General features: G+C 42.8%; 4 protein-coding genes and 1 long non-coding RNA gene across 9 annotated transcripts; 2 read left to right on the plus strand and 3 right to left on the minus strand.

Annotated features, from left to right (window-relative positions):
- Nucleotides 1-7,563: 7,563 nt before the first annotated feature.
- LOC102077324 (uncharacterized) lies at nt 7,564-24,037 on the minus strand. The gene is made up of 3 exons (XR_267448.4): nt 23,955-24,037; nt 7,870-7,973; nt 7,564-7,781 (listed from the first exon to the last, which is right to left on the minus strand). It is a non-coding gene; the product is annotated as an uncharacterized LOC102077324 (long non-coding RNA).
- A 1,230-nt stretch (nt 24,038-25,267) lies between these two features.
- rogdi (rogdi atypical leucine zipper) lies at nt 25,268-34,899 on the plus strand. Of its 4 annotated transcripts, none has more exons than XM_005461619.4 (12): nt 25,268-25,421; nt 25,630-25,809; nt 27,275-27,346; nt 27,686-27,768; nt 27,949-28,006; nt 28,090-28,170; nt 29,599-29,694; nt 29,772-29,870; nt 30,804-30,917; nt 31,003-31,052; nt 31,441-31,567; nt 33,462-34,899. In XM_005461619.4, the coding sequence occupies exons 2-12, from the start codon at nt 25,735-25,737 to the stop codon at nt 33,501-33,503; spliced, it is 897 nt and encodes a 298-aa protein (XP_005461676.1). In that variant the 5' UTR covers nt 25,268-25,421; nt 25,630-25,734; the 3' UTR covers nt 33,504-34,899. The 4 variants fall into 4 exon arrangements, with proteins under 4 accessions (XP_005461676.1, XP_013120586.1, XP_005461675.1 ...); XM_005461618.4 differs by having other exon boundaries at nt 25,270-25,429; XM_013265132.3 differs by having other exon boundaries at nt 25,269-25,809.
- A 6,153-nt stretch (nt 34,900-41,052) lies between these two features.
- On the plus strand, nt 41,053-60,735 carry cog1 (component of oligomeric golgi complex 1). 2 transcript variants are annotated; one of them, XM_019358370.2, is made up of 15 exons: nt 41,053-41,492; nt 42,363-42,667; nt 42,780-42,961; nt 43,074-43,250; nt 43,652-43,808; nt 45,213-45,423; nt 45,557-45,914; nt 46,399-46,853; nt 47,374-47,520; nt 47,614-47,775; nt 50,117-50,241; nt 52,040-52,148; nt 54,075-54,184; nt 57,008-57,092; nt 58,292-60,735. In XM_019358370.2, exons 1-15 carry the CDS (start codon nt 41,187-41,189, stop codon nt 58,427-58,429), a joined length of 3,027 nt encoding a protein of 1,008 aa, XP_019213915.1. In that variant the 5' UTR covers nt 41,053-41,186; the 3' UTR covers nt 58,430-60,735. The 2 variants fall into 2 exon arrangements, with proteins under 2 accessions (XP_019213915.1, XP_005461674.1); XM_005461617.4 differs by having other exon boundaries at nt 41,054-41,492; nt 42,420-42,667.
- Nucleotides 60,736-61,184: 449 nt separating this feature from the next.
- Nucleotides 61,185-102,967, minus strand: rgs9a (regulator of G protein signaling 9a). The gene is made up of 17 exons (XM_003456870.5): nt 102,722-102,967; nt 98,986-99,082; nt 91,527-91,577; nt 90,792-90,898; nt 76,662-76,713; nt 75,643-75,701; nt 75,070-75,146; nt 74,113-74,194; nt 73,932-73,994; nt 72,213-72,242; nt 72,013-72,074; nt 67,225-67,338; nt 65,873-65,988; nt 65,229-65,316; nt 64,549-64,687; nt 64,369-64,451; nt 61,185-62,443 (listed from the first exon to the last, which is right to left on the minus strand). The coding sequence occupies exons 1-17, from the start codon at nt 102,788-102,790 to the stop codon at nt 62,287-62,289; spliced, it is 1,446 nt and encodes a 481-aa protein (XP_003456918.1). The 5' UTR covers nt 102,791-102,967; the 3' UTR covers nt 61,185-62,286.
- A 6,824-nt stretch (nt 102,968-109,791) lies between these two features.
- LOC109201818 (synembryn-A-like) lies at nt 109,792-110,889 on the minus strand. The gene is made up of 2 exons (XM_019357471.2): nt 110,260-110,889; nt 109,792-110,174 (listed from the first exon to the last, which is right to left on the minus strand). The coding sequence occupies exons 1-2, from the start codon at nt 110,451-110,453 to the stop codon at nt 110,027-110,029; spliced, it is 342 nt and encodes a 113-aa protein (XP_019213016.1). The 5' UTR covers nt 110,454-110,889; the 3' UTR covers nt 109,792-110,026.
- Nucleotides 110,890-114,740: the final 3,851 nt, after the last annotated feature.

Raw genomic sequence — 114,740 nt, forward strand, 5'->3', positions numbered from 1 at the left:
ATTAGAATGTACCCTTACATTAAGAGCAGCAAAATGAAATAAAATGCTATACCAAAACAGGTTATAACACAGGAAATGTGAGTTCTAAAAGGAAGTTAGTGTCAACACGAAAAGTTGTTTCTAGGCAGTTTTTAGCTATGATGAAATTTGTTCAGGAGTGATTGATTATATGTTTAAAATTAGTTGATTAAAATGGTTGTTTTCCTTTGATCTTTTAACAGAATAAGTGTTTATGATGATTTTCTTGTTAGAGGGGACTTTAGGTCAGAGCTACGTGCAGCTGAGGCAGTACAGGACGTTGAATAGAGTGAACAACAGGAAACATGTGTGAAACCAGCGCTTTAAGACTGTTAAAATGCTGTAGATTGAGATGAGTGAAGTTTAAGACTGTATATGAACAAAAGTTAGGAGTTCAAAACATACTTAGGTTCATGCTTTTGAATAAAGAGAACAATTGAGGAACAGAGTAAGTTAGCGAGCCGTAGGAGGAAAAGGTGTTTTGTTTCCTTTGCAGGAGGCTTGATGGACCACGAGAGAGGGACCGAGGAAGAATCTAACATTACCCATGGAGTTTTCTTAGGGGGGAGCTGGCATTTTATTACTGGATCACCAAGATGTCATGAGGTGGTTGTCTGATTTGCTGAGCCAGAGGACGGCTAGAGAGGGTCAGAGGAATGACACAGATGAAGTGTGGTGACCCTCTTCAAGGGTCACCAAGAGAGGGTGTGTGAGGAATTGAGGTGTTATTTTTCTGCCATTTTTATTATTTCATTTTATTAATTCCATTTTTATTATTTTGTTATTGCTATTGCATCATAATCATATAACAAGCATTTGCATTGACGCATTTATTAATAGTGATATTGCATTTAGATGTTTAAACATATTGGCACCCAATTAAGCTTTATTACAGGTGAAGTTATAACCACTTTAAACTGTTGAGTTGGATTTATAATCTTAAATGTTTATATGCAGACTGCAGGGTGAAAGAGTAACTCTGTGCCAAAATAAGACAGGAAGTTACATGTTTTTGAAGTTACATGCTTTGCAGGAAGTGAAACCGAAACTAGAGTCTGAGTGAAAGTTAGTCTGAGGAGCAGTTTCGATGATGCTATTATCTTTTATACTTTTATATCTTTTGATTAAGCTTTTAGTAGAGGTTCTTGATGAAAACATTTATTCAGTAGAGTACACATACATAGTTTCGGTTCGGTTATTACATACACGAGAGCGGCTTCTGTCTCTCTGTCTGGGGAGAGGCCAGGAGCTAGTCGGCGAGGTGAAATGGGGTGCGATTGTAACCACACATGTAACCACACACACACACACACACTTAGTTAGAGAGGTTCACTTGTAGGTGAAAGTTTAAATTGTTTTGCTAGGGTTGCAGTTTTATGTTGGTGTATGTGACTGTTTGATGAAGAAGCAGGTGCACGAGGCGAGAGCTGAGCGGGCTTGCGGGAAACCACCGGGGAGAAGATGGAAGCCAGTGTTCTTTTAATTGTGTCACAAGTTGTCAAACAGAACATTTGTGGTTTTGAAGCTGATGTACTGACGCAATGAGGGGGCGTCATAAAATATACTCTGATGCATATAAAACTGTAGTTTGATGTTTGGAGGATGAGATTGTGGGACTCTCTGCTTACAGAGTCAGCTCATTCTCCCACGCGTGTCTTTTCATTAAAATCATCGTCTTTACCTTTTGGACCAGTGTGGTTACTTGCATTCCGCCTGTGTTTACTTCCCTATATTTTTTAACCTTAACACAACGTCACTCAAAACAGCGGGTTTTCCCCCTTTTTTCTACATCTGTATGTTCTACCAAAAGAGCTGAGGTTTCACTTCTCTACATCTAAATGTTCTTTAAACAGGAAGCGGTTAGTATCTGCATAAGTTCATCACACAAGTTACTAGGTGAAAAGTCATGTAGACATGTGCTTAATGATAAAATAAAAGAATACATTTCATGTTAGCTGATCACAAAATACACGATTTTCCTTTGACACCTATATTCTCTTAAACATTTCTCTGTTATCTCTTTAACTCAGTACTGTCCTTTCAAAGTTTCATTATCCTTACTTCAACTTTCAATTCTCATGAGACATTCACCAAAATCAAAACAGACACTCACCGGCAATTTTACTGAATAGACATTTAATTTTGTCGTCCAATTCAGCACAATTCGGATAAAATCAACAGGCCTGTGCCTACCTCTTTTTATAAAGGCGCCTGTCCGTCTGACCACCCTCGGACCCCGGATTTCTCCGTCTACACCTCCAAGCTCACTCCCTCCTCAATACACGGACGAGCCCCCAAAATGTTAAGGGTTCAAATATTGAGGGTGAGCACAAAAACAACAATGGTCCAGAAGAGTCGGTCAAACAATGATTTTTAATTGAACACACGTGCGTGGGAGATGTACACTGCAACATCAGCTGTAAATCTCAAAATGGTGGAGCATTGCTCAAACTCTTATAGCCTCTAGTGGCCCCCACCTAGTCATAAAAGCCTAAACATTCACATTCTTTCTCTCACACGGCGCCTAAGTTATGACCTTGGCTCCCTGTTTATCTGCTTCCAACAAGATGGTGGGGGTGAAGCTCCTGTGGAATGTGCTCTGTCTCCTCTGCTATCAGAACAGAAAGGCCCTGACTCTCTGCACACAATATTCTCTTCTTAACTCAGCAGTATAGTGCATCATAAAACGATATCATCCATTCACAATAAATCAGCAGTCTAATGTAATACAAATCAGTTTAAAAAGTGTAATAATTATCACCTTCTTCTAATTCAGGAGAATAATACAAACTAAAACTACATAATAGTTTCACAATCTTTAATTAGGGGTATAACATGGCATAAAATAATATTATAATCTTATGCCACGTATAATAATAATATTATAATCCCACTATTACCAACCTGTAATAGAAAATGCTACTAGAATACAATTAGAAAATAAGAAATATGTAAGATTATGATCCAGGGAGTATTTCAAAATATAGGGAGGACACGATGTGCAAAGTGCTTTTACTGATTTGGGCATGCAAAGTTTTTATAGCCTGTGTGTTATTGTAACACATTAACTAAGCCCAGTGGTCATTGTGAGGGGGTGTTGTTAAGTAGTATTGTGTTGGTTCTGATGGACAGCAGCAGCCTGCCACAGCAGAGTGTACAACCTTCTGCAGTCTGCCTTTTTCTTGGCAGAGCAGCGTACCAGATGGTGATGGAGGAGGTGAGAATCGATTCAATGATGGAGGAGTGCAGCAATCTTTGCTGCACGCAGCAAAGATTGCTTCCTTACCTGGACATCCCAGCAGGTAAGGGACCCGCAGGCACCCACCAGCCCGCAAGACAAACACAGGGGTGCAGACCGACCACTTGCAAGGAGGGACCAAGCCAGAGAACAGGTGACCAGGCCCTGCACCTGGAGCCACCGAGAAAAGGCCAGCCACCCGACCAGGGGTCAGGATCTTCCACCACAAGCCCATCAGGCCCCACACCCCAAGACACACACCCCAGCACCCACCCCAGTCCCCCATCATCACCAACTGAGGCAGAGACACAGGCTCGCCAAAATGGCAACCGCAGATCTCAGCCCACAAGGAGCCATCAGATCCCCAAGAGACTGCCTTGAAAGGCCGATAAAAGTGTTTATTATTAAGGGGGGAAAAGCCAAACCTACATGACCCTGTGTGAAAAAGTGATTACCCCCCATTATAACATAAATTAACTGTGGTATATCACTCTTTGAAAAGCTGAGTCTCTAGCCACACCCAGGCCTGATAACTGCTACACCTGTTCTCAATCAAGAAATCACTTAAATAGGACCTGCCTGACATGCTGCAATGCAAGTAAGTGGGATCTCACAGTGTGGAAAAAGTTATGAAGCCTTTCCTAAAGCTGTGGGACTGCAGCAAACCACAGTGAGAGCATTATCCACAAATGATGGTGAAAACATGGAACTGCGGTGAACATGGTTGTAACATGCACACAGTGCTGGAAGACAGGCCAGCTGACTTTTTTCTGAGAAAACGTGAGGAACTAAAGCAGTCCAAAGCAGCCTATGGGTGTAGCACAAATTCAGTTTTGTGCTACATCCATAGCCAATGCACAAGAAGCCTCAGTGCCAGTCTCCTCATAGCAACAGCAGGTAAGCCATACACACTTGGTGAACAGCTGTGCCCATTGTTAGCCAAAGAGTTAACAGGCATCATGTGTGAGGAGAAGGCTGCCAAACAGCTGAACTTGGTGCCGCTTACCAATGACACAGGTTAGCAATGTATAGGATCCATGACAGATGATGTTAAAAACACACACTCAGCTTGATGAGACTACAGATGTTGCAGATATGGCAATTTGCTTGTTTATATTGGATATGAACACCAAAGTGCAGCTCAAGAGGACTTTCTGTTCTGTAAGTCACTTCAGACAAGAACTACAGCTGAACACATTTCCCAGCTCCTGAATGCATTCGTTCAAGAGCATTGGCTGGATTGGAAAAGGTGCGTTGGAGTCTACATGGATGGTGCTAAAGCCATGACAGGTCGCCACAGCAGAGTAGCCTGAATTTGTGAGTTGGCACCAGAAATACAGTGGACTCACTGCAGTATCCATCGTGAGGCCCTCACAGTGAAAAAGACACCTGGAGAACTTAAGGCTGTACTAGACTCAGCTGTGAAAACTGTCAGCTTCATAAAGAGCAGGCCGATGCACTCTCGCTTTGAGATGAGATGGGCAATGAACATGTCCAGCTTCTGCTCCATGCAGAAGTAAGATGGCTTTCAAGAGGGAAGGCCTTTTCTAGGCTTTTTTGAATTGCACAGAGATGTTCTTACAGCACACAAACTTCCCCTTATCAGATGTTTTTGAAGACACTGTGTGGCTCAGTCAGCTAACATACTTGTTGGACATTTCTCTCGTTTAAAAAGTGGTCATAAGGGTGGTATTTGAAGAGCCATGTGTTTTCTGAGGTGGACTCATTGTGAAAAGTTTGAGAAGCACTTCCTTAAGGGACTGGTCTCATTTAATGAGTTTACAGATAATTCAGGCTTGTGGAATTTCAAACAGGCGCTCCTAATACAGGAAGGTCTGGAATGGGCTCTGTTTTAAACATCTTAATCTCAGATTCTGTGAGTATTACCCGTACTCAGTGCAGAGGTTAGATGAAGCTGGGGAGGAGATTCATCCAGCTCTAACCGTCCATCCTGCTCCCTCTGAAGGCGTGCTCGCCAAGATGGCCCTGTGGCCAAACGCTCACCTGTTATCAGTAACTAAATGTGTGCACTTGTAACTGATTGGGTTAGAATTGACTGGCCTGGACAGGTAGGCCTCAAAGACTAGAGTAAAAACCTGTTTGAGTGATGTTATAATAATACGCAGGTTTTTACTGTTTACAAAAGGTTTAAAAGGTAACGTCCACAATTTAGAGTTTTAATTGCAGGATTGAAGTGATGTAGCAGGAGCAAAAGCCAAATCAAATATTAATTATGATCAAATACAATTACTGTAATTATTAGGTTACTTTATTAAAATCACTTCATTACATGTTCCTCTTTTCTGTGTTGTCCTCTTACATTGATCAGTAACTCCATCACATAAGAACATTCAGTCACATATGAGTTTACTTTCCTCGATGCTTCGTTCACTTTATGCTGTTTAACAGGATTTATCATTACTCTTTGTGGTTCCACCATCATCTCTTTTTAATTCAAAGAAATACTTCATAACTCTGTTTATTCATCACAATATAACTCCATGTTAACGTCAGAGATTGTCTGAGATTAGTGCAGCCTCAGTGTCTCCTGTTCTTCCCACACAGCACAAACATGCCACACTGAGGTCTGTAAGTACAATCATTTCATACGTTTTCTGATTTGTTATATTTGTTACATTTATTATATTCAGCAGAATTAACTATTAGCAAAATCACATATAAATTCTGATTCTCAGTTATGAATTACAACATACTTAATCAATTTGTCCATTTGCTTATCTTTTTTCAGGGTGGTGGGGGGGTGGAGCCTATCCCAGCTGTCTTAGCTGTCTCTGGAGTACCCGGAGGGAACCCATACAAACACAGGGAGAACATGCCAACTCCACACAGAAAGACCCTCGCCTGATGGTGGAATTGAACTTGGGACCTTCTTGCTGTGAGGCAACAGTGCTAACCACCGTGCAGCAAAAATACTTAATTATTTCTCTTATTTAAATCATGCATAATAACGGACCAGAGATACATTTCTTATGGATGTTAAGTACTTTTATCCTTCTCAGGTGTAATGAGAGCCAATCCCACCACTTTCAACAGGCTGCCAATAGTTTGCCTTTTTACCTTTTTTATTACAGCATTTTACAGTGACTTTTACTAAAGGTATTGAAGTTTCTAAATTTGGGTTGTTTCTGTGTTTTCTCTTTTTTTACTCCTTGCCTGTAGTAGTGTTTGGATTTGTATGTGTATTTGCTGCAACTTATGACTGCACCACTGTACATCTCGGCCAGCACACTCTTGAAAAAGAGATTTATAATCTCAAGATTTATTCCTTAATAAAGGTTAAATTTAAAAAACAGTTATGACAGATTGAGCTGTTTCATCTTTAAACAAAGTATTTGATTATATGTCATTATAGCGCAGTTAAGTGTATTATCAGTGTGTCAGGGTAGTTGGATAGAGCATATTTTTATTAAAAAATAACAATAGAAATAGTAATCTTACATTATTATTTAGTTACATATATAATTTGGCGTCTGTATCAAAATTAAACCAATCTTCCTCTCAGGTGACTGAAATATTAAGACTAATAGATTATGTTGTGTATTTTGACATTTTTCATCATAGAGTTTAGTGTCCAATAAGACAACTGTATGCAAATATTTCTCATAAACTGTATCAAGAGCCTGTAGATTGCATTGCAGGCACAAACAGAATGCAAGTTTATGGTTCTTACAGTGTGTTTTTCTGTTCTACTGGAGCACCCGGAGTGCTTTATGAAACATGCCTAAAAGCTTTCTGCCTAACATCCACACTCAGAGCGTGGTGAACAGAGCATGAGCACATTTAAACACAGTCACTCAGTTAATTAGGTTAGCTCACTGACTAGCACTTCTCATAGTATGGAAATTACAGAGGATGATATATGTGCACACTTACTCTACATGTACACATGCAAAGTAAGCATGTGGACAGGGTCCTTGGATGAGGCATGCATGTGTGTATTACTTTGCTGTGAGGATGTGTAGATACAGCCACTTAAAACCGCCCCCTCAGCAGCTGACAGTTGCTGGGAGTCCCTCCTCTTTCCCCTGTAAACAGGCCTCTCTCATTCAATTACAGAGTGTCACCAGCAGATGGCGCTTTCTTCACAAAAATCTTCCTCAGTATTATTGTGTAAAGACAACTGTTGCTGTGATTTAGCACTATAGAATTGAAACTGAGTTTACTTGAATGTCACATTATTTTGACAGCTTTTGTTCTTAAACCTCTGTTAAAACATAAAAACTCAAAGAAAATGTCGAATAGATAAAACTTTACAGACAGTCCATTCAGACATTTTGTACCACAAACCACCAAAACTGTTTCCAGCAAACGGTTCTTCATTCATTTCAATCTAATGTAATAAGCACATTCAATGTTACTTGTTCTGTTTGAATTATGAGCACGTCCTTCATTTTTTCTGTTAGGTTACAACATTTTTATTTATCTGTGAAACTTCTTTAACCTCTGCTATTGTGCAAATCTCCCAGGAGTGTTTTCTGGACCAGCAGCTTTCCATGTGTCAACTCTGCAAAGAGTTTTTCTCACATCAGCGGAGGTCAGACACAGAACCCGGACGTTGTGAGGGGGGATGGTCTTTGACATGTATGCCTCACCGTTCAGTGCATCTGGGAGGGAGGCGTCACCATCGCAGGCAGGTGTTGTCGTAGCTGGTGATGGCCTGGATGCCCTGCTACATGCACCACGTGTCGCCGCTACTCTGATGGTTCGAGACAGTTTTTGTTTTAAAATCAATAAATTTCATCCCCTTCAGCACACACACACACACACACACACACGAAATTGGTTTGTTGCCTCAGGACAATAAAGTGTTTTAAGTCTAACAAAATGTCAGTAAATTTATGAGAAAACAACTAATTGGTTCAAAATTTTCATTTTAACAAACATCAAGCTGATTTTCATATAAGTGTTTAGTAACAATGAAATAGACTGCTTTTTATAGCACTTTCTACATTCACACTCCAGTGAAGCAAACTGGGTTCAGGAATACTTTGGCACACAGACCACCAACCACTAACTTTCCAATCAGCAGATGATTTGTTTGAAATTTATGAATTACTTGGGGGTGGCTGTGGCTCAGGTCTGTCCCTGGGCTAATACATGACCTCTGTGATATCACGCACGATGCATACATCTGTATGTGCAGTTGTAGAAGTTTCTGTAGCTGTGTCCCAATCCGGCGACCGCACGCTCCGGAGTACACATTTTGAGACCTATTACGTCACAGCGACGCGATGACGGCTGTCCCAATCCGAAGTGTACTCCAAATGCGCCGTCGATTTCCCCCCATTTTTTTTTTAAACTTTATTGAGAAACAGTATACAGAACATGTATACAACCAGAACAAAATTAACATATGTCAGGGGGTGTAATACAAAGGATTACATACATTCAAATAATTTGTAATTACTACAAATGGTAATAGTTTTCATAGCCTTTTTGTTAAGTCATCCACGAATCAATTTTATGTAACATAAAACATAATTATAGTAATGTTTAAAATTAGGCTTTTGGTTACTGTATTTGCATTTGTGAAAATAAAATTTAGCTAAGATAACTAACAAGTTTATTATAAAGTAAACATCATCTTTTTTTTGCCTTCGAAAGAAACAAAATACAACATTTTCCCATTTCACAGTAAAGTCTTTGTAGAGATGTCCAGCAATGAATCTACTGAAGTCTTTCCAAAATGTTGTAGCGTATGAACAGATCCAGAAGAGCTGCTGCACAGTCTCAGGATGGCTTCCACAAAATCCACAGTTCACATTTATGTCCCTTTTGAACTTTGTCATATAATGATTAGCAGGAGAAAATTTATGCAGTATTTTAAATGAGACTTCCTTCACTTTATTCGTTACCAGATACTTGTTAGGAATTGTCCATACTCCTTTCCACTTAATGTCACTGACAATGGAATTCCAATAAGAGACCACATGTGGAATAGTTAGAGATTCTGTCTGGAACAAAGCACGAATATTCTTATTACTTTTACTATGGTTTGTTAGACAGATTCTTCCTATGTGTGAATCCACAGGGTTCGGGAGAGAAACAGATGATATGCATGGTTGAATACCTTTAAAAAGCATTATAATACCCGTAGGTATTGCATCAAATAATATGGCATATTCTTTGGGTGTGGCTGGAAATTTATAAGTGTTTAAGAATTCTGAATAAGACATAAGCTGCATATTAGGATTAAACAGCTGATTCACTAAAACAATCTGTTTTTCAACCCACCTAGAAAAAAATAATCATTTATTTTTATCCACTATGTTCCTATTACTCCAAATTAAATACGTATGGGGTGTAAAGTTCTGTTTATATATAAGGAACCAAGCTAATAGAACTTGTTTGTGAAACATCGAAAGGTTTTCTGGAAGCTTATCTATATTATAATCACAACCTAAGATAAAACTTAGACCACCAAACTTAGAGAAAATGTAGTGAGGAATAAAATTCCAAATGGATACCGGATTTTTAAGAAAATGTTTAGCCCAATTAATCTTAAATGTATTGTTTAGAGTAGTAAAATCCAAAACATTGAGACCACCGTGTTCATAGTCATTCATCACTACACTTTTTCTGATGTAATGTGTCCCGTTTTTCCAGAGGAAGTTGAAGAGCATTTTTAAGAAAAATTGTGGTATCATCTGCCAATTGACTGATGACAATCTCTCTGTCTGCTATATTTATACCTTTCACAGTGCTATTCGAAATATGAGGGGCAAGAATTTGAGTGCAAAGTAAAAAAAAGATAAGGGCTACTCAGGCAACCCTGGCATACCCCTTGATTAAGACTAAAACGAGAAGTGGTGCCATTTTTCATTCTAATAGAACTATTAGCATTGGAATACAGAGTTTTGATAGCTTTGCAGAAGATATGGCCAAAACCAAATTTCTGAAGTGTAAGAAATATAAATTCATGCTCAATTGAGTCAAAGGCTTTATAGAAGTCCAGGAGAAGGATAAATGACTCATCAGATATTAATGCTGAGTAGTCCAGAATATCCAAGACGGGTCTAATATTATTGGAGATGTGCCTGTTTGTCATAAATCCAGACTGTGTCTCATCTACAATATCATCCAAAATATATTTAATTCTTCTAGCTAGCAATAGAGCTAATATTTTATAATCATTATTTAGGAGGCTTATTGGTCTCCAGTTGTCTATAAAAAGTAGGTCCTTCTTAGGTTTGGGAATTAAAGTAATAAGTCCTTGAGTGAGGCTGGGGGGAAGAGTGCCCCTTTCAATACTTTCATTATAAACCTGCAACAAAAAGGGTGCAAGCTGAGAAGAAAATGATTTATAGAATTCAGCCACCAGCCCATCTGTGCCTGGAGATTTGTTGTTTTTAAGAAATTCAATAGATGTCAATATTTCTTTTTCAGTAATTGGACTGTCACAAAAAAGCCTATCAGCACTTTTAATCATTTCAACATTATTTAAATTGGGTAGCGACCTTTGCGTTATAATTATATTCATACAACTTTGAGTAGAAATTACAACAAAATTGAGAGATAATTGTTGCATCATCACTGACCGTACCATTTATATTCAGTTTATGAATAGTATTGGCTTTAGATCTGTGTTTTTATAAGTGGAAAAAATAAGCAGAATTCTGCTCTCCCTCCTCTGTCCATCTTTTTCTTGAATGAACAAAAGCTCCTTCAGCTTTCTGGCGGTAAATCTCATCCAGTTTAGATTGAAAGGTCCTAAGAAGTAATCTATCCTCCTCCGAGACCTCGTCTGGTGGGAGTTGATATATTGCGGAAATTTGAACAATTAGATTTTCTTCTTCTGCTGCCCTTGACTTAGCTATTTTTGCCCCATACTGTCTCAACATTTTACTCGTCTCAAATTTAAAAATTTCCCAGTTTGTGCTATAGGAATTCTCAATATTAGCCTTGTGTATAAAGTGTTTCAACAGTCATGTGATTTCAGATTCTACAATTGTATGGCTCAAAAGCGAGCTATTTAATTTCCAATATGAGGATCTATTAATTGCAATAGTAGGAAAGAGTTGCAGGTTAATATATATTGCTCTATGGTCCGTAAGTGGAGTTGTAAGGATATTGACCATGACACTGTCCTTTGATAGACTACTTGATATTAACCAGAAATCAATACTCGATTTTCTTGAACCAGAACAGTCCTCCAGGTAAATGATATATCATCAGGAAATTTGTCTCTCCAGATATCAGTTACATTAAATTTATCCATAAATGTTTCCAATCTCAAATTATTCCTAAGATGTTGTGCTGGGGGCCATCAGTGTCATTTAGTGAAACATTAAAATCTCCTCCAATTATTAAATTTGAATTGGGATATTTAGAGAGCCAAAAACTAATCCTTGTATCTAAAGAGTCAATTAATTTATCATTTTCAGGTTTGGTATTATAGCCATATAAATTGACAATTATGAAAATGGAGTGATTGTATTCTACTACCAGACAAATATAATGACCCAAAGAGTCACAATCTGAATGTAGAACAATACCACCGAAGCTACCTTTGAGAGTTGTGACCCCAGCTGACCTCTCTGTGCCGTGCGAATACCAAACATCTTTACCCCACTGAGACTTCCAGAAGTTCACATCAGCAGACACAGAATGGCTTTCTTGGAAAAAACAAAAATCACTTTTATATTTCTTAGCAAACAAAAATAAGGCTTTACGTTTACAGATCTGTCTCAACCCCCTGGCATTAAGGGAAACAATAGAAAATGACAATTAAGAAAACAAAAAATAAACAGCTAGAAATTTAAGGAACCAATATTGTGTGCTTAACAAAAAATAAACCTCACTAAGGGACCGAGCATTGCAAGGATGAAAATAACTCGGCAGAAATACAAAAAATATTTTTTAGGATACAACTCAGGTGCTGTAACTTAAAGTGTCCTCACAATATAAATGAAGCATAGACTTAATGATCCAAAACACCAGAAGGATCAATGAAAAACAGTCAACCAAGTCCAAGCAACTGTGCAACATTGTAGGGACTTTTCTATTCCTTAGCTCCCCCCATATTCACCTCTCATTCTGAAGATGGGAAAACTTCTGTCCCATTAACAAAACTCCGGCACCCGACGTAATAGGCCTTTTTATTTTCTCTGCGAGCTTTCTCAATAATGGGCCACAACTCTCTCCGGCGCTCTCTCTCTTCTCTGGAAAGGTCCTCAGCAAACTTCATGTCCCGGTTCTCCTTTAAGAATGGAGATGTCTTGGCTGCTTTCCACAGGCTATCTCTGGTTCTGCGGGAGATGAACTGGATGATAATAGGTCTGGGACTGGTGTTGTTTGGGCGTTTGGAGCCGACCTGATGTACAGTGTCAATGGTGTCATAAAGTTGATTTTTACATTCAGGCAACACGGCCTGACAAATCTCAACAGCAACTCTCCATGTATCCTCCTGTTGGTCTTCTTTGACACCAAACAGCCTGAGGTTCCACCGTCTGGAGTATCGCCCGAGATCTGTGATTCTTTGCTGGTTTTTATCCATACGCTCTTCCTCTTTGGAGATTTTCTGCTCCAAAGTGCCCACTCTGCATTTGACATCTTTTATCTCCTCACATGCAAAGTCCACAGTTTTTCTGATCCCGGCAATCTGTAGTGCAAGGTCATCCATTCTTTCGTTTATTAGCTTTGATAGAGTTTCAACAATATCCACGCTATCTACCTTTGAATGCAACGCTTTCTTTGGCGCCGGAGACTGGCTGGGTGAGACGGGCAGAGGTGGAAACTCGTCCATCACGTCCTCAGTTATTGGGAGAGGTAGTGAAAGAGCCGTGTAGTCATGGCAGTTGTCAAGCAGTGGATTTACTGACACGGCTGTTTGGCTAGCATTAGCCTTTAGCAGTAGCTTCGTTCTGGAGCTAGCCGACGGTCTTTTATTGTCACGCTGTGACATTTTGTCGCTTTATTGATCAAAATCAGTCCTTTTCTGGATTAAATACTGAAGAAGCTTCTGAAGTCTGAGTTGACACAATGTTCCTACCGTATTATAGGGTTACATTTGCTAACCTCGGCAGTAAGCGTGTACTTACTCGGCCATCTTGGAACGCCCCCCGATTTCCCCAAATTTGAAGCGTGGTCCGGTGTACGCTTCATGGTCCCATTTATCTCACAATTCATAGCGCGGCGGTGGGTGTGGATAATTTTTTGGAAAAAAGCAGCGGATGGATGAAGCGGAGCGGCCGAAGAGTAAAGTAAGTAAAGTAAGTACTGAATATTATGTCCAGGGGCGATTTTAGCCCATTTTGGGGGGTGCTTCAGCAAACCCAAAGCATCCCCAAAGATTTCTTACTTTTTTTGACAATTATTTATTTATTTATTTATTTTTTACCTTTTATTGTTTATTTTCACTTGTTAAATACGGGACAGACTTGACTGGGGAAAAGAAAGGGGAGAAAGAAAGGGAAAGAAAACAGGGGGGAAGAGGGACGGGGATGAAGGCCAAAAATCAAAAACCAACAAAATAAGCAGACAAAAAATACATATATCAATCACCTGGATCACCTGTTGAGAAAGAAAAAAGAGAAAACAAGCAGAAGAAAGAAAAAGAGCAACATAATAACCAACATCACGATGATCTATGGGAATATAACAGTAAATACTAAATATTAAACATTATTGTGCAGCACGTAAGATCGACAGCGCACCGTGTGCTTTGAGGTAGGAGCCAAAAAGGGTGTAGTTTGTGTGTGATCACCCGTGTGTACACCTGTGAGCATGAACGCGCTTGTATTTAAAAGGTTCCTTCATGTAATGATCTGCTAGAGGGTGTGGGGGGCCACAGCCCCGTCCTCCAGGGCATGAAGCAGGTATGGAGGAGATCAAAACTCCAGACATCCAGAGGCCCTCAGAGCACAAGAGACCAAGGAAGACCAACAGAGGGGCAGCCGCGCCACTATCCCAGAAAGAGCTGAGGAGAGCCCCAGATGAGGGGTCACTCAGCAGCTGCGGAGCAGAAGCCGGGGGGTTGCAGGTTGCAGTGACGTGCCCGTGAGCTCCGCCGGCAGCCAGCTGTGCCAGAGTGACTGAGCCCCAGGCCGAGAGGCCGAGGGCACCCCACCCCCGAAGTGGCCCGAGCGAGCCCCAGGCTCCAGGCCCCGATAAGCAGCCACCAAGGAGTGAGCCGGTGTGTACCTGGGCGCCCACCCCTGGACACAAAGAACCACCAACGCACCGATGTCTGAGGGCGTCTGCCACTGGCAGTGGGAGTGGTTGGGGGAGATAGGCCTCCATACCTTGGAGGGCCTGAGATGTCCCCAGAGAGGTGGCGTCTGATACCCAACCTGACATATAGACACAGACATACAGGCACACACAGATACAAACATCCATTCCCACCCTCATGCTCTCATATGCAATTACTCAACACTCGCCCAACGTGGAGACAGACATAAATAGACACTGTACACACAATCACACTCCCCAAGCGTACTCTAAGCCCCAGGTCTAGGTACCCTTGCCCCTGGATGGGCTGCCCCGACTCGGCAGCAGCAGGGAGGCCCCACATTCCAGATCCCAATCGGACGGCCAACTCCTCCTCCCAGCCCCCCGCCCCAACAGGCAAAAGAGAACGGGGGAATGTGAAGACTCCAAACCTCCCTCCACCCGCTCATATGTAGTGTTGATGCATGTGTGTTCTAAGGTGCATTTAAAACCCAGGAGGGCATGGAGCTACCTGCCAGAGAGCAGCAGGTAAGCGCATAGCCCCTCCTGATAGCCCTCAATGTCTACATGTATTTAAAATTGAGAGGTGGGCAACGACGCCAGGGGTGAGGTTGTACACCCTAATGGTCTTCTGGATGCCGTGTAGCGTGCCCACCCCCAAGATCCTATATGTATGTGTTATGAGAGTGTGAGTAATGTGAATGTCTAAGTTGTGGGATAAAATTGAGGCACAGGCAGCCAGAAGGGGACAGAGGGGGGGGATGCCTCCCCTGCACCCTGGTGACACACCTTTACCCCAAGGCCCTGCATGTGTGGGTGATTGTGGTGGAGCGGGAAGAGGGAGGCAGCTGGAGATGGGGAGGGAAGAAAGGGAGGGGCAAGTGACCCCTCTCTGGGGACAGCTCCCCCGCTGACCCCAGTAGGCACCCCCATACTCTGCAACCCACCAGGGCAAGGGGGCCCAGGCCCATCCGGACCGGGGACCAGTTCAGCAGCGCCGCCCGGCCCCACAGAGCCCGGGACAGCCCACCCAACCCCACCACAGAGAAAACAGCACCCAGCCCGTCATCCACTCATCTTCCAGACTACACAAGAGAACAGACACCCAGGCTGAGTTCTTCCTCCACCTCTCCTACAGGGAGTGCAGAATTATTAGGCAAGTTGTATTTTTGAGGAATAATCTTATTATTGAACAACAACCATGTTCTCAATGAACCCAAAAAACTCATTAATATCAAAGCTGAATGTTTTTGGAAGTAGTTTTTAGTTTGTTTTTAGTTTTAGCTATTTTAGGGGGATATCTGTGTGTGCAGGTGACTATTACTGTGCATAATTATTAGGCAACTTAACAAAAAACAAATATATACCCATTTCAATGATTTATTTTTACCAGTGAAACCAATATAACATCTCCACATTCACAAATATACATTTCTGACATTCAAAAACAAAACAAAAACAAATCAGCGACCAATATAGCCACCTTTCTTTGCAAGGACACTCAAAAGCCTGCCATCCATGGATCCTGTCAGTGTTTTGATCTGTTCACCATCAACATTGCGTGCAGCAGCAACCACAGCCTCCCAGACACTGTTCAGAGAGGTGTACTGTTTTCCCTCCTTGTAAATCTCACATTTGATGATGGACCACAGGTTCTCAATGGGGTTCAGATCAGGTGAACAAGGAGGCCATGTCATTAGTTTTTCTTCTTTTATACCCTTTCTTGCCAGCCACGCTGTGGAGTACTTGGACGCGTGTGATGGAGCATTGTCCTGCATGAAAATCATGTTTTTCTTGAAGGATGCAGACTTCTTCCTGTACCACTGCTTGAAGAAGGTGTCTTCCAGAAACTGGCAGTAGGACTGGGAGTCAAGCTTGACTCCATCCTCAACCCGAAAAGGCCCCACAAGCTCATCTTTGATGATACCAGCCCAAACCAGTACTCCACCTCCACCTTGCTGGCGTGTGAGTGGGACTGGAGCTCTCTGCCCTTTACCAATCCAGCCACGGGCCCATCCATCTGGCCCATCAAGACTGACTCTCATTTCATCAGTCCATAAAACCTTAGAAAAATCAGTCTTGAGATATTTCTTGGCCCAGTCTTGACGTTTCAGCTTGTGTGTCTTGTTCAGTGGTGGTCGTCTTTCAGCCTTTCTTACCTTGGCCATGTCTCTGAGTATAGCACACCTTGTGCTTTTGGGCACTCCAGTGATGTTGCAGCTCTGAAATATGGCCAAACTGGTGGCAAGTGGCATCTTGGCAGCTGCACGCTTGACTTTTCTCAGTTCATGGGCAGTTATTTTGCGCCTTGGTTTTTCCACACGCTTCTTGCGACCCTGTTGACTGTTTTGAATGAAACGCTTGATTGTTCGATGATCACGCTTCAGAAGCTTTGCAATTTTAAGACTGCTGCATCCCTCTGCAAGATATCTCACTATTTTTGACTTTTCTGAGCCTGTCAAGTCCTTCTTTTGACCCATTTTGCCAAAGGAAAGGAAGTTGCCTAATAATTATGCACACCTGATATAGGGTGTTGATGTCATTAGACCACACCCCTTCTCATTACAGAGATGCACATCACCTAATATGCTTAATTGGTAGTAGGCTTTCGAGCCTATACAGCTTGGAGTAAGACAACATGCATGAAGAGGATGATGTGGACAAAATACTCATTTGCCTAATAATTCTGCACTCCCTGTATTGGTCGCTGATTTGTTTTTGTTTTTGTTTTGGAATGTCAGAAATGTATATTTGTGAATGTGGAGATGTTATATTGGTTTCACTGGTAAAAATAAATAATTGAAATGGGTATATATTTGTTTTTTGTTAAGTTGCCTAATAATTCTGCACTCCCTGTACGTGGGGGCTTATTTTTCCAAAGGAATTTGGACATATATGAATCTTGAGATCTGAACCAATCTTGTGGCGGTTTAGTTGGGATCATTGAGAATAAATAATTTATCTTTGGTAATACCATCATTTTTATAGCGGCAACCCTTCCCATGAGTGATATGGGTAGACATTTCCATCTAGCCAGATCGCCTTCTACTTTCTTTAAAAGTGGGATATGGTTTAATTTAGTTAGATCTGCAAGCTTGGGAGAAACATTAATACCTAAATATTTTATATTTCCTGATTGCAGTGGAGTAGAAGAAGAATTATGGAAGGAGCAATTAATCGGAAGGACTGTAGATTTTGACCAGTTAATTGAGTAATCTGATATTCTTGCAAAAGACTTTATCAATGCAATTACCCCAGAGAGATTGGTTTGTGAGTTTTGGAGAAAAAGTAACACATCATCCGCATAAGGCTGATTTTAATGTTCCACGTTCTTGCATTTTATGCCCTTAATTACTGAATTCTGTCTAATTGCTGCTGCTAGTGGTTTAATAAAAACTGCAAACAGTGAAGGGGAGAGTGGGCATCCCTGCCTGGTGCCCCTCAGGAGACAGAAGCTGGAGGATGTTTGGTCATTTGTTTTGACACAAGCTGTTGGGGAATTATATAATATTTGTAACCAGTTAATGAAAGAGTTTCCAAAACCAAATTTGTGTAAAGTTGATATGCTTAAAAACTGGAAATAGAAATTTCCAGTTAATTCTGTCAAATGCTTTTTCTGCATCTAAAGAAAATATTGTAGTTTCGATGTTTTTACTGTATGAGTAGTCTATCAAATTAAGTAATCTACGTGTATTTGTTGATGAGTGCCTACCTTTTATGAAACCAGTTTGGTCAGGATGAATTAAGAGGGGGGTTATTTTCTCTAGTCTCTCTGAGAGAGCTTTGCAGATTATTTTAAGGTCTACATTTATAAGGGATATTGGACGATAGCTTGAGGGATATACAGGGAACTGCTGTTCACAATTGCCGTCCATCTAATCTGACTGAGCTGGAGCTGTTTTGCAAAGAAGAATGGGCAAGAATTTCAGTCTGTAGATGTGCAAAGCTGGTAGAGACATACCCTAAAAGACTGGCAGCTGTAATTGCAGCAAAAGGTGGTTCTACAAAGTATTGACTCAGGGGGCTGAATAATTACACACACCCCACTTTGCAGTTATTTATTTGTAAAAAATGTTTGGAATCATGTATGATTTTCGTTCCACTTCTCACGTGTACACCACTTTGTATTGGTCTTTCACCTGGAATTCCAATAAAATTGATTCATGTTTGTGGCTGTAATGTGACAAAATGTGGAAAAGTTCAAGGGGGCCGAATACTTTTGCAAGCCACTGTAAATAACCTTTATCAGATTTGATGGTTTTGTTACAGACTTTTCAAATAAGTGTTTTGCTTTTCTTTCACAAATGTGGGGATTAAATTGTGTTAAAATGTACAAAACAGTGATGTCATGTTTTGTAACGAGGACCCAGGCACAGAGAGACTTGATGAATTTAAGAATCTTATGATTTCATAAAGAAATTTGCAGACTTGCACAGAGATGGTAAAATTACGATGACTGATAACGGAGACGAAGACAACAGACGACGAGGACAGGGAGGAACAGGGGTTTAAATGCACCAAGGAGACAGTTAGAGAGAACTCGGGACAACATTTAAGGATGCAGGGACTGACGGAGACAGGTTTATCTTGCTTGGCTGGGCAGCTCTCTGGGTGCTCAGCACCCCCAAAGCTCTGATCCTAGAATCGCCCCTGATTATGTCACTTATTTATGTGCAATTGTTTAATAATGAGGAACATTAAAACATTACTGTTGGCCACATGTCGGCAAAGTTATGTGACATTAGTGATGTTTGTACTTTCAGCGGTAACTTGGTTTTAAAGCCTCTACTTCTAAATATATATATAGTCGACCTTAATCTTACAGAGAATGTGATGATTTTATGCGTAATTAAAGTCAGTCATATATCCACAAACACAACAAGCTGAAAGTCAGTGATGCTGCTCGGTTTGCAGTCCTGAATATGACGGCACAAGCAGGATTCACTGCACTGTTAATGTTAGCTATGTTATATTGCTGCCTCTGTTCGGTGGTGTCGAGCCAAACGGACTTTAACGTGTGTTTGAACGAGCTGACGGTTCACTCGTTAAGCTGAAAGAAAGATGCTTTAATCACAGGAGTCACACATGTGTCCACTGGACCATCTGGGAACTCTTCTTGTTTAGCACTCGTAATAACACAAACACTAAATCCTCCTTCTCTTGTGCTGTTTTGTAGCAGTGTATACACCTGAGACTGTCACCTGTCTGTCTGTCCCGCACTCTCTCTCTGTTTCTTTCTCTCTGATTGTGGAATAAAAGTATGAACATGTATTTATAAGTTACACTTGTGTTTGAATCCTGCAGCTTATCACACATTTGATTTCCATGTGTGACAACTGCAAGTGTCCAGAGTGAGGACAGACTGAGGGACCCACTGCTGCACATCATCTGTGAGGCTTTGCACCCCTGATGATCCACCAGGACAAACAGCAGTGTGTGAGGAAGAGGAGGAGGAAGAGCCAGCAGCAGCTGACAGATGGAGAGAATAGACAGACTGTTCCCTGTTTGTGAAGGACTGCTAGGAAAGTTTAACATAACTAATTGTCTGTCCTGAATCAGTCTTATTAGGTAATGTTCAAATAATGTTATCATCCCAGTGTTTTCAGTGTGGGAGAAAGTACTCAGGGCCTTCAAGTTACACACTATGAAAGGCAGCAACAAGTTTAATATTCAGAAACCTAAAGTATGTATCAGCAGCAGAATGGAGCTAAAAATAAATGTTTGTTTCAGTTCTATGAAGCTTTGAGTATTTTGGATTAGTAGCACTGCTGTGTTTGTTGCATCATATTGCTGTAATTGTTTATATGCTTTATATATTCTGAGCTAAGCTGATCTATAGTGTTACATCATATTCTATAAGGATGTTATGTGTTTGTATACTTTCTGCCCAGTTTGACCCATTTAGCAGAAGTCAGCCTGTTTAAGGCTCTGATATCTATTCTGTATGACTTAAAGCAGTTATGACATGCTCTGATTTTCTCACCCAATAAAGGAATATTTCATATATCAGTCTGATCTTCATTCTATCAGAAACAGTTTTCACAGCTCGTACATTTTCTTTTTACACATATATGTAAGCATTGAGCCAAATTTAGTAATGCCAACATATTAAACGAACAATGTTTGTCTCTTATATATAATACATCTGTATATACACTGTCAGAGATACTTGTCTTTGAGTGAAGATTTAAGGTGATAGGAAATATAAATAACTGCAACTTAAATCTTTGACCCAGAGTTCAAGCTCACTGCTGTAATATATATATACCACAATAATCTGACAATAAATATAATATTGTCCATATTATATTAACATTACCACAGTGAGATGATTTTAGTCTCATGAACAACATGAGCTAATTGTTATTTACTAACTAATCTTAAAATGACTGTTCAGTACAGAAATGAAGCCCAACAATCATGTTTTACAGTCCTGTGGTCTCAGCCTCAGATACTCAACTAATCAAAGTGATGTCATAAAAAAATGAACTAACAAAAAAACATTTTTTCTCCTTCATTTCTGTCAAACAATGCTGTATGAAACGTTTCTCGCGGTTAGTGTCATGGTTGCTAGGCAACCTGAGCAGCGCGATGAAGGCTAGACCGTCCCATTTCACAAGCCTCTCACTTCCGCACTTCTCGTACTTCCTAGTACGCACCATACGTAGTACGCGAACTGCACGTACTCCAAAGTGTGCGGTCGCTGGATTGGGACGCAGCCTGTGTGTCTGGATGTGTCTAACAGCCCTGCGTGGAACTACATCCTGGCTCCTTACATCTCTAATAACAAAGTCTCTTCCAAAGCCACTGACACACACACGACCTCCTAACTGTTCTTTAGACATCATTCTGGGATCCTCTCTTACTCGCTGTCACTCTCATCCAATTGACATTCCTCACCAAGGGAGTGACCCAAACTATACAATCAAACTCTTTCCTTATATAAACTGTTCTTGTGCCCATTTTCTGTTTTCACACGAAGTCAACAAAGAGCATTCTTGCATAAGTATTCTTGTTGTCCAGGGGTGAGTACACAGTGAAGCACTGTGGGTACAGCATCCTCTATACTCCTATTGAGTCGATTGGCAAATTGGTGAGGATCCAGTGTGGGGCAAGCATGTCTTGAAGTTTCTCAGATGAGAAGTGAAACATCTTCAAGCAACTTAAAGAAGTCCAGACGCATTTTTCTTTCCAAGCTCCTTAGACTACGATGACCTGGTTGACTGAGAACCTTCACAGACAGTAGTTCACTAAGCCACTAAGTTAGGCTTAGCAAACAGGAAGTTCAGCACCACAGCACATAAACAACCCATAAGGTGCAACAGCTAGTCACTGCAGTTGCTGTCGCAGACTGAGCCTGGACTTGTACATGTTTTTAGATCATCAGGTCACAAAGGCAGAAAACAGGATTGGTCCCAGTAGAAACTAGAAACAACCACAGCCACAAACCACTTCAAAATTATTCTTTTGTATGGGAAGCCAATATAAAGTCAGCTTGGCCATTGTAGCTGTGAGATAAAGATGGCAGATATGTCTTAACACACACGTTTGAAAAAATATGACTAAGGATTTAAAACAAACAAACAAACAAACAAACAAACAAACAAAAAAAACCCACTAATCATCTAAATGCTGTGCGTTCCCGTTCAGTCGTGACGTTACCAGCCTGCTCACTGAGACGAACTGTCGGTGCTAATGCTCCACACATGACAAACTGCTTTACCTTTAAATCAAAGTATTATTATAATAATGTAAATGAGTAAACTAACTCAGATATGAAAGATTTGAATAAATGTGCAAGCTTCTGTTTCCACCAGCTTGCATTCACTAAGCTAGGTGACTAAGTTCTGACTCCAGCTCTATTTCTTCCCCGAAACAGAGCTCTGTATTTTTCTTCTTCCTGATCTCCCAGAAACAAAACATGAAAGCCTCCCTTTAACTACACAGGAGAAAGAAAGCAGGGAATGGAGGGAAGAAGTAGGAAGAGAAAGAGGAATATATAGAGAAGAGAGAATGGATGCTCCTGAATTACCTCTCCATCTGTCCCACACTTTCCCTCTGTGCAGCACAGCTTCTGTATCTGAGCTTTTACTGCAGTTTGCTACATGGGGAAATCTACCTGCAGGGACTAAAACACTGGAGTGTCCCTTCCCTCCACTTCTCCTTTAACACCTGTAAGTTGTCTCTGTGCCCACCAGTCTCCACTGTTAGAGGCTTCAAGTAATAAGAAAAATACAAACAGTGGTGAAACATTAGTGATGTGTCGGTCGCGAACGAAACGGCTCTTAGAGCCGACTCTTTGAAGTGAACGACGCGAGCCGGCTACTTATTGGGAGCCGTGGGGGTTTTTTTTCCCTCTCTCTTGCACTTTTTTTCTGCTTCACTCCGCACGCGAGCCTTGCGCTTTGCGCTGGGCAGAGGGGGAGGGGCGGTAGTTACACTCACAGTAGCACAGGAACAGAGCGGGAGGGAGAGAGAGAGAAAGAGAGCCAGGGACAACAACGTCACATTAGAAAGGTATAGTAATCATCCACAACTATTTTCAGTTGCGGATGATAAAGGAGTCAGAAAGTTTATTCATGCAGGCCCATATGACAGAGAATGTGCATCTTCTTTTTGTTTTCATATTTTAATTTATATTTAATTGTGTTGTGGTTTGCAGTGTTTTGTGTTGTTTCACTTTAAATTTGTTTAAAAGGAAAAATCTGGAAATTTAAATAGTTAAAAGTTGAAATGTGAATAGTTGGTTTTTGTATTATATGTTTTATTTATTACATTTTATGTGGAGTGAATAAATAAAAGTGTATTTACGGTGGCCCCATAGAGACAAAGCACGTATAAACTCCAAAACACGTACAAAAGACAACAGAGGTGCTTCAGGATGCTCGGCGCAGTGTTGAGCTTTTGTTACCTAGTGGCTACACAAGCCATGAAGTACAAATGACTGGATTTGGTGTGTGGTAGTAACAGGTAAATGAACATTTTTTTTAAATTATTTGAATATATATGAGTGCTTGTGTATAAATGATCTAGGTAGCTCTGTTTTGGAAGTTCAGTTAATGCTAGAAATGTGCTTTGGAGTTTGTACGTGCTTTGTCTTTATATATTTATATATAAACATATATAAATAAAACCACTTATTTTTTTGACATTAGTAATTCCTTTTGTGCATAATTCTATATTATTGTTAATAATAAATTAATTAAAGCAACAAAACAACCTGAAGAGCCGGTTGGGAGCCGAAAGAGCCGGTTCTCTAAAAAGAGCCGGAAATCCCATCACTATGAAACATCCAAAAATGTTGTTTCCTTGCTGTTTCCAAAGTTGGAACGTGGATATCTGTCATTTCTCCAGTTTACCAAAATAATCCAGGTCTCAACCCCCAATCATAAGTTTAGTGAACTCGAGAAGACACACCTCTCGTTTGTACATGAGTGTAGTCCGTTGTTATGGGCACACTTATAAAGACTTGAAATTCATTACAGTTGTAGCACATCTTACTCACTCTTTGTTTTGCCATGATGCTCTGGTCTTTCTGCTGACTCACGCAGTCTTTATGTCTCTGTGTGTGATTATGGATTAAACACACCTTGTATTTTAGAGGTGGTCCGTCTCCAGCTGCCAGCTCTTGCAGATGATTAACTCACCTGTGAATAACTGTGTGATGAGCAGCTTCTGAATTAAGCTGGAGGACGACACACCTAATAAATACCTAATTGGGTCTTCAGCATATGCACAGTGGCAGTAATGTCTGTTCTGTGCAGGAAACTGGACCCTGTGAGTAAGACAGAATGGCTCAACATTAAGTGCTCAGGACGAGTAGTAATGCTAAAAGTACCTGTCTATTTACAGGTTTCTGCACATGAACCACAGAAGAAACACTGTAGACAAACAGGTTTGCAGTTTATACAAGGATGTTGAAACTAGTTGAAGACTAACATCTAACCGACAACAGCATTAGACGAGTACAGCAGCCACTTTAAGCATTCAAATTACTGACTGTTAGAAAAGCACTTTCTGCTAAATGATCGCCGTTCTCACTTGGATTTATTCATTCATTCATCAATTCATTCATTCGTCTTGAAAAGGTGTTTTGCCTTTATTTTTTTCCTGCTTCTCGATCTCTAATTCAAGAATAAATGCTTTACTCGCCTTTACTTAAACACTGTGAATGACCTTCACAAAGCCTGACTAACTATTGCTCACTTAAATGGCACAGTCTGGCATCTTTGGATCCTAGTCGGAGCCGTTCACGACTGTATTTTCTATGGAAACGTGTTTGTCCTCAAGCTAGTTTATTAAATCCGCTGACATCCCTGACCATCAGTCCTCTTAGCCTGCTCTATCTGAAAATAACCTTGAAATAAATGTGCCACCAAGATCACAGCGAGGTGTACGAATGTGTATGCAAGACATGTGAAGAAGGCAGGTGAGCCTCGCAGGTGATGCTAATCCTCCAAGAAGTGTGAATACAAAACAAGCATCCCCTCGCTGTCATATAAAATCTCAGTGCAGTGCACTCACTGATGACTAAACAAGACAGGAATTCTGCCGACACATTCCAATCGCACGGGTCACATGACCCAGACATGTTGGAATTCATTGTGACCTCCTCCCGACTCAACTCTCAGGACTAGGAATGTCGCCGCATTGACACTACCTACGTCACGTCCAGTTTGACCAAATGTCAGGCGTGGGTTGCGTAACGGCTCTGTGCCGTAAGCTTGGAAAACGCCAAGCGGAAGTTCTTAAGCCAGATATGGATTGGTGGGTGGCGCCACTACACCAGAGCCGTTGAATGGAAGGGCTCTGCACTAAACATGTGACTAATTTGATGCTGCATTCAGGTGGTTGACAGAAAACAATAAAAATGTAGCTTCATTTTCTCGTGGCGTAACTAATCAAACTAAATGCAGCAGCAGCCGGTAACTAAAGAGGAGCAACATGATCTGTGTGTAACGACAGCACACAGGTACTTAGGTAGTTAAAGACTATATGAACTGTAATAGTGAACGTGGAAAATATAACGTCTGACTCACGTAATTACAGGCCGGATAATAAACTGTTGCAGTGACGGAACATCGTGCCGTGGTCGCTTTTGTTTTGTTTTTTGTTTGTATTTTCAACTTATCACCGTTTCTTTGGGTGCTCAACTTAACCTAACTTGTATCCGACGTCAGTGAAGGCAACAGAGCTTCCCAAGGCTACCGTGAGACTGCTTCATCCCGAGCGAAACAGAGGCCGGTGTTTGGGGATCGTGGATTTGTTTTTGGTGCCAGGACAAAATGCTGAATCCGCAGCGGTCTCTGTCGGAGCTACCGAAGACGTCGACGGCCAGTCAGGTGGAGCGCGTAGTGCTGGTAAGCTGTTCAGCCGTCACGTATATTGCACCACTGCTATTAGACTAGCAAACACAGCGCTGTGTGACTGAATGGCTGGTGGCGTTTCCCACTGACTCGTCTGTTATTGCACAGAGCTGCCCACGGTAGCTGTTCGCCCCGAGCCTGTCCGCGCCTGCCCGGCTGCAGCCCGAGCTCGCGCTGTCATGTTACTATGACATTGTGGTTGACGGTCAGTGGGCCCATGGCAACGGCTCACCGTGAGACCGTTACCGACAGGTGAGCCCGAGCCTTCTGTTTACTGCTGAAGACAAACTGGACCTAAACGTTTTCCCTGTTCCTCATCCTCACTGCAGGGCGGGGGTCATACTGTTAAACATGGCTGCGGGTTCAATGGCATCAACAGACGTGTAAATGTCACTGTCAGCAAAGAGCTGACGTTTCAGAGTGTATCTCTACGATAGCAGGAGGGAATGATCTAATATGGCTGTGAACAGAGCCAGCCATGTACTGGTAAAACCGTCTGCTTGCCAGTAACAACCAATCACAAGTAATCCCGCTGGAGCTCCCAGTGTCACAGCTGGCTGATGGTCCACAGCTGGCTTTGAGGCTCTGACCCTGTCCTGTCCTTCAGTAATGAGACGCACACAGGATGTCTGAGCTGGACACTTTTCATTTTTGTGAGAGAACATTAGCAGTGTGGTTTTTATGCTTTCATACAAACCAGTACGGTGTAAGGTCTAAGTGTAGCGAGCCTCTGCACTGAGCCCCCACTGTGGATACACGACACATTACCACTGCTGCTTAGTTCCACGTCACAGCCTGTTGGTATCATTGGTGTGGTGTCCAGGATCAGACCGTTTTAAGTGGCTGAATCTGCATGGACCATGAAACAATGGTCTGTGTGGTACTTTGGGATGGAACGTTAAAGAAACAACGGGTTGTCCCCTTGTAGACCGGTGCTTCCCCCAGTGTGGCACACCCCATAGTTTGTTCTAGGGTTCCCTGTGCTCATGTGGATGTTACACTGACATTAATGGCACTGCTAGTCAATTAGCCAGTTAGCTTTGTGCCTCTGAAAATGCAGGACTGTATAAAATGGGCGTAAATATTCCATTCAAGCCCTTGAAGTGCTCAATTTCAGTCTCACATTAATTGAATTATTTGAAAGAGGCGGGACTACACAAAGGTCAAATAATAGACCTGACCAGACGACTGCCTGTGTTGCAGCAGAAATCTTCCATAGGGTCAATCAGTCTAATCGTATGAAGTCAAAATACAAGTTTATGGATATTGGACACAATGTTGCAAATTATTGGGTAATCATGTAAATTACTGACATATGAGTAATTTGAAGTCTCGTCCGGTATAGTTATTGATATGTATTATTGATTAATAATAGTAATTCTGTACGCATGCAGGGCGAGCTGCTGGTCTGTTATCTTTGTCTTTCACTGACAGTAAACTGGTTTACTGTGTTTGGCAGGAGGAGGAGTTCAACTGGCTGCTTAAAGAAGAAGTGCACGCTGTCTTAAAGCAGCTCCAAGATGTTCTCAAGGTAAACGATAAGCTTTCATGTGTTACAAATAGTTTCATAATTACGTGGCTGAAATGATCCATACTATTCAGTTTTACCCATGGAGCTCTTTGCTGGTCACAGTAAGTCTTTGCCAGGCTGTTAGAGTGACAACATCTGGCAGGTCACTATGACAGAGCGCTGTGGTTTTAACTGAAAAGCTGATCAAACACAAGTGTCCTCAGCACAGTGATCATAAATACACACAGTCCTGTCAGTGAACATCTCTAACAGGACTCTACAGCAGAGCAATAAGAAGCTCTCAGGAACATTCAGCACATGTTCTGACTGAAGAAGTCTCTGCTGTGTTCTTGTCACCAGGAGGCATCCAGACGTTTCTCCATGCCGACACCAGGCTTTGAAAATCAGCTTAAACAGGAGAACTTCATCCTTGGCAGCTCAACGTAAATGCAGCTCTCACTGCCGTACTGTTACTGTGGTAATCATTTGTGACAGGAGCGGACTCTGCACGTTACATGTAACGCTGTCGGCATTATACGTGATAGGGTCATCTTTCAGATCCACTTCCTTCTGTGTTTGTTGTCCTGTGATGATTCCAAAGGTAAAAATGTGACTTTTTTCAGCAGCATGGATCAAGTGAAGGGCGTGCTGACTCTGCAGGGGGAAGTGCTGACTCAGGCTGTGAGTTTATGACGTTCTCACAAAGGCTTTTAAAGACACTGCTTTAGGCTGAGCATCTTTAATGTTTGACTCTGTCTCAACAGGATATCAACCTGAAGGTTGCAAAGAGCAGCCAAGTGTTGCACTTCCAGTTTAGAGAAGACAAGCAGTGGAAACTGCAACAGGTATAGAAAACAGAGCTGCACTTAATAAAACACATAGCTGCTACTCTGACTTTACAGCTGCAGAAGTTTGAGGATGAAACATTAGACAACAATGAGAAAGAAGGCAACTCCTCAGAGCGCTCAGCTCCCTGGTATAACGCTGACCATAAAGCAGCTAACGTGCCGGCTGCAGTGGCAGTGCACCGACGTGGTTCACACAGAGCAAAGCAGGAATCTCTGTTTGTCAGGGTCCTTTTCAGGAGTGGAGCCAGGCTGAGTCAGAGCTATGTTAAGTCAAATATTAACTACCAATGAAACCAGTCTCACAGTGTTAACACAGTCACTGTAACATTTGTGTGGGACCGAAAGTCAAATTGTAATTGTGCTCTGTTAGCACACGTGTAGTGTGACATCACATAAGTATTACCTGATGCACCCATATAATTATAAGACTGTCAACATGTGTCTGTGTTCAGACAGTCCTGCTCACATGTTCAAACGTGAGCAGGACTGTGGTCCAGCTCAGAGGGGCGGGGTCTCTAACCAGGTAGGCCTGACCACATCACAGCCAGCGAGCTTTTAATGTTCCTTTGAATTGAATCAACACCTTGCATTAATTATACCAAACACAATTTGACCTTCATAGTATTATGAAAAATATTACTGAGCCCAAAGCAGCCGAGTACTGTGAATGCTATCAGCCATCACTGCCAGGTGTGGGTGAAGGCAGACACATGCAGCAGCATCTGTTCACAGCTCTGTGTGCTGTGTGACACTGGTCGCAGATACTTGTTGTTCTCATGTTAGGGACATGTTATGCCGTGAGCTGAAAATAAAGCAGCAGATTGTTTTACATGTCTGAGATTTGGTAACATCCAGGAGTGGACAACAAAGTGTTAACAGGATGTTTCCAGACGGTGGAGCCAGTTCTCTTCTCTACAGTGGAAAATGTTTTTCCTACAGCCAAAGCATCAGTAATAGGCTGTAAACAATAAGTTTGTCTTAATATCTGAGCTCTGCAGTGATGGAAAAACCACAAGCAGCAGCACATGTTTTTGTATTTTGGAATAATAGCTTTATCATTGTGAGGATGTCAGAATTCAAACTGTATTTATTTATTGAAATTCTCTGTACAGAGTTCACCAGTTATTAAAGTCCTGTTTTAATTTACATGATTATGTTGTGAAACAGAAGATTGCTCCTCTATAGTAGCTGATGGAAAAACCAAACTGTTAAACATGTCCACAGTGTAAAACTTTACTTATAATCCGTATGAGTAGCTGTACGTGATGATTTACATATGAAGATCTGTAAGTCATCAGGTAGTCTAGTCCAGACCACCTAGCTTTTAAAAGTGAATGCAATGAACCCGAGAGGTGATACTGGAGAATAGTCATCAAACACTGAATTTTATTTATGAACTTCTGTTTCGTTTCTGTGGTCCATCAGATCCAAGATGCCAGGAACCACGTGAACCAGGCTCTGCAGCTGCTGAGCAGCCGTGACGAGAGCTACCACTTCAAGTCTGGGGCTGAGGTTAATAAGGTGTGTCCCTGTTAGCACAGAGCTGCCACTCTCCTGGTGCTGCTGATACTAACATCAGGTTTGTGTTCATGCTGCAGCTCATGGATGGAGTGATGCTGCAGCTTACACGAGCTCGAAACCGCCTCACTACCCCAGCCTCCATGACCCTGCCTGAGCTGGCTGCCAGCGGTTTGATGGTATGCACGCTGCACTCAGTGTTCTTACTAGAGAATAACTGTCTTTGTAAAGACACGGGTTTTAAAGAAAACATTTTGAGGATATATGACAGCAAGTTTAGTCAGATCAGGTTCCTCGTGAGAGCAGGGTTTCTGAGGATGCTGTGTCCTCCTGTAGGTCAGTGCAGTGTAAGCTGTTCCAGTGCAGTCCCTCTGACTCTGATGGGAGGCTCCAGCTGACAGACGAGGGTGATCTACGGCATCACAGCAGTGCTAAAGTGGAACAGTCAGTAATAGTTAGGAGGTCATTTAAAACTGTAAAAAGCCCAGTCTCAGTGCTGGGCTCTAAATCCACAACTGTTCTGTGAAACCAGTATCCACAGTCTGGATTGGCCCTGACTAACCTCATTCGAGACTCAGAGGATCAGAGATTAACTCGGTTAAATTTTAGTGGCCGAAGCCCCAGGTAACCTGTAGGAGCTATTTATACCTTTGCTGTTCACAAAGGGATTCTCCACACTTTAAACTTGTTTAATGCAGGATATGTTAATAAAGCCATTTGGCAGTAGCAAAGCCACATCAAATATTAGTCATTAGATTGTTACATAATTAACCTGCTCTGAGCCCATGCTGACCTTGTTCTGATGTTTGAGGAGAAAGGTTGGAGAAGCACTCGTCAATGTGGTGTGGGTGGAAATAAACTCTACCAGGGCAGAAATACACCAAACCTATCTGCAGGTTGGGTTTGGCCTATGGTGGCCCTTGATGATGAATTTTAGAGCAGGACCTGATGAACTCTGAGTGTGCTACCTCAGTAAAGTTACTGCAGAGAAGACCCAGCAGAGTAATACTGGTGTCAGAATGACAGGTTAAACCATCCTGTGATGTTTGGTGGTTAAGATAAAACGTCAGGCTAACTCGGTTTCACACCAGCTTCTCTTGTTTGATCACCAGAAAATGTTCTCTCCTCCCATACCCGGGGATGTCATGGTCAACTTTTACATCAACTTAAGCAAACTGTGTCTGACTGTGTACCAGCTCCACGTGCTGCCTCCTAACACCACCAAGGTTAGACGCTGTGACACCGTGCACCCGTCTGTGGAGCCACACTCTGTCATGTGACCAGTGTTTGTGATCCTTCTCATATCCGCAGAATTTCAAGCCTGCTGGAAGCTCAGTGTTGCACAGCCCTGGAGCAATGTTGTAAGTCCTTCAGTCCTTTGATGAAACTTAAATATGTTGTAGGAAGGTGAAACGTTGTGCTCAGTGGCTTTACATAAAGAGCCATCGGTGTCATTGTAACTATTTATATACATGCTTATTATTAGAAAACTACATATTTTCATTACCAGGTGATGCACCTGTTGTGTGATCTTACTAAAACCTGGCTCTATAAGTAACATTTAAATAGTCCTGTGGCCGACTGGCCTCTTACTCTGACAGCTGGGATAGGCTCCTGCCCCCACGATGCTGGCTTGGATGGTGGATGGAAATAGTGATATACTGTATAGTTACTGGTAAGACACAGTAGTGCTAAAGTGTACATGGTGGACAGTATTTAAGACAGTATCTTTACATTTTGCTAACACAGTGAGCTCAACAACAACCGGTTTGAGGTGAGCCATGTTCACAAAGTTGAGTGTGTGGTGCCTTGGCTGAGTGACACGCTGGTGTTCTTCACCATATCCCTGCAGCTCTGTCAGCAGCTGAAGGACAAGGTCAGTCCCTCCAAACACTCCCATACATTATTAGTCATGACCTGAGAGATGTGGAGGAAATTTTGGAGCATTCATTCTGGGAGTACATAATTTTAAAATGTATTCCACTACAGTACTACACGAATGTACTATTTCTCTGTTTTTTTACTATTACTGAAGGTTACTCGCCAAACCAATACCAACTAGATTATTAAATCTTAATATAAATGAGTAACAGTAGGTGGACATTAGGTAAGGCTGCACTTTTTGCAGCGATCTCGTATAGAAACTATTCTGTGCGTATATAAAACAGGTCTGCGGCTCCGAACCGTAGTAAAGGGACCTCTGGCTAATACGTCGGGTTCGTGTCGGGCTCGTAGCCGAAAACTAGCTTTACTTTGTTGTCTGGGTCAACTTTGCTTGCCAGAGACAGAGAGAGGCGTTGAAAGGCTGCTCCAACGGAACTTATTTTTTCCGGAGGAAAACACGAACACAGTGTACAGTTGAGTCTTAATAGCTTACTTACAGCTGGGCTCGTCAGGCACTCTTCTTGGCTGCTGTGGTTATTATTATATTTACATGATTCCAGCTCCCGTTTCTGCTCGGTGACAGCTCGGACTTTTCCTTTTTGTCCCTCCCTCGCTCACAGACACATAACGGGTGTGGCAGTCCATTCTCCCTGCAGCACGGACTACACTGCCCATGAGGCTACATTGTTTAGGGTAATGCCTGTAACACTCTGCCTATTGCCTTCATATTAAATCATTTTTTGAATAATAATTTTAAAAAATATTTCTTCGTCATTATGCAGCTGCAGTAGAGGTGGCATGGGCCGTGAGATTGAGACACAGACATTAGAGCCTCTTAATGCGCGTTTTGTTTGGGTTTCCCACAGCGTGGAATTACCAGAAATAGAGAGGGCATAGCCGAACATATGAAACAGGAAAAGACCGCCGTGTAATCCATTTATTTCAACAAAGTAACTGTATTCTGAATACCACCTTTTTTTTTTTCATTTTAAATACGTAACGCCGGAACATGTACTCCATTACTCCCCAACACTGCTGTTTGGTAAAAACCTTAATTACAAATTGTCTGATTCATCATCGATGAATGTGTTTGAGATAAACTGATTTAAGTTTCTACTGTAACACCTGTACTGAGTTTTCTGTGCCAACATGAGACAAATGTGAGTAAAAATGTTCAAACATGACAATGAAATATGAATATTTACTCTGAAAACTGAATTAAAGGCTAAAAGTGAAATAAAAACTGAAACTAATTAGAAAATATGAACTTTTAATAACACCACCATTCAGTGTAAAGAGGGTTACCCTAACCCCTGATGCTGATGGTTCTGGAGCTTTAATGGGGGCGGGGGGGGGGTCTTTTTGTCATGCTTCAGTGTTTCAGATCAAACATAGAAAAAGCCAATTATACAGAATCTAAAATTATGAAGGGGACAAACACGTCTCCACACCACTGTGTAACTAACCTGGGGTCAACTAAGACGTTAACCAGGGTCATGTGACAGCTTTATGATGGCAGCTAGGTTTGGCAACGCTGGATGTGGATTTGGGTTTGTTTCATTTACTTTCTAGAACCAGCCTTGAATGCCAGGTTTGTGTCTTTACTGTGGGAACAGATCAGGATCAAAGACCTCTGGGATAAATGCTCTGGGTTAAATGATCTTCCTCCTGAAGCCCGTAAACACAGCACAGTTTGCCTAAACGTGTTTCCACAGTGGCTTAAAGTATTTGGACCCTTTGGCAGTTTGTTTTATAAAGTGACTTTTCCTATTGGTCTAGACAGTTCTTTGTTTTTCAACATTAAATCTGTTACAGTGAGCAGAAAGTGAAAAGAAGTGAAAACTGTTTAAACTTTGACTAAATCCCAGCTGCTTCCTTCCCTGCAGATATCGGTTTTCTCCAGTTTCTGGAACTACAGACCTTTTTAATCCTGCAGCCCGTCATCCTCCAGGCTCCGCTCGGACTCAAACTAAGCACTCTGTTGTAAAGGAAGTGTTCGTTATTTTAGGTATTTGAAATGCAGTGTGATGTCAGAGCCCTACAGCTCTGCCCCCAGTGATGTTAGCCCAGCTGGCTGACAGTCCTGTCAGTGCATCTCAGTACTGGCGTGTGGATTCATGTCATTTTGTTCACTTTAATAGAATTATTTGTTACCCACACTCACATTCCTAATTGTATTTATTGAGTTGTTTTGTAGAACACTAAATTTGTACTTCAGTAATTCATCTTTTCTTGTACTTGTTCTGTCGCAGCATTCTTACATGGTGATCACTTTGAAGGTTTCCTCATAGTAAAGTCCTGCTTTACTACTGTAGTACTGGTATACAAGTGAACACCACAGGCCTGTGACTGTGCTGTGAAATGCTCAGAGTAAAACAGTCTAAATAATGCCACTAACAGCGTCATATATTCACTCTGCTGCATAATATTAACCTCACACATGCAGCAGTAATGCTATGTAACATTGCCTGTGCGTTACTGTTATCATGCACATGCAAAAGGCAGTTTTAGTGGCAGCCAAGCACGTCATGTTGGAGTGGGAACATGAGGAGGAATCTGTGATGAAGGTAACAATAGTTTTCGGTATTCTTGAAGGAACTAAGAAAGTAAACAAAGGAGGAAGGTCTTTGAAGAAGCTCCTGTTCTGTTTCTCCTGCAATAGCATCTTTTTAATCTTCCCACAAGAAACGAACCACTCCACAGTTCATACCAACAAACCTGCTCCACAGTACGTCGAGGACAGGGCTCTGCCTCTGGAGGCTGTCATCACTGTACCAGGACCAGCTCATTTGGGGTGTAATGAGTTGCAGTTTGGACATAGATGTCAGCTGTTCAGCTCATTTTACCTTCTGCACAGATCTGAGCGCTCTAATTTATCCTGTTTCCAGTTTTATAAAGTGCACAATCAATAGAGGAAGTGTTTCTCTAGCTGTGGTACAACCTCTTACTTTGAGGAATTATTTCCCTCATTCAGTATGTGGGTGTGTACGTGTATGACACAGTACAGTAAAAAGCTGTACTGGAGCAGGGCCCTTTATCCCCTCCAGCTCACGTTCCCTGTTTGTTACTACATGAATTTATTTAAATAAGCTACATGTGACATCATCTGTTGCTGTTTGTATTTGTTTTGTCTCCTGTTGATTTTCTTTGAACCAAATACTATTGTAGACATGAACAAATGACTTCATTCCACTAAGTATTAATGTATTTAAAGATGTCTGTCATGTAAAATGTGGAGTGTGTGCAATTAAACTTTTGTCCTGTTGAACTCTCTCTTTGGTGATCTGAAGATACATGTAATAAAAAAGTCATCACTAAACTTCACACTTGTATTATTGTAAATGCAGTGCTGTATTGTATATTTGTCACATTTCAGATCATCAGATCCATTTTAATATTAGACAAAGATTCATGCAAAATTCATTTTTGTAATGATTTCATATGTTAGGGGGGAAAGAGATCCACACCTACCCCGTCTTTCTTTGTTTTGTTTGTGGTAACACCAGCTGCACCTGATTTGCAGTTGAAATTCTGAAAGACATCTTCAATCATCAGTTTGTTCCATGAAGCTTAAGTTCGAGTACTTGGGTTATACAGCAGCACAGTGAGATGAAACACACCAGGAAGCTTCTGAAAGGTTGCGTAGTAAAAGTGCAGTTGTGAATAAATGCTTGGGGATAAGGAAGCAACAATGGTACGACCAAGAAAAAAACAAAACAAACCGAGCAACTTGTATAAATCAAGATAAAACTGTTTCCCCTCCTCATCAGCACTGACAAACCATCTTCTGCAGATTTGCAATCAAGGTTTGCAGAATGATTTGACCAATGGCTCAGACAGTTCAGAGCGGACTACACATCCAGTCTCTGAGGTCATAGCGCTGCCAGGACTGCCCTTGACCATCAGGCCTGTTGGTGTCAGCAACGTGTGCACTGGAACACGAGCATGAGGAAGACCTTGATACAGTTTGGGGCACCATCTTTCTCATTAGAAGAAGCAAGACTTGTCATCACTGCAGTCTCAATACTGAGAGATATTGAGATGAGATACTGCAACCACTGGCATTCCCATATTCTGAGACCGAACTCTACAATGCTCGTTCCCATAGAGCAGGATTTATCAGAGCTTACCTCCAAAATATGGGAATGGAGAGGATGGATTAGCCTGTCTGCATCCCTCACACTTGCTTTAAATGTTATCAGTCCGTTCATTGGACATTATATGTTGTAATCAGCCCCACAGATAGGAGCCAGGAGAGGCCCTCTACCCCTGCTAATCGCTCAGGTTTGTTATCCATTCACACGGAGGGCCACAAGCAAAAGTATGGGAACAGTCCAGAATCCATTCTCCCTGACTTCCTGCAAATAAGGCAGTGCTCCCAGGTAAAAGGACTGAAATAGACAGCAGTGATTCTAATAAATGAGTGAGTTAATGTGGTGTTGATATACCAGCTTTGGCATGTGTTTGTAGACATTGTTTTCTACTGTCTTTGTGATGCTAGCTTAAAGTTACTATGAAAATAAAGCCACTATACAACTGTATAGTGGCTTTATTGCCACTATACAGTTGCACATAGAGTTTGGTATTGCACAGTGGTGGTCCATAGAGGAAGTGGGAAGTGGGGGGCTGTGTTATCGGTGCATGTGTGAGTTCAGGGTGGTTATGGCTTTGGGGAAGAAACTGTTTTTGAGTCTGTGGGTTTTTGTGCTGATGCACCTGTAGCGCTTCCCTGAGGGAAGCAGGCTGAACATGTTGAAGCCAGGGTGGGAGCTGTCCTTGATGATGTTTGCTGCTCTGCTGAGGCAGCGGGAGGAATAAATGTCCATCAGGGAGGGGAGAGGGCAGCCGATGATCTTTTGTGCTGTCTTGACCACACTCTGAAGCCTCGCTCTAACCGCCTTGGTGCAGCTGCCGTACCATACCGTGATGCAGTAGGTTAGCAGGCTCTCAATGGACGAGCGGTAGAAGGTCAGCAGCAGGTTGGAGTTCAGCTTGTACTTCCTGAGGACTCTCAGGAAGTGCAGCCGCTGTTGGGCCTTCTTGACGACCGCTGAGATGTTTTCTGTCCAGGAGATGTCAGCAGAGATGAGGACACCAAGGAACCAGAAGGTGTGGACCCTCTCCACACACTCCCCGTTGATGTAGAGGGGGGCTAAGTCAGTGCTGTGTCTCCTGAAGTCAACAATGAGCTCTTTGGTTTTCTTAGTGTTCAGTGCCAGGTTGTTTTCTGAACACCAGGCTGCCAGCTTCAGGACTTCCTCTCTGTAGTCTGCCTCGTCTCCCTTTGAGATGAGTCCGACTACCGTGGTGTCATCAGCAAACTTGATGATGAGATTGTTGTTGTGGGTCGAACTGCAGTCGTGGGTGTAGAGAGAATACAGGAGGGGACTCAGCACACAGCCCTGTGGGGAGCCGGTGCTCAGTGTGCGAGTGGAGGAGAGATGAGGGCGGAGTCTTACAGTCTGGGGCCGGTTTGTGAGAAAGTCCTTTATCCATGCACATGTGAGAGGAGGGAGGCCAAGAGTGACCAGTTTGGTGATGAGGATGTCCGGGATGATTGTATTAAAGGCTGAGCTGTAGTCCACAAAGAGCATTCGGACGTAGCTCTGCCGCTGCTCTAGGTGACTCAGCACAGCGTGGAGGGCTGTGGCGAGGGCGTCTTCTGTAGATCTGTTTGCGCGGTATGCAAACTGGTGGGGGTCAAATTCTGGGGGGAGGTAATCCTTGATGTGCTGAAGGACTAGTCTCTCAAAGCATTTCATGATTACCGGTGTGAGGGCCACAGGGCGGTAATCATTCAGGCTGGAGATGGGAGACTTCTTCGGCACTGGGATGATTGTGGCTGATTTTAGACAGGATGGGATGGCTGCCTGATCCAGTGAGAGGGTGAAGATGAGGGTGAGCTGGTGGGCATACGCTCTTAGCACCCTGCCAGGTACTCCGTCTGGACCGGCCGCCTTCCTGGGGTTCACTGCTAGGAGCACACGTCTGACATCGTGCTCCGTTACAGTGAGTGGAGCAGTGCAGGAACCAGGTGAGGATGAGGATGGGAGCAGGGCTGAGGCAGATGAATGCTGCTGTTGTGGTGTTTCAAAGCGGGCGAAGAAGCTGTTTATTTCCTCTGCCAGCTGCACACTCAGGTTTTCTGTTTTCGCAGTGCTGCCTCTGTGGTTTATGATGTCTTGTATTCCCTGCCACACCTCCCGTGTGTTGTTGCTGGACAGGTGGGACTCGATGCTTCCTTTATGGTCTGTGTTGGCTTTTTTAATTCCCCTTTTCAGGTCAGCTTGAGCAGCCCTGTACAGAGCTCTGTCACCTGACCTGAAGGCGGCATCACGGGCTTTGAGGAGTGAGCGGACCTCGCTGGTCATCCAGGGTTTTTGGTTTGGGAAAACCTGAATGCTTTTGCCCACAGTCACATTTGCAGTACAGAACTTGATGTAGTCCAGAACTGATCCTGTGAAAGTTTCTAGGTCCTGGTGTCCAAATATGTCCCAGTCTGTCTGTGTGAAGCAGTCCTATACCACCACACATCATACAGAAGTCATTCATGCAGTTTGTAGAAAACAGGCCGTAGTGTTTATTATATAATTCACAGGTGGAGGTCATGTGTTTACCTGTACATAGAGTCGCCATTGTTGTTGTTGTTTATTTGTTTGCTTTTTCTACGAAGGTGTGCGCACTGCTGCGCTCTGCCTGCTGACTCTTGTATTTAAAAGCTTTCAAACGTTCCTGTTTGTGGACTTTTCTATTTAAATGACTTTGAGAGCATAGCTGCTGCACTGAGCTCAGTAGCGGTTTTTGATATGGGCGACATGGGCGGTTGCCCGGGGCGGCATAGTGGTGGGGGGCGGCATCACGGGCATCGGCAAAAAAAAAAAAAAAAAAAAAAATTGCTCGTACTCATGCTGCCCTGACATCAGCCAGCGCATTTTGGGAAAGTCGTAGGGACCGATCGGTTTTCTATCGCCCATTTGCTGGGAGTAAGGGCGCCCTCCGTTTACGAGGTGCGCCTGCTGCTTGCGGCACAGGGAGGAGAGGGCGGGGCGGCGGGGGATTCTCTGGCTGGCTGGAGCAGTATCTGATAACCAACTCGCAAAATAAAACAAAATAAAAACAAACCAACAAACACGAAAACACCAGACATCATGATACAGACTTATAATTTGCACCGATGTTTTTTCAAAATTCTATACGCGAAAAGTGAGCGCGAGAGCCCTCGGTGCGCCTGCTCGCTGCTGAAGTCAAAGTAAACTTTATTGTCATCTCCACTACATACAGTCCAGTATATAGAGAGACAAGACGAGGCTCCAGTTACAACAGTGCAAGTAAACAAACAATAAATATAAGAAGAGTAAGAAAATAAATCTACACTTTAGGACTCGGGGTAAAGGGATCAATAACAATTTAAAACTTATAATTTACAGTTTGATGATTTAAAGTCTCACACACAACCCGTCGAAAGGGGAGGGGGGGGGCTGCTTCCAAATAGAGCACATTTCATTCATAGTGTTGTAAATCCAAGCCCATTATGTATTCATGATTTGAATCCTGGGTTGTGCGAAATCCCAGAAATAAACCCAGACAAAGCGAATCTGTGAAAAAAGGTGTAGGTCTGTTAGGTTATGATTCTTGGGTTGGGGGATGGGTGTTCATACTGGAGTGCAAAATTAAAACCAAGATGGACAAGAAAAGTTCAAAGCCATCAGGTCCTCAGTTTAGAAAAAAGAGAAAAGAAGAGGAGGAGAAACGAGCAAAAGATACAGGTAAGCAGATGTGTGATTGGATAATGGCAGGTCATCCTGAAACAATCAGAATCAGAATACTTTATTAATCCCTAAGGAAATTATGTGGGTTACAGTTGCTCTAAGAAGAAATGGTAAAAATAGTAACAGTAACAGACTAAACTCCAAACAATACATTATGTTACAGATTTTAATATTAATTAGTCATTTTCAGTTGTTGATTTGTCCTGTTCTCATTGTATGACGAATTATGATGGCTGTTTGGTAGCCGTTTGCATACTATGCATACTCTCTCTTCATGTGTGTGTGTGTGTGTGTGTGTGTCGGCGGAGGGGGCGGGGGGGAGCAGAGGGAGTGTTCACCCAGGGCACCAAACAGGCTAGGACCGCCACTGACTGAGCTAATGTAAAGTCTGTACAGTCCAGGGTTTTAATAGTTTTGCAGTTTTCATTAGTTTTTATTTTTATTTAGTTTTGACTTCAGATTTTCAATTTTATATCAGTTTTAATTAGTTTTTACCAATTGTTTGCTAGTTTCAGTTTAGTTTTTATTTTTTGAAAATCCTTAGTTTCAGTTTAGTTTTGATTAGTTTCAGTTATAGTTTTAGTTGTGTTTGCAATAATTAAGTGTAACAAAATCCCAGTTTCATCATATCAGTCATTCTCTTCTGCTTATCCTTGGGTATGTTGCTATTCCAGCTACCATACCCTGCACCCTGGACAGGTCGCCTGTCTGTCGCAGGGCTAACAAGCAGAGACAGACAACTCACATTCCCACCTATGGGTTCTTTAAATAAATAAATAAAGGCAGATGAACAACCATTGATACCAGGCAACTATAAAATGTATATCTTGGCCCCAATGAGACTATTAACTCTTGCAGCACCGGGTGTTAAGGCAATTGACTCACACAGTTATGTAGATATCCCAGTCCTGTTGTCTCGGGATGCATCACGCTGCCTTGCCTGGGGTTAGCTTCTGTTTCTGGGGATGAGGGTTGAGTGTGCTCCCCTACCTTCTCCAGGTAAGCTAGGTTAGCCTTCTTGTGTGAGCTTTTCAAGTGCACTTTAAGGTTTGTGGGATTTTTTTCCTTTTAGAAATGTCCCTCATAATTTGTCTCGTTCCACTACAAGACACTTGCTTTATCCAAAACACAGTCATATTCAAAGTAATCCCAAATTGGAAGCTGGCGCTTTCTCCAGACTTTTCCTGACATGATTCTGCGCGTGGACGGAGCAGCAACACAGACGACTCGACTAACGTACTGCCACCTGCTGGCATAATGAGACACAGCAAGAAAAAAACCTGGAAACTAAACTTCATTTTCACCCTTGACTATTGTATGACACGCACACATCAACGAAAACTAAACGCATTTTTGCTATAAATTCAGTTAATTTTAGTTAGTTTTGTGAACACTCATTACAGTTTTAGTTAGTTTTCCTTTTTTTGTTTTTATTTTTATTTCCGTTAAGGAAAATGTTTTTTCACTTCTAGTTTTCGTTATTTCGTTAGTTTTCGTTAACGATAATAACCTTGGTACAGTCAAAGTTACAAAATAAGAAATCAAATCGAAAAAGTCATTAGTGTGTTTTGAATGTCACACAGTGATGACCAGTGATATCTGATTATGTATAAATCGCTTATATAAAATCATCTGGTTAGTGTGTCTTAAATTCATAATGCGCACACACATAAGATGAGTGAACTCGGGAATGTTCCGCTTGGTTCAGGGGGGAACGACAGCGACGCCCACGGAAATGACAGCAGCGTGACCAGTTCCGTTGTTGTCGCTTACGTGGAGACAGGAAGTGTCTTCCCTTGGTTTCCGGATTCGAGTCTCGGTTGATGTTGTTGTGGATCTACGATGGCCCAGGACTCTGCGCTTTCTCTCCGGGTGTCGGAGATCAGCGACCCGGCGGTTCTCTTTCAGTGCTATAATACTGAGGAGATCCGCGGAATCGAACGTAAAGTCCGCGGGGAGATCGAGCAGAAGAGGGAGGAGCTGAGGCAGATGGTAGGCGAGCGGTACCGGGACCTTATCGACGCCGCCGACACGATCGGAGAGATGAAGCAGTGTTCGGAGAGCGTCGTGCAGTCCATCCAGGACATGCAGCAGTACTGTCACAGGCTGAAGCAGGGCAAAGCCAGCGTGGCCAGCTGCAGAGTGGAGGTGAGCCAAACACAACCCGTGCGTCAACGCATGCGCCTCAGTAGTACTTTACAACTTCATGAAAATCTATCGTAACCTCACCGACAAACGCGGCAGCGCAGACGTTAGTCGGATATTCCCAAATATGCGAAGATACATTTACTGAGCAGCAGTTTGTGAGGCTAGGGCATGCTTGGAGCTACTGAACACAGCTTCGTTTTACAAATAGTACTTAGTTCTTAGGTGTCACGTGGCTTTATTGTCATTCCAACCTGTGCAGTGGTTCAGTGAGCCGAGACAGCTCCAACACCTGGTGCTACACGCAACAGACAAGCAGCACAGCACTGCAGAGCAAAGCAGAGACAGCGCAACATCAGGCAGAACAGAACGATACAGACACACAACAGTGCAAACCTAACCTGGTGTGTGTGTGTGTGTGTGTGTGTCAGTCCAGTCACTGAGCGTTCAGGAGTCTGAGGACCTGGGGGAAGAAGCTATTCTGTAGTCTGGCAGTGAGGGCCTGTAGGCAGCAGGGTGAAGAGTGTGTGTGTGGGGTCCTCCATGATGCTGGTGGCTTTGCAGGTGCAATAAGTGACTGTGATGGAGGGATGAGCGACTCCAATGATCTTCCCAGCTGTTCTCACTATCTGCTGTATTGCGATGCGGTGCAGTTACTATACAGACAGTGACGCAGCTGCTCAGGACGCTCTGGAGAAAAGGCTTTACTACAACAGATTTTAAATATTTAACATTGGAAACTGAATAACATTCATCAGAACAAAGTTAAACACTTGGTTCAAATGACGTCTAAACTGCATCTGTTTCCTTCCAAAGCTTCTACTGGGTTAAGAGAACAGAACACTTTTACATGTGCACACACTGCTTTTACAGCAACTGTTTGAAGCTGATAACATTGTGATGGAGACGCGTCGGTGTTTCCTGTTGCAGAGCCAGACACAGTGGCAGGTAAAGTTCTACACCATGGCCTCCCAGATCAAGCTGCTTTTGGAGATCCCGGAGCGGATTTGGAGTGCCATGGAGGCGTCTCAGTACCTCCAAGCCACGCAGCTCTACCTGATGTGCTGCCACCTGCACCATCTGCTGCAGCTGGAGGCCACTACAGCAGGCCTCTACAGCTCCGTCCTTGTCCGATTTCCCATCCTAATCCGCCAGGTTGCCACCACTGAACACTTCAGGTTTGTGTCACAATTCCTGCTTAACGGAAACTTGAAATGTAAACTCCATGGCTCGAAACTAAAATAGTCCACTTGTAGTAGACCCAGCTGAAACGTAAGCGTCTGCTTGCAGGGCAGCCATTCTGCTGGACAGCAGGTCTCTGCTGAGGGGCCGGGCAGTGTCGGACCAGGCCATTGCTGAAGCCTTAGTGTCCATCATGCTGCTTGAAGACAGCTCTCCTCGGCAGGCTCTGGCTGACTTCTTGTTGGCCCGGAAATCATCCATACATCAGCTGCTGAACCAACCGCAGCATGGTATTCTCTGTAGTTTCCTTCTGCTGTAAAGCGTGCTATGACAAATGTTTTATTTGATAAAGAAAAAGACTTTGAGACTTCTGTTAGTCCATAAACCTTTGCTTTTCTGCAGGTGCAGGGATCAAGTCCCAGGTGTGCAGCCTTGTGGAGCTGCTGGTCACTACTCTGTTTCAGGCCTATGCCATCTTCTACCTCCCCCCAGAGGGCAGCCCCAGGCCAGGGGATGAAGCTTTGAGCTGTGGCATGCTCTTCTCTGTCCTGGACAACGTCACATCTACGAGTCCTGCAGGTAAACAGCTGAGGCAGGACACGTCACGGGTCTTTGTGTTTAGGTTTCGACCCTTTTGAATAAGCTTTGCTTCAGAGCAAGAACTTTGTTGGCTTTAATCTCCTGGTTGAGCATGGCCATTGTGTGTATATGGATGTCTCCCTGTGCCTCACAGGAACAGCTGACTCTAAACTGCCTGTGCATGTAATGTAGATGACGTGCTGAATACAACTCTGTATGAATGTATTGTGCATGTAGTCTGAGCTGCTGTAAGTGTGCAGTAAGACTAGACGAGCACCGCGCCTGTCCACTCTGAAACCGTGTGTTCAGTCTGCAGTCTGAGCTCACTGAGCAGGAACTTTTCCTCAGCCTCAGAAACTAACAGCCCCCCTTTTTCCAATGTGCCCCATCGTTGTCCTCAGCTAAGGAGAGAAGGGTGTTGCAGGAAGATGTGAGTACAGGCAGCTGGTTAAAGTATCTGCCTGCATCCATCTCAGAGTTTCAACCTGTCCTTCGCACCCTGGCTCAGCCAATCCAGAGGGAGCACCTGCAAGACACTCTTCAACAGTGGATCGATACGTAAGAGCACCGAATATCTTCTTCATACCTGCTGTTTCCTTTCTTTCAGTTTCAGTGTTGTTTGCATTGAAAAATGTGCTAATAGTATTATTCCAGCTCTGCCTCTGTGCTGTCAGGAGTGAGAGCCGCTTGGCGATCAGGGAGCGATACAAACACTTTATCACCCCGAGTCTGAGTCTAGCCCACAGAAGCAGCAGCAGTAGTCCTCGGGGGATAGCATACGTGATCCAGCACAGCCTTGCAGACTTCCTTAAAGCTGCCTCCCTGAGCAGCAGAGGGAGCCAACGCGTTTTATGCATTTTATCCTTAAACATGTCCGGAGATGACTGTGGGTCATCCACCTGGGGAACAGTGACGGTCGAGCCAAAGGCTTAGACACGAGGAGCAGGAGAGTTGGAGTTTTTAACGTGGTTGGGGGGGATGTCCTTCTCTTCAGTCTTCATAATACAGGATCGATCAGGTCGTGATACTGGGCATGTATCATTGTTATTATTATTGAAAAAAGATATCTTGAGAACTGTGGATGTTTTGCTGGGTAAACTCATTAACCTGTTGCCACTTGTCAGTAAAACACAAACACATGCACGCGCTCACATGTGATGATGAGCAAACAGATCATCATCTCCTGTTTGTAAGAGAGCGGATGTTAAATAATCCAACGCTGACATCGGTGTGGCTGGTTTTGGACTGACCTTACCGACCTTGGCCAGGCTGTCTAGGACACTGGCCAGTTTTGTCTTTAATTTAGTTTAATTTAGTTTGGGGGATGACGAGTGGAAGACCAGATGAAGTTTGCTGGTTTGGAGTCGTCGACGTGAAAACTGGATGTATCTGTGACGGGCGTGATGACTGATGTCCAGGCAGCAGTGAAATACTAGTGAGGGTTTGGGCAGGTGGGCGCTCAGCAGCCGTGTAGGAGAGTTTGAGAACTGCTGACTTACACTGGATTCACTGTGTGCACCTCGTCTGTTGTGGGACACAATGAAGACCAGTGTCTGTGGTCCAATCATGTCTTATACTGCAGGACAACAAAGAGGAACAAATGAAGCTTGAGCTAGAAGTGCATGAAGTTCAGACCAAATACAGTACAAACAACACAAAGATGAGGGAGCAGCTGTGAGCACGAGAGCGTGAAGCTCAGCAGAGCAGACCGTCTCACTCCCACCATCCTGTCATACGTGCTCACGACTCGCAAATCTGTTTATTTACCACTTCTTCTTATTGTTATCATTATTATTCAGGTGGTACTTTTTCCCGTCATGGTTTTTTCCTCCTGTGCTAGACTGTTTGCAAAGGTCACCTTGATGATGTGTGCAGGTGTTTCATAAGAGTTACTGCTAAAGTGCTACAAAGGCTACAGTGCCAATATAATTTCCACTGTCTCCAAATGTCGTTGTTTCCTAGCTGTAAGGAGGACATCTGCCATGGTGTTGGTAGCCTTTTGGTCTACGTCAAGAGCCTGAAGGGGCTGGCAGCCATCAGAGATGCTGTTTGGGACCTTCTGTCAGCAGACTCCATCAGTCAGCACTGGAACACCGTCTGTCAGCGTCTGCTGGAGCACCCCCTAACTCTCTGGGAGGACATATTGCAGCAGCTCTTCCTCCAGCGGCTGCAGGTTGCTGTTCTTCTATCTTCAAGCAGCTTTATAGGTTCATTTTCAGGGCCCACTTAGTCTGTGTACTTTCTAATGATGGGGGATAAACATGTATTTATTGTAGCATTTTTATTGTTTCTTTCGACTCTTCAAGGTCATCACTAAAGAAGAAACTGAAGCCATCTCAGTGCTATCTATCCAGCTCCTTACATCAGCTGTCAGGGATCTGCAGAGCCAGAGCGTCCATTCGTCTTCAGGTACCCACAGCAGCCATGGGGCCCAGTATGAGGTAGATGTCTCCTCCTTCTTGTGGTTGGAGTCTCCAGGGGACCTGCTGAATGACGCAGGCTGGTTCAGTGTGAGCCAGCGGGGCCAGCAGCAGCATAGGAGTGGCCTGGCCATGAAGACTCAGGCCCTCACACCCTGTGTCCAGAACTTCTGCTCTTCCATTGATGCAAAGCTGAAAGCCAGACTGGATGATCTCCAGCACTACCTTCCCTCCCAGGATGTGGGTAGGTCCACTGGGAGTGTTTGTTTTCGTATTTCCTTGTATTTCAGCTGATAGATTTATTTGGTGTATTTATTCCAAACTGCAGATCCTGATTTAATGTAATATTGAGAAAGACCAGTGAAAAGTTCAGGCTTTTATCTGTGTTGAAGTTTTATCTTTTGGAACCAACTCTAGATTTTTTCATTTCTCATGGAATAACAGGAAGTGACATCTCCTGACCATGAAACTGGGTGATGTCAATTATCCAATTCCTTTTGAACGTCTGAAACTGAAGTACTTGGAAGGACTGATGTAGTACATTTGTCTGCACTTCAGTCACATCTTCTTTGAACTCAAATCTAATGCAGTGCTGAAAATCACAGAAACGTTTGGAGCTAAATCTGAGGGTTTTATACTCTTTGGATTGTATAAATATATAAATGGCCACTATTGGACCATTGAAATATTAAAAATACTGACAGTTGTTAATGTGTCGTGCTTTGCAGGCTCTGACTCCATTTTAGCCACTGTCCCTTCCTCTGGATCTGCTGATAAGCCATCATCATCCTCATTTAATCGCTTCATCGACTCCTCAGCAGTGGAGGAGGCGCTGCGTGACGGCTGTTTGGCCTGTGTTCACCACATTCTGTCCTTCATCCGATCACAGCTGGCTGCAGTCTCGCCAGACTCCAGGCCCATCTGCCTCAGTTCAGTTCTATTCATGGCCAGGCTGTGCCAGTCTATGGGCAAACTGTGCCCCAACCTGAAGCATTGCATCCTGGGAAAGCAGTGTGGTTTTGACAGCACAGCCAAAGGGACCCCCAGGCAAGGCAAGAAGTTGGGCAAAGCCACGGCCACTGCAGAGGTCAGGCCTTCCCAGGACAAGTGGGAGGCGCTGAAGGATGAGCTTCTTGGCTGCAGTATGGAGGCCTACCGCATCTGGAGCGCCGCTCTTTCTAAAGTCAGACACGGTCACAAGTGTACATGTAAATTTGACATGTGGGTTAATGTCTGTTTATGGTGAGGTTTGTAGAAATCTGATACAGAGAGCAGTAGAATCACAGCTTGGTTCTTTATGCAAACAACAGGGATGATCATCTTTGTAGCTTCTGCAGCAAGTTGAGTATTTGAGTCAGCAGGTCACGTAGCATTCAGCAGAGCAGCAGTAAGCTTGGCTCTAATATCCATCTGTGGTTAAACTGGTATAATCATTGGTTTATAAAGGTTGAGTGGAAGTGTATTATCTAACTGAACTGTTGAGAACATGGGTGGAGGGAGACTGACTAACCATCAGGCACATTCAGAGACTAAACCAGTGATCATGTTACTGTTGGCTGTAGAAACCTGTCTGTTTGCTAATGTTTTAGCTTTAACAGTTTCAACAGACAGTATGTGTAAGGGGTCAAAAATCTACAGCCATGACTTGTTATTTGATTCCTCTGGTATTGTCTGAAGACCTGCTCGGCTCTCATGTGTTGCAGGGGCTGTTGGAGAAGTTTGGCACGGTGCTTCATGCTGAGTCTGCAGGCACCATCTTAGCTACAGCAACTAACTGGGAGGATCTGGAAATCCAGGAGGAGGCTGAGTCTGGAAGCAGTGTTACATCCAAAATCCGTCTTCCAGTACAGGTCAGAAGGACATCTGATACAAACTGGAAGCACCGAGTCCAGAATCCATCCCGAGGTCTGATGGCAACCTTTTGTTTCTGGTGTCTTCTGTAGCCAACGTGGTTTGTGCAGTCCCTGCTGTTCCAGCTATGTGTGGAAATAAACAGGGTGGGAGGCCACGCCCTTCCTCGCTCCACCCTCCAGGAACTCCTGCAGACCTGTTTGACTGAAGTCCTGCACCATTACCACAGCCTGACACAACAGACCAGCAGCACGGTAACTGCCCTACTGGGACCTGTCTGGTAGATGGTTGGATTATTCCTCGACTTGTAGAGACCTGATGATTTTCTGTGTTTTCTGAGAAAAGCCTAAGAATAATCTTCATGATGATCACAGATGAGCAGAGCATCGTGGCTCTGTCGAAGGAAAAGAAGGGAGTCATCATAACAGGACACAGTATATGGCTATGTACTACAGCCAGAAATATTGAATGAGAGACTAATGAAAAGCTAAGTACACACATTCTGTACTTAAGTAGAAGTACAGATACTAGTGTTCAAAAATACTCCAGTAAAAACTGAAGTACTGATTCTACTTCTTTACTTGATTAAAAGTGAAAAGTACAGGCTCTGAAATGTGCTCACAGTAAGAAAGAAAAAGGTTTTCTACTTTTGTACAGAGCTGACTGAACCCTGTGCTGCATCAGTTCAATAACAGTGTAATAAAAATAGATTGGAAAACAAACTTTTAATCAAAAGTTAAATTGTAATAAATGTACTCAGCTTGGTTAAGTAGAGCATGAGTGGGGAAAAGGACAATTAAATGTAAGCTCTGTTTTCTGGTACCTACGCTGAGAGGGTGACTTTCCCCCAAATCAGGGAAATGAGTAGGAAAGGGCTTAAAGTGGGATCAGCACATGGAGGAAGCCTGAGATTACCCTCGATGACTCAGCGTGGGCAAAGAGAGCTCACACAGGTTTCTGCTCTGGGCTCTATTTTCTTAGTGGTCAGGCTGATCTGAGGTTTACGGCTCTTTGTAGATTTACAGAAGCAGCTGTTTCATCAGCTGTATACTGCTCATGCTGACTTTATACTAGATGGTATAAAGTTGGAGTGAATTCAGTGAGTGGATCTCAGCATCATGAGCTTAACTTCTAAATCATCTCTGTTTAACTGACCGTGATCATCAGTCACACACTGTTCTTTACTTTAAATCCATCACAGCAAACTAACCTGTTTATCCTGCTTTGAACTGCAGAGTACTTTCATGCAATCCCACAGTCAGTGTACTTTAGTTTGTTTTGCAGCATGAACATGAATAAACTGTCACGTGTACAGACTGATATCTGATTAACAACGTGAGGAGTTTCATGGCTGTGCTTTTGTCAATACAAAAAAAGGCAGTAGGAAGTTTTACCACAGAAAGAAACTAGTGCTGTCAGCATTACCGGGTTAACGCGTCATAACCGGCAAATCCCCGTTAACGAGTTAACGCAGATTAGTCCGGGTTACTTGGCGTTAATGCCGTATTAACGCGTTAATGCACTAAAAGAAACCTTATTTGAATTGAAGAGATCAGAGGTCCAACGTGATATTAGAATCAATCCCTATAGGCCTGTTCACCAGTCAGGCATAACACATGACCACTGACAGGTGAAGTGAATATCACTGACCATCTCTTCATCATGGCGTCTTTTACTGGGTGTGATATGTTAGGGAGCAAGTCAATGTTTGGTCCTCAAAGTTGGTGTTTTAGCAGGAAAATGGGCAGACATAGAGTCCAGATAGTGATGGCTAGATAACTGAGTCAGAGCATCCTGTGGGGGGTTCCAGTCTGCAGTGGTCAGAACAATGGTGAACTAGTGACAGGGCCAAGGCTCACTGATGCACATGGAGAGCATGGTCTGATCAAACAGACAAGCTCTGTAGCTCACATTGCCAAAAGTGTAATGCTTGTTCTGATAGGGGCTGCAGATCTGTCAGGGTGCCCATGCTGACCCATCCACTGCCGAACTGGACCACGGAGCAGTGGAGGAAGATAGCCTGGTCTGATAAATCATGTTTTCTCTTACATGACGTGGCTGGTCGGGTGTTTGCGTGGCAAGCTTGCAGATGCAGTATAATCCTTTAGGTAATGTTCTGCTGCGTGCTGCCATCCATGTGGATGTTCTTTTGACACGTGCCACCTACCAGTTGTTGCAGACCATGTTTCATGGTGTATACCGTGATTGCTGTGGCCTCTTTCAGCAGGAAAATGCAACATCCCACAAAGCAGGAATGGTTTGAGGAAAACAATATAACTTTGAAGTGTTGACTGGACCTCCAGATTCCTTAGATGTCAGTCCCGTCCAGCCTATGTGAGAGAGAATCTGTTGGTAACATCTTGGTTCCAAAGCACACCTTCAGGGCTCTACTGGAGCACAAGGCAGCAAAAAAAGAAACAACACAATATTAGGCAGGTGGTCATAAGGTTATGACTGATTAGTGTAGTTTGTCAATGCAACTGTCAAAACGATGGCAGTAAGAAAGTGATCTGATGGCAAAGGAGCACAGAAACATAAGGGCGTGGTTAGCACTTTAAATGTATTCTCTTTGGTTCTGCCTCCCTTCTCCTTCAGGATGCTGTATTCCCCATGACTCAGAACAGAGCCCTGCAGTTCCTGTTTGACCTTCGTTACCTGAGCGCTACACTGGGGAGCAGACTGGAAGAACTGAAGAACTCCCGACCACAGCAAGACCCAAGGTATCAATTCACATCCATAATATTTGTCATGGCTGTTTGTGCATAGTCTGCAAACACCCGAGGAAGCTTGGAAGCTGTAATCCTGTAATACTGTGTAGTGCAGCACGCGTCAGAGGTGCTCACAGGTTCATATGGTTGTGTCCACAATCAGGGACTGAATCCTTCGAAGTCAGTGGCTGTTAAAATTGGTAGGTCTAGCCTATGACATACTACTGCTGTTGCCTAGTAACTGTGACAGTGGCAGCTACAGACATGATGAACAGCGTGTTAAACTCTTTGTTTTGAAATAGAGAAAATTGTTCTTCTGTATTACTTTTTCCAGAGAAAATTGAAATGTTTCATTGGTGTGTTATGTATCCTAGGCTGAGCCATGGGCTGAGTCCCTTTAGACAACACTAAAGTTAACTTTAAACTTTAGTTAGTAAACAAGTTTGCTAATGTAGCTCATCTGATGACCAGCTGGGCGTAAGTGTTGATTGCCCAGGACTTGTTTTTCCCATTCAGCTGACTTTTCAGGACTTGCCAGACCCCCTGCAGGTATTCTGTGGTAGTGCAATCCCCTCAGTTCTGTCTACCAATATGATCTGGCTGAGGGGGTTCAGGCCTGTGCAGAACAGCAGTGGGGACAGAGCATCTCCTTGGTAAATCCCACAGTTGATAGTGTCTTGTACTGTTGGTTTGAGGTTGGACTCTTGTGTTGTTCGCCACATCCCCATCAAATTCCGGATGAAGGCTCTTGGGGTCCTGTTGATCTGGCACAGAGCTAGATATTCCAGGATATTTCAGGATCCATATGTGAGCCTATCTGGGTGTGGCTCATCCACTGGTAGCTGGTTCATTTGTGCTGCCAGATGGTATCACTACTTCTGTGGTGTATGTGACGGCATTTTCTCCTTTTATTGTGTATCCTGTGTATCCTATGTGGAAGAAAGCAATGAAGGAAACACTTAAGCTCTGTCCTTAGTATTTGCAGAACTGGAACAGCGTTTCTATGGCCACCACACTGATACTTCCGGATCATGCCTCTCTAAGCCTTCCTAAGGAAAAAAAAACTATTGAAATGCACACATCCTTTTTGACCTCACTGTAACGTAATCAGCCTTCAAATGCAGCCCCCCGACTTTGGACACAGCCCCCTGACTTGGGGGCTGACATGGCACATAGTGTGGAAGAACAGTGTGTCCTCTTTACTGTTGGAGTCAAAAAAGTCCAAAAAGTAGTGCATTACTGTTGATTTCTCATGTGTTAGTTTAATCACATTATTCTTCCTAAATGTAATCATTAAAGCACAGTTTCTGGTCACTTGTTTAAGTTACAACTGATTGTAATCATAATCATTTGTGTATCTCCACGTTGAGCAGACAGAAACAATTGTGTACCTGTGCACAGTAAATGCCTGACTTCTAATGGGAGAAGATTAAAAAAGCAGCAGTGCACAGCTTTTGAGGAGTGGACACAGCCACTCTGTCCACTCTGTGACAGCAAACTGAAAACTGGACCTAGGTCTAACGTAAAGAACAGCTGATTGGTCTAACAGAGCTGATTGTCTCCAACGAGCTGTAAGGGCAACATGCTAATGCAAATCTAGAAACACCATCTATCAATATATTGGCATAGCAGCAGACCCGCCGATATGGTGCTCTGGTTTCACCCTACAGTCATGTGCTGTATGAATATATCAGTAAAGCACTTTGTAATGTGAAGCCTTCAGTGGTCAGTAAGATTAGAAAGAGTCCATTTCCATTTATCGACAGTGGAGTGTGAAATAACTGCAAACATTGTGCTGTATGTCTTACAGATTCCATGAAACCTGTGATTGGCTGGAGAGCTTCATTGACCCCTTTGACCTGGACGTGTTTACGCCTCACCTGAACGCCAGCCTCAACCGCCTGTCTCAAAGGACCTTGGTACTTCCAGCTATGCTTAAATGAGTCAAAGATAACAATGCTATCTTTGTAACAGTCGATTCACTTGGACAACACGTTTCATAGGGAGCATATACATTAAAAGACTCACCTTCTCATTTAATGGTTTTTCTACTATTTCCATTCTAGATTCTCACTGAAGGCATCAAAACTATGAATGAACACATATGAAATTATTTATTTAACAAAAAAGTGTGAAATGACTCAGATTCTTCCAAACAGCCCCCTTTGCTTTGATTCCTGCTTTGCTCACTCTGGGCGTTCTCTCCATGAGCTTCATGAGGTCGTCTCCTGAAATGGTTTCCAACAATCTTGAAGGAGTTCCCAGAGATGCTGAGTGTTTGAGTATTTCACTCTGCGCTCCATCTCATCCCAAACCATCTCCATTGGGTTTAGGTCAGGTGACTGTGGAGGCCAGCAGGATTTCTGAGAGTAATGACTTTGGGACACATTCAAAGTTTTAGCAATGTTCTGGACTGACGGAGTTTCAGTTCGTAAAATAATGATGGACTGTTGTTTTCTAACAGTTGCCTTCAAAGGTTGATTCTGTTGATCTGGAAGTAGCGTTTTCTGACTGCAGGTTGACTGCAGCTGACCTCCCAGCCCATTGTTCCTTCACTGGGCTGGTTTCAGTCATTATGCAAATGTACTGTTTATAAGATCGGGGAAACCTGCAGTCAGCTGAGACTGAAGAAGTCACTTGGATGAGTGACGAAATGTTTCTCCCACTGAAAACTTCCAGATCAACAGAATCAATCTTTGGAGATTTACTTACCTGGATGATTGAGCATGCATCAAGAGGTTTAACAGGTGTCAAATAGGGCTGTCAGCTGTGTACAAACCTGACTTCTGCACAACACAACTGATGGTCCCAACACCATTAAGAAGGCAAGAAACTCCACAGATGAACCCTGACAGGCACACCTGTGAAGGTAAACCATGTCAGGTGACTACATCATGAAGCTCACTGAGAGCAGGCCGAGGGTTTGCAGCTCTCAACAAAGGGAGGAATCTAAAATATAAAACATTTTTCTATTTATTTATCTTTTTTTCTTTGTTACATGATTCCCTATATGCTTCTTCATATATTTGATGTCTTCAGTTTGTATCTACAATGGCAAACCGTTAAATGAGAAGGCGTGTCCACACTTTCACTGGTAGTGTATACAAAGACAGACACTTAGCCTGAGTCACTGCAAGTGCACAAGTGCATGGAAGACTCTGCAAAGGAACCAAGTGGCACATGAACACATCCATCGTCACATCCAAACAGTTACAATGATCACATAGCTTTTACAGCTAGCCCTTTGAATGTTCCTTCGTGCCATCAGGTGAATTAAAACATTTGCTTCCCCAGTCCAGACAGATCAAAACATGAGGCAACAGCCAGTGAATGTCTTTAAGAAACACATGGCAAGTATCATATAGACCTGTAGTCAGTGATGTCCTGACTCTTTTAGAGTGTGTCACACCACTATGAAGAAGACTTATTGTTAATTTTGACTTCTTACATTAACAGTAAGTCACAGATGTTTGATTTGTAGAACATAGAGCAGAGCTCAAAACGTGGTGCTTTAGGCTTGAGCAGCAAAGCTGTCAGCAGTCCTCACAGTCTTCAGGCTCAGTTAATGTTGTCTCGCTGTGGAAAGTTCCCAGCAGTCGTCTGTCGTCCTGCTCTGTATTATGCAAAAATGTCATCACAGGTCACTGCCCTAAAGGAGTGTTTTAGCTGGTGTCATATCTCCTGATGTACTTCTGAAGATTATTGTCCAAAGTCAGTAAACATGTCTTCTGTGTTGTATTTGCTGTCTGAATGGATCCTTTGAGCTAACTCATCTAATGCGGTCCTGTTTCTGTCCTTGTTAGCATGTTTTAAGTTTAGAAGGAGTCTTTTTGTTTTTCTTCCAGGTCCTGCTGGGGCTCCTGACAGGCTCAGAGAAGCAGTTTGCTTTGCGAAGCAGCAGTTTGAACTCCCAGGATCCTTACAACATACTGCCGCTAGCCAGCAGCCAGATCAGGTCAGAATTTAGTTACTAATAGTTACTAAATGAAAAAGAATAGAATAGAATTCAACTTTATTGTCATTGCACATGTCACAAGTACAAGGCAACAAAATGCAGTTTGCATCCATCCAGAAGGGCTTTAGCCGTGACATAGATATATTACAGAAATGGGTCTGTTATAGGTATGAGGGTACAAAATATAGGTCTATTATGGTTATGTTACAATGTACACGGTATGAAGGTATGTTATGAATATGCTATAAGTATGTACAAGCTATGAACAGGATATAAATATGAAAGCTATACAGAAATATGAACTATGCAAGTTATAAACAGTTGTAAGCAGTTGTAGAATTAAAATTATCGTATTGTACAGAATGATTGTTTATACAGTAATCGCTAATCGGTAAGTCAAATCTGATGGTATAGTTTCACTTTCATCACTTTAATGATCAATAAGATGGGATCGTCACGTGACATAGGCGACACGGAGAGAATAAACATGGCCGAAGGCTCTGTTTAAGCTGTGTCGAGCAGAGGCCACGGCAGCCTGATCCTCAGCTATTGATGCTGCATATCAGGACATGGAAGCTCTCTGGTGAAGAAAGAGCCTGAGCCAGTGCGTGAGGTTGAGCAATACCAGTTAGATTTCATTGTGCTCACCTTAATGCATGGCTTAGGCTCTGGAACCAGTCTCCTGTAGAGGAGTTGGAATCTGTTCCAGTTTGAATTGCCAGGAGGGTATTCCTGTATCCCCCAGTTTGCTGCCTGTACATTTGGGTTTTTACCTGTGGACAGGAAGGCTGCTTCCCTGCCTCCAGGTTGGGGAATGGGTCCTAACCGTTGTTTGTGTTTGTGCGGTTAATAATTCAGTTCAGAATACTTAGCCTTAGGGTTAGCCTTCTTGAATGCACTGGATGGAGTGCTGGAGGGTGCTACGTCTGGTGTCTCCATCGTCCCACTACAAGACCTCAATGAACATGTGGGCAATGACAGTCAGGGGTGTGACTGGGAGGAGTGGCCTGCCTGATCTGAAGCCAAGTGGTCATCAATTGTTCCACACTGAACACCATGTTCAAGAATAAAGATGTCCGTCAGTGCATGTGGCACCAACGCACATTAGGCTACAGTTCAGAGATCTGTTTTTCAATTCAATTCAGTTCAGTTTTATTTATATAGCACCAAATCACAACAACAGTCGCCTCAAGGCGCTTTATATTGTACAGTAGATCGTACAATAATAGATACAGAGGAAAACCCAACAATCATATGACCCCCTATGAACAAGCACTTTGGCGACAGTGGGAAGGAAAAACTCCCTTTTTACAGGAAGAAACCTCCGGCAGAACCAGGCTCAGGGAGGGGCGGGGCCATCTGCTGTGATTGGTTGGGGAGAGAGAAGGAAGACAAGATAAAGACATGCTGTGGAAGAGAGACAGAGATTAATAACAGATATGATTTGATGCAGAGAGGTCTATTAACACATAGTGAGTGAGAAAGGTGACTGGAAGGGAAAAACTCAATGCATCATGGGAATCCCCGGCAGCCTACACCTATTGCAGCATAACTAAGGGAGGATTCAGGGTCACCTGGTCCAGCCCTAACTATATGCTTTAGCAAAAAGGAAAGTTTGAAGCCTAATCTTGAAAGTAGAGATAGTGTCTGTCTCCTGAATCCAAACTGGAAGTTGGTTCCACAGAAGAGGGGCCTGAAAACTGAAGGCTCTCCCTCCCATTCTACTTTTAAATACTCTAGGAACAACAAGTAGGCCTGCAGTGTGAGAGCGAAGTGCTCTAATAGGGTGATATGGTACTACAAGGTCATTAAGATAAGATGGGGCCTGATTATTTAAGACCTTGTATGTGAGGAGCAGGATTTTGAATTCTGGATTTAACAGGAAGCCAATGAAGGGAAGCCAAAACAGGAGAAATCTGCTCTCTCTTCCTAGTCCCTGTCAGGACTCTTGCTGCAGCATTTTGGATCAGCTGAAGGCTTTTCAGCGAGTTTTTAGGACATCCTGATAATAATGAATTACAGTAGTCCAGCCTGGAAGTAATAAATGCATGAACTAGTTTTTCAGCGTCACTCTGAGACAGGATATTTCTAATTTTAGAGATGTTGCACAAATGGAAGAAAGCAGTCTTACATATTTGTTTAATATGTGCATTGAAGGACATGTCCTGGTCAAAAATGACTCCAAGGTTCCTCACAGTGTTACTGGAGGCCAAGGTAATGCCATCCAGAGTAAGAATCTGCTTAGATACCATATTTCTAAGATTTTCAGGGCCGAGTACAATAACCTCAGTTTGATCTGAATTAAGAAGCAGAAAGTTAGCGGCCATCCAGGTCTTTATGTCTTTAAGACATTCCTGCAGTTTAACTAATTGGTGTGTGTTACCTGGCTTCATGGATAGATAGAGCTGCGTGTCATCTGCATAGCAGTGAAAATTTATGCTATGTCTTCTAATGATGCTGCCTAAGGGAAGCATGTATAATGTAAATAGAATTGGTCCTAGCACTGAACCCTGTGGAACACCATAATTGACCTTAGTGTGTGAAGAGGACTCTCCATTTACATGTACAAATTGGAGTCTATTAGATAGATATGATACAAACCACTGCAGTGCAGTACCTGTAATACCTACAGCATGTTCTAATCGCTGTAATAGGATATTATGGTCAACAGTATCGAATGCAGCACTGAGGTCTAGCAGGACAAGCACAGAGATGAGTCCACTGTCAGAGGCCATAAGAAGAAAAATGTGATGCTGGTGACCAACGTACCACTGCACTGTTCAACTGGCCAAACTGGAAATACTCTGTTTGTGTATCTGACAGGTTCGGGCTGCTGCCTCTCAGCGTCTCAAATGTGCAGAAATCCAAGGCAGCTTCCAGAAGCTCTGAAGCTCCTCAGCAGCTGGTGGTGAGTTCAGAGTCTGTCAGAGTTGTTGTTTGGGACATTTCCCCTCTGTGGTGTTATTTACTGGCAGCCACGCGATGACTTTATGTCTCTGTTTTACTGTGCTTATCTAAATGTCCTGAGTCACACCCTTTGCCTTCCCAGCATTTCTAAGTTCAAGCAAACCAGTGTGTTCATCACTGTGTGTGTTTGGATGCTGCTGGTGAACGGCCACGTTACAACAGAGTGCTGCCACCAACAACCTAAAGTACTCTACAGTATCTATGTAAACTTAAAATACAAGCGCTACATGTGATATAACACCTCGTTTGTTAAATAGAGTGAAACATCACCCAAGACATTTTTACCACTGAGCTGTGAAAGAGTGAAGGGATGATGTCATCACTGCGCCCGCTGTGGGCAGCGTGGACACCCAAGTTTGTCAAAGCTGAGAATGAGATGACTCAGGATTTTCATACTATAGCTGCATTTATTTAAAATCTTGGACAAATTTGAATTTCAGTAACTTCCCTCTCAAGATCAAGGTTAGAGGTCAAAAACGACATAGAAGTCACTGAGGATCAGCCCCCACGGGAGCGCCCACGATCCCATTTCCATTACTGTTTTTAAATCCAGGCAGGAGGCCAACCAAATACACTGGAGCAATGATTGTTTTGAATGGAGGAGTACATATTATTCAAATTTGGGACCTAATGATTGTACTGATGTACAGCAACCTGAGATGCACCAAAAATGGACCTACAACATGTAAAAATGTAAAAGTACTAGTAGACGTGTCTTATGGTGGGCTTCAAAGGGTTAATACCATAGGTGCATGTAGTAAAAGTCTCAGTGAGCTCGACTTCAAGGTCAGGGGCAGAGGTCAAAGGCAGAGGTCAAGGTTTCTGAAGATCTCGTGGACACGATAACTCCAGAATCAGACAAAAATTTGATTATCTATATTAAATATGATATCTATATTATCTTTAACATTTCCAGCGTTGGAATCATTCATGGCCAGGAATAATTCCAGGGCTGGACTCTCTTCCGTTCTCCTCATTCATAAAGTTGCTTCGTGGTAAAACGTTAGGAGCTTTCTGATGGCAGCCGTTCTCTGACTCTGCTGAAGGTCTGAGCGGAGTCAGGCTCCTGTTTCAGAGCAGCTCTTTTGCCAGGTGCTTGTCTTCAGATGTCCCATGACCTGTTTGTCCTTCCTCCTCCAGGCTCCTCAGTCCTTCACAGCAGGCAGTGATGACAGCTTCCGGCCAGGCAGCCTTTTCAGGCAGCTCGCTGATCAGGATGAAGACACAGCAGCGACTTCTTTATTTAAGCTTAACTGGCTCTCTGGGATGGGCAAATAATTCTCAGCTGGCTGCTTTGTTACAGTGACATGTACAGTAAATACTCCCTTTATGTGTTGACAAAATGCCTCCTGTGTGATGTGTAAATGTTGTGTAAGCACTGACGTGTGTTGAGCAGCGATACTTTAGTTTGAATGTGTGCATACACAAGCAGCATCGTTCAGGCACTCTGTGTTCCTGAAAGGAAACTGTATGTGACAGGGTGGATGCTTCCTCTGTAGTGCTTTTCTACTCTGAACTCGACTCGCCTCATTCACACTTTCATTATGCTCCTTCTACCAAAGTGCTTTTAACATTTACACTCATACTCTGATGGATGCATCGGAGAGCAGCTTAGGCTGTGGCTGGTTGGTGGGGGGTAGGCTGAAACATGTTTAACACACTGTGGTTTGTGACATACAGACTGATGCAGTCAGCTTCTATCACAGGATGTCTCCAAACTACTGTGAGTACTGTGCAGATGTGAACATGCTGACACGGTGAATGAAGCGTCATCCCTGCAAACACTCCAGCTGATCAGCTGATACATTCTATACTGGGTTCTTCATTTTCTTTGGCTGTTAATATGTCAGGTTTTATTTTATGTATTTATTAAGTTCAGATAGAGATGTATGGCTGCCATGATGGCAGAAAGCAGGTTGACTTTATTATTATTGCCTCAGAGTAATCACCAGTGTGACACATCACTGTGGTGATGAGTGCAGTCACCTCACATCAGAGAGGTTGTGGCTTCGAGTCTGTGCTTGTATGGACTCTGAACATATGTTAATCATGAGTTCTTATTGGTTGTTGGGTATGTAAGTATTGTAATGCTAAATGTGACTTGTGGTTAAATGTTGCTGGTCTCTCGCCAAAATAAACTCAGCCAACCCTTCATCTCTGTGTCACTGACGGTGAAATTAATATTGAGGTTTTTGATTGACTAGTTTCTAGTTTGCAAAGCTGCTGGATGATGTTGGGACCATACTGTAAAAGTAGCACATGTAGCAAAACCCTCAGACACGTCCGTGTGTGTCGGAGGAACAGCTGAGTGCAGATACTTGGTGCTGTGCTGTAACTGATGCTGAGGTGCTTGGTATCAAAGAAAGTGTCACCAACACCGGCCCCCACAGTTCCCTTAGTTTAGTTAATAGTTTTTTCATCAATCCTTTTCACAGTTATAAGATGGATCTGTGCTGCTCACCTTTGGCTGGATAACAAGGAGGGGGCTGAACACACTGCAGGCTGTGATTCAGTGCATCTGCAGGGTATTCACAGCACTTCACTCATGTTTGCAGCCTTATTTCAAATACATTAACTGTACACTCAGTACCTCGTAATGATGAAGTGAAAAAAATTGTTGTATGAAATAAAAAGAACAGTGAGTAGTATTTGAGTATTCATAGCCTTTACCGTGACACGAGCTCAGGTGTGTCGGTCAGGGCTGGTGCTACGGGAGTGCTAGCTGCCACAGATGATACCTGTCTGATTGTTCTGTCCCTGTTTCAGTGGTGTGCTGGGACGTGGCAGGAGATGCTGACAGGAGTGTGTGTAACACACAGCTAGCTGAGCCTCAGCAGCTAGCTGTGTGTTACACACACTCCTGTCTAAGATCTCATAGACCACTCCATGGAGTCTAAGGAGCTGTCTGCAGGCCGCAGAGGAAGGATTGTTTCGAGGGACATATCTGGGGAAGGGTCCAGAAAATGTTCTGCAGCATTGAAGCACATTGACCACAGTTTCCACTATCATTCCTAAATGGGAGCGCCAGGACTCTTCCCAGAGCTGAACCAATCTGGACAACTGAAGGTCCTTAGTTAGTGAGCTGACCCAACTGAAGCAAGAAGGCAGCCAAAGTGTGGTCTGATGAAGCTAATGTTGGACCTGTGGCCTGAAAGCCAAAGCTCACGTCTGCAGTAAACAGGCAGCACTCAGCACCTGACCAGTACCATCACTGCAGTGAGTGTGGTGGGGGCAGTATCGGGCTGCGGGGATGTTTTGACAACAGGAACTGGGAGACTAGTCAGTGTATGGTGACCTGCTCCAGAGGGCTCTGCTCAGACTGTGGCAAAGGTTCATGTTGGCAGTTGAGTTTACCTTGATTCACAACAGGGATGCTGCAGAGTGTGACCTCCCTCCCCGCTGTGATAGACCTCAGAGACCAGCTAAATGCACTGCTTCCAAAGGTTGCAAGAGGGCATGCAAAACCCAAGGTGATGAAGCTGGGGGTGGGGGTGTGACCTTGTTACTAGTTCTGAAAAGCTAAAATTAGTGCAGCAAGTACACTCTGGACACCAGGAAGGGCGGTGCTTGGCAAAAGTAGTTCATCCTGGCTTCTAACAGAGTTTCAGCATAACTGCTTAAGCGTGCCCTGGTGTGGCTGACAGCATGGCAGGTCGATAACTTCAAACTTATTTTTCTGGTCCTCCTGTTATTCAGTGCATACCTGCTGTTTACTGTCACACTGTGGGTTCTGCTAACCACGGATTCTATCACCTTTTGGAGCTTTGGTTTAAAAAGATGCTGAAAGTGTTGATTGATAGAAAGTGTTTCTCAGGTTGGCAACTTATCATGAAAATACTTGTTGACGACAGCTGTGTACTTCTTAAGCATAAACAGAACTGGGACACATTTAGAGCCTTTTCTTACCTAAAATTCAAACATGAATACACATTTAGCACACATCACTTCTTTGTACTTCATCTCGCTCACACTCACACTCATCCACCCACAGATGGCTCAGGATTATCGCTGCAGCATACAGAGCACTGGATGGTTGCTCTCCACACTTCTCATCTAAACTATTTGTATCTCATGTAAGACTGAGGACTAAGAAGGACAGAATCTTTCAGTCTTTGGCTCCAAGGCTTTAAAACAGTTCACACTTAAGCTCTGTGGAGTCTTTAAAAACAGTTAAAAACCTTTAAATCAGCAGATTAAACCATTTTCCTTCTGTTTGAACATGGTTCTCTTTGGTATTTATTGTGCTTTAATTGTTGTAAATAAATGTTACTTACTTATAAACTTACCCAGTGATACAACCTACTGTAGCCTCTGAGCCACAGATGCCTACAGTGCTGAGAGACGACGAGGTTTAAGCTCCTCCTCCAGACACCATGTTAAATGATCACCAACGTGTTTTTGCACAGCTCTGTTAAAATAAACTCTTTTTGATTTGAATACAAACACAGTATTTATGCCAATATTGATGTATCCTTGATATATCAGTAGGGACTGATTATGTTGGCTGATTAAAAGAAGAATCAGTGAAAGGAAAAAAAATCAGCCGTGACATTCAAAGTCTTCGACATGTTGAGCTTATTTATTCTCTTTTATTTATTTGTATTTTGGGGACATGGTCCACACTTGGTTGCTACACAGATACTCTTTCATTGACATGCACTGAAATGCTATTTTGCATGACTGTGACACATTTAATCTAATAAGACCAAAACAAAACCCTGTAATGACAGCAGTGCATATGTGCAGCTACAGTTCTATATTCACAACAGTAGGAGTGTTATTAACAAACTGTGTTAGCACAATATACATGAAAGATGATCCGCTGACTAGTAGAAACTGGAGGAACAGCTTTAAATGCATCAGAAAATGTGATATGTAAATGATTGTTTGTCAAACTATAACTTGAGAGTCTTTAGGAGTATTTCACTCAAACAAGCAAATGAAATGTAATTTGTGCACAGACAGATCTTGGCCCTGAAAGCCAATAAAGTTTTTCCTTACAGTTTAAATTAACTCACAGTTACTAAAACGGGAGACCATCAATAAGTAAAGTGACACCTTTTATGTATCCAGCTACAAAGAGGACTGCTTTGAACCAAACTGCGTGCATACAAACACACCTGCACTATATTTTTCTACTTCTTCCTGTCGATCTTGCTCATCATGGCCTTGACATCCACTGGAGCGGAGGCAGCGGCAACCTTGGCTTTTTCCTCCTCTTCTTGCTGCCAGAGGATGATGGGGTGGATGCCCGGGCTCCGGTTCAGAGCATTTTGCTCCAGATTGGCAGGACTTGGGTGGAAATACAAACATTAATGACAAAAAAAAGCCTCTTTCACCAGAGTAAAGTTGTGAAACACACATTGCTTATCAATTGTAGAATCTTATGCTCTTTACTTGTCCTGTCCCTGGTTTGGGTTCAAATGGACCTGTTTCACCTCTATAGGCACAAGAGGAGGACATGCTTAGCTAGCAACTGGTGACACACAACGCAGAAAACAATATTTGAATGTGATGCCAATCCAAATGGTGGAAAAGGAGGGCTTTTAAAAAATACATCAGATCTCAGTGGGGGATAAAGTAGGTTGGATTATTCTAATATGGAGTAGGTGATATGGTAGTTATTAATCTACAGAGGGCTGAATTCAAAGAAACCTCCAAATTGCAGTGCCTCAAAATGGTATTCAGTGGTTTGGATGGGCCCGTGCGCCTGCCTGACAATGTTGGAATGATTTCCCAGAGGTGGTCTGACCGGATTTAGCTCAGGCAAGCGAGGCTCTGTCAATGCTATCGAATCCTTCTTGCTACGAGGTCATCCATTATCGTGCACCAGAAGGAGCTCAGGACCAACAGTGTAGGGTCTAAGGATACCTGTTGGAGTCAGACTGCCATCATCTGGGCACTCACCCAATGGATATGCCTCCCCAGACCATCACTGAGCCCTCACCAAACTGTGCTGTTTTACAGGCATGTTTTTCATTGCTTCTCAAGCAGAGGGCACATTAGAGGACACTGGGCCCTCGCGGTGTGTTAGCCTGACTGTGCACTACATCCAGCTCCCGCATCGACGCATCTCTTTCTTGAAGATCACATAGACAAACTTATTGCGAGTAGTTTAAAATGTTTTCTTAACTCTTGGCATGTAGAAGAGGACAAACAGGTGTGTGAGAGCAGATCGAGGGGCCAGTGTCAGTTATCAGTCTGAAACATGTAAACATCCCTCATACTGTCTCATCTCATCTTAAATGTTCTTATCTTCAATTTGAAAATGACGCTATCATTACTGGAGGCTTTATCCCATGAATGCTCGAGAAGTTTGATTTATTTTGTTTCCCCATTGCAGTGACGCGGTCCTTCTCCTCTTTCTGTCTTCTTTTTCTTTTAGTCTTCGTCCTTTTCATATCAACTTAAACTCCAAACATTTTTTACTTGAGCCACAGTGAGGGTCTCAGGGGAACTGATATTTCAGTGTGAGTGTCGCTGGTTTTTAACAGTCATTTCACTAGCAGGGACCACATCCTTGGTAACGATGGGCGATGAGGGATGAGGAAGTGTGATTAGTGCTGCGGTTTGGGGAAGGCCTTGAAAGGGACTGGCGACGGCTCTCAGGCCGGGCAGATCCCCGTGTACTAACGAGAAATAAATGGAGGAAAGGAAGAGAGGAGAGGAGAAGAGAGGAAAGAAAAGGGGGTCAGGGTGGGGCATGAAAATGAAAACAGCAGGTATTGGAGAAGGGGGGTTTTTATAGCCTGAGGCCGGAGGGGGCGTGAAGGAGGAGTGGTCCCACTCCTGAAATTCAGATGATATCTCCACCACTCTTGTGGAAACAAGCTGCACCTCTTCTGGCTTCCCCTGTGGACTTCAGACACTATTCAGTTTCATACAGTCGTCCTTTCTTGTTAACTGCAGGCCTCTCTCTTTCAACACTGTCACCACTTCCTGTTTCAGCCTGGATTTAAACATGTCTCCTTATATTTAGGTTTGTATGGAAAGATGGATGTGTCACTTGCCAATGCCAAAAGTTTGTGATGTAGTCGCATTACTATTATGAAGGATCCAGGCAAAAAGTACTGCCTGTGTGTACGTCAGTACTTGTGGTAATATATCCCAATATAGTAAGAGGTTCCTTCCCTGTTATTCCTGTTTGGATCATTTTAAATTGGAATAAGTGGTAACTGAAATTCAGGTTCTGTGTCTACATTATGTAGAATACCAACCTGAAGTTGTGCTGTTCAGGGTTCAGTGCCTTCTTCTGGATGTCCTTGTATGTAGGTGACTTGAGGTAACGGAAGAACGTGTCCTGTGCCAATCAAAAACATGAGCATGCTAGCAACCGCCACATTTTGGTATGAACAGATCATTTTTGATCCTCACAGCGATCATGAATCTGGACACACCTTTTTCATGAGCATGAAGACGTGCGTCTGTGCTGCTTCCAGCACATAGCGGTGAGGATGTTCCAGACCTTTCACTGTCAGACCCATTGTCCTGCCATCAATGTTGATCCAGCGGGGGGCGCCAGGGGCCAGGAAGGTCCTGCATGCACACACATACTACATCAATCTTTTCTATGGCTGAAAGTTATAGGAGGGAAGATTTAGAAAACCTGAAATCAATTTAAAATAACCCCGTCTTCCTCCCCTCACCGCAGCAGATGGCCCCGCCCCTCCCTGAGCCTGGTTCTGCTGGAGGTTTCTTCCTGTTAAAAGGGAGTTTTTCCTTCCCACTGTCGCCAAAGTGCTTGCTCATAGGGGGTCACATGATTGTTGGGTTTTCTCTGTATGTATTATTGCAGGGTCTGCCTTACAATGTAAAGCATTTTGAGGTGACTCTTGTTGTGATTTGGTGCTATTTAAGTGAAGTGAATCAAAAGCTACTGTAAAGTCTGAAAATGATTCTCATGTGAAACAAAGATGTATTGTGTAACCAGGCATAAGTGGAAGAGGATGGATGGCTGGACGGGTCTCAAGAAAACACAAAATGTGGAATTTAAATTAAAAAATGTGGAATGTAAAATAAAGTAAAATAATTAATAGAAATCAAAGAAAGAAGAATGAGGTTAGGTTATTTGTCTTACTTGAAGATGGTCTCAGCTTTTGTTGACATAGACGATGCGGTTCCCCACTTCAGTTCTTCTGCTGCTTCCCAAAAAGCCAAGTTCTCACCTGATGTGCATACACCATATACCACATTAGCTCTTAATAAATATGACAGTTTTCTGACTTATAGAGTTGTCATTGTACATGTACAACAAAATCATGGGGGCTCCACGCCAAATGTGCAGGAATAAAATATAAATAGTAAGACACTATAAACCACTGGTGGTTCATCCAGCCCTGCCAGTGGAGCCAAACTGTAACATTTTTGCGAAATTATCGATACCTCTCCACAATGTTGGCACAAAGATTGGACAAAAATAAAATAAACTGTGAAGACTGAATAAATACAAATGAGCTCTATGTTGAATAATAAGGATCCTGATGTTTACTGTGGAAGAAATATGGCTGACGTGGGTGTTTCACATTTTAGTTGAAACATCCACGTTCCCTTTGTCTCACGTTTTATCTCGCACCCATCAACATGATGAAGTTTAAATGTGTCCTATACGTCACTATATTTAGCAAAACATGGATAAAACTACATGCTTGTAGTTGTTTAGTCATGCAGACTCTCAACTCTACCAAGAAGAGAAAATGTGATGAACAACATTTGTTGACGTACCACTGAACTCCTTCTTAAGGAAGATCTTGAAGTCATCTCGCCCTCGCAGGTCGCTCAGCAGCTCGAATAAGCTGAAGGACCAGCGCTCCACACGCATTTTAGTAGGAACTTCAACCCTAAGGACAAACACAGGTTCAGTTGCTATTGGGGCAATCCATCATCATCCTGCCGTGGTCCCTGAGTTCACCCAGGGTTTGAAGTTTGGTTCTGAACTTCTTATTTGTTTATTTATAAGATAATCATCTTCTAGTTCTAGTGAATATGTTATTTTCTAGTGAGTGTTTTTGCATTTTCATCATAGCAGTGTCTCTTTTGTGTCCAGCTTGTTCTGTTATCCTTTCAGTCTTGTGCCTGTCTCGTCTCTCTGCGATTGTCTTCTTTGTGGTCCTGTGTTCATTGCTCTGTTTTTTGTCCCTTTGTCATGTCTGTCATGTCTCTGTGTCTGTTTGTCCCCACTGTCAAGTTCACATGTCTTAGTCTGAGTATCAGTGTGTGTGACTTCCTGTTTTATTTTGGTAGTCTCCCATCTTGTGTTCCCTTTTGCTTCCAGGTGTATTCACTCTGCTCTGATCTCATCCTGTGTGTCTGCGTCACTTTGAGTTTTTGTCATTTTATTCTTGAGTCTTGAGTAACAGCAATAACGCTGCCTCCTTTAGTTTCTCCCTCTGAGTCAAGTTAACATGACACATTCATTATTTGTACATTTCATATGATGTAATGTAAAAGCTAAAATAACACAATTAAAAAGCATACCTCTGGGGCTCACAAAATTAAATAGCAATAATTTATCCCTTTCATGCGATCAGTAAGATGGATTTTCCACTGAGCCACTTCCACTGATTTTCCACTAGTTTTAAAACATTTAAATATGAAATATTATTGTCAGTTTAATATTATCTGACAGGAAACATGTTTGATCACTTTATCCAACATGAACTAGAGTTAATGGTAAAATGAAGCCAGTGAAGAAGTGCCAGAAACTGCAGGTACTGCTTCAACACCAGCAGCATTAAAACACATGTTTACAGTGTGGGTAAAACAATAGTTTGGACATATAAGGATATTTCACTCTTAACATCAGGGTCACAAAGGTAGCTCATGTTTCATCACTCATATTTGGGTATCGCAAAGGCTTTAACCTTTATCCATCTTTCATGTACAGTCTCATGTACAGAAACTTTTAATAAACACGGGAAACAAAACGAAACTGAGTGCCCATCACATTTTATTCCCCAGTTGATTTGAGAATGAAATTTTAAACGACTTTCCAAATAAACACACTTAAAATGTTAGACTGCAAAGACTCCTCGGGGCTGCTGCTGAAATTGGTGCACTGTTGTGGTGGGTTTCACCTTCTCATGTTGAGAGTCCAGTATGCATCATGGTCTGTTTGCCAGGGGTTGCTGGGTAGACAGGAAGCCAGGAATGGGTCGTGATTTTTGTAGGTTGTGATGTATTTGACCAGCCTGCAGAGACAGAACTGTTATTAGCTTCATTTATTTTCTAGTTGAGGATGTCGAAACCAGGCAGCACCGCCGCGACAAAAGGAGATGCATATATATGTTCATTTAAATATACTTTATTTTAAACTAATGATGATAGTGCTGTTAGTGCTGTGGGTGAGCACTCGAGTGAAGAGATTTTTTTTTGTACTGAAAAAACAAAAAGGTGTTTAAAAAAGCGAGTGACACAGTCAGTGAGCTCTGAGGGCGTTTATAGAGCAGTGGCTCACTGGGGCCAGCTGTTTACCAGCCGTGCTGATTAGAAACAAGCCACACCCCCTCTCCAAAATCCTGAGAAAAGCCACACAGAGAGAATGGAAAGGAGCTGGTAAGGCTCATCATTGGGAACCTACCAAACTGTGACTGAAATACTCTTTCTGGTTTCTGTTTTTGTTACTCCTCCTTGTTACTCCGTCCCATTTTGCTGCAGGGCAACTTGCATGTGACAAATAAAGGCTTTCTCTTGACCACGACAGTGGAAAGTCCACTCAACTGTCTTTCCTAAAGTGAACTATCTTGCTATGGGCTACCTCCGTAACACTGCCACCAGTCCACCTCAGAAAGGGTTTTCAGTACAGGAGGCAACATTGGCTGTAGCTCAGGAGGTAGAGCAGGTGCTCTGCTGATTGGAAGGTTGGTGGTTCGATCCCTGGCTCTCACAGTGGGCAGGATACAAACCCCAAGTTGCTCTCTGATGCATCCATCAGAGCATGAATGAGGTAGTTAGAACGCACTTAAAAGCATAGTCATGTTGTATAAAATGCTCTGTGAGCTATATAAGACTCAGTCTATTTACCATTGTTATCCGCAAAAGAGCATCTACTGAAGCTGTGAGCAGGGAAAGGTGTTTCTCATTCATGCAATAGTGGGGGAAATAATTTCAGGTACTATTCTCTTTAAAAAGGATAAAGAATTATGGAGCATTCCTAGTTCTGCAGACATGGCCTGCATTTCTTCTTGATTTTATGACTAACATATTTGCACCGTTGAGCTGTTTTACTGTTTTGTTGTTGATGATTTGGCAGGATGGTTAAATTTTATCTATAAATCTATTTGTAGTTTACTTGCCTCTTATTTATCAGATTACATGTTCGATAAACAGTTTAGTCACAGACTTCAGTCTCAGGACTTCCATTAGTTCATATAGAGCTTGGAAAGAAGGAAATCTCACTTCCTGCCCCGTCTTCATTACAGAAGGACTTGCCTAGGTTGATTTCACTTTCAGACTTTAAAAGATGTACAAATGACTATTTGAAATCATTTCATCATATTTTATTGTTTCTTTCACTGTTGTAATTTTATTGTTACAGTTCTGATTGTTCTGAAAACTGGAAACAAATCACAAACCTGATTTTTAAGGAAATTTCTATTTTATTACGTTTATTGTTAGTGGGGGTTTTGGATGACAGAGTTTTAAGAGTTAGAGTAGTTAGAATTCAGGTAGCTAGTTATTGCAGGTAATAATACACACCTAGCTTACATTGTTTTATTTTTCCACCTTAACATTAAACATACGTTCATTTCCTCGTTACTTTGAAATATTGGTGCTTTTTTTGAGGAAATGTGTTCGATTTAATTCTGCAGTGATGCGACACTGCAAACTAATTCTGTAGTTTTCAGCCAGTGCATTGTTTTATGCTTGTACTTAAACATATTTGTACTGTCAAACACACCATACACTGTTAATTTGGGTTTACTGTATTTTTAATACCTGTAAACCAATAATGTGCCATAATTTTTAGGGAAAATTGTGTATTTAATTTCTGTTAGTTGTTAAAAATAAATCTTTGAACCTGTTCTTTCAATTAGCATCAAAGCAGATGCCTGCTTAGAATACTGATATGAAACTATATGTGAGATAATCTCATTGTGTTACTGCCTAGAGCCTTAAACTAGGGTAAACTAGATAAACAAGGTCTCACTGTGGTGCAGGGACCAAATAGCTTAATCTCCCAACACACCTCTTACAGAAAAGGGGCCACAGTCAGTGCCTTTTCCACATCACAAAACACTTGTAGACAGGTTGGGCAAACCTTATACACCATATCCTAAATATCCTCAAAAGGACAAAGAGCTGTTCCACTGCTCCACAACCATAAGCCATGTTGTTCCTCCTGAAGCTGAGGTTAAACTAAAGGGTGAAATCTGCTCTCCAGTATCCTGGCCACACACCTTCCAAAGGAAGTATAAGCTGGAAGACACCAACTACCACCACAGTTCCCAATCTATGCAATGTTGCAGAGGCCTGTCGACTAAGGTGGTCCTGCTTACACAAACAAGTGTTTTATTCAGCTACTGCCAAAGCTGCATGCTGCTTGACCTGCTGGTACCTGGAAATTGTCTCCAGAGTCCCATAAACTAGCCAAGCTCCTTTTCCAGTTGCTTGTTTCACCTTTAGTCCTCACCAGAGGTGTTTGCTGACAGCCCATAGCCACAGCAAGTCGCATGATCTCTCTGACTCAGAGCCTCTCACCTGTTGGAGTGGTAAAGGAAATGTATTTATAACTTTTTTCAGCCTCTTTTCGTTAATCCACTGTCTCTTCTCTACACATATCCTTCGCTACACATGTCCTCTGATATAGTAATTTTTAATCCTGTTCATTTTGGTCACGGCCCAAGAGTGTGTGTGTGTGTGAGAGAGAGAGAGAGAGAGAGAGAGGGAGAGAAAGGCCCAGGAGACCCAGGCCATCCATAGCAACTAGAGATGGCACGATACCACTTTTTTATGTCCGATACCGATATCATAAATTTGGATATCTGCCGATACTGATATGAATCTGATGTAGTGTGTTTTTTAATCAATAAAACTGTTTTTAAAACTGTTTTTTTAATATCTTGCTGCTTTTTGTATAAGTTCATACTCAAGTTTAAATAAACAACAACACTAAAGCTATTCTGTTATACCTGTATGTAAAAAATACACTGCGCCCAAAATATTTCATAGTTCAGCAACACTGATCAATCTAATAAACTTAAACCTACTCCATCCTCCCTATTCTGGTATTTTAAAGAGTACTTAGCAGAAATATTAAGCAACCTAACTAATAGGGTTGCAAACTCCCAGCAAAAAAAAATAGGGAACCACCCCCCACCCTCCACCTCATGATGCTTAATCGACGTAATCAACTTTAATTTGATGCAGGGTGAAAAAAAATGCACAGAAATAAATTATTTTTCAAGAATAATTAAATAGATTCAACATCTTTCTTCAACAGAATTGCAGACTGCACAGATGGTACCTTCCCAAAGGAAAAAGTACTATAGCTTACTAGGGTATATTAGACTTAACAGTTACTATATACAGTAATGGACTTCTATACATTTTACATCAGATTAAAACTTTGGATGTAAGATTCAGATAATTATTTATTAAAAGCGAGACATTTTAAATGAGAATAAGAAAGAAAAGTATGTCTTTGTGCCCCCTTTTCCCTGTTCATGCCCTATCGGCCCCCCTGGCTAAACTTTGCTAGAGGGAGGGAGAGAGAGAGGCAGTCGCGCCATATATCGGTTGTTAAACTTAACGCGGGAACGCTTTACAAACATTCAGAGATGAACTTACACACTTGCTTTACTTCTCTCTGGGATAACTTCCTCGGAGATGAAATGCTGGTTTGGTAGCGAGGCTACAAATACACACAGCCGCTCTATCACGTGAGCATACTGCTCCGACGTGCTACGGTTATGAGCCGAGTTACGCCGTGTCGCAAGTTTTGTGAGGTGCTTTTTTGATATTTAATGGATCAGATTACATTTTTTATTTCCCTCCGATATCCGATCCAGTAATTTACGTCAGTATCGGACCGATACCGATACGTAATATCGGATCGGTCCATCTCTAATAGCAACCCAAGAGAAGTCCCAAGGCCACATATTCTAATGACAACTGCATGCCCACCTAAGCAGAAGGAGAAAGCCCCAGATGGAGCTCTCATGTCCAAAGGACCATAGCCCCAGAGAACCAGAAGCAACGGGCAGCTGACACTACCAGCAAGCTCTATGTCCCTAAAAACTGCTTGGTACCTGGAAGCCTTCTTGTCCACTGGGACAAAACCCAATGTGTATCCAGTGTTGGGAAGGTTACTTTTAAAATGAATCCCACTACAGATTACATGCCCCAAAATGTATTTTGTAACGTATTTGCCGCCACCCTGCTCACAATGCAACCGACCCCTATGGTGCCTCCTTTTTAGGGCTCTGCCCGGCTGGGCCACCAGACACTCGGCCTCGGGCACCCTCCCCAAGCCTGGCTCCAGGCCGGGGCCCTGGTAACTCTATCCTGGGCAGAGTGAACTGTTCCCTTGATGGTCTTCTCATAGGGGTTTTGTCGATATATCCCAGTTTTTAAAACCCAACGAACAAGTACAAACAAAGTTCAGTTCAATTCAGTTAATTTATACGGCGCCAAATCACAACAACAGTCGCCTCAAGGTGCTTTATATTGTAAGGTAAAGATCAGATGATAGCACAAAGAAACTCCAACAATCATATGACCCCCTATGAGCAAGCACTTTGGCGACAGTGTGAAGGAAAAACTCCCTTTTAACAGGAAGAAACCTCCGGCAGAACCAGGCTCAGGGAGGGAGGGAGGGGCATCTGCAGGGTTAATCTGTGTCTTGGTACCAGAAAGAAACTTACGCTCCCAGAGAGACGCTAGATTTGACCTTGGACCTCATGATAGCTTGTTGATAGAACATGTTCTAGAATAAAACACACACAGAATTTTTATTTGCATCATTTCCATTTCTGAAGTGGCTTTGTACCTATGCAGAGCAAAAGCTGTGTATTTATGCATGCATATTTTTAATTTTTCAATGGCAGCTCAAATTAAGACTTACCTTGCGTCTATGGATATCAAAAGTGGTTTTCTGAAAGAAAAGAATTATAAAATAAAAATCAAAAAATAGTTTTCATGGAAGCATTTTTTTGGTGCAGTAGTACTCGTTATGTGATAAGCTTAACAAGTATGATTAAATACAGAAAGATGTTTTGATGCTACGGGTCTAGATCTACAGCTCAGGTCTATTGAAGCAGAAATGGTTCCTCTGGGGTAAATGATTACTGAACTTTGCAAAGCTTTTCGACAATTGCAGCCAAATATCAATATCAGTGCTTTTCCCCCATGCTAGAATTGAATAGGTTTCTAAGACAGAGACAGACAACCACAAGCTCTAACATTCACACCTATAAACAATTCAGAACGACTCATTATTTCATCAAACATGCCTTTGGCCAAATTGATGGCCCAGCAAATTTGGAGGTTTGATACCAGAACCCGCATGGTGTGAGGTAACAGTGAAACACTGTACCATCAAACCATCCTCAAGGTTCATCGGATAGCCCATTTCCATCCATCCATTTTATTCCATGTATCTGGAGTGCTGGAGCCCGTCCCAGCTGCCATGGGATGAAAGGCAGAGGACAGCCTGGACAGGTGGCCAGTCTGCTGCAGGGCAGCCAATTTGTTTTTGCTAATTAGTACAATGACCAATTACCACACCACAACACTATAATGTCACACAGTGGGGATATAAAGTCTGGCTACTTAAGCAAAGTTATTTCTGGTTTGCACATGTCTTTTCTTCATCACCATGGAGTTTGATCCATCGGGTCTCTTTTTTGTAGTTGTCTCCTTACCCTCCTGCTTTGTTTGATGATCTGACACATTGAAGTGTGACAAACATGCAAAAAAGACATAAAGATTATCTCTCCACAGGTGGAGAACTTTCTCGACACCAGCCTTTCTAGGAATGAGTGTGGCAGTAAATCCACCCCAGAAATGACCCTTGAAAACTTTTTCACCCCTCTGTGTAGACACACATAAACCTTTCTGCATTACTCTTTCATCTTCATGTGAGAAAAGAGATCTGTGTTAGAGGAAAACAGAAGAAAGGGAAATGCCATAAATAAGTTTTCTGAATATCTTCACCCTGTAAATACAGTATAAAGAAAGTAGCCTTTCCTTTAATATTTAAAATAAATACAGATATAGAAGGTTGAACAGCCAATCAAAACTCCAACTGAAGCCCTACTGCTATCACAAAATTACCAATGTAACAGTGACATGATGGATTTCACTTTGATTATTACAGTGTAGAAGTGCCTCCAAGGATGAGAGACTAACAAGCTGATATTATGCATTTAACAGGACAGACAGGAGCGAGTGTCACCTCACTCAGCTAACAGGGAGGTTTGATGCTCTCACTGGTGGAAAGATTTTATATACTGATAGTTTTAGTTTCATTGTGTGTCTTCAGCAGCTTTCCTAAAATGTCTCTGCTTCTATTTTATTCACCACTTATAACAGAAACATGTAGCTTTTTGTAAATTTGGAAATATAATTAAAATCTGAAAACTGATGTGGAAATGGATGGCTATTTACAGTATTTACAGTATCGTGGTATTTAAATGGTATTTACGGTACCATTTTTCACTCATACAGTGCTTTATAAGGTTAGACTGAGTCTCCAGAAAGAGGATTTTAAGTTAATATAATGATGTAACACAGTCGTGGCTCCACAGCTGTTCGTGGGTTTCTATGTTTACTGACCTTTTACCTCATCTGTGTTTGGGTCAATGAGCCTGTCTGGACCACAGTCCATGGCACTGTGAGCACAACGCTGGACACACAGAACACATATTCAAGATAAATACAGTGTAAATAATACAATTACAGATCATAATTATAAATGAGAATAATATAAAACATGTAGACAGCACAGAGTTTGAAAGACTGACCGGAGGCCTGTTCACCATCCAGTACGCCCTCTCCTGGCAGTCAAACACCACGCGATCTGGCTTCTTCCTCTCTTTGCCAGCCCTGACACATGCACAAGCACAAACAACTGGAAGTGGGGTATTAAGAGGAAATCATCTGTGAAAACCTAAAACCAAATGACAGAAGTGCCTACAAGACTCGTCACAGCATCAGGACCAATCGCTGTACATTAGTGAGCACGCTGGATGGCTGCAGCAAACTGCACTTTAAGAAATAGTCTCAAAAATCAGCATCTGTGGTGGCACACGGCATGTGCAAGTCTAAGATATACGCAAGTGGTTGGAAAATATGGTGCCATTAGATGACTGTGGCAAACCAAAGTCCATATTACTTTGTACTTTGTATCGTGGCTGTTGCTTAACCTGACCCCCAAAATGGTTTGTTACACAGAACCATCGATGAAGTTCTCCTTGGAACTGTGATGAAGAAGAACAGGCAGGTCGAACTGTGTGTCCTTCAACCTAAACTAATCAAATCAACAAACCATCTGACGTAGAAGGAAAAAAGCAGCTGTAGGTGGAACTTTGAAATCTAGCCATCAAGAAGGCATCTGTTTGTGTAGTAAAAGCCTACTTATTACTGTCAGCAAACCGTTTGTCATGGCGCCTGATCCAGGTGTGTCCATCCTCCTCTCCCTCCCACTGTCTGTCTCTATCCAACAGTTTAACAGCCAGGTAAGCTCATTCCCTTGTTCCACTACAGTTTAAGGTCGGGGATTGATTGTGTCAAACTTGCATTTGGTAGCTGTTCGCTCCCAGAGTCAAAGTAATGTTGATGCAATTAAAGGAAGAATATTTAACTTCCCTGTGTATAAATCCTAATCATGTCCATTTAAAAGAGTTCCATTGCTTTAGTATAAATCCAAAAATCAAACATTTTTACTTCCATCTATTACAAGCTGTGACAGTGTCACTTACTTATACTGTTCAGTTGCTTGCATCACAATAAAATCCCATTTGTGGTTCAGCCATTCATGGAGGTGATTGTAATGTGCCTGTATGAAACACAAACATACAGCATGCAGCAGCAAGGTGAAAATCCCTTTTAGTTTAAGAGTTTAATCAGCACGTGCTGATTGCATTCTCATTATAACCAGGAGATGAAGAGAGCCTCTGATAGGTGAGATGCCAAAAAAAACAGAAAGGTGAAGAGGAAGTGAGCATCAAAAAGACAGAAAGAGGGCCCACAGATTAAAAGGAGCCACTGTGGCCCAATCGAGGCCGAAGCTATGAGTACTTATAAATGAATACTTCATCACCATTTTTATTCCTGCTGCTTAAAATAGAAAAACAGTAAAACAAGAAGAACCAAAATTGCACTGTTGGTTTATTTCAGTATCATTCTGTGACATCAGTCTTCCAGCTTAAATCTGAGAAGCCTTATTGAGTTGAAGACCAGTATACATAGACTTAATGTATTCCAGTTAATAATGGAATAATGATTGTGCTACTCATGCACTTATACATCTAGAAAGAGAAACATTGTCATACCTGTTCATATGGTTCCAGCATGCCCTTCTTCCGGATGTTCCGCTTTGCCAGGTAAATAGCTAAAACCACAAAACACAAAACACAATAAAAACACAGTCACTGCAAACTGACTTTAAAAAGTAACTTTTATTCATCAGATTTTTAGCTACAATAAACAACAATATTTTCTTTATAATTTACTGGTTTAAATGTCTTTGTTTAATGTAAATCCTGGTAATTTCATAGTTGTTTCTATGTCCTCCAGGTTACTGCTTTATACTGTTACTATATTAAAGGTATGGAAGCAAAATGGTTTATTAGCAGCTTTAACTCACATTAATTATTTCAAATGATTCCATCTGTCCTACATTGTCATAACACTAGCCCAGTGTTTTCATGCTGCAGTAATCCAGCACAAAGAACAGGAGCAGCACTGTAAGCAAACAACAACTGTGCGACCACTCCAGCCTGCACGTCTCTGATATGATGTTGGCACACTCCCTCAACACAGGCTTGTTTCTCCTGGACTGCATTTGTGGTCCAGCTTTCAGGTGTTCCACCTATTATTTGAGGAAATGTTTAACATTGAAAATATTAATGCTGTTTGCTGAGTGCATCATTGGAGGCTTTTTCAAAGCAGCTCCGCTCCCTTTGAATAAAGATCAGGATTTGTTTCTGGGAAAATTTGAGAAGATCAGGCAAGAACGTTTTTACTTATCTCTGTGGGGAAAAAATAAAAATACAAAACTTTTGTCAATTAATTCAACTTAAATATATTTACCTAAAAACAGACAGTCAAGTTTTATGGTTAGTTTAAGTGAGTTATATCTATTAATACTCCGACTAGTCGTTCTCTGTATTTAAATGTTTAACTCTGTGTCTGTCTGAGAAGCAAAAGTGTGTTAACAGTCTTATTTCTGTTCCTTTATCATATGGAACTAAAATGCATGTAAGCACATATGTGGTGACTGAGGTATGACACCGTCTGCAGGTTCCAGTGGAAACAAAGTGCAGGTAAGTTCATATCACAGGATACCCACCATAATCAGAGTCGTCTGGGACCCATTTCTGTGTTGGCCAGAAGTAAGGAGTCTGAAAATATTGAAAATGAAACCAATTATAGGTCTGCTTTCAATATTTACATTTTAAAGTTTTCTAGACGTTATTTAAACAGCTAAATTACAGCAAACAGTCTAAAGAATTATTTTATGTCATTAAAAAAAAACATAATGCAAGCAAATCATTTCATTTCACAGGCACAGGTGTTCATTCCCAGTCGCACAACAATGTGTGTGTAGAACTCAGTATGGATGTGCACATGAAGCCATCGCACACGTGTTTGCTTTCCACCAACTGTGGATTACTTTAAGTCCTGAAGCCTCTGCACCTCTGCACCATCAGTCTGTTGTCCAAAATGATGAAACATTTTAGGATTTAAAAACAAAAACTCATAACGAGAATCAGGAAAGGAAGTGTGTCACAGGGTGGACTGGACAAGTTTAACTTGGTGTTTTTATTTCTTTGCATGTAGTGCTGCGTTTTATTTTTGGATCTTTTATTAGCGTGTAGTGTTTTATTTTAGTGGGGTTATTGCATGCTTTTTGTTTTGATATGTGATTTGTTCCGGGGCGATGCCCATTCCACCGCCCCTCCTGATCATTAACCTGACACACCTGGGACCAATCAGGGTTCGCCACAGCTATTCAATAAGAGGGAGAGACATGGCGTGGTAACCGAGGTTGGCGACGGCCGCGCAGAGCGGCACGGAGGCCCGGCTATAGGCAGCTGGCCAAGCCGTGGGGCAAAGAAGAACGGGACCGGAGATCGCGGACGACTCCACATTGGAGAGAGTGATCCGGGATGGGCAGAGAGGTCTGTGTTGGTGCTGAGGGGAGGTAGCTCCTCACCGTGAGAGGCCCATGGCAGGGGATTGAGAGGCAGCGGGATGGCGAGACCATGGCTATGCGTGTGAAGAACAGCGAAGTGGCGGGCGGAGTTGGGAGCTCTGTCCATCCGGGGTAAGTCCCGATCAATCCCGTGTAGGACGAATCTCCAGTGGGATACAAAGAATGGTGACTGCCGCTGCCCCTCTCTCCTTTTAGTTGGCACCAGAACGAAGAGGCGGACAGGACGGCGACGATGCTGCCGGTTTCTGCGCCGTTTGGACTTTTATTGGACTTTATCTTCGTGGCTGAGACCATTGGATTTTAGCTGTATTGTTTTCATGTTTTTAACTTCATGTTCTCCCTGGCCAGAGTATTTTAGTGTTTTCTTTGTAAATAAATTATAGTTTTAACACGTGAGTTTATATTGTAGCGGGTCAGGGCTGTTTGGGTTTTGTTGACGGGTGTGTTCTGCTGTTTGAGGCGGCAGCGTTATGTTGCCATGGTTACCATGTGACGCGCTCTCTCTGCGACTGTGTTTTCTGGGAGAGAGAGCGCCTTTTTCTTATGAGGGGCCGTACAAGCCAAAATTCGGAACGGCCCCTCATATTTAAGTGTGCCTATGCCAAGAGGCACACTTATTACTATTCGTTGGATTTATTAAGTGTGCCTATGCCAAGAGGCACACTTATTACTATTCATCGGATTTATTATTATTAAGTGTGCCTATGCCAAGAGGCACACTTATTACTATTCGTCGGATTTATTGTGTGGATGCTGGAGGCATCCACACTATTGAGTTCCTGTTTCTCTTTATTCTTTATTACTATTATTATTATTATTATTAAGTGTGCCTATGCCAAGGGGCACACTTATTACTATTCGTCGGATTTATTAAGTGTGCCTATGCCAAGAGGCACACTTATTACTATTCCTCGGATTTATTATTATTATTCTTCAGTTTCCGCCTGAAATTTTGCAGCGAAACTCACCCCGCAGTTTTGAGACAAACTTCATATATGTTACCTCATTTTGTGCGGCTGGATCTGGAATGGTGTGCTATGACTTTTGGTGTTTATGACTATTATAGTTTTTTAAATATTAATATTTTAGTGAAAATTTTCCCGCGCTCCTCTGCCGAACAGTTTTGACAATAGGGTTACATATGTTAGATCATTTTGTGCGGCTGGAGCTGGACTAGTATGGTACGACTTTTGGTGTTCATGACTTTTATAGTTTTTTAAATATTAATATTTTAGTGCAAATTTAGAAAGATTCTTCTTTTGGCGCCATAGAAACAGACTTCATTTGTGGTGTGTTGGCTCCATCTTTTGGTCCCACTGAAACAAATTTCAAACTTCATTTGTGGTGTGTTGGCTCTCTCTAGTGGTATGCCGGGAGTGGTACATCCTGTCTACCCTTATTTGGATACCGTAATGACGACAATATCAATGGCGCGCACAGCCTCGCTGCTTTCAGGAACCATTGGAAGTTTTAAGGTTGCGCGAACCATTGAATAGTTACGGTAACCGCAATGCTTTTCATAGCACACCTCTGCCGAGTTAAACAATGGCGGACACGTCTTCGTTTTAAATGTCTTTTTATTAGTGTTTCTAGGTCACAAAATAAACTTTTAAGATATTTTCAGGCGAGAATGTAGGTGTGTAAACTTCACATATCTGCTCATTTTGTCAAAACATCCCATATTAGCAACAGTGTTCTGACGATGTTGCTGCTAGCCGGCTAACTAGCTAGCGCCGCTAGCGACCCTTCGAGCACCCGGGCTTGCCTTCAGTGAGACCGCTGACCATCACCCGATCGCTCGCCAACAGTCTGTGTCTTAGGTGGACTTATTTTTCGTTTATATGGGCCGATGATGCTGGTCGATGCGGAAAAAATAATTGAGTTGTTTGGTCTTGGCTAACGCGGAGCTACAACCGAGAGCAGCTATCCACCGGTGTGTGTCAGAAAGAACATGCGGGGAACGAGACATACGAGGAGGCGAGGCGACCGCCGATCGACCGGTGGTAGATCGTGGATCAGGGAAACCTAAGGCAGGAGCGTGAGGTGAAATGAATTTCAGGTAAGAAGTTATGAATTGCACTCAATTTGGGTCAGATATAAACCGAGTTTAGGTGTAGTTTATTTTCGTTGTGCTGACCTGTGTGCGCGCTAAGTTACTGACGTTGAACTTTATTTTATTTACAAGGGTTAGTTCATAGAGTTGCCGTACAAAGGGAATTGTCCCACATTCAGAGAAAATATTACGATTTATTCTGTCGTTACGAAGCCTCCCGTGTGATTCTCTCGCCTGTTGCAACTTCAATCGTGAAACTGATCAACGATCAGCTTTTCGCTCTTGTTTATTGCGCTAAACAACAGCAGCACGTTTAAGCTTGATCAGCTGTTGTTAGAATTCATTTGATTTTAATTTCTAGTATCAGCTGATGTTTGCTGGAGCCACAGCTGTAGAAGCGGCTGGTCCAAACCAAGAGATGTCCTTACTGAATCATCAGAGCTGAACTGGTGATGGAGAAACAGGTTTACCTTTTAGGTGACATGAATGAGTTGAAGGGAAGTTATGAACTGTTTCTGAGAGACAAATAAACACCAAGCTCCTGTTTGTGTGTAGCTGACAGCTGGTAACTGTGCAGGGGCGGATCTAGCAAAGCTTTTGCCAGGGGGCCAGGTAGGGCATTAACAGGGAAAGGTGGACACAAAGTTATACTTTGATTTCTTACTCTCATATAAAATACTTAGCTTTTATTAAATAGTTATCTGAATCTTACAACCAAAGTTTGTATAATAATACACAAGACTGGCTGTAGACCATTGTTAATCATTCAGAACACTGTGTAAAAATAACAAAAAACAAAAAGTGAATGCGAAAGTGCATAAATATTTATTTTACGTGTTTGATGTGTGTGGCAGGGCGTGGTCTGCAGTGCCGCTGCAGGGGAAGTGGACCCACCTGAGCGGCATCTGCAATCACGCCTCTCGGGCGTTGTCTGTGCTCTCTCGGCTGTTTTTTTGGTGTGTGTCGGGCTGTGAGTTGAAAAGCTACAGCCGGCTGTTTGGGTAAACCAACCATGTGTGAAAAGTGGTCCATAACGTAATGCTTCAAAGCGTGTTCATGCAAACATTGTCGGATCTGCCGTGGTACAATGGGACTTCTGCTCATGAACCTGTGTGCACAGCGTCTGTAAATCGGCGCTGTACGAAGTAACTTCATCTTTACACAAAACTGTAACCTGTTATCTGTGAAGCGTGAGCGGTGTTTGTTTTTACCATAGTTCATGGTGGAGAATGGCTGCTCTTCTGAGTTTTGCCCTAAGCAGCCGTATGAATGGCAAACTACACTGATTAGCAGCGGCATAGGCACACTTAAAATTTCTTCTGAAATTTTCGCTTTCTAGTTTCTTGTTATTGTTGTTATGCTAGTGCTGCGCCAAGCAGTTGGGCTAGCGGCAGTGTTCTCCTGTTGAATGCAAATAAATGGCTGTGCTCCCTGGCTAACTCTGCGGGAGCAAGACCAAACGATACCTCTGTCTCCTCCTTGTCTGAGCTCGCCACAATATTTCGTACTTCCTTGGCTCCTCCACTTCTCTTCCCGTTAGATGGGTTTCCCTTCTGTTTTAAACTACCACCTAGTGTCCACTTACATGTGCACCAGGATCTAGAAATGATAACTAAAATCGAGACATGTAAACATGCCTGCAGCAAACACATGTAACTGCACACACCATCAAAGTGAAGCCAGTACAGTACAAATAAGAGCTACAGTGGCTTGCAAAAGTATTCGGCCCCTTGAACTTTTCCACATTTTGTCACATTACAGCCACAAACATGAATCAATTTTATTGGAATTCCAGGTGAAAGACCAATACAAAGTGGTGTACACGTGAGAAGTGGAACGAAAATCATACATGATTCCAAACATTTTTTACAAATAAATAACTGAAAAGTGGGGTGTGCGTAATTATTCAGCCCCCTGTGTCAATACTTTGTAGAACCACCTTTTGCTGCAGTTATAGCTGCCAGTCTTTTAGGGTATGTCTCTACCAGCTTTGCACATCTACAGACTGAAATCTTTGCTCATTCTTCTTTGCAAAACAGCTCCAGCTCAGTCAGATTAGATGGACAGCGTTTGTGAACAGCAGTTTTCAGATCTTACCACAGATTCTTGATTGGATTTAGATCTGGACTTTGACTGGGCCATTCTAACACATGGATATGTTTTGTTTTAAACCATTCCATTGTTGCCCTGGCTTTATGTTTAGGGTGGTTGTCCTGCTGGAAGGTGAACCTCCGCCCCAGTCTCAAGTCTTTTGCAGACTCCAAGAGGTTTTCTTCCAAGATTGCCCTGTATTTGGCTCCATCCATCTCCCCATCAACTCTGACCAGCTTCCCTGTCCCTGCTGAAGAGAAGCACCCCCAGAGCATGATGCTGCCACCACCATATTTGACAGTGGGGATGGTGTGTTCAGAGTGATGTGCAGTGGTAGTTTTCCGCCACACATAGCGTTTTGCATTTTGGCCAAAAAGTTCCATTTTGGTCTCATCTGACCAGAGCACCTTCTTCCACATGTTTGCTGTGTCCCCCACATGGCTTGTGGCAAACTGCAAACGGGACTTCTTATGGTTTTCTGTTAACAATGGCTTTCTTCTTGCCACTCTTCCATAAAGGCCAACTTTGTGCAGTGCATGACTAATAGTTGTCCTATGGACAGATTCCCCCACCTGAGCTGTAGATCTCTGCAGCTCGTCCAGAGTCACCATGGGCCTCTTGGCTGCATTTCTGATCAGCGCTCTCCTTGTTCGGCCTGTGAGTTTAGGTGGACGGCCTTGTCTTGGTAGGTTTACAGTTGTGCCATACTCCTTCCATTTCTGAATGATGGCTTGAACAGTGCTCCGTGGGATGTTCAAGGCTTGGGAAATCTTTTTGTAGCCTAAGCCTGCTTTAAATTTCTCAATAACTTTATCCCTGACCTGTCTGGTGTGTTCTTTGGACTTTGCAGTTATTTATTTGTAAAAAATGTTTGGAATCATGTATGATTTTCATTCCACTTCTCACGTGTACACCACTTTGTATTGGTCTTTCACGTGGAATTCCAATATAATTGATTCATGTTTGTGGCTGTAATGTGACGAAATGTGGAAAAGTTCAAGGGGGCCGAATACTTTTGCAAGCCACTGTATGCTTTATACAACATACCTCCTTCACACAAGCATTCTTTCTTTTTGACATTGACACTCCAATGGATGCATCACAGAGCGACTTGGGTTAGTATCTCGCCCAATGACATTTGCCATGCAGGCGGGAGGAGCCAGGGATCAAACCACCAACCTTCTGATGAATAGATGACCTGCTCTACCTCCTGAGATACAGCCACCACCTAAACCAATACTTCACTTTCAAAAAGTCAAACTCAGCCAGTTACTGTTGTGTAGCACATCAATTCTTTCATGGTGAGTTTTGATTTAATCATAAAAACATAAACTATGAGCCTGTTCAACAAAAATGAGCACATTTTGAGTCACTACATTTTAATGAGAGGAGTGCCTAACTTCACTCCGACTATCTGAGCCATCTCTACTACTTGGTTATGGCATGTAGAACAAATCTGGGATGTCGTGCTTGGAAGACTTCTCCTGAGTGTCTCTGATAAACCTGCTACATCAGGGGTGAAAGTGTTGTTCCCTTTGTCATTCTGTTTCTCCCTAGTTGGTGTCTCACCATCTTTACTCTGCATTTGATGAAAAGAGATTTCTTTATATACAAATTTTAGAACATCCCAAATTTTCCAGCCATTTATTGCAGTTCAAGTCATTCAAGTCCAATGAACAGCTTGAAATGGTACAAAGATAAGTGATGAACTGCCAGAGATTTTTTTTAAAGTTATTTTTCAAAAACTGAAAAATCATGTACATTTCAGGATTATACATTTTCAGGGGAACATAAAATGAATTAACAATTTAAAGCTGTTCTGCAGCAATAGTTTGTTTAAGCCTTGAAAGCTGGAGCTACTAATTCCTGCAGGTGTTTCAACTTTTCTGGATTACTTCCAACCCCCTCTGTCTGCATAAAGCATCTGCAGAGGAATGGCTTATTTGAAGCGTTTCAGTCAGGTTTCAGAGCTCAGCACAGCACAGAAACAGCTTTAGTGAAGGTTACAAATGATCTTCTTATGGCCTCTGACAGTGGACTCATCTCTGTGCTTGTCCTGCTAGACCTCAGTGCTGCATTCGATACTGTTGACCATAATATCCTATTAGAGCGATTAGAACATGCTGTAGGTATTACAGGTACTGCACTGCAGTGGTTTGTATCATATCTATCTAATAGACTCCAATTTGTACATGTAAATGGAGAGTCCTCTTCAGACACTAAGGTCAATTATGGTGTTCCACAGGGTTCAGTGCTAGGACCAATTCTATTTACATTATACATGCTTCCCCTAGGCAACATCATTAGAAGACATAGCATAAATTTTCACTGCTATGCAGATGACACGCAGCTCTATCTATCCATGAAGCCAGGTAACACACACCAATTAGTTAAACTGCAGGAATGTCTTAAAGACATAAAGACCTGGATGGCCGCTAACTTTCTGCTTCTTAATTCAGATAAAACTGAGGTTATTGTACTCGGCCCTGAAAATCTTAGAAATATGGTATCTAAGCAGATTCTTACTCTGGATGGCATTACCTTGGCCTCCAGTAACACTGTGAGAAACCTTGGAGTCATTTTTGACCAGGACATGTCCTTCAACGCACATATTAAACAAATATGTAAGACTGCTTTCTTCCATTTGCGCAACATCTCTAAAATTAGAAATATCCTGTCTCAGAGTGATGCTGAAAAACTAGTTCATGCATTTATTACTTCCAGGCTGGACTACTGTAATTCACTATTATCAGGATGTCCTAAAAACTCGCTGAAAAGCCTTCAGCTGATCCAAAATGCTGCAGCAAGAGTCCTGACAGGGACTAGGAAGAGAGAGCATATTTCTCCTGTTTTGGCTTCCCTTCATTGGCTTCCTGTTAAATCCAGAATTGAATTCAAAATCCTGCTCCTCACATACAAGGTCTTAAATAATCAGGCCCCATCTTATCTTAATGACCTTGTAGTACCATATCACCCTATTAGAGCACTTCGCTCTTGCACTGCAGGCCTACTTGTTGTTCCTAGAGTATTTAAAAGTAGAATGGGAGGCAGAGCCTTCAGTTTTCAGGCCCCTCTTCTGTGGAACCAACTTCCAGTTTGGATTCGGGAGACAGACACTATCTCTACTTTCAAGATTAGGCTTAAAACTTTCCTTTTTGCTAAAGCATATAGTTAGGGCTGGACCAGGTGACCCTGAATCCTCCCTTAGTTATGCTGCAATAGACGTAGGCTGCCGGGGATTCCCATGATGCATTGAGTTTTTCCCTTCCAGTCACCTTTCTCACTCACTATGTGCTAATAGACCTCTCTGCATCGAATCATATCTGTTATTAATCTCTGTCTCTCTTCCACAGCATGTCTTTCATCCTGTTTTCCTTCTTTCACCCCAACCGGTCGCAGCAGATGGCCGCCCCTCCCTGAGCCTGGTTCTGCCGGAGGTTTCTTCCTGTTAAAAGGGAGTTTTTCCTTCCCACTGTCGCCAAAGTGCTTGCTCATAGGGGGTCATATGATTGTTGGGTTTTTCTCTGTATTTATTATTGTGCTATCTACTGTACAATATAAAGCGCCTTGAGGCGACTTTTGTTGTGATTTGGCGCTATATAAATAAAATTGAATTGAATTGAATTGAATAAAGCAGTGCTGGAACACACTGTGGTGCCATACCCTCGTGAACATCAGTTGAACAGTATTGTACTGCAGAAAGTAGTGTGTTTAGTACAAAAATGGTGAGAAAAGGAAAACAATGGCAGAGAGACAGACCATCATAACACTTATAAATGTCGGTCTGTCCTACAGAGAAACTGCAAAGAAAGTCAAGGTGTCAGTGAGTACAGTTTCCTTCACCATCAAAGGCTCAGAAACAAACTGTGACAGGAAGAGTTGCACCAAGAAAGCCAGACGTCAGAATAAGACAAAGAGGCTTGTCTGGGCCTTGAAACACCGCCATTGGACTACTGAAGACTGAAAGAAGGTATTATGGACTGATGGATCAACATTTGAAATCTTTGGTTCATCATGCAGGATCTTTGTACGCCGTGGAGTAGATGAAAGGATGGATCCACAGTGTGTGGCATCAACTGTCAAACATGGAGGAGGCAGTGTGATGGTCTGGGGCTGTTTGCTGGATCCAGGGTCGGTGACTTGTACAGAGTGAGAGGCTCCCTGAACCAAAGCGGCTACCACAGCATTCTGCAGCTCCATGCAGTACCCTCTGGTATGTGTCTAGTTGGTCAGGGGTTCATCCTACAGCAAGATAATGACCCAAAACATAAAACCAAGCTGTGCCAGAACTACCTCAGGAAAAAAGAACAAGATGGTGAGCTTGAAAACATGGAGTGTCCAGCACAGTCTGCAGACTTAAACCCCATCGAGCTGGTTTGGGATGAACTGGACAGAAGAGTGAAACCAAAGCAACCTACAAGGTCCACATTTATGGGAACTTCTGCTACAGATATGGAAGAATATTTGATTTCTATTGTAGAAAGAATGCCACGACTGTGTTCAGCTGTTACATCTGCCAAAGGAGGCTACTCTGATGGGCCAAAAGTTTAGGATACATTTTGGTCTATAAACTGATTCCATGATTTCTTTTTTAACTCCAACTGCTTATTTGTACTATGTTTTCATTTCAGAGTGCAATGAGAAATTAAACTGCATCATTTTCAATAACAAACTGGAAAATTTGGGTGTTCTAAAACTTTTAACTAGTAGTGTGTGTGTGTTCCTTTCCTTTTCCTTCAGGCTCAGAGGGAACGTTTTCTGCCTGGTATCAGGCTGAAAACCAGTTTCCTTGGAGGAGCCAGAGGACAACCCCTGATCCAAGTTCCCCCTCAGGTCTAAACAAGAGCAAAATCTGGAGGCATGAAGACATCAAGGGATTCCAGGTTACAGATTCAAGATTTGAACCCCCTGAGGCTGTACGCACACCCTTCACTGATGAGATGATTCAACATATTGCTCATCGTACAAATCTGTACTCTGATTGGAGGATCCAATCCACAGCCCTAAAGAAATGGAGGGTTTCTTAGCAGTCTATATGGGTGTTTTCAATTTCCCTTTGCCGAAGGACTGCTGGCACTGTGAATCACGTTTTCATGCTGTAGCTGATATCAGGTCAAGGAAGTGATTCCAGCTGTTATGTTGTTTGTGTGTATGGTTATAATTATGCACAGCATGTGTGAGTGCAAGCACATCTTTCAAAGTTTCCTGTCCAGTTCATATAGTCTGAGGCCTGTACTATGAAGCAGGATTTTACTTATCCAGGAAACTTCAAGGTTAACCCTAGGTTCTGTATCACCAACATGAGAACCCAGAACCCTTCTTGCCACAGTGCATTACCATGGTAACTTACGCTGCAAACCTAACCTACTCTGGAGCAGGTTACAAGATCCAGATTAGAGATTAAAAGGAACCCCGGCTATTAACACATGTTTGCGCTAAAATATGCACTGTGCTTTCAATAACACATATGTGGTATTAAAATACGCCAAATGTTTTCCTTTTAAGCACATTTTATATAAAACCGATTTACCAGTAGGCCGCCATTGTTATTTACTTCTCAATGCACTCTGGGTAGTGACGTCATGTGGTTGCACCACATCGAGTTCACAGTTAGCAGCGCACTGGAAATGGCTTCTGTTCAACCTTTCCAGTATGAACCAGAGCAATCCGAGAGAGAGGATGAAAATAGTCAACCAGTACTTAGTTTAGATCAGTGGTTCCCAAACTTTTTTTGCCAGGCCCCCCTTTTTTACAAGAAAAATGTTCGCGCCCCCCCGCACAAACACATCCTCCAAACACACACACATATTTTGTTTACAAACTCCATTGCGGTTTATTTCACACCTCAAACATTTAGTAAACAATTAAGCAAATACAAGTAAACGGCAATAAATTACAGGTAGTAATAAAATATACTACTAACTCTTTTACGCTGCGTCCACACCTACACGGGTATTTTTGAAAACGCAGCTGTTTCTATGCGTTTGGGCCTTTCGTCAACACGTAAACAGCGTTGCGATTCACCGAAAACGGAGATTATTTAAAATTCCTTTTTGGCGTTTACGTGTGGACGAGGATTACAGAGTTTGTCACGCAACGTCAAAGGTATGTGCCTCTTTTCACGTCACGCTGTGCGCCACGTTATTGTTTACATGAGATGAATTGCAGAATGGCAGATAGAGACAAAATACTGTTAATCTGACTATCTGCAGGTTTTACACGCTTACATACACACACGCAGTTACTGTCCCTGCATTTAGAAAGGCAGAGGCGTCACAGTGTGATTGTTTTACGTGTAGTTGTTTTTTTTCCTGTGTAATAATATTCAACATTGCTGTCAATACATTTTTCAAAAAATGCCTCTCTGTGCAAAATGGGTTCAAAAACAAAAACAGCTGTGGGATACTGTTTGTCCGTGATTTGAACCGGGGGAACAAATTGTGGCAGGATCAGCCTGATATTATTTGTATCCCGCTGTAACTTTACTGCATAAAGAGCTAACATGTCCAAAATATCAGGAGTAGTTAGTTATTACAAGAAGTGTTTGTGAACTAAAAATCAAGAATGTGGGATCCTGTTTGTCCGTGATTTGGAGAGCCCAGCGCTGCTCCCGACGCAGGGAAACTAATTTTGCAGGGGAGACCTACCTTGGCACTTGTGCAGGTGAAGCCAAAGGGAAGATATGCTTCACCATATTTTCCTGTCTTTGGCTTGGAAGGAAGGTGGTTTGGAAACATATTTGGCGATGCTTCATCTCCTGCTTTGCGTTTGTGTGGGAGCCCCGTCAAAACCTGTCCACAGTGTCCAAGCGCTCTTTTTTTTTTTTTTTCTTTTCATACCGCGCCCCCCTGCAATGGCTCTGCGCCCCCCTAGGGGCGGGCCCCACACTTTGGGAACCTCTGGTTTAGATGAAGATGAAAACAGTCCGTCACACGAGGATGTGAGAGTGAGGGAAAACTGCTGGTGTCTGTGTGGCTACTGCTTGCCAATGGCAACAGGTGTCTGAGAGCGTTTGTTGTAAAGAGCTCAATTTTATGGCAGCAGCTATCCATGGTATCGCATAACCACATGATAAAAAAACATTAACAGAATTCTAATTTTTATTATACAGTGAAATTACAATATTGTTATTTTTACAGATTCTCCATGCAACACAATGCACCAAAACTTGGAAGCCATCGTGCCAAACTAGGTCTCCCCGACAGAATTTGTTTCCCCTGCGTCGGGAGCATGCACTGGCCTTTCGAAATCACGGACAAACAGTATCCCACATTCGTGATTTTTAGTTCATAAACACTTCTTATAATGACTAACTACTCGAGAAACTTTGGAGATGTTAGCTGTTTATACAGTAGAGTTACAGTGGGATACAAATAATATCAGGCTGATCCTGCCACAATTTGTTCCCCCTGTCCAAAGACTTATTGCTCTTGAAATTTTGGAGGTTTTGGCTCAGTACAGTTCTGTACAGTTACAGAAGGATACAAATAATAATCAGTCAAAATGTCATTGGTTTATTTAAATAATCCCGTCCGATGTTGTGCCAAGGTCCCAACGCAGGGGAAACAAATTCTGTTGGGGATCCATAATTTGGCACGACACCGTTGCCATTGGCAAGCAGCAGCCGCATAGATACCAGCAGTTTTCCCTCACTGTCGCGTCCTCGTGTGACGGATTGTTTTCATCTTCATCTAAACTAAACTTCATCCTCTCTCTCGGTTTGCTCTGGTTCAAACTGGAAAGGTTGAACAGAAGCTGCTAACTGTGAACTCGGCATACTGGCAAATCGGTTTTATATAAAATGTGCTTAAAAGGAAAACATTTGGCATATTTTAATACCACATATGTGTTATTGAAAGCACAGTGCATATTTTAGCGCAAACATGTGTTAATAGCCGGGGTTCCTTTTAACAGGTATGAAATCATTGCCTGCTGACCAATCAGTTCTCCAGAAAATAGTTAAAATAGCAGCCTTGAAGTCTTTGTGTTGGCTTGATGAGCATCAGTAATATACTGTAGTCATAGACCCAACTTTATTCCTTTTTCATGTTGACTGCAAACAATTTTATGTACACTACCAATCAAAAGTTTGTTTTTTCTTTGGTTTCATGACTATTTCCATTGTAGATTCTCACTGAAGCCATCACAACTATGAATGAACACATGTGGAATTATGTAGTAAACAAAAACGTGTGAAATAATTTAAAACATGTTTTATATTTTAAATCCTTTGCTTTGATTCCTGCTTTGCTCACTCTGGGCATTCTCTCCATGAGCTTCATGAGGTCGTCTCCTGAAATGGTTTCCAACAATCTTGAAGGAGTTCCCAGAGATGCTGAGCACTTGTTGGTCCTTTGCCTTCACTCTGCGCTCCATCTCACAGATATTTGAAGGTTAAGCCAGGGCATTCTTGGCTAAAACATGTTGACAGTGTATTTGGTGACAGACAAACAGGGTGTTTCAAAAGGTTATGTATCGTTTGGGTCCGCACATGTCCAAACGATTGTGTGTAGGCCGTGTTGGTACCATTACAAGAACAGCAACCAGACCAAAGCAATGGTTTTGACTCGATCAGCGTTAACCCCACAACCTGACGGCTGACAGATAAAATACATTTATAAACACAGCTGCAGGGCCAGGAGTGCCAGCATGAACTAAATAAATACATCATTAAATGATTAATTAAATATGTAATTAATTAATTAAATGTGCAGTTAGTTAATTAAAATTGGAAATAAATGAAATTAATGGCCTTTTAATTAATTATTTTTATGTTTATTTAATTAATTTATAAAACATTTAATTCATTATTTAATCATGGATGCATTTATTTAATTCATTTATTGATTCCAACCAAACAATGTATGCGCACAGACACATTAGCAGGACTACGTCTGAGTTCTATGCTCACAGGTTGTTGAATTTATGCACAAGGAATTTAATTGCTAATAAATACCTGCACCCACAGAACGAAACAATTTGCTCAGATAATGTTTTTTCTCACATGTAACTTATGACAAATTCCATATAAACTCCTTCACATACTGTACCTACCATGGGACCGTGTGACTCTGACTCTTATCACATGTAGCAAAGGTGAAGCAAACATTTAGCTTTACCTGGAAACGGTACAGGCTGCTGTCGTTGCACATGACCAGCTTCTTATGGTTCTGCAGGGGGTAGATGTAACCATAAGCTACCAACATGGTGCCAAAGGCCTGAGCCTCTGGAACAAAGGCAGGAAAGAAACAGAATAAAATCAGTTCAAACAACATTTGGCTGGTGTTCTCTTAAATATAAATTCATAATATAGAGGTAATATCCCAGCTATTATAGGGCGAGAGGCGGGTGCCAGCCTATCACAGGGCTAACACATAGAGACAGACACCATTCACACTCACATTCGCACCTATGGCCAATTTAGAGTTACCAATTAACCTAACCCCACTAACTGCATGTCTGAACTGTGGGAGGAAGCCCAGTACCCAGAGTGAACCTACGCAAACACAGGAAGGAAATGCCAACTCCACTATGGTTGTCAGCTGCTTTCAAAAAGTTCTTTAGTTTTATTTTATTTTTTTTAAACTTGTACTGATTTTTCCAAATCCATACATTAATAATTAATAAACACTAAAACTGGCTGAAACAAAACATTTTCAGAAAATAAAAACTAACTTGAAATGAGAAAACTCACAATGGAAACTAAGTGAAACTACACTGAATTAAAAGCAAAAAGGCAAGAAGAAATAAAACTACAGTAACTCTGGTAAATGGTGTGTGCAGTGATTTAATGTGTCAAAGTGTTTTCAAAGTGCATGTCTGCAGAACATTTAGAAAAAGAGCTTTGATCGTACCTTCTGTACTGGTCTTCATTTTGTTGCTAATCCAAGCAATTATGTCATTACCTGTGTGGAGACATAAATATGCTGATCAGAATTAAGAACACTTAAATCACTCGTCTTTGTAGTTATGTTGTGTCATTTGTTGGTCAGTGGAAACCAAAATTATAAATCCTTTGAAAAAATGGGTTCAAAGTCACACCAAAATCAAAAACAGCACAAAGAAAATAATTTCATCTCAAATTATTTTAATGAAAGTCAGAAACATGAGTACACTGGAGGTTAATTTGGAAATCCTGTTCAGAAAGAAGCAGATACTGGCATGATCCTTGCTATCAGCAAAAAAAGAGAAGATAAAAACAACTTCAGAATAAAAATTAACAAAGAAAGAACCAAATTGCACCCTCAGCTGTTCCAAAGTGTAAAACAGTTAAATGTGGACTATGAACATTACGTCTAAATCGTTTAATAATGTCTTACAGAGACATGGTTACGGCATGATTAGTATGTTAGTCTAAATCACCCCCGAGGCATACCAACGACCAGATACGGTTTTATTTTATTTGAAAACCTGGCACACAGCCTTATATAGGCTCAGATATAATAATCATAGTAGGTCATTTTAACATGCATGTAGGTGCTGCAAAGGACAGCCTCGGCAGTGCATTTAATCTAGCATTAGACTAGTATCAGGCATTATCAGTGAGCCTGCTCAGCACATCACCAATCACATTCTGGAACTTGCTCTGACATAAAAACAGAACATGTAACAGTAAACTCTGAAATCCCTCTTTACTCTGATCATTTCTTAATAACATTTAACTTTACAGTAATAGATTACACAGCGGGGAGCATGGTGGTTAGCACTGCTGCCTCACAACAAGCAGCTTCTGCTTATCTTTACCAGGGTGACTTCAACTATTATTCATTGTTTCAAAGGGTTTGATTCCAATATCTATGAATCATTTAACCCTCGTGTAAGGTAGGTCTTCTTGATCTTTGTTAACTCACTGTGCTGTAGAGCACTGGGTTTGATTCTAGGATTATTTCATTCTGTTTACTGTCACTGTGGTAGAGACCTTACTTATTGGTATGAGTAAACTCCAACAATTAATTCCTCCAAACCATCAACATGTCTTTTAGACCCCATTCCTACAAAACAGATCAAGTCCTGCCATTAATTAATGCTTCAATCTAATAATCAGCTATTTACCACGGGCTAGGACTGGACTACTGTAATTCATTATTATCAGGATGTCCTAAAAACTCCCTGAAAAGCCTTCAGCTGATCCAAAATGCTGCAGCAAGAGTCCTGACAGGGACTAGAAAGAGAGAGCGGATTTCTCCTGTTTTGGCTTCCCTTCATTGGCTTCCTGTTTAATCCAGAATTCAAAATCCTGCTCCTCACATACAAGGTCTTAAATAATCAGGCCCCATCTTATCTTAATGACCTTGTAGTACCATATCACCCTATTAGAGCACTTTGCTCTCGCTCTGCAGGCCTACTTGCTGTTCCTAGAGTATTTAAAAGTAGAATGGGAGGCAGAGCCTTCAGTTTTCAGGCCCCTCTTCTGTGGAACCAGCTTCCAGTTTGGATTCAGGAGACAGACACTATCTCTACTTTCAAGATTAGGCTTCAAACTTTCCTTTTTGCTAAAGCATATAGTTAGGGCTGGACCAGGTGACCCTGAATCCTCCCTTAGTTATGCTGCAATAGGTGTAGGCTGCCGGGGATTCCCATGATGCATTGAGTTTTTCCTTTCCAGTCACCTTTCTCACTCACTATGTGTTAATAGACAGATGGCCCCGCCCCTCCCTGAGCCTGGTTCTGCCGGAGGTTTCTTCCTGTAAAAAGGGAGTTTTTCCTTCCTACTGTCGCCAAAGTACTTGCTCATAGGGGGTCATATGATTGTTGGGGTTTTTTCTGTATTTATTATTGTGCGATTTACTGTACAATATAAAGCGCCTTGAGGCGACTTTTGTTGTGATGCACTGGCTCCCTATTAAATTTCGTATTGATTTTAAAATTTTATTGCTCACTTTTAAAATCATAAACAACACCGCGCCCAGCTATCTTACGGATCTCCTCAGTTTTTATATCCCTGGGAGAGCGCTTAGATCAGCAGGCCAAATGCTCCTGGTGCAACCGAGATCTCGGCTCAAGACCAGAGGTGGCCGCGCATTCGCCGCTGTCGCACCCTACCTCTGGAATAACCTCCCCCTAGCTATTCGGGCATCTGATTCAATTCAATCTTTTAAATCTCGATTAAAAACTTATCTGTTTAGCCTTGCCTTCCCCAGCTCTTAGAGCCCACATCCTTAGTGTATTTGGAACTTATTTTTATTACTTGTTAATGATTATAATGTTTTAACCTTCAGCCTTTCGGGTTGTGTCTACTATGCCTGGTGTATTATTGGTTAGTTATGTCACCTGCCTGTTAGTATATTTTATGTGTATTTTGTATTTTATGCTTTATATTTGTATTTATTATTGCTCTTAACTCATTCTGTGAAGCACTTTGGCATGCCTGTGGTTTTTAAATGTGCTATATAAATAAAATTGAATTGAATTGAATTGAATCTCTCCACGCCATCACCATCAGGGAGCACAAACTGCTGTTCTGCCAGCATATGGATAACATAGCAGGAAATCCCAGCAAGTTCATTCTGTTCATCTGGACGTTTTCAGTGGAAGAAATGTTTTATCTAAGTGACTTCTTTAGGCTCACTCACAGAGAGTTGGTGAATACCTGCATAAAGTGAACCAACTCATTTAGTTAACGACAAAAGGGGACCACATGCACCTAAAGTAACCAGCACCAACCTGGCATTTCTTTCCCCTAAGTTAGATGGATGGATGGAAGTTAAATGACTACAAACATAAAAGCCACTGTTGGGTCTGTTCCCACAAACCCGATAGTTCTAGAGACTTATTCATCATGAAAGAAAACAAGACAGCCAGCGATCGATCGATTACTTGCGCAAGGGAGGCCTCATCTGTGTCCAGCACGAAAATGACCCCGACGATGGCCTCCTCTCGCTGCCTTTTATTGAGAGACAGTTCACACAAAACACAGCAAAGCAACGCCCACATGGTTCTAAGGCATTGTATGTATATGTGTGAACCTTTATATCCTCTTCAGCCCCAAGGGGGTTTCTGAGCTTCCTGCTCGAAAATGCAATGCCTAAATTAAATTGATTATTTCCCTGCAATTACAAACTCCGTCCTTACAATCTTGGTATCAAAATGAAGCTAACACTTGGGACATTTAATCAGAGGTGTAAATATTAAAGCAGATATTACTGTGTCAAAGTTACTGAGACTGGAACACAGAAAAAGGAAGTGGATTTTATTCTCGCCTAATTTTTTTCTTCTTTTGCGGCTAATTCGGTGAATTTTGGTCCGATCGTGGTCAAACTTTGTGTGTTTACGCAGTGATAGCCCTGGAAGCTAGCCAGCCTATTTATAACCGGTTACATGAAGTCTGAAGACTGTCTGGTTCTCGTTTGCGTGTTTAGCAGACTTCTGCGCATTTACGTAACTGCTCGTTTAATCGCGGCTTGTTTTCGGTGTGTTTGGTGGTTGTAGAAATGGTTTATATGACATTTTAGCTGAGATTCTGAGGTTTCTGTGGATACCACACATGTCTGGAGTTATATTTCTCAACCGGCGTTATAACCGATTAAACGTGATCTCCTCCCTTTTGCCCCCGGTACCGGGGGCGTGGGGCTTAAGAGGATATGTAAGTAGGAATGTGTGTGTGTGTGTGTGTGTGTGTGTGTGTGTGTGTATATGTATGTCATCCAGATATGGGCCAGGCCTGGCGTAGATGGCACTGTTTATGTGATGGCATGCCACATCTGGCCCGATTGTGGTTTGGTTTATGTGGCCCAGGCTCATAGAAAACAGGTCTGGCCCAGATCTGGCATCAAGCTGGCACTTCTGACTGACTGGTGTCATGGCAGGGTGTATGTCAACCAGATGTGGGCCAGGTCTGGCAATGATGGCACTATTTATGTTCCTATTTTCCTGTTTTAGTTAGAAGACCCAAATGCCATGTTGCAATACTATACTGCTATGGTAGCCAACGTTTCAAATGCAGGTTTGACAGGTTTGTGAGTGTACACTTTATCCAAAACCTAGTGAGGGTTTACTCATCTTTGCCAGTGGCTGGCTGTAGCTCAGGAGGTAGAGCAGGTTGCCTATTGGTCGGAAGGTTCGATCCCTGGCTCCTCCAGTCTGCATGTCAAGTGTATGAATGTAGTTAGGAAGCACTCAGTTTATACAAAGTGTGTGATTGGGTGAATGTGGCATGTTGTATAGAGCACTTTGAGTAATCTGGGAGAGTAGAAAAGCGCTGTGTAAGAATCAGTCCGTTCACTGTCTGAACAGAGTTTCTTCATGTTACTTTTGCACTGTTTTGCATGTTCTGGCACATGTTGTTATTACATGGCTTGATTAAGGTACACATTAGGCTGACATCTGGGGCCAGAGCTGAAACTGTTCTGGGCCAGCACAGGGCCAGCAGTGTGTCTGCAACCGTCATTCTGTGCGGTATGTGGGCCATGTGTAAGCACATTGTGTGGGCCAGATCCGGGCCATACCAATTTTGCTATGTGGGCAGCAGCGGAGCAGGTCGCAGCCACCTACAGCTACCAACACCTACACCCCCCTGATGGAATACCTCTGGTTCTAACACATCATTTATACACTGTAAGTGCTGGCAGAATACTTGGGTCAAATGGTTGGCTGCTGACATTTTCCTTCCAGGCCTTAGTCCAGATTAAAAAGTCACTTTGGTTCTTAGAGCACTACACAGATATCATCCAATCATGGCTGCTTTATTTAGCTGCTGGCAGAGCAGCTTAGGCAGCAAGGCTTTAAATAATCCAGTGAGGCTGTACAGATTAAATAACTGAGAGGTAAACGCACTGTCACCTTGTGGTCTAGCACATCGGACAGAACAAATGATGAAGGTTCAATAAACAGGAGCATTTAGCTTCAGAAATAACAGGTAGGCTTTAGTGAAAGAACTAAAACTATGAGAATTATTTGTTCTTTTTCTACGTAAAACTTTAATTGTTCCGTATCAGTTTGTGGCATTTTAAATCAATTTGAAACATTTATTTAATACCATTTACAGAATTATGTTTTTTTCACTTGGTTGTTTCTTATATATAGCACCAGTTCACAGTAACAGTCAGTTCAAGGTGCACTGTAAGGTAAAGATGAGGAGCTCAGACCGACCACACAAAAACAACCCAATGAACAGGACAAAAGATAAACTATGGGCAAGAGTAGAAAGGTCAGTGACATGCAGTAATCTTAGTATAATGTATATAACCTACCCCATCATCTCCTCAACAAATGGGAAAATCAGAACCAAACTTTGCATGGACATTATAACACATACAGTGATTATTAACATATGTTTGCAAAAAATATATGATATAAATCCCAATCCTTACTCTGGTATTTTTGGATCAACAGAAGGCTTTCAGGAAGATTTTGGAGCAATCTGTTAGGGAATGCTGATCCAGTCCAGAAGTAAGAAAAGAAATAAATGCATGAATGCAGGTTTTCAACGAGGCAGGATGATTCAAAAAATATATGTCAAAAGTCTTCCATGTTCTAGTGTACAGTCATAGCATGCACCTGACAAGTTCCCATCGTGCCCAACACAAATGGAGGGAGGAAGTAGAGCTGGTCCATATTTTGTTTGTGTCAACTTCCACAAAGGCCTTAAAATGATAGCAGTTGCTGTGTTATGTAAAGTTAAAGCCTCTGAAAAACCAGTCCATCACTCCGATTAGTCAGTGTGCATGTAAATGGAAGCATCTTTATCATGGATATCACTCATATGGACTACTGCAATTTCCAAGTGAACACGCAAATTTCTATACATGCCCATGTTACCAGGGCACAGCAGATGTCAGGTCATCTGGATTTTGCTAAGAAGGCTGCCAGAATCTTGAATTTGGTCTCAAACTCCAGTCCCTGCAGCAACAGATTACAGCACTCGTGTTTTTCCCTCATACTTCATTGAAACAGGAGGCTGAGAAGAGGAACGCTCACCTGCAGTGAACCTTCTACTTTCCTCCTTGAAAAATTATACAGTGAGGCTTCGTTCACCTCATCTTACCATTAATTGCCTTTTCCTCACATTTCCACTACCGTCTGGGATCACCCTGGAGCTTCTGTCGTTTTCCATTAAACACATATTAGATTAGTCTGAACAGGAAATAGAAAATAAACAGAACGCGCTCATGTATAGAGTTGAAAATACAGATTTCACTGGAAGGTTCTAGATCTCACCCTGGGTCAACACACCTTAATCACATGATGAGTTCATTCTCAGGCCTCTGGAGAACTTCAAGACATGTTGAGGCGGTCATTTAGCCATTTGAATCAGCTGTGATGGACCAAGGACACATCTAAAACCTGCAGGACCCTCGAGGCCTGGAGTTGCCCACCCCTGCTATATGGTATTATTTTAGGGCCTTTACCTTCCAATATGAAACACCTTGAACCACATGTTGTTGTGATTTGGCGCTATATAAACAAATTGAATTTGAAATTTAAAAACAAACTGCGTTTGCAGCAGTTGCAGCTTGGCAGACCTCAGCCATTCTAGCTGTCAATTTTTCAAGGTAATCTGATGAGACTTCAGCCCATGCTTCCTGGAGCATCTCTAAAGATGGATTGGTTCAATGGAGATTGGCTTCATACCATACAGTCAAGCTGTTACCACAACAGCTCAGTAGGGTTCAGACCATACTGGCCGTTCCATTACAGTGGGAATTCTGACTGATTATTCTTTCTTTTTGTTTACAGGCCCTTTAGGCCATGCCATAAGCATGCCATGCTCCTTTTTGGCTTCCTTATTAGTAGAATGGTTTTCAGCTGTGCAACAGAATTGCAAAAGGGGTTTCTACGAATGAATTAGCCTTATAAAATTATTCATTTGGATAAGCAGCCACACCAGGAAATTGATCCACAGGACTGACAGTTGTTGATAATAGGCCTCTCTGCACAAAGGTAGATCATTTCATAAAAATAATCTGATTAATTTTAATTGTTTGTGAAATGTATCAAATTCTTTGTGAATTGCATGTGAATGTGTTTTTCTTTGTAAAACAAATATATTTGCAAGTGATCCCAAACTTTTGAGGGGTAATGTAAGTCACTGATTAGAGAGAATGAGTGTCATTAGTAACACATCAGAGGGAAGGTATCAGCAGGCATCATACAAAATAGTCTTGACTGGTTTTTATATAGTGCTGTTCTACTCTAAGCACTCTGACTGGCCAGGGTTTGAACCACCAGCCTTCTGATTAGTAGATAACCTGCTCTACCTCCTACATCATGTACCAGTTAAAAATGCTAGAAATGTTTGCGTTTAATTTAATTCAGTTTTATTTCTATTGTGTGTGCGTGCACGTGCGCGTGTGTGTGTGTGTGTGTCACACTCACCGGCAATGACATGTGGGATGGTACTGATATTGAGCTTCTGCTCTGTACCTTTAACTCCAATTTTTGGGTCCTGCATTTCTAGCAAAATCGATTCCAGCTGAAAACAGAGGTGAATGAAAGAGAATAATAACAACAGAGACAGCCTGTGGAAGCTGTCGCTGTGAATCCACAACATACTGTCACAGAAGCAAAACAGTCAAGTACAAAAATCCATCAAAGAGATATCTATCTACTATTTCAATCTGTCCATTCATCTTCTTCTGCTTATTTGGGGCTGGGCTGCAGGGGCAGCAGCTCAAGCAGAAATCCCTCTGCTCCCCAGCCACCTCCTCTAGCTTGTCCAGGGGGAACACAAAGGCGTTCCCAGGCTAGTCGAGAGATATAATCCCTCCAGCTTGTCCCGGGGCCTCCTCCTAGTGGGACATGCCCGGAACACCCAGGAGGCATCCTTGTCAGATGGCCGAACCACCTCAACTGGCTCCTTTCGATGTGGAGGAGCAGCGGCTCTAGTCTGAACTTTTCACCCAATCTCTAAGAGAGAAGCCAGCCATGGGCTTCAGAGGAAGCATATTTCTGCTGTTGTATCCGTGATCTTGTTCTTTCCGTCACTACCCACAGCTCATGACCATAGCTAAGGGTACGGGCATAGATTGACCGGTAAATTGAGAGCTTCACTTTTACACTCAGCTCTCTCTTCACCACAATGTATCGGTACAGTGTTCGCATCATTGCAGCCACAGCACCAACCCGTCTGTCGATATCTGGCTCCCTTCTCCCATCACTCGTGAACGAGACCCCGAGATACTTAAACTCTCGCACTTGGGGCAGGAACTCGTTCCTGACACAGAGTGGGCACTCCACCCTTTTCCGGCTGGGGACCATGGCCTCAGATTTGGAGGTGCTGATCCTCATTCCCACCGCTTAACACTCAGCTGTGAACTGTTCCAGTGCGAGCTGGAGGCCATCACCTGATGAAACCAACAGAGCCACATCATCTGCGAAAAGCAGAGATGAGATTTTCAGACCACCAAGAGAAAGCCTTCTGCTACTTGGCTGCATCTAGAAATTCTGTCCATAAAAATTACAAACAGAATGGGTGACAAAGGGGCAACCCTGGCAGAGCCCATCACCACCCAGAAACAAGTCTGACTTATTCCCGCAATGGGCCAGACACCCCATACTCCTGAAGCACCTCACACAGGACACCCCGAAGGACACGGTCAAGGCGTGTCAACCAAGACAGCAATACAACATGCAGAGCCTTCAGTAACTCAGGGGGCACACCTCACCCTCCGCAGGAGCCCCTGCCACCAGGGAGTTGTTTAGCAGCCTCAGAGACCTCACCCCCAAAGATGGAGGAGTTGTCCCCCTCATCCCCAGACTCTGCTTCCTCCAGTGGGATTAAGGAGGTCCTCGAAGTATTCCTTCAATGTTCAGTAGTGCTCCACCTGCACTATATATAATGCAGGTAGAGCGCCGCTTTCCCCTCTTGAGTCGCCTGATGATTTGCCAGAATCTCTTCGAGGCAGTCCAAAAATCTTTTTCTATGGCCTCCCTGAACTCCTTCCACACCCGAGTTTTTGGTTTAGCCATTGCCGCATGCCGCTTGGCCTGTCGGTACCTATTAGCTTCCTCCGAAGTCCCACAAGCTAACCAAGCCCAATAGGCTTCCTTCTTCAGCCTGCTGGCTCCCTTCACCTCTGGTGTCCACCATTTGGTTCGGGGGTTATCACCACGACCACGACTGTTACCAACCACCCTGCGGCTGCAGCTCAGTTCAGCGGCTTCAGCAATGGTGCTGAACATGGTCTATAGAGTTCGAAAATGTGACATCATTTCTGGGGTAAAACCACAAAGGATTGTAGGTACAAGTGGCTAGCTTGCTACAAGAAATCCCTTTCACTGGAAAGAACAGTCACTATCGCTGCCCCCTCTCTCTTCCAGTACTCCAAAGCGAAGAGACAGACAGGACGGCCGGAGATGTCGCCGGGTTTTCGTTGTCCCGCTCCGATTTTGGTGGATTTTAATGTTGTGGCTGACGCCAGAGGACTTTTAGCGTTGTTTTTATGTTTTTACTGTGTGTTCTTCCTAGCCAGTGGTGTTTTTAACTCTTTAAAATCTTTCTGTGAAATAAATTATATTTTAGTAATCGAGTTTTATATTGTTCTATTGCCTTGGCTACTCCACTGCTCTGTCCGTTTTTTGAAGGGTTGTCCTTCACTTAGAATAAAACCTGGTGTCCACCTACATATCTGGCTACTCGGAACATGTCTGTGTCCTGTACCCATCAGGGCTTGCTGCAGGGATCTGAAGTTACTAAACACTTCATGAGTGTATGCACTCACACATTATAAATATGAGCGCGATGAAAGTTGGGCAGCACGCTAACGTCTTTAGTCCACTCTGTATGCTCATATGGGTCTAACCCTTTCACTCCTTTGATTTTTTTCCTCGTACCTTTTTTCACTTTTTCGTCGCGTCTGTCTTTGTACGGACCTGCCGTGTTCTCCTTCATTTTGTACATAACTGTTTTTGAGGCAAATAAAATGCAAGTAGGGATTAAAACCGCAGAATGAATGGTTACCGGTGCTGGATATGCTAGCGCTTGATGCAGTGTTTTGATTTTGCTGCCACTCGTACCTACAATGCAACGCGAGCAAGTCACGTGGTCTGTCGATCTCTATTGGGACTCAGTGTCTCCAGTCTCCCTCGGAATGCTGTTGAAGCTCTGCCAGAGGTGTGTGTTAAAGATCTCATGTTAAAGATCTCATGCCTGGCAGAGACACCCAGCGCACCCCCACTATACGTTTAGGTCAGTGGTTCTTAACCTGGGTTCGATCGAACCCTAGGGGTTCGGTGAATCGGTCTCAGGGGTTCGGCAGAGCCTCCGCCGTGACACGCACGGATCATTTTGTGCACCAGTAAAAAAACATATCTATGTCTTGAATTTGAAAAAAAAATCATATTTTATTTTTCACTAAAGAGGTTTTCAGTGAATGCGCATATGAAGCTGGTGGTGTTCGGTACCTCCAACAAGGTTAAGAACCACTGGTTTAGGTGCACCAGGTCTGTCCAGTATCCTCCCCCCGCCACCTGATCCAACTCACCACCAAGTGGTGATCAGTTGACAGCTCAGCCCCTCTCTTTACATGAGTTTTTTAAAATTGGAATAATAGTAAACTGGGTAAGAATAGCTTTCATACTGTACAACACCAGCCCTATTTCATAAAGAATCTAATTAGTTAGGTTAATACTGGAATACTTCTTTGTTTATCTTATTCCTGTCTTTGCCTCATTGTGCCAATGAACTGTTTGAAAGTTAATATCTTTATCTGAGGTGCATAACGATAAGGTTGTTCAGATGCTTTAGACTGCAGTGACACCATGCTGCCAAACAACAACACTAATTAGCTTTTAGGTGGAGTAAAAGATTAGCTTCAGCAAGCCTCTTATGCTGGCAAACCAATCATGTTTAAATCTCATGCAAATGCATGGGTATCCATTAGATACTGCATGCCACAGAAAAATCTTTATATACACTTAAGAACAGGAAGTAGGGAAATAAGGTTATTGCAGCTCGCGTGCTTTGTATTTTTCTTTTTTCACAAAAGCAGTTTATTTAGAAAACTAGAACCTAATGTGAAAAAGCCTTTAATTGCTAATGAATGATGGATAATCAAGATATATTACAAAAGGAATACTTAATAATGCTATAACAGTAATGCTATTGACCCACCTTTTTGAGGCAATACAAACGGGGCTGGAAATGTTGTGCCCGGTTTGGGCGCGCTGTTCTGATAGTCATTTTTGCAGATGAATGAAGCGCGAATCAGATGTAAAGCAATCAAATCAAATCCTGGTATGAAATGTCCCAGTTAGAACAGGTTTAGTTGCTGACAGGCAAATGCATGCCTGCAGTGAACAGAGGTAGCGTCTGTGAGGAGATTGTAAGACCGGAGGCTAAGGATGGATTATTCCTCCAGTCAGCTGTAAGCTTTTTCTCTCACCCAAGGCAATCATGGAGAAAAGCCTGGCTCTGACTGACAAGAGTCATGATCGATGCTGCGTCTCAGAGTACAGTTGTAATGGCTGTAAGTAAGTAAGTAAAATGTATTTATATAGTGCTTTTCACAGATAAAAATCACAAAGTGCTTCACAATGCAAAGAATGAAAATACAACATGAAGGTTAGAACTAAAATTTTAAAATGAAACTTGAAACTTACAGGCAACCAGTGAAGGGAGGCTAAAAGTGGAGTAATATGAGATCTTCTGTTGGTGCCTGTTTAAGAGACGTGCTGCAGCATTCTGCACAGTCTGAAGACAATTTAAAGCTGATTTGTCAAAACAAGTAAAAAGACCATTGCAATAATCCAACAGGAAGAAATAAAAGCATGAATAATCATCTCCACTTCAGGCTTTGACACCATTAGTCTGAGTTTTGAAATATTCCTTAGATGATAAAAAACAGTTTCGGACCAGCTGCTCAAACGACATCGAGCTGTCAAACATGACACCGAGGTTTCTAAGGCTCGATTCAACAGAAGGCTCTAAGAAACTGATATGCTGCCTGATTTCTGAGATCATATGATCTGGAGCAATAATTAGAGTTTCTGTTTTATCAGAGTTTAGCTGGAGGAAGCTGTCATTTAACCATTGCTTAATTTCTATCAGACAATTACTTAAACTAGACAATTTATGAAACTCAGAGACTTTAAAGAACAGTATAACTGAATGTCATCAGCATAGAGATGGTAGGAGATATCATTGTAGTGCCTAATAATTTGGCCTAGGGGGAATATATAAAGGAAAAAGAGAACTGGACCCAGGACAGATCCCTGAGGTACCCCACAAGGCAAAACTGTTGATCATCACTTGATTCATACGAACAGTAAAAGATCTCTCAGACAAATATGACATGAACCATTTGAAACAATACCAGTGATTACTGGTATTGTTTCAAATGGTTCAGACTCAAGAACCTGTTTGGGATTCCAAACAGGTTCTTGAGTCTGGTTATCATGATGCTGTGAGCCACAGTATCAAAGGCAGATCCAACAGGACCAGAACTGTGTACTCTCCAGTCTGCTGCCATCAAGAGAGTAGACTGCAATTTACGAAAACCAGACTGGAAAACGTCCATAACAGCATTTTTCTCCAGGAAATAGTTAAGTTGTTGTCCTCCAGTTTTTTCCAAAATCTTTGGTACAAAAGACAATTTGGAGATTGGCCTGTAACTGTTAGGGAGGGATGGATCCGGGTAAAGTTTCCTTAATATTGGCTCAACAACAGCTTGTTTAAAGAAGCTGGGAACTGAGCCAGTATGAAGAGAAATATTTATCATTTCCACAATACAGGGGCCAACAGAGTCAAAAGTGAGGCAGGAAGCACATCACGGAGGTTTGAAGTCAGTTTCATATGACCAACAAAGCTCTAATGTCCTGTAAGGCAGCGGTCCCCAACCCCCGGGCCTCGGACCGGTACCGGTCCGTGAGTCGTTTGGTACCAGGCCGCGAGAGTTGAGGCTCAGGTGTGAAATGTATGGTTTTCAGGGTTTTTATCGGTTTTCAGCGTTATTCTGTTATCGTTTTTATCGTTAACTCGGTTTTCCTGGGTCTTTTCGTGTGTTATGAATAAATCTTCTTTTTTTCGGTACCGGTACTAGTTTTCTTTTGTTGTATTTATCCGCGACACCTTAAAGGCCGGTCCACGAAAATATTGTCGGGCATAAACCGGTCCGTGGCGCAAAAGAGGTTGGGGACCGCTGCTGTAAGGTAACAGGAGTAATGTATGAAAGTGTGAAAGGTAAGCACATTGTAAGCTTGATACTGTGAAGACGATGGACAGATGCTTGACCTGATGGCAGTGACCTTATTTGTGAAATAATTCAAAAACTCATTACAATCAGATGATGTTTTTTCCTGATGCACAAGGAGGATCAGGAGAAACAATAGTCTTAATCATATTAAACAAGAATTTAGGATTTTTCTTTTTTGAACCTATAAGGTGTCCAAAATACTCTGTTCTGACATTTTCCACATGTCATTTAGTAAGAAAATAGATTCTTTAAAATGTAACCTGTGAACCTCAAGCTTGGAACCCTTCCACAAAAGTTCCAGCTTGTGACAGCATCTCCTAAAATTATGAATATTTTCATTTATCCAAGGAAGAGATTTCAAACATAGGACAGTACTTTTTTCAGAGGTCCCACTATGTCTAAAACAGAGTTACATTGATTCTTAAAGGAGGAAACAAGTGAGTCCACATCACTGCAAGTCATGTCAGCATCAAACATGGCAGAGAACCTCTCAGCCTGGTTCATAACACCTTTGAATCATCAGTTTAGGAACATACAGAGGATATAGAATTCAGAGAATAGGAACTAAATCAGGAACATCGTCTGGCACATGTTGATGAAGCATCACAGTGGTGCAGTTTCTTTTCCAGCTGTTTCACATGCTGGATAAGGAAAGCTGTCTCACCAGGCTGGTCTGTGTCATTGATGGCGTGCTGCTGATGGAGGTGCTCGGCGACAGTTTTCCTGCTTCAGGATGGGATTCTCTCAGCTGCTCCAGTCTTCTTCTCTTTTAAGACTCCTTGAAATGTAATCTTCTCCAACATTGAGGGGAACAAAAAGAAACAGTGTTAAGTCATATTACCACATGGTTATGTTACTACAAGAGTATCTCATTTTAAAAATACAGCACAAATGTCCCCAGCCTGTACTGTGGTACGCCTGAGCAAACAGTCTGAAAGTTATAACATGCTTCAATTATGAGCTCCATTTCCCTTTTATTCCATTTCTCCATACCTGCTCAGAACATCAGGCAACAAAATCACAGAAAATGCAAAGCACAAACTCTGTACACAAACTGCACAACATGTGCCTGTATGAAGAACGTTAAGTTCTACAACTATTTCTTCTTTAGCTGGGATGGTTTACCTGCCTCTCATGAGAGATCAGAACAGATCACATCAGCACTGTAATTTTCTCTGCTTTGTTTAGCCTCTGCAGAGCCTCTGTCAAGAAACGGGCTCTGCAGCCCTTTGTGACTCTGACTGTGTAGTTCTTCAGTGAAAACACCTCCATCTTTAGTGCTGCGTTCGATACTGTTGACCATAATATCCTATTAGAGCGATTAGAACATGCTGTAGGTATTACAGGTACTGCGCTGCAGTGGTTTGTATCATATCTATCTAATAGACTCCAATTTGTACATGTAAATGGAGAGTCCTCTTCACACACTAAGGTCAATTATGGTGTTCCACAGGGTTCAGTGCTAGGACCAATTCTGTTTACATTATACATGCTTCCCTTAGGCAGCATCATTAGAAGACATAGCATAACTTTTCACTGCTATGCAGATGACACGCAGCTCTATCTATCCATGAAGCCAGGTAACACACACCAATTAGTTAAACTGCAGGAATGTCTTAAAGACATAAAGACCTGGATGGCCGCTAACTTTCTGCTTCTTAATTCAGATCAAACTGAGGTTATTGTACTCGGCCCTGAAAATCTTAGAAATATGGTATCTAACCAGATTCTTACTCTGGATGGCATTACCTTGGCCTCCAGTAACACTGTGAGGAACCTTGGAGTCATTTTTGACCAGGACATGTCCTTCAACGCACATATTAAACAAATATGTAAGACTGCTTTCTTCCATTTGTGCAACATCTCTAAAGTTAGAAATATCCTGTCTCAGAGTGACGCTGAAAAACTAGTTCATGCATTTATTACTTCCAGGCTGGACTACTGTAATTCACTATTATCAGGATGTCCTAAAAACTCCCTGAAAAGCCTTCAGCTGATCCAAAATGCTGCAGCAAGAGTCCTGACAGGGACTAGAAAGAGAGAGCAGATTTCTCCTGTTTTGGCTTCCCTTCATTGGCTTCCTGTTTAATCCAGAATTCAAAATCCTGCTCCTCACATACAAGGTCTTAAATAATCAGGCCCCACCTGATCTTAATGACCTTGTAGTACCATATCACCCTATTAGAGCTATTCACTCTCGCTCTGCAGGCCTACTTGTTGTTCCTAGAGTATTTAAAAGTAGAATGGGAGGCAGAGCCTTCAGTTTTCAGGCCCCTCTTCTGTGGAACCAGCTTCCAGTTTGGATTCAGGAGACAGACACTATCTCTACTTTCAAGATTAGGCTTCAAACTTTCCTTTTTGCTAAAGCATATAGTTAGGGCTGGACCAGGTGACCCTGAATCCTCCCTTAGTTATGCTGCAATAGACGTAGGCTGCTGGGGATTCCCATGATGCATTGAGTTTTTCCTTTCCAGTCACCTTTCTCACTCACTATGTGTTAATAGACAGATGGCCCCGCCCCTCCCTGAGCCTGGTTCTGCCGGAGGTTTCTTCCTGTTAAAAGGGAGTTTTTCCTTCCTACTGTCGCCAAAGTACTTGCTCATAGGGGGTCATATGATTGTTGGGGTTTTTTCTGTATTTATTATTGTGCGATTTACTGTACAATATAAAGCGCCTTGAGGCGACTTTTGTTATGATTTGGCGCTATATAAATAAGAAGAGTTTGCAAGAGTTTGGTTCGCATTGCCGGCAATAAGTCGGACTCGTTCTCGGTGGGTGATGGGCTCCGCCAGGGCTGCCCTTTGTCACCGGTTCTGTTCATAATTTTTATGGACAGGATTTCTAGGCGCAGCCAAGTGGCGGAGGGCTTTCACTTCGGTGGCCTCAGAATCTCATCTCTGCTTTTTGCGGATGATGTGGTTCTGTTGGCTTCATCAGGTGAAGGCCTCCAGCTCGCACTGGAGCGGTTTGCAGCCGAGTGTGAAGCAGCGGGAATGAGGATCAGCACCTCCAAATCTGAGGCCATGGTTCTCAGCCGGAAAAGGGTGGAGTGCCCACTCCGGGTCGGGGATGAGTTCCTGCCCCAAGTGGAGGAGTTCAAGTATCTCGGGGTCTTGTTCGCGAGTGATGGGAGAAGGGAGCCGGAGATCGACAGACGGATTGGTGCTGCGGCTGCAGTGATGCGGACGCTGCACCGGTCCGTCGTGGTGAAGAGGGAGCTGAGTGTAAAAGCGAAGCCCTCAATTTACCGGTCGATCTACGTCCCTACCCTCACCTATGGCCACGAGCTGTGGGTAGTGACCGAAAGAACGAGATCGCGGATACAAGCGGCAGAAATGAGCTTCCTCCGAAGGGTGGCTGGCCTCTCCCTTAGAGATAGGGTGAGAAGTTCGGCCATCCGGGAGGGGCTCAGAGTAGAGCCGCTGCTCCTCCACATCGAAAGGAGCCAGTTGAGGTGGTTCGGGCATCTGACAAGGACGCCTCCTGGGCGCCTCCTGGGTGAGGTGTTCCGGGCATGTCCCACCGGGAGGAGGCCCCGGGGCAGACCCAGGACACGCTGGAGAGATTATATCTCTCGGCTGGCCTGGGAACGCCTTGGTATTCCCCCGGATAAGCTGGAGGAGGTGGCTGGGGAGAGGGAGGTCTGGGCTTCTCTGCTTAGGCTGCTGCCCCCGCGACCCGGCCTCGGATAAAGCGGATGAAGATGGATGGATGGATGGATAAATAAAATTGAATTGAATTGAATTGAATCTCTCCACGCCATCACCATCAGGGAGCACAAACTGCTGTTCTGCCAGCATATGGATAACATAGCAGGAAATCCCAGCAAGTTCATTCTGTTCATCTGGACGTTTTCAGTGGAAGAAATGTTTTATCTAAGTGACTTCTTTAGGCTCACTCACAGAGAGTTGGTGAATACCTGCATAAAGTGAACCAACTCATTTAGTTAACGACAAAAGGGGACCACATGCACCTAAAGTAACCAGCACCAACCTGGCATTTCTTTCCCCTAAGTTAGATGGATGGATGGAAGTTAAATGACTACAAACATAAAAGCCACTGTTGGGTCTGTTCCCACAAACCCGATAGTTCTAGAGACTTATTCATCATGAAAGAAAACAAGACAGCCAGCGATCGATCGATTACTTGCGCAAGGGAGGCCTCATCTGTGTCCAGCACGAAAATGACCCCGACGATGGCCTCCTCTCGCTGCCTTTTATTGAGAGACAGTTCACACAAAACACAGCAAAGCAACGCCCACATGGTTCTAAGGCATTGTATGTATATGTGTGAACTTTTATATGTAAGTAGGAATGTGTGTGTGTGTGTGTGTGTGTGTGTGTGTGTGTGTTTTGGGGGTGCGTTTGTGTGACCTCCTGCTGACCAAAGGGCCATAAAAGCAGGAAGCTTACAACACAAGAAACAGATCTCTCAGATAGGATGTATCTACAATAAAACCTCCCCCAGCACAAAGTGGTTAGAGGTGCTCAGGATCAAAGGAATGGCTTTGATAATACTGCTTGAACTAAGACTGTACAAAGTTAAGAAACACAATGGCAACATTCAACAATTAGACCTAACAGCCACTAGTTCCCTGACACACAGTGTCAATTGTACTGATATCAACAACTGTAAGACTAAGCTACCTGAGACATTGCATTGAATTATTATTTATATCTTAATTTTTTCACCTGACTGATTTTACCTCAGATATTCTGCTTTTCCTTTTAGTAGATCAAAGCAGCTCGTGCTGTTTCTGCTACTTCCATTTTGATTCCAAGAAGAAGAAGCATGTTTCAAAGAAGAGATGTTTATTAACCCTTATAACAAAATCCACAACAGTTTGTTGCTTTCTGAGGTTAGTTCATAGACTGCAGACTGTTAGACTAGCTGGATAGCATTAGCAACCTGCTAGCTGCAAATGTGCACTTCTGAATGCAGTCTATGAACTAACCTCAGCTAATGCCAGATAACAATGTTAGCTCGTTGGCGAGTAGCCTTCAGTAATAGTACATTCATGTAGTTGTAAAAAGCATGATAATATTATGTAATCCAGAGTACTTAGAATACATTACTCACATTGAGTAACTTAATGGAATACATTACAAACTACATTTTGGGGCATGTATCCTGTAATCTGTAGTGGAGTACATTTCAAAAGTAACCTTCCCAACACTGTATATATGTGTGTTAGCATCTCTGCCTCGCTCTTTGTTTCCATCATCCTACTCCATCTGACTGTCTTTGCCCCCCTCTGGCATGAGATTCAATTCTTCCTCTTCCTCTTCTTCCAGCGTGCAGTCACTCATTTGGCCCCAAAGTGGAGCCAGTCTGCCCTCAGCTGTCACACCCATTGGCTGGATGATTTGGTCACTGGGTAAGAAACAGTATATACGTTATTATAGATGAAAGCTTCTCTTTAACAATACTGTGTGTTCTGCATTTTTAACACACTCACCGTGACAGTCTGTTGATCATACTAATGAGGTGACGTGCCTCCTCTTCTTTCTCTTCGTCCGTCATGCCCTCCATTGGATCAGGCTGGTCTGCTTCTACCCGGCCAGTCACCAGGTTAATCTTGGCTTTGGCCTCTCGGTACTCTTCTGTGTCTGAGTCTGAGTCGCTGGAGTACTGGCTGTTACTAGAACTCATTCTACCATTAAGCAGTCCCCGAGCTGCCAACAGCCCTGCAGCATTGCCATATCCAGTATATTTGACAAATCGGCTGACTGTGAAGGGAACACAGAAGAAAGTGTTTCCATATGAAATAATTCCCTACTGTGCAGTGAGTGTTTCCAGGTATATTTCTGAAACGTGTTTTATCTTTTGTCATATTTATTTATTTCTTTTTAATTCATATTTCAATTCTAAAATGCTCCCTTGTTTTGTGTTTCTTCTATTATTAGTGTTTGGATTCCTGGGTCCTCTCCAGCCTTCGTTGTCCCTGTGAGTGCCAACAATAAAGCTGCCCTTTGAGCTACTTTCTTTATATTCGGTCCTAAACCTGCCCGCCGCACAGCACATTGACAGTATGCTTTATTAGGTGTTAATAGGTGTTAACAGAAGAGTGGAAGTGAAAGACATAATTGAAAAATGAATAGAATAGCCTTTATTGTCATTGTACAGGGTACAACGAAATTGGAGTGCCACTCCCTTGGTGCAAAATGCAATAATAAATATAAATGTAAAATATAAAAGACACAATAATAAAACGTAAGTACTCAACAAAAGTAAGTATGATATTTACAGGATAGCAGCATAATATAATGACAGTGACAGTATGGTATGGCTAAGCAGGTTCAATTGTTTTTGTGCTTATTTGCAACGGTGATAGCTCTGGGAAAGAAGCTATCCCTGAATCTGTTTGTCCTGGTTTTATGTGACCTGTATCGTCGGCCTGACGGTAATAGTTCAAACAGTTGATTGCTGGGGTGAGAGTAGTCCTTGATGATATTGCCAGCTCTGCTGAGGTACCGAGAGTTTGCAATGACCTCCAGGCTGGGCAGAGAGCAGCCAGTGATCTTCTGGGCTGTGTTGATGACCCTCTGCAGTGCTTTCCTGTCTGCAGCTGAGCACCCTGCATACCATGTTGTTATGCCGTACGTTAGGATGCTCTCTATGGTGGCTCTGTAGAATGTCACCAGCAGCCTCTCCTCCAGGTTGTTCCTCCTGAGCACTCTCAGAAAGTGGAGACGCTGCTGGGCCTTTTTTACCACCGCAGTGGTATTTGCAGTCCAGGAGAGATCATCAGAGATCTGCACGCCCAGAAACCTCATGGAGTGCACCCTCTCCACACGGTTCCCGTGAATGTACAGTGGGGCCGGGTCTGCTCTGCCCTTCCTGAAGTCCAAGATGAGTTCTTTAGTTTTCGTGGTGTTCAGTTGGAGGTTCTTAACTGAACACCACTCAGTCAGTCTGTTGACCTCATCTCTGTAGTCCGACTCATCCCCCCTTGAGATGAGTCCAACCACGGTGGTGTCGTCCGCAAACTTTATGATGGTGTTTGAGAGATGGGTAGGGGAGCAGTCGGATGTGTAGAACGTAAACAGGAGGGGACTCAGAACACATCCTTGTGGAGACCCGGTGCTGAGTGTGATGGTGCTGGACAGGTGTGGGCCGAGTCTGACAGACTGTGGTCTGTTTGTCAGGAAGTCCTTGATCCAGAGGCAGATGGGGGTGGAGAGTCCCAGGTGAGACAGTTTCTGGACCAGGATCTCTGGGATGATATGATTGAATGCTGAGCTGAAGTCCAGGAAGAGCATTCTCACATAGCTTCCTCGGTGCTCCAGGTGACTCAGCGCAGTGTGGAGCGCTATGGTGATAGCGTCCTCGGTGGATCGATTAGTCCTGTAGGCAAATTGGTGGGGGTCCAAAGTGGGAGGCAGACTGGCCCTGATGTGCTGACAGACCAGTCTCTCAAAGCACTTCATCACTACAGGCGTAAGTGCAACAGGCCTGTAATCATTTGGGCTGACCACAGCTGTCTTCTTGGCGATGGGGATGATGGTGGAGGTTTTGAGGCAGGGCGGGACGGTGTTTAATGACAAGGAAAGGTTGAAGATTTTAGTGAAGACTCCGGTCAGTTCGTCAGCACATGCTCTGAAAACCTTTCCATGTATTCCATCAGGACCTGCCGTCTTCCTGGGATTCACTGACCTTAGAGCACACCTCACTTGATGCTCCCTAAGTGTTAGTGTGCTGGTGCTGGGGGCGGGTGGAAGTGGTGTGACAGCTGAGGGCCTGGTCGTCTCAAAGCGGGCGAAGTAACGATTTAGATCCTCAGCCAGCGAGGCATCAATCCTAGATGTCGCCTGGTTATTGCTTCTGTAGTTGGTAATGTGATTGATCCCCTGCCACATTTTTCTGGGGTCGTTTTCAGCAAAGTGATCTTCAATCCTCCTCCTATAGGCAGCCTTAGCTTTCCTGATGCCTCTACTCAGGTCTGCCCTGGCCGCCCTGTACGCAGCCCTGTCCCCTGACTTGAAGGCAGTGTTGCGGCTTTTTAGGAGGGATTGTACTTCGCTATTATAAAGTTATTACAATAAATAATAAAGTTATTACAATTTTCATGTTTTGTCTGTTTGTTTGTTTGTCTGTTTGTTCAGATCAGGATATCAGAGACAAGATTATAGATCTGCACACAGTTGGAATCAGATACAAGACCATTAGCAAGAAGCTTGGTGAGGAGGTAACAACTGCTGGTGCAATTAAATGGAAATGGGAGAAATATTAAAGACCATCAATTACCCTCAGGCTGATGCAAGAGCTTGCTCCATGAGAAAGTTGGTGGATTAGACCAAAAGTACTTAAGAGCAGTACCAAGGGCTTAGAGAAGACCTCGAGAAGATGTGGAGGGTGAAGGTAACAGTGGTCCCAGTGGTAATCGGAGCACTTGGAGCTGGGTGAGCAGCTCCAGCAGATCCCAGGAACAACTTTGGAGAACTCAGTCCAGAAGAGTGCAGTCCTAGGAACAGCTAAGCTACTGCACAGGACCCTCAAGCTCCCAGGCCTCTGGTAGAGGACCTGAGCTTTAAGGATCGACTGCCCGCAGGGGCGAGAGGGGAATTAAAGAAAGAAAAAATATATATCACAGTGGTAGGTATCCAAGAACAGGTCTCCAGTAAAAAGAGTTAGACAGAACCAGGCCCCAGATGTTCATGTACTCCATTTGGCATCACAAATGACCCAGCTGCTAATGGATGAGACTCCCAGAATGGCTAACTGAAGGCCGGACAGTCCTGATACCCAAGGACCCCCAGAAGGGACCAGAAGGAACCAACTACCAATAACCTGCCTCAGTACCACATGGAAGCTCCTGTCAGGCACCATAGCGGCTAAGATGAACAGGCACATGGCTCTCAATCATTGACTGTAGAAAACATGGACGACGCGACTCCGCCTCCTACCATTGTGCAAAAATGAAGCCAAAATACCCCGCTTGTGGAGGCTGCCATCTTGCAAATTTGGAGCCAGAGTCTGCGCAGTAGTGACTTGAGGTGGAGCGACTGTGTAACCCTCCCGCCCACACACCTGCTGGACATGACTGCAAACACGCCCCTCTACACTTTTTACGTAGCCCGGCCGCTCGAGTTTTTTTGCTGGTTTACCGCGACTGACGACTCGTTTAATTAAGGTAAATACAACCATGTCACTGTTATAAAAAAAAGACGCACAGCTTATCATCTTATAGTTCTAAAATCACTCTGTTGTTAATTCGTTAGCTAGATTAGCCGCTAGCATACGCACTGTGTTGGAGGCTTGTTGCTAGCTAGTTAGCGATGCTACACACCTGTTACTCTAAGTCTGTGTTATTGAAGGATTCAGCACTTCTTATGTTTGTTATCCATTTTTAGACAGCGATGAGATCATCTGCACACTCTATAGAAGCCCAGAGTTACTGTTAATATCAAAAATATAATGCTGTCCTTTGAGATTTTAACATAAGACTGTGAGTGTAATGGATCTAAAACTGTTTAAATCTTCAGAGCCCTCTACAGCCTGGTAACATGGAGACTTTAAAAACATCAGCAGAAGGTTTCAGTAGTGTAGTCTAATTTGTTCTTTTCATTTAATAATAGAGTCCACATTATATCAACAGCTACATTCACCCTGGAGAGAAACTAGTGAGGGAGACCATCAGGACCAAGCTGGGTTTCCTGGGTCCAGAGGTTTGGAGAAACTTCTTCCCTTTCTTTCATCACAGCTGTCCTGTGCCAGAAGTTCTGTTGACCCACTCAAAAAGGCATCATTTAAGAAACACCAGGAAGACTGAAGCTCATCGCATTGATCAAACAGGACTCATGATCTTCACCAGCAGCTCCCTCACAGGGAAATCTTCAGCACTCCTCCGTAGGCCCGCCCCAGGAGATGGATAAACCCAGCATTTCATGAACACTGTGATGGAGACCTTTGGTTTGTGTAATGTTATAAATACTCGGA

The sequence above is a fragment of the Oreochromis niloticus genome, linkage group LG4, assembly GCF_001858045.2.
Source record: "Oreochromis niloticus isolate F11D_XX linkage group LG4, O_niloticus_UMD_NMBU, whole genome shotgun sequence".
NCBI classification, from domain to species: domain Eukaryota; kingdom Metazoa; phylum Chordata; class Actinopteri; order Cichliformes; family Cichlidae; genus Oreochromis; species Oreochromis niloticus.

Bases quoted from the DNA above. Each gene is read 5' to 3' on its own strand.
- rogdi (XM_005461619.4), top strand. From the start codon at position 25,735: ATGCTGAATCCGCAGCGGTCTCTGTCGGAGCTACCGAAGACGTCGACG. The intron at 25,810-27,274 runs GTAAGCTGTTCA...TGTGTTTGGCAG, and splicing joins AGGTGGAGCGCGTAGTGCTG to GAGGAGGAGTTCAACTGGCT. The intron at 29,871-30,803 runs GTATGCACGCTG...TTTGATCACCAG, and splicing joins TGGCTGCCAGCGGTTTGATG to AAAATGTTCTCTCCTCCCAT.
- cog1 (XM_019358370.2), top strand. From the start codon at position 41,187: ATGGCCCAGGACTCTGCGCTTTCTCTCCGGGTGTCGGAGATCAGCGAC. The intron at 43,251-43,651 runs GTAAACAGCTGA...CGTTGTCCTCAG, and splicing joins CACATCTACGAGTCCTGCAG to CTAAGGAGAGAAGGGTGTTG. The intron at 45,424-45,556 runs GTTGCTGTTCTT...CGACTCTTCAAG, and splicing joins TCTTCCTCCAGCGGCTGCAG to GTCATCACTAAAGAAGAAAC.
- rgs9a (XM_003456870.5), bottom strand. From the start codon at position 102,790: ATGACTATCAGAACAGCGCGCCCAAACCGGGCACAACATTTCCAGCCC. The intron at 76,714-90,791 runs GTAAAGCTAAAT...CAATATTTTCAG, and splicing joins GCAGCCTGTACCGTTTCCAG to ACTCCTTACTTCTGGCCAAC. The intron at 62,444-64,368 runs GTTGGTATTCTA...TTTCCACCCAAG, and splicing joins CCTGAACAGCACAACTTCAG to TCCTGCCAATCTGGAGCAAA.
- LOC109201818 (XM_019357471.2), bottom strand. From the start codon at position 110,453: ATGAGTTCTAGTAACAGCCAGTACTCCAGCGACTCAGACTCAGACACA. The intron at 110,175-110,259 runs GTGAGTGTGTTA...TTTCTTACCCAG, and splicing joins ATGATCAACAGACTGTCACG to TGACCAAATCATCCAGCCAA.